The sequence below is a fragment of the Callorhinus ursinus genome, unplaced genomic scaffold (genome assembly GCF_003265705.2).
Source record: "Callorhinus ursinus isolate GAN/ISIS: 27379988/994484 unplaced genomic scaffold, GSC_fseal_2.0 scaffold29, whole genome shotgun sequence".
Taxonomy (NCBI): Eukaryota; Metazoa; Chordata; class Mammalia; order Carnivora; family Otariidae; genus Callorhinus; species Callorhinus ursinus.
Window position 1 is genome coordinate 10,348,331 of NW_027397091.1, and position 144,179 is coordinate 10,492,509.

General features: G+C 43.1%; 1 protein-coding gene across 2 annotated transcripts; it reads left to right on the plus strand.

Moving 5' to 3' along the window:
• The first annotated feature begins 9,919 nt into the window (after positions 1–9,919).
• Positions 9,920–84,627, plus strand: ISM1 (isthmin 1). Of its 2 annotated transcripts, none has more exons than XM_025876914.2 (6): positions 9,920–10,103; positions 56,158–56,397; positions 65,380–65,644; positions 73,415–73,558; positions 78,230–78,319; positions 81,857–84,627. In XM_025876914.2, the coding sequence occupies exons 1-6, from the start codon at positions 9,966–9,968 to the stop codon at positions 82,372–82,374; spliced, it is 1,395 nt and encodes a 464-aa protein (XP_025732699.1). In that variant the 5' UTR covers positions 9,920–9,965; the 3' UTR covers positions 82,375–84,627. The 2 variants fall into 2 exon arrangements, with proteins under 2 accessions (XP_025732699.1, XP_073734504.1); XM_073878403.1 differs by lacking the exon at positions 9,920–10,103 and adding an exon at positions 10,228–10,327 and having other exon boundaries at positions 81,857–84,626.
• Positions 84,628–144,179: the final 59,552 nt, after the last annotated feature.

Sequence of the window (144,179 nt, forward strand, 5' to 3'; positions counted from 1 at the left end):
CGTATATATTTGGTGTGTGTATGTGGTTGTATAAACAGGAAAGAACTATATCAGAAGGCAAATCGTGATCATCTTTAGGTGATAGAAATATATATAATCGATTTTCCTTTTTTATAATTTTCCACATTTTCAACAATGAAAATGTATTATTCTTAATTACAAAAATGCTTAATAAAAAATTAAAAGTAACAAATCTACTCATTAGTAAAATCTTACATGTTTGCAATGCTTTTAAAAAATTTGTTATATTTACTTAACCTAAATGATATATAAAATCTTACCCCTATCACACCTGCTAATGAGTCAGGATCCAACGGTCAGGCCAAGCCAACATCTTCCTATGTGGTTCTGCCTGGACTATCCCAAGAATCCAGTTTCTCATTAATCTTATCCAGTTGTACAATAATCAGGAAAAGTAACCATTCTAACACAGAGAGAGAAAGGAACAAGGAGAAAGGCAATATCTTAGTGCTTCACTGATATAATAGAAGCACCAGATGAATCTTAATAAATAAATCATTACAAAGTGCTTAGAAAATTAATATGGTAATTTAACATGTTGTAACTGTGCATTATGTTGCAGAAATGAACTCTTTTATAATGACATATAAGTTTCCTATATTTTGAAAGATAATCTAATATTTCCTATTTATCATTCAACTTATAGTAAATATTTTTCCTCAAAGGAAGGCTGCTCTTTAATACCACAGTATTGTGGTACAAACAAGCAATCATTTTTATTGTGTTAAGTCATTGAGCTTTGGGGGGAGTATTTGTTATAGCTGCTGATGTTACTTGCCCTGACTAATACATGTGTAGGAAATTTTTCAATATTGTTGTGCCTGATACCACCGTTGCATATTGTTTACTCACATACACACACACACACAAAAGTGTGGGAACAGTTTATCCTTCAGGCTTTGTGAGTAACCAAAACATCCCTTTAAAGTATTATTTGGTTTTCATATCCCCAACAAATAAAATCTTTATTCCAAAACACTACTTTCTGTTCATCACCTATGGATAAAACAACTACAATTTCAGAATTAAGTTAGACACCAGGTAAATAAAGGAAAATCCCGACCTTTGTAAAATAACAACCATCGCAAATTTGAGCTCCAAAAATGTGTAAACAAGCTCTTTCATGCTTATTCTTCCAAGGGGCTATTTCTCATCTAACTTTCATCACCCTGTTTAGAGTTTACCAAATGAGAATCTTCAGATTTCAGTTTAGACACATCTGGCTCACAAATGAGGCACTACACCCCCAATCATTGTGAAATCCTTGCCATAAGCATTGGTGATGAGATCTTGTGTTTATTAGTAAAGATGTGAGAAGCACATCTTAAAGCTGTTTTGTGTGGAGATATCTCTGATGTGGCACCTTAAAGGTGTCAGTTTACTCTTTCTTTGCTGAGGAACTGCTGTCTTATTCCTTTCTAAATGCAAATTTACCAGTTTTAGCTTTCTTTCAGATATAACTCCACCAGAAGCTGTTGAAAAGATTTCCAAAACTCTTCAGTTGTTAAAAAAAAAGAGAGGGCATTTCTAGCCTGTTGGTTTTTTTCTTCATTTGACTGAGCTCTTTTTAACCTCTCTAGGTATATTTAGATTCTTCACATTTGGGAAAAAAAAAGTGACACAAAGTTGATGTATTTATTATTTTTAAATCACTGAAGTCAATTATAATCAATAACAAATGTACTTCTCTTTTGTTTTACACAAGGTCTGGTTTGCTACCCCCCCCCAAAAAAAGTTTGAGGTGAGAAGATTAAGAATGAATTGATAATGACTTCTGATTAGACCAAACAAAAAAAAATAACTGATTCATATAGGAAAGTCACCCTCTAATATGGTCACAGTCCACTGCCCTGTGGAGACTGGACAAGGTTGACAAACAACTTAGAACAAAATGGCATAGATTCCTGGGAAATCAGATAAGCTTGTGTTTTCTCTCTTTCCACATTAAAAAATATAACCCACCAATACATCCTCAGTCAAGAATTCTCACTTAACCTCACAAAAATGATTCAAGATTTTGCATCTTGAAAGAGATTCCAAAACAATGGGGCAAATGGGCTTCGTGTCCCCTATGATGTAATACACTAAGAACATAACATCATCCAGGTAGTTTTCCTGCCTAAAGTGCATAATCTGAAATTAATCTTGGAGAACCCCAATCAGACAAGTATAAACTGAAGGTCATTTGGCCAAGTCAATTGACCTAGGCTCTTTAAACGTGTTAATGACACGAAAGACCAAAAGAAAAGGGGGGGGGGTGGGGACTATTGAAGACAGATGTAAAGAGACATGACAATGGCAATGAAATGCAGTAAGCAATTCTCATTTGAATCCTGGATGGAAAAATAAAATAACTACAAATGATATTTTAGGGACAGTAAGAAAATGTTGAATAAGGATTATAAATTAGATAAGATGATTGTATCAGTGGTTAATGTCCTGAACAAAATTATACTGTGATGATGTAGCAGAATCTCTTCATTCTTAGGAGATATATGCAAACATATTTGGGGCAAAGGGTTATATCGAACAGCTTTTTCTGTGTAACAAATGCCCCATATAACAGCAACTATTTATTTAGTTCATTATTCTATTTAGACTGGGCTCAACTGCGTGCTTCCTGTCATCTCTGTTGGGTCCCCTTATGTGTGTGTGTGATCAATGACAGGTCGGTGAGGTTGCTCTGCTTCTGGGGATAGGCTGGGTGTTAGTTGGGATGACTACCTGTCTCTTTTCTGGCAGCAGGCTAATCCTGGCTTTTTCACATGGCAGTGGCAAAGCTCCAAGACAGACACAAAGAGAAAGGAAGCACATGAGGCTTCTTGAGGCACAACTAGCAAACCGGGCACAACCCCTGGGTGTTGCCTTTTGTTAGTCAAAGCCAATCACAAGGCCAGCACAGTCAAGGGGAGATGCCTCCACATTGTGATGGGAGAAGCCACAAAGTCACGTTGTGAAGGGCCTGGGTACAGTGAGAGGAAAAACTGTGATCGTTTGTACAATTTACCACATGGATGTCTGGGTGTTCATTCAATTATACCTGTAACTTTTCTAGACATTTGAAATTTTTCAAAATAAAAAGTTGAGGAGAGGGATAGAAGATAGCACAAGAAGCCAGATCCCAAAGAAAACATACTGTAAAATTCAATTTGTATTAATGCTTTAAAGGCAATTCAAATGTACTGTGATACAAGTCAGAATATTAGTAACATTTGGGTAGCTGGACTCTGGGGCTCTGGTAACAGACTGTTTCTTGATCTGGGTAGTAAAAATTCCACTGAGCTATACACGTAAGATATGTACTCTCTTCTATGTGTATATCATATTTTCATTTTTAAAATTTTCCTTTGAAAAACAGAACATTGGTCTTAAAGCTGGGAAACCTAATACTGCCACCAAGTCCCTTTGCAATATTGAAAATGTCTACTTAATTCTCTGGACCTCAGTTTCCTTGTCTAGAAAAGAAAGCTGGATACTGAATTCTAAGCTCCCCTTCCAATATCCAGCCTCTGAGATTCAACTCCGAGTGAACAGCTCGCTTACTTTCTGCCTAGAGATTGTCAGAAATTAAAAAAAAAACAAACTTATATCGTATATATATAACCTTATATATGAAGCCCTTTTCTCTTCCAGCTATAACATGTCCCTAAAATGTTATTTTGCTTCCCAGAATTTGCACAGAAATAATTATAGCAAAGCAAAGGCAATAAAGGGGTCTTTTTAAAATACAGATGAGAGCTACACCAGCTCCCTATTTCACAGATGTCAGTGGACAGGCAGGACTTCATACTTTAATATCACGCTAGAAATGTAGTAAAGGACCCTGCCACATAAGGAAGAACCACCATAAACCTTTTCAAAAAGCCAATCCAATCTCCCCACTGCTCTAGCTCATGCCTGGGAAGGACAGCCCTCACTCAGGAATGCAGTTTCTGGGCCTCCTCCAAAGGTCATGCACTCAGTGGTCTCAGGTTCTTTGTACATTTAGGGGCTCTTAGGATGAAGTGGTGAGTGCCACAAGCATCCCCTCTTCACACGTTTTGTGTGTGTGTGTGTTGGAGCATCAGGAAGCCGAACGTCGCCAGAGGTCCAGGTGTCCCATAAGCCTAGTTGTTGCTTCAGGGGGGTGGAGCTCCTAGGAGTGCCTCTCAGCCTCTGGGGGTGGTGATTTTCTCACTTTTGAGCACTGTGACCCCTTCATACTTCAAAGGACTCTAATGGAACAACACTTTGGGCTTTTTGTTTGTTTGTGTTTCCCTGAGGGCTTAGAGTTCATCTCAGATCCTTTCAGCTACAATTTTCAGCAGTTTTCTAAAAGTTGCATCCATTGAACAAATATTTAAGGAGCATCTACTATGTAAATTTGGGAGTGACACAGAGAAGCTCTCTGTCCTCATGGACACAATATGGTGTCCTTCATCTAGGAGAGAGAAAGACCTGGGACTACTCAGCTTGCCCTGCTGTGGAAGTGATAGTTGAACTTCACAACAGCCCTGGAGCAGCCATTCTTAGCTCCGATTTACAGATGAGGGAAACGGAGACTCAGAGAAGTACAGTTACTTGCCCAAGAGGTGACACGGCTGGTTAGTGGAATCCATCTGCCCCCACTTTGCTATGATTTCTTCATCTACGGCACCTGAGAGGAGGTGGTAAGGTGTGCCAATCTCTCAGAACAGGGATTCTGAGTCATGTGGTCCAGCTGTCTGTTTTGTACACAAAGTTTCATGAAAACACAGCCACACCCATTTGTGCCAATCTCTTTCATGAAAACACAGCCACACCCATTTGTTCATGGATTTTCTTTGGCTGCTCTCCTACTAGAACAGGGGGTTTGAGTAGTTGCGACAGAAACCATAGAGCCCACAGACAAAAAAGTCTGCTATCTGGCCCTCGAAAAGAAAGATTTGCCACCCCTCCCCCTTTATTAGTGAAGGTAATGAAAACTCCTGTAACAAACCCCCAAATTTTAGCAGTTTAACACATTTTTTCAAGTTTATTTTTCAGTCACACAAAAGCCCAGCCAGTTAGGGCACAGTTAGGGGTGGAGTAAGGGCTCTGCTCCAGGGATCCAGGCTGATCATTATTCTAAGGTCACGCTGGGCAGACACATTCACCCAGTGGGCAAGGAAAAAGAGAAAGGATCATGCATAGGAGACTTTTATGGGCTAGACATGGAAGTGGCACACATCACTTCCACATTCTATTGGCCAGAATTCAGTCATGTGACTGAATCTAAATCCAGAGGATATTGGGAAATATAGTCTACTGGTATGTCCAACAAGAAGAAGAAAAAATTTTTGGTGAACACATAACAGCCTCCACCGCAATCCCTAAAGGCTAATCATTCTTACAAGCAGAAAGTCTCTGGTTTTGACTTCTCAAATCTGTTTTATACCTCACATACAGTAAGCATATGTTTAATTTTTTTAATTGAGCCCTTTCTGAGATATAAACTGAAAGAAATAATGTACAAGTGAAATGATATGATGTCATGGATTTGCTTCAAAATGATCTGAGAGGGAGAAAGTACATGAGAATATAATATGAAATAAGATTGGCCATGAGTTTTCTTGAAGCGGGGTTATGGGTATGTGAAGATTCATTGTATTAATCTCTTTGGTATATACTTAAAATTTCCCATAATAAAAAAGTTTTAAGATTACTAAAACTACTCTTCACTGTCTTGCAATAGTTTTTAGGAAGAAAAAAAAAGTAACAATAATAAAATCCTGTCATAATAGACTACAAGATTCTCTTCAACAATATTTACAAGGTGTTCTGACTTGTTAATTTCTCTTATTTTCTCCAAATATTTCAGTCAAATAAGCTTGTCTGCAAAAGAAACAGACCAAGGCCAGATGAAGTCTATGAGAGAATAGTACAATCAAAAGACATGAGTTCATATTTATAGGTCAGCCACCTATAGTAGGAATACTTTAAGGAGAATGAACTTATTAAGTAAGGTCTATATAAAGACCACATTTATTATAATCATTAAACAAACACTGGTTGAGCAACTACTCCATTCAAAGCACTATGCTCAGGTCTAGAAACATAATGATGAAGAGACAAGTCTCTGTCTTTTCTAATACAAGCTGCTATAGCAAACAGCCCTAAGTCACAGTGGCTTTGAACAACAAAGTTTTATTTCTCATTATGCACAGTTAAATGCAGACACCCTTGGTCCCATACCTCTCCTTTGAGCAATAACTCAGAGATTTGGGCTCTTTCCACTTGGAATCCTTTTTTATATAGAAAGGGAAGGTAGAGTGTGTATAGATGATCACTCATGATGTTTTAGGGCCAGACCTGGAAGTACCAGAGTTCTTCACAGTCCACCTAGACCCAGTGTTGCCTGAACATGTTCTCTAACTATGAACCCAGAAGGAAAACTGTATGCTGGAGGTGGGGAGGGGATGTGTGCTCTGGAATATTCTACCACAGGTAGTGAACCAGGTGTGGTGAGAAGGCAGACATGCAAACAGATACATTCTACTAGGGCAAAGTAAGATCAATAATAAAGGTATGGGGTGCCTCAGTCGTTTAAGCAGCCAACTCCTGATTTTGGCTCTGGTCATGATCTCAGGGTTGTTAGATGAGGCCTGGAGTTGGGCTCTTGCTCAGCGCAGGTTTGCTTCAGATTCTCTCTCCCTCTCCCTCTGCTCCTCCCCTCATTCACACTCTCTCTCTCTAAGATAAATAAATAAAATCTATTATTATTATTATAACAACTGTAAAGGTATGAATAAATAGCCCTGAGAACTCTGAAAAAGAAGGTAGGATTTTTTAAAACTTTCATCAGCAATTGGTACAATTCCATAAATGTGCTTGCAACCTAATTTGTTTGGGCTATTAAATTTGTAATTCCTTTTCCACAAAATTATAATCCAGTTCTCCCTAACCCCTAAAAAGCAGCCTGGTTTGGTAAGTTTAGTCACAGAGTACGGATGTTTATCAGTACTGGCTATGTGCGCTTACTAGAACATAAACTCACCTGGAATTTGGATCTCACAGCGTGAAAGGATTTTAATAGGATTCATTCATACATTTGTTCAACATTTTATAAAGACTTCTGTCCCCAAAATTCAATTTACAATTTTTACAACATTTTACAAAGACTTTGATCTCCAACTTGCCCTTTACAAATTTACAAGAATTTACGCTCACTGCAAGGATTTCTTTCCAGAATTTTTTTAAAAGTTATTTCTCCTTAGGATCCAAAAATGTTAATTTTAGATGAGAGGAGAGGCAATTGAGGCTCACATGTGGGGACTGTGTGTGATGGAAATACAGGACACAGCAGCGCCTGGATTCTAATTTAGACCAGCCTGCCTCAGGCAATAGGAAAGTCATTTGTCCCTGTGCGCCCACATCATAATCTGGCACAACTGGGGCTTAGAGCCAGGCTTAAACTCTCTCTGCCTTCGGGATTCTAGTTTGCCCTCTTAATTTATATATTTCATCATTGTGCTGATTCTCCTGCCCTCCTCCCCTTTGGAAGTGACTCTAATTAGAAAACACACAGGAGGATCCTTGTGGGGTCTGAAAACTGCTGGGATCCCCTCTTTGATCTCCCATCTGAACTGCTGACGGTCTATTGTTTCAAATTCTCCCCTAGCGCTCCTGTTGGCAATTATTTGGCATTTTAGAGCCTGGAGATTGCAAGAAGATGCCTGACAGGACCGACCGCCTGAAAATTCAAAGCAAGCATTCCCTCCAAACATCTCCCCTTTCTCCCCCTGCAATCCCTCCCTAAATTACTGAAAAGGAAAAGATACCTAGTGCTTTATAAACAGCTGCCAATTCATTAATAAAATGCTGGGGCTGGTTAGAATTTCGAAAATGCTCACAGCATCTCTAGAGCGGCAACAAGCTTAGCCCTTCCTTCTCCGGACACAAATCAGAACGCAACCATTACACCCTATCCTAACCATGGCTATTTAAATTTTGCAAAATGCCACGGTGACCTGCGGAACTTTCGGACTGATGAAGGATTTCTTGTCTTAATTTGGGTAAGACTCGGCTGACGTGCCTTGCGCAAAGATGTGAAGTCGGAAGGTGGTTGACTTTAGAATCTTCAGTTTGTAGGACGGACAGAAGGGCAGAAACGAGGCTGGGGGCGTGCAGGCGGAAAAGGTTTATTTAATTTTGGTCACCAAAGGAGAATCGGGAGGATCAGCCCCAGGGCACCGGAGTCCCAGAGGCGAGGTGGGCTTGGAAATTTGCGAAATGGACTTGTGCGAACGCCTAGGCTGGGGGCTCCGCACGCTGGGAGGGACCGGCTGGGCGGGCACAGGGAAGGGGGTAAGGACGAAACCCGGTAGGAGGCGGACGCAGCGCAGTATAAAAGGCCCCAGCCGTACAGCGCGCTCGCCACTCTGAGCCACTCGGGAAGGCGGGAGCCAGAGCAAGATCGAAAGGGAGGGAAACGCGCGCGGCCACTGCGGTTATCCGAGCCTGCTACAGGACCCAGTTCGCTCTCGCATCCGAGGCCAGGACTCCGCGCCCTCCGCTCGACCCGGGAGCCCTTCCACTCGCCCAAGGCCCCCAGCAAGGCATGAGCGGCGCGCGGGAGCCCGAGGCTGCAGCGCGGTCATGAGGCGGTGGTCCAGGAGCGGCGGCTGTGCGACGGCAGCCCCTAGGTCACCTCCGGGCGCAGCGCCTCCGGGATGAGTCCCTCGACCCGCGACTGTCTGCGCCGATTGAACCGCCAGTGCCCCACCAACGTCCTGCGCGCCTGAGCCGCGGGGTCCCTGCCCCCAGAAGCTTCCCGCCGCGCCACCTGCGCGTTCGACCGGACCCACACCTAGCGAATCCGACTCGCCTCACTTTCCAGGCTCTACCCGGCGCCGCGGGCGCGTGAGCAGCGCTGCTCAGGGAGTTGCGGCCCACCGTCCAGGAGCAAGTGTCAAGACCCTTCTGCAACGACACTTTATCATTCCCCTGGTACACGCGCACGGCAGCTTCTTCGGCAAGGGGCGCACAGTCGCAGACACCTGGCTTGTCCTGCGCCCTTCTCGGTTCTCCACCACCACAACTCCCAACTCCACTTTGTCAATAAAGGTTTCTAAACTCGCCCAGGCACCCCACCCACCCACAGCCCCGAGCCTCAGTACGCACAAGGTCTGCCCTCGCCCTGTACAGCGACCTCGGCAGCAGTGCACTTGGCGCAGCCCGGAGGCCGACGCCGATCCCGGAGGGGCGCCCGGGTCACCTCCAAACAGTGACAGCCCCTGTGTACCCGGGGCCCCCATCTGGAGCCGGCTCACCCTAGGACTCAGCGGCGGGGCGGCGCGGCCCGAAGGAGCGCGGGGAGGAGGGGAGGTGGCTCGTCGGGTGAGTGGCTCCGGGCGGCAAGGGCGGGGGAGCCAAGCGTGGAGGTAACTCCGGGCCGCCACTGAAGCCCTCCTCCTCACTCTCCTCCTCCTCCTCCTTCTCCTCCTCCTCCTCCTCCCCGCGCTCCTCTGGCTGCGGCTCCCGCTCCAGCTGCGGCGCCGCGGCCACATCTGGGGCGCCCATGTGCGCTCGGGGGCTCGGCTGCGCCCGTCCCGCCGCCGCCCCCGCTGCCCCCTGCCCGCAGGGTGGTCCCTGGCCCGGCCCGAGTCCCGGGCTGCCCCCCGTCCCCGCCGCCGCCGCCGCCGCCGGGGAGCGCCGGGGTTTGCTCCGCAGCCGGCTTGGACGCCCCCGGCCCCGCCGTGGCTCCGCCGTGGTGCGGCGGCGGCGGCGGCGGCGGCGGCGGCGGCTCCTGCTCCCCCGGCCCGGCGCGCCCCGCTGAGCCCAGCGCCAGCCCCGTGGGCCCGGGGAGCGGGGCCCCGGCGGGGGCCGAGGCGGGAGCCGCGCTGCCGGGCTCCCGGGCTCCAACTCCTCCTCCCCCGGCGCCGCCGCCGCCGCCGCCCCCGCCGCCGCCCGCCGCGCCGGGTCCTAAAGCCGCGCGTCTCAAGAGGATGGTGCGTCTGGCGGCGGAGCTGCTGCTGCTGCTGGGGCTGCTGCTGCTCACGCTGCACATCACGGTGCTGCGCGGTTCGGGAGCCGCCGACGGGCCCGACGCGGCCGCGGGCAACGCCAGCCGGACCCAGCTGCAGGTGAGTGCGCCGCCAGAGAGGGGCGCTCATGGCTGCGGGGCCGCGGGTGGTGGGGTGCTGAGCTAGCACCCGCTGGATGCGAGGAGGCGGGTCCCCCGCCCCACCAAAGAGCAACTGTTTGGGCAGCAGCCTGACGGGGGCAACCTGTCTTAGGCATAGGCGGAGCGGGGTACGTGCCTGAAGGCTGAACCCTGCACTGAGGTTTGGCAGACGCTCTCCTTCAGGTCTGTCACAGGTCAGGTACCCGGGGGTGCGAGGCTTAGGATGCGCGGAGGAAGTGTGGAGTTATGTATGTGTGTTTGCTTTGGGGTGCTGCCAGTCTTTGGTTGCCCTTCAGAGGCTAAATAATGTTAATCTGGGGGGGAGAGGGGAACGGTAGGGTAGGAGACTCTTAACTGTAGGGTGATATTCCTGCGCACGCGGTCCACATGCCTCCCTTGTCCCTCCCCAGCCTTGCGGAGGGCGTGGAATCAAGCCACCTGTCGTGCTTGGGGCCCGGGTCACCTGGGGCTTTTAAACGTAAAGACTTCCAGCGTTCTGCTCCTGTTGAGGGTCGCTTTAAGGAATAGGATTCTGATGATCCGTTCAGCTCCAAGGCGGGCCGGAGGGGGGGGCGGGGGGGCGGGTCCGCCTTTGGGGAGGGGATAACGGGCTTCAGACACAAGGTCAATTACAGCTTCCGAATGAAGGATTGCTCAGGTAGGGATTTCCTGCGACTGTCTTGGAAGACGCTTTTCCTTGAGTCTAAGGGTGTTAACAACTGTCAACTTGGAGCATGGGTAGAAGAAAAGAAGAAAATCCAGAAAGGATTTTCCCAGGAAGCAGTGGGAATTTTCTGGCTCCTAAAATCTCTTCCTCAAACCAGCCTCTCTAAAACTCTTTACTCTGCAATGTCCAGATAAGTATTATTCATTGTTCCCAAAGGGCTTTACAATCACTGCCCCAGCTAATTCCTTTTTTTACATTTTATGTAATTTTTGTGAAAAGTTCTACTGTTAGAGAAGAATTCACTTAACTATTTCCATAGTGCTTACTATGTGCTACTGCGTTAAGTGCTTTACAGAATTTCATTGATTTAATGAGGTTCTATACTGTTAATATGCCCCCTTTACAGATGCAAAAACTGAGGCACAGAGAGATTAGGAAACTTGCCCAAATTCATACATTCCAAACTCTTGATTAATTATACCAAGTGTTCTCTCTGTCCGGGTGTCATAGACTAAAGCAAGGTGATCCTTGCACACAAATGCCCAACCAGGAGTGGCAAAGTATACACCCCAGAGTTAGCAGTTCTTTTAAATTTGGGACATTTCTGAAAATGTCAACTCCTGTGGGCCAACAGGTACAATGACAGACTGATAGGATTCCTTTGGGGAAGCTGAAGAGACTCCCATTCTATAGACTATGGTATATCCCACCAGTCTAACACTGTAGGCATCATTCTTAATACCTTCAAGATTTCTGGAAGTCATATTTTATGCATGATGCTTTCTTTCCTCATGGGCTCATGAAAAGCTGTAAAAATGATGTTCAATGGAAAAGTATATTTGGCAGATTTCTTTATGAGGTGCTTGCTATCATTAGAATAACCTGGGGTTGGCCTTTTCTGCCTGAACAGTAAGGTAATGGGAGAAGCAGCTGGTGGAAGTGGCAACTGCAAAGGGGAAGTGGATTAAATTTTCAAAAGGGCCTTTGGCTGAAGAACTTCCCCAAGAGAGCAAAAGAAATGGGATTTAGAAGGAGTAATGTTCCTAGGAATATCTTGGGTCCCAAGGAGCTGCTAATCCACCAGCTTCAGCCTATCTTGTGATAGTGTTTGGTTATTCTGTCCACTCAATGCACTTATCCAGGCAGAATGATGCATTTAACAGTTTAGTTCATAATTTTATTCTCTTTTGTAATTTGTTATTGTAAAAGTTTTATATTCTTCCTGACTAAGTTATTTCTTTGGCTCTCCAAAGATATTACGATTCAAATGGAGAAAGAGAATATGTTCCACCAAGTGAGAAGATCTGCAAAAGCATTTATTAGTATGTTGTTTTCAGCCCCAGAAACTGAATTCACTAGTAGCAGGTGTATTTAAAAACAAAACTGGGGACACTATATTTTCGCTGTTTACTGGACATTTTTAACCCATCTTAAGTTCCACTTAAGTTTGTTGGCTCTGTGATATTTTATTTTATTTTATTTTGGCTCTGTGATATTTTAAGTTGCTAAACTCATTCTTTGTAACCAGGAAGTTAACCAATCCTTACACTACCTTGTGTTTTTGGTTATTACATATTTTAGAATATGTAATAACCATATTACGTATTATTATTACATAATAATATTATTATTTTTGGTTATTACATATTTTAAAATATTACATATTCTAAAATATGAGGTTGCAGTTAGAAATGCACAATGGTCGGTTTATTTACCCAACCTGTAGTGTATTTGGGATCTTTTAAAAAGAGATACTTCCTTATTTAAGATCTGGTGATTTTGACATATCAAGGACACCCAATAAAATAGTAGTAAGAATAACAACAATAATAGCTAAGATTTCTCAAGTGTCTTTTATGTGTCAGGCACTGTTCTTAGCACTTTACGTATATCAACAAAAGTCTTATGAATCGGGCACTCTCGTTATCCCAGATTCAAATGAAAACATTGATGTTAGGTAACTTGTCCAAGGGTGCACAGCTAGAAGCTGCTTAATTTGTTTTTGTTACTTTATAGCGAAAAATCTTTGAAGAATATTTGTATTCCAAGTTCTTAGCAAAGTCTTCATGCTGGCTATAAGACAGAGAAAGCCTTTTAACAATTTAAATTTCCAAACACATCTTGACAGTCTTATTGTGTTAAATATGAATATATATATACACATACATTGATAACATTATGTATACATACATGCACATATATATAAACATGATCTAACATGACTTTGGGGATAGTTTCAACATACTAGAGGATACATTTTTTTGGCTCTGTGACCGTCCCCGTACTGTAGGTATGATGTTATAAGGTGGCAGTAAAGCACTTTGAGTGTGCTATATTTCATGTGGCTCGTGAAAACAATGTTAGTTTTCATACTGCTTTCAGTATTTTAAAATATCTTATAAGAAATTGTCCAGTTGTCTGCAACAGCTGCATAAAAATGCACAGAAACATTAAATTTTTTTCACTTTTGAATGAAATCTTATCTCCTAATTGAAATGAGTGTCTCATGTTGATCAGATACTCAGATTAGTTCTTTCAGGCCTTTAATTGATAATAGTAAGAAAAAAATTATATATAATGAAAGCAGTCTGGCAGATAGAGCATCCTAAAATATAGAATCCACAGCAATAATAATAAATATTATTATATCTCTTTTACTTGAAATTCAAATGGCTGCCTTTCTACAAACGTCAGTCAGATTTAAAACCAAGAATTTCTACTGATTTTAAATAATAAAGCTAGAGCTTATTAAGACAGTGAGATATAAGCAAGTATTACAAACCATCAAATTGATTATTTTTGCAATGCCATTACAGCAAACCAAACTCTAAAATGTGACCAAATGTCTTTGTTCTCTGTCTCCTAACTACCATCTTTAAAAACTTTCTTCCTTTATCCCTCTACTTGCCTTCAATAAAATGGCTTAGCCTCTTGTACTCGCTGCTTCTGATGCAAGAGGTCACCTGAGCTCTTTATAGCAGAAGTAAAAGGGACATTTATTTGTACTTAATACAAGTAAGTTTCCTTGCAATGATTTGTGGGATTGATAATCTTTCTATACCCATTTCACAGATGAGGAAATTGAGGCCTGGAGAGATTTGAGTCACTTGCCCAAGGCCACACAGCTGTGGTGGGCAGGGCCAGGATTCAGACCAGGCAGGCAGGTTGTAGAGCCCAAGTTCCTTTTCCAGTGCTTCAGCAGGACTCCCAGCTCCGATTCAGGTCAACAGACATTGTGTTTCTTGTTTTGTGACTTGCCTGCCCATTTTCCAGGCAGGCTGTTTGCTCTTATCCCTGGAATTCTTTATAAATTATGGATGACTGTCCCACTTAGCTATTACTACATAACAAACCACCCCATTACTTAGTGGCTTAAAACAACCATTATTTTATTAGCTCATCAGTTTGTGTGTCAGCAACTTGCTCTGGGCTCAGCTGGATAGTTCTTCTGCTGATCTCACCTAGAATTACACCTGTGGCTATAGCCTTGTGTTGGCTTGTCATGAACTTGATAGTCCAAGATGACATCACTCATATGTCCGATGGTTGATGCTGGCTGTCACGTAGGCTCTCTCCAGTCTTTCATCTTCAAGTAAGCTAGCCTGCATGGCTTTACATGGTAGACTTAGAGCTGCAAGAGAGTAAAAGCAGAAATTGCAAGACCTCTTGATGAACTTGTACAACTTCAACTACATTCTGTTGGCCAAACAAATCACTGGGTCAGTTCAGAGTCTAGGGGACAGAAAACAGACTCTTCTTGACTGGAGGACCAACAAAGTAACATTGCAAAGGAGCATGTGTACAGGGGTGGGAGGAATTATTGTGGCCATCTTTGCAAAATCTCCACCATATTGACTTTTGTCTCACAGGCTTTGTAAATGTTTAGGCCAATCTTGCACTTATCTTTTAATATTGTTTCTGCTGCCTTTGGCCATGCAAAAACTTTCTGTTTTTAATGTAAGCTACTCTGAATCATTTCCCTTATGACTTGTGGTTTTCTTGCCTTACTTAAGAAAGAGTTCCTCAAATAAAGATTGTCAAAATCTTTAAACAGATTTTGTTCTAACAGTTTTATAGTTTTTATTGTTGTTGATGCTGTTGTTGTTTAGAACTACAATCTACTTTGGTGTTATTTGTGGGTTTAAGGTTTGTTTGTTTGTTTGTTTGTTTTGGGCTTAAGCTTTAAGATAAAGATACAGCTTTGGTTTTTGTCCAAATGTATAGCCACTTGTCCTATCATACCTGGGTTTGATTTCTATTGTGATTAGGGTTTTATTTCTTGTTGTTATAGTTTCCAATTTGTTAGTTCTGGAATCTAGGAAGGCTATAGAAATATATGCTTACAGTTTTCTTGGTGTATGCATGAAAGCTAGAAGTATCCATCTCAATAGTGGGATCATTAGAGTTTCATGGGATGAGTTGAAAATCTTTTTTTTCACTTTAGCACTTTAAATAAGATTATGAGATGGTTAGAATTCATTCATAAAACCCTTTTGGCCTTGGTACCTCTTTGCTTGAGATCTCTAATTAATATTCTATGTTATTCCACGGTCAATAGTCTATTCAGATAATATAACTTTTCTTTAGTCAATTTTGATAAATTATATTTTCCCAGAATATCATATGTTTTTACATACTGATAAATTAGACTTTCTCAGTATAAAGTTTGTACATAGTACAAGCATATTTTGCAAATATTCATGACTGTATATTTTTATGCTGTACAATCTTACATCTCTTTGTAAGACCTATCAGATCAAGATTGTTAATTATATTATGAAAACCCTCCAACTCTTGATTTATTTATTATCTACTTATCTGCTGATTCCTCAAGGAAGTTAATTTCATTTTTATCCGACTGTTGTGGATTTGTCTGTTTCTCATAGCCCCACTAATTTTTGCTTTACTTGTTTAGAATCCATGGGGTTGGGACATAAAGTATCCTTTTTGGTGGTTATATTTTATCAAGATGAAATTCCTTGTCCTAAATACTTTTTGTTTGATTTTAATGTTGCAACTCTTGCTTTATTTTTCTTTCTTCTGGGATTTGTTGAATGTCTCTTAAAATATCTCTCATTAATAACCAATAGCTAAATTTTCTTTTTCCATGCAATATGTCAATGAATTTAACTCATTTATATTTATTGTGATTACTGATAGATTTGAAGATAATTTTCCCATTTTATGTAGTATTCTCAAACTTCCACAATTTTTCCCACTTTGCCTCTTACCTTCCAATTTGTTATCTGTGTGACCATGGCAAGAGAGTTAACCTATGTCTTAATTTCCTCCTCAGGAAATTAGATATATAATAACTATTTCCTAGTGCTGTTGTAAAAATTGAAACACTGAATGAATGTTAAATACTTTATTAGCACATGAGGGGCGCATGGGAGGCTCAGCCGTTAAGCGTCTGCCTTCGACTCAGGTCATGATCTCAGGGTCCTGGGATCGAGCCCCGCTTCCGGCTCCCTGCTCCATGAGAAGCCTGCTTCTCCCTCTCCCACTCCCCTTGCTTGTGTTCCCTCTCTCGCTATGTCTCTCTCTGTCAAATAAATAAAATCTTTTTTTAAAAAAAGTACTTTATTAGCACATGGACATTCAATAAGTATTTAAATGTTATTTACTTTGTTCATTTTTCCTCAAGTTTTGAAAGTGTTCTATTGCTGTTACTCTTAACATTTTAACAGATTTGAACTTACACTTTTCTATCAGTGCTGAAAATCAATCCACATTTATAACCTAAATCCCCCCCAAATAAGAGTCTGACATGCCTTTTCTATGTATCTCTCAACTTTTAATCACATTATATGAATATTTAGTACCAAATGATTCCTCTTTCTTTCTGTTTCTCTTTTCTTCCTTCTTCCTTTCTTTCATTCTTTCTTTTTCATTATAACTATCTTAGCAATTTCTTAGCAGTTTCACTTATGTTCCCAATAATTATCTAGGTGTAACTATAAGATTTAACTATTTCTTTATCTGCTGTTGCTGCTACTTGAATCTTGTATTTTCATCTTTTATTTTGTTGGAAAATATTCTCAAAAATTTATTTTAGAAAGGTTTTATCAAAGGCTAAACTCGCTGAGATCCTAAATTTTTTAACATATCCCTATTTGGTTATCATACTTAAATGCTAATTTGGCAGCTGGCTGTGTTCCATATTGTTTCCCCTCAGAATTTTGAAGATAAAATCCAATTTTATTACACCATCTCATGTTTCACTCAAAAACCTGATGCTGTCACATTGTAGATGACTTTTTTTTTTAAACTAGAAGCTTTTAGGATTTTTCACTTTATTCATAATGTTCGGAAATGTCATCATGTTATGTTTAGATTTAAGGCTTTAGTTGGGTAGTTCTGGTTAGCACTCTGTGGACCCTTTTAATCTGAAGCTCCATGTTTGTCTTCATCTTAAGAACACTTCTCGAGTAATTTCTTGCTTATGCACTCTTTAATCAGTTTCCTGTCCTCACCTTTCTCTCCCAACTTCTAGAGCCTTGCCTCTCCTCTCCTCTTCCTTCTCTTCCTTCTCTTCTCTTCTTCCCTTCCCCTTCTCCACTACTCCCCTCCTCTTCCTCTTCTATTTTTTCTTTCAGCAGTTTTAGTTTTTTTTTAAAAAAATAATGAATATAATTTACATACAATAAAATAAATGAGTCTTAAAAGTTCAGTTCCATTTTTGACAATTGTATATGTCCATGTAGCCACCATCAAGATTAGGATGTAGGATGTTTACATCATCCCAGAAAGTCTTCTAGTGAATCATTGTAGGCAATTCACTCCTCCTAGAGGCAACCAGTGTCTGATTCCTATCATCATCGATTAGTTTGCCTGTTCTAGATCTTCACATAGATGGAACCATACTGTGTGCATTTTTGTGTATGTGTCTGGCTTCTTTTGCTCAACATAATGATTTGGGGATTCATTTTTGTTGGTGTGTATATTAGTAGATTGCTCTAATTTATTGCCACATGGTAATCCATTGCATAGCTATATCACAATTTGTTTATCCATTCCCCCCATTGGTAAACATTTGGGTTGTTTCCAGTGCTTTAGATATTATTTTTTAAAAAGTCCATGTTAACATTCTTGTGCAAACCTTTCTATGAACATATGTTTTCATGTCTTATGAGTAAGTGCCTAGTAGAGCAACTGACATAGCCTCTATTGTTTTTAGTATTATAGGAATTTCTCTAAAGAAACTCACTTTTTAAAGAGATTTTTCTTCACTTTCTCGTCTCTGTAGTGTTTCACTTTCAGTTGGTTACCATTTCTTCCATGTCAACTAGAAATCATTCCTTCTTCTATAGGTGAACCCTTTCAGCTTTACACCTCTGTTATGGATTTTTTTTTTTTATTTCATCTGCCTTTTCAGTAGAATTTGGAGAGGGAAAGAAGTAAATGAAAATGCTTGGTCTACCACCTTGAACTGAAACACTATAATTTTATTTCTTAATTTAATTTTCCTTTATACAAACCAGAAGAAAGTTTTATTGTTTGTGTAGCCCCTTCGTTCATTCTTTCCAAGCCATGTGCTAATAGGCATTGATCTTTGAGTCTGGGGGACACTCTTAGAAGTCATGAGAACTATCCATTCAATAAAGAAGAATCTATTTTGGTTTTAAAGCCTCCAAAGGAAAGAATCCCACAATCTTCTGTATGTCGTACAACTATTTCTTTAAACAACCTTCAGTGTCACAATATTTTCCCTCTGATGTGTCCGTTAAATCTTTTATGCTACATCTTAATTTCATATTTGCTATTTTTTACCACTATTCATTCAATTTTCAAAAAAAGCATCTCATGCAGGACTTGAAGACTATTATTTTAATAGTTTCTCTCTCTTCTCCAGATTCAATTATCTCCATCTTTTTCTTTTAACTTGTCTGCATTGGTCTTATTTTATAGCATTTAATGGTTTCTGTGGTCCTCTTATTTCTCTCTCATCTTCTGAGAACATCTTTCTTCTACAACCCTTAGCTCAGGATTTTTTGATTTATAAAAAAAAGAGATGGTGATGAAGCCCCTTTCTTCAGGGACAGCTATCTGTCCCTCTGTCTGTACTCATTTCCTAAAAGACAGAAGATTCCTTAGGGGATGGGATAGGGTTATCAATTTAATGCCCAGGATGATAGACAGTGACTTTAAGAAATAGCAAAGGAGTGTGCTATTAAGAAACAGATCTCATTTTGCATTTTATTTAAATCTTTTCTGTATTCCACTTCCAACTTCATAAGAAGCCATGAACATAAAAGATAAAACTTAATTATTTTCTTTCTGTGGCTGATGAGTCCAGAGTTTAGATGGAGTACAATGCTAATAAAGTCAACACACTCGTGTCCAGTGTTCCACTCACTGCCCACTGTGGTCACGGGCTTGATAATGTAACCCTATGGATTCTTCCCTTCTCTGCCTTTGTTCCTCTTCCCCTACCAAAGCTTCCTGGGGTCATCTCCAAAATATACTACTTGCTCTTTGTTTCAGAGTTTTCTCATGGGAGAACCCAAACTAAATGAAGCACTACTTGAGTATTGGGCCATGGGGATGGTGACCAGTTCTCTAGGTAATGATGGTATAAGAAGTGTACAGGGCAGAGTTTCCATGAGGCACCTGCTGCTTCTTGCTGTCATTAACAAAGTTGAAGCCTGTTAGTCTCAGAAAGGTATGTGCTGTGGGCAGCAACAGAATCAGCCTATGCCATGCCCTCCCAGAGCAGCTGGGAGGAAGGGAATTCTAAAATTGTAGGAATGGGAAAGATCAAGACTGGGCGAACCTTCAAACTGCTGGTGTTTAAAGAGATAACTGGCCTTTTTTCTCCTGAGAGCCCGATTCCCTGCTTGTTTGCTATTTTCAGTAGGGTGATGAATGGCAATAGAAAGTCCTCAAAGATGTGCGGGATCGTCATCTAATGCCTAAAAAAGGCAGAGGCCAGGTGCCTTGATAAATATAGCTGCTCATCAACTCCCCAAGGACCGACCAGCCTGTGTCCCTGAAAAGTTGTTTCTGTAAACTGAGTAGAAGTAAAAACAGTAGGTTAACTACTCCTTCTTCCTGTAGGCCTGACCCATGCACATTTGAGTAAATGGAGTCACCTTGTGTAGAGCACTGTCTGTGACTGATATACCTCTGTAAGAGAGTGAGACCCCCTGACCCCCTGGCAGGGACAGTGCTGCAGGGCCAAGAAAATAGGAGAGTTTCTGTTTTCAAGTTTGGGGTCCCTGGCTGCCAGACTCACAGTTTGGGGCACCCCAACCTCCAGATGTTCAGATAAGTGACCCGGAAAAAGGAAGGTAGACTGTGAGGGCAATAGACCACTTCCCACCAGACACCACATCTCTATTTTCAAAAATAACAAGATGTGGCCAGAATCTACATGAAGGATCCAGGGAAGCTGGAAATGATGTCATAGGCCACCCAGGTGTTAACTTACTCCCACCAGTGTCTAGATAGAATATTCATGCCAGTGCCAATGAAACAAATGAAAAACATGCCTTGGCTCCCAACAACCTCTCAGAGATAGGGATGGGGAGAGAATGGGGGGGAGGGAGGGGATGGCAACTGTATTATTATTTTTTTAAAATACAGCTTTATTGAAGTATAGTAGATGTACAGTGAACCATGCATATTTAAAGTGAACGATCTGATGAGTTTTGACAACTGTCAAATCATCACCACTATCAAGATGATGAGTGAATCTATCATCTCCAAAAGTTTCTTAGCGCTCCTTTGTGAGTCCTTCCTCATTCTCTAGCAGTCTCCAGGCCACTGAGCTGCCTTCTGTCACCATAGATTCGTTTCCACATTTCCTAGATTTTTATATAAGTAGAATCATACAGAATGTACAATACAGCAAGTTTCTTTGCTTACCATAATGATTTTGAGAATCATCCATGTTGTTTTATGCATAAAGCATTTGATCCTTTTTATTGCCAATTAGTATTCCACAGTATGCATACAATATGCTTATCCATTTATTCACTGAAGCACATTTAGGCTGTTTCCAATTTGGGCCTATAAAATAAAGATGCTATGAATATTCAGGTATGTCTTTGCATGAACATATGCTTTCATTTCTCTTGTGTGAATACTTAGGAGCAGAATGGCTGGGTCACATGGTAGGTGTATGTTTAGCTTAATTAGGAAATTGTGGCAATCTTTTCAAGGCACTCACATAACATATTTAGGATCTATAACAATCCAGGGGCACCACTGGAAAACTTCAGAATATTTGGAAGTTGAGCTTCAGGATGAGATCTTCCTACAGTTAAAACATTTATAGGTTGTGATCTACAATATACAGTTGAGTCTTAAACAATGCAGGGGTTAGGGGCACCAACGCCCCCCTCTCCACACAGTTGAAAATCCATGTATCACTTTTAACTCCCCAAAAACTTAACTACCAATAGCCTCCTACTGACCAGAAGCCTTACTGCTAACATACAGTTGATTAACACATGTTTTGTAAGTTATACATACTATATACTGTATCCTTACAATCAAGTAAGCTAGAGAAGAGAAAATGTTAAGAAAGTCATAAGGAAGAGAAAATACATTTACAGTATCATACTGTATTTATTAATAAAATCAATAAAAATCCATGTAAGTGGACCCATGCAGTTCAGACTCCTGTTTTTCAAAAGTCAACTACATGATGAAAAGTTGAAGGAAGGAGAGAAGATATTGTCTCCTTGGAGAGAATTCTCCTATTTTTGCAGGATGCTCAAAGGACAGAATTTCATGGGGCTCAATTCACCAGGTGATGGTGATGGAAGGAAAAGTTAGATACTAGACAAAAAAAAAAAAAAGGTTGCAAAGATGTCCCAGCAGAAGACTCAACTTCCGACATAAGCTGCTGTCCATTGTGCCCTTCATCTTCTTGTCCCCATGCTCTCCCTGACTAAAAATTAAGTAAACCAGAAATAGATTTTCTATCTCTTGCCTGGGGACTCAATAACATTGTGACTTGGAAATCTGGTATTGGTTATGAGCCCCAAATGAATTGGAAGCAAGTTTTATTGCTGGGAACCTTCAAATTCCAGGAAGTAGAAAGGGCAAAAAGTAAAAAAGGGGCGATCTCATTAGGTGATTCTAATCCCTAGCCCATGAAGTGGGCTGAAGGAAATGTTAACATGAGCTGACCTCCTGGCTATGCTGGACGTTAGGGGAGAGTGCTCAGGATTAGAAACCCACCCAGAGTTCTCACTGGAAGGCAGGGACTGTCCCTCCCTCACGCATCCACCACCCTGATGTTCACCAAGCAGAGTTGTGGCTCCGAGACACAGAGGAGAGGCTCAGGATGACTGCTCCACCTTTGCACCCAGAGAGTGTTGAATAGAGGAGCAGTACCTCCTGGGATCTCCTAAGGAGATAAGAATCTCAGGTCCCACCCAGAACAACTGTGTTAGGACCTCCATTTTAATAAGGGCCCCAAGCTAAGCCTAGGCACAGCACAGTTTAAGAAGCACCATTTAAGATGCTTATCTTGCAAGTTGCGAGTCCCAGAAAACATTAAATACAGGTCAGAGATTATTCAGCTCTTGCCCAGTTATGCTGCACGACAGAGGACCCCCAAACTCAGTGGCTGTAACAGTAGGCATTTATTCTCACGCTCACAGGTCTGCAGGTCATCTGCGGTTTAGTAGGTCTAGGCAGGCTAGGAGCCAAGCCGTGGGTTGGGTCTGGGTGTCATCCAGGCATCTCCCATGCTCCTGCACGTGTTCCTGTCATGACGAGGAAAACGCTCAGCAAGACAGAGGCTACAAGCACTCTTCCCCCTCTGCTGGGGCCACACCATTCCTTCAGCACACCCTCGTTGCCAGGCCCAACAGAGTGGCCAAAGGCACAGGCTTTAGATTCGTTCCAACTTCACTTCTGCTTCTCGCTAACATGCGCACCCTTAGGCAGAAGTCACACACTTCACTGTGCCTCCGTATCCTGTTCAGTAAAATGGGATAATAATAATAATAGCTACATCACTGGGAGCTTATCGTGTTGCTAGGACTGTCCTTGGATGTCCCAGAATGGTTTAACTCACAGGTATGGGTATGATAGAGTTGTGTGACCCTGGGCAACTCACTTCGACTCTTTGCATTTCATTTGCTTTATCTGAGAACAGACTTCCTCATGGGATAATTCTAAATTTTGAACTTCGTCTTCAAAACTGATAATGATGATGCAAGCATTTACTCTGTGCCAGGCACTGCCATCAAGACTATATGTCTTTACACCTTTTAATTTGCAAAATAGCCCAATGGGGACTTTATATTTTGCAGCTGAAGAAACTGAGACAAAGCAATGTCAGGAAATCAAGGTTTAACATCTGATTGTTCAGAGCACCTCCTGTGGAGGGCAAGATATAACAGAACTGATGCAGTCCAGGCTGGCTCCATGTGGCTGACACATTCTGCCTCATGCCAATCAGTGATGCTTCTGAAAAGGCTATTCTTGGCTTCTTCTGCCATGTGGGAGAAGGAAAGGAAAGAATAAGAACAGCTTGAGAGAAGAGACTGGGAAAGCAGCTGGCCTCCTGGTTCAACGGAGGCCCCCTCCCCACCCGACCCACCACGCGGCCGCATCCCGAAGCAGATGCTGGATGGATGTGATGAGCATTTCCAGTGGAACCCAGCCATCACCTAGGGCTGTGTGTGTGTGGAGCACTCAGCCTGGCTCTGGGCCAGGATCAGGCCAGAGGGAAAGGGTGGGGCCCGAAGGACCCTGCTTCTGAGAAATCAGAACTAGAAAAGGCTGTGGATTTCTGTCAGCACAGGATTCCACCCACCAAAGTTGTTTCTAAGTCAAGAGATGCACGTTTGGGGGCGCCTGGGTGGCTCGGTCATTAAGCGTCAGCCTTCGGCTCAGGTCGTGATCCCAGGGTCCTGGGATCGAGCCCCGCATCGGGCTCCCTGCTCGGCGGGAAGCCTGCTTCTCCCTCTCCCACTCCCGCTGCTTGTGTTCCCTCTCTTGCTGTCTGTCTCTCTGTCAAATAAATAAATAAAATCTTTAAAAAAAAAAAAAAAGAAATGCACGTCCATCTCTTTCTGCCTTCCTTCTGAATGCCCTCTCTTGTGCAGTCCCACTGCTTAAACATCGTGTGCTCCATGGTAGAGATGGAATTGTGCCCACAAATATGTTCTTCATCACTCACAGAGCCTTAACCATTTAAGCCTGCAACCACTTCCCTGATGAAGGGACACCCTTTCCTACCTTCCTTTCCCCGACAAAACAAGAGAAACAGGACATGCCTGGGGGACAGGAGTTCCACAGGCTCGGTGAGCTATATATTTTGCTTTTTAGTGATTGTTGCTGGCCAGAAGAATTTCTTCCTTGTGACTGATTCAATTTTCCCCTTCTTCAGTGTGTCACAAAGTCCATTTCCTCAAGGTCTTCTGAAGAACAAGTGGTCAGTTTTTAAAATGTTTCCCATAGTTGAGAGTAGTATCACATTCCTTTTTTTAGCTATGGCATTGCATTGCTAATATCTAATCAGCTTGTGGGCCACTCTGGTTCCAGATCTTTTTCAGTTATTCTTCCCAAGTCCCTTACTGCCCTGAATCCCTAGTGTATTATATACTCTGTTTTGTTTTGGTTTTGGTAGGCTGTGTCTCATACTTCCAGTATGTTCTGCAGCACCCTCTTTCTTCTCCCTTTGCACCCCAAATGTTGAGTTGGGGCAAGTCTCATTTCAACTATCTTAATAGCTCATTAATTTGTTGATTGTCACAGAATTGAGCATCGACTGGGTATATAGCTAAAATAGAAAGGACAAAATAATTGTAAAAAACACATGACCACTCAAAATATGAAATCACTATAATATGAAATCACCATACTATCCCGACAGAAAGGCAAAAAGGAAAACAAAAACAAAAACAAAAAAACTGAAGACACCAAGTGTTGGCGAGAATATAGAGCACCTATAGGGAATGTGAACTGATATAAACACTTTGGAAAATTGGTTTTCCAAATTACTGAAATAATGTATATGTACCCCTTGGCCCAACTGTCCTACCCTGGATAGATACCCCACAGAAATGTATTCATCTGTGCACTCAAAGACCTGAGAAAGAATGCTCAGAGCAGCACTACTTTTTTTTTTTTTAAGATTTATTTATTTATTTGAGAGAGAGAGAGAGCAGGAGTAGGGTGAGGGACATAGGGAGAAGCAGACTCCTGCTGAGCAGGGAGCCTGACGTGGGGCTCGATCCCAGGACCCTGGGATCATGACCTGAGCCAAAGGCAAACACTTAACCAACTGAGCCACAAGCACCCCTGGAGTGCTTAAATAGCCCCAAAGTGGAACCAGCGAAATGTCCATCAACAGTAGAACAGATCATCAGTAAGTACACACACTGAGAGTGAACAAATGACAACTACTCACAACCCGTACAACTTCACAAATGTAATGCTGACTGAAAGAAGCCGGGCACAGGGGAGTACTTGTTGGCTGATGCTGTTTATGTAAAACAACCAGGAAGAATGAATGAATGCTCTTAGAAGAGAGGACACTGGTTACCCTGGTCAAGGAAGTGACTAGAAGGGAGCGCCAGGGGGCTGTCTGGGACATTGGTAATGTTCTGTTTCTTGATGTGAGTGTTGGCTACACAGATGTATTCAGTTTGTGAAATCTCACGTAGCTGTATAGTTATATATGTGTGCATTCTATATGTGTATCAAGACTTCAGTGAAAAATACAGTAAAGAATGCAACAGGCGGGGTGGACAGTACCAAAGAGATGGCCATTTTTCCCTGGGAAGGGCAGCCCACAAGACCTGGAGCCCACTTCCTTTGCTCCCTGATGGGCGGTACCCTGCAGACTGGTCTCCAAATTTTAATGAGTGTGGACAAGTTTCGGTGTTATGGGGATCGTCTGCTGCCTCCATGGCCCTGTGCTATTGTTACGACATCAAAGACCAACTGCTGACTAAGATACAGTCCACATGAAAAGAATGACCAGCAAATTTACTGCTTGACTTCATTCCCTTTAAATGGAACTGGCCCCGTGGTCCTCTTTCAAAGCTCAATTGTGGACATATATCTTCTTTATAGGACATTGTGTACAATAAAGAGAAGCAATAACTTAAAATTTAAAAAAAAAATACCTTTGAGAGCGCTGTGAGATGAGCATTCCATCACTGTGGTTACGTGTGCCCAAATGCTCCTAAAAGTCTAGCCATTGGTCTGACAGCCTTCTATTCAATGTGGTGAATTTTTTCGACTAATTGAGTTATATTTTTATGCCCCAGCCCTTTCCCTAGGCTCTGCGAGGTCTTGGGAAAGTCCTTAGTGAGGCGTGATCAACTTCAAACCAGAGGGCCACCTCACCGAAATCAGGCAAAATGACAAAGTCCATATCCCATTACTCATTAACTTATTTGGAGTTGCCCTTTGTGGAGTATACTTTTTTTTTTCTTAAGGACTGAGACTAAACTAAGCCTGGATCAGTTCTGTGCAGTCCTTCAGGACCCACGTGGACAGCATTCCTTCACACAGCCCTAAGTGTGGAAATCTCAGGGAATTTTTAGCATTTACAGATACTAGAACTGAGTGAGAAAAGAACAGAGTTGTTCTTATGACTCCAAGAAAATGAAGAACCTTATTACCTCTGTAAGAGGGAAAACGGTTCTCTAGTACGCAAGTAAAATTACTTACAACATACAGGATGTCTTTGGCATAACTTGAGGTCTAACTCAGGTGGCGGAGGAAGAGGCTTCTGCAATCCCAATTGCCAGCCCACTCAAAACAAAACAATGCAGAACAATCCTTTCAATCTGCAGTCACTTATTACAAGCAGTGAAGCAGTCCACAGGGGATAAAACATTTTCAAGAGTGGCCAAGTCCCCCTGGCTCGAGATTTCCACTTCTGTTTAATCCATTACTCTCGAAAAGGTTCGGCATGCCACACTTGGCTGGAAAAAGGCTAACTCCTGAGTAGATCCTTTCCTTTCTGCTCCCCTCACTGGCACCTTCAGGAAAACACACCTACTGTGTGAAACAGCTGCAGGTTTCCTGGTGAGATTTTGACAGAGGCGAAACAATTCATAAGACACCTATGAAATAAGATAAATCTCACCTAAAACGGAAATAAGCATTAGAGGGAAGAAACTGGAAATATTTGGAAAGGCCATGGAATCCCCAAGGGGAGTGACTCTAACTGTTGAGCAGCACGTGGAAACAATGAGAGTCGGGCTCTTCAGAAGGCACCTGCAGCAGATAGCCTTTCTGTTCCAAGTTCTCGCCTCGTCGCCCTGAAATACAGTCCAGTGTGGCGCCCCTGGCTCACGTGGCTCTTTCATTGCTTTTTATTTACTTATTTCTTTATTTTTATTATGTTATGTTAATCACCATACATTACATCATTAGTTTTTGATGTAGTGTTCCATGATTCATTGTTTGCATATAACACCTAGTGCTCCATGTAGTACATGCCCTCTTTAATACCCATCACCAGGCTAACCCATCACCCCACCCGCCTCCCCTCTAGAACCCTCAGTTTGTTCCCCAGAGTCCATAGTCTCTCATGGTTCGTCTCTTTTTATCCAAGGCCCGGCTCCATGCTAAGCTCGGGATAACCCAAAAATGAACATCAATATCCTTGGCCCTAAATGTGTTCATAAATGGGAAAAGGAGGGAAGAAGAGAAGGGAAATGGGCCTGACCAAATGCAGAGAACTCAAGTACAGAATGATATGGCCCAAAATAAGCAAAGAACTGTGTGCCATGGAGCCAAAAAGAACACCGTTCCCACCTTCCTAATGTGAACGAAGGACAAGGATGTGAACACAGGGGAAAACTAAGAGACAGAATCACAGCTTTAAAGAGCTACCCTCTAATTAAGGATCCCGCTTCTTTTCTCTAGGCCTCTGAATGCTTGTTGCTCCAAGATTGCTCAAACCATTAACTCAATTTATTTACTTTGCAGTCTCTTTTATGTGTCTACTATTTTTGGGGTTGGGGTTCTTCAGCCACTTAGGATGTGATGGAAGTGCTGTGGAAAGTTGCCAATGAGATGGAGCTCGCCCAAGTGGCAGGGGCTGTCTGTTGGCCACATAGACTCCCTTTAAAAAGAAAACCTCAGCACCCACAAAATCCCAAGTGTTCAGCTTGGAGCAACATCAGGGAGCTATCTGTGGGCTCCCCCTTGAGATTCAAGGAAAGGTGGATGCTGGCAGGAGAATTGCTCTGGCTATGCCCCTAGAATGTTCTGTGTCTTGGTCCTAACAATCTAAGTGAAGTGCTTTTTGTGCAGATGACAGGTGCTTGTGTATGCACACAGTGCAGTCAGGGTCCCTGCCCTGCCTACCTACTTTATTCCATGATAAGCCATCTCCTCTCATTTTCAACTTCATCTCTGACTATTCCTTCAACCTTCTCCTAGGTCTTCCTGGTCCCCAAAGCTTCTTCCTGACCATTTCTTCCCCTTCTTCCTGAAAAACAAAACCAAAAATGCATAAGCATTTCAGGATAATGGCTATTCCAATTACTATGTGGAGCCTCTCATCATTCTTCTTCATTCTCTGAAAATATAACCTTCTGGCTCAGTCTTCTTCACCAATCTGATTGAACCAAAAGATTGAACCAGGGCTTCATCCAAGCTCTGTGCCACACACACACACACACACACACACACACACACACACACACTCCCCAACCAAGATGAGGCACTCTACTTAGAAGGCAGGTCACAGGCACTCATCAAACCCTAGGATTTTCTTGTTGGCAAGACACCAACTTCCCATTTCTTGCATGAGGAATCCAAAACCCAGAGAAATGAAAGAACTACCTCAAGACCATACTACTCATTCCAGGTTGACTGACTCCCAAGCCAGTCTTCTTTCATGAAACCACACAAACTCCCATTCTGGACATCTTTAACATGGTTTTGTTGTGCTGAAGAGAACTGGAGCAAATGCACATCTGAAATGCCCAGGCTCTGATAGTACAGTTGCTATTAGGTTGTTAGGAGAACTGAAAGGAAATTAAATGAACATGAACTGTGGCTGTTTTATTTCAGAGACCAGGTTGCAGTCAAGTAAAGAACATGATTTACATATACATACAGAGCATGGCCCGACTATATAGTAAGCATTCCATGATCCCATTCATTCACTTAGCACTTACATATTGCCTATTAGGTGCAGGCACTCTGCTAGACACTGGAGATTCAATAGAGTACAAGCTTATGCTCTGGAAGGGGAAATTGCAAATAATTAATTCATAAGTAAAGTAATTATTATGGAGTATAATAGGTGCTTAGTAGGACATGAACAGGGAACAAAGATAGGGAATACCTGGGGATACCTACTAAAAGAGCGTGGCCAGGGAAGGATTTGGTGGAAAAGTGGCACTGAAGTCTGGAGCTGAAGAATAAGACAGGGCCATCTTTGCAAAGAACTAGTTGGAGAGCAGTGCAGGCAAATGTAATCACAAGCACCAAAGCCTTGATGTGGGAAACTTTGGCTTGACTAAAGTATAGAAAAGAGACTGGAGAAAAGGAGTAAGTATGAGGGAGAAAGTGGTTTGAGAACTTTGAGAAGAGGATGGAGCCTTCTAGGTCATGCTAAAAGATGCAGCTGTTCTTCTGAGATCAGCAAGGAAGGAGCCATTAAAGAGATTTTGGATGATGGCTCTGTCTGGTTTGTGGAGAATGGGTGCAAACACGTTAGGAGGTCCTGTAATAAAATAATCCAGCAAGAGAAAAAGGGACATGGACCAGAATGGGGAGGAGTGGATGTATGCAAGACACCATTCTGACACAGAGCCAATAGGATGTGTTGATGGATCGTATTTCAGAGTTGAAAAACTGACAAGTCAGAGATAACTTCCAGTTTTATGGGGGATGGGGTGTACATATCAGTGGATCTATATTGGACATATGGAATTTGAGATACCTGTGGGACATCCAAGTGAAGATGATGAGGCAGGGAAGTGGTCAAATGGACTGGGAACTGAGACTGAGATGTCATGACCAAAGTGGTAGGAGGAGAACCAAAAGTTATGTCATGGACACCAAGGGAGGAGACTACCTTAAAGAAAGAGTCCTTTTGAATGCTCCTGTGAGAGCAAAGAAGACGAAGACAGAGAAGTGTCCATTCAACTGGGCAGCATGGCCATTGCTGAAAGCCTTGATGAGAGCAGTATAAGAGGCATCATGGGAACAGATGCCAGCCTCTTCTGGGTGAGGTAGCAAATGGGAGTGAAGAAGAAGAAACAGAATCTGTAAGTAGGTCTTAGGGAAGCTTTGCTATGAAGGGGAAACATGTGACTTGGGGTTGAGGGCGGATATTTGGTTCATTTGTTTCGAGATCAGAGGTAGCAGGGTATCACTGATGCTGAGACTGAGCCAACAGAAAGGAGAAAATTAATGATGACAGATTGAGAGGGGAGGGCTGAGGGGTAAATTGATCAAGAAAGCAAGAAGAACGCATGTGTGGAAATTGGCCTTTGATAGAAGCAGGGATGACCGTTCCATGCAATAGTTGAGAAGAAGGGGGAGCTATGCAGATGGGAGTGTAGCTCTAGTGTGAGGATACAAAAGTCAACCATACAACTCTCATGGATGAATTAAGCATGGGTGGCTCCTGTTCCTTCAATGAAATACGCAGTGAGGACAGTGAGGAAGAGTAGGGGATTTGGAGGGACTAGATATGAAATAGTTATCTTGGATACCGGCAAAGGCAAGATTGTAAGGGAAGGGCCATTGATTTTGGAACAGTGCTGAGTACTCATTTGAGCTTTGAGAACATGGAAAACAGAGCAGGTTTTCAAGCTGGGCTATTTTATTTTTCTTGTCATCCATCTGCTTGGCTACTAACATAGAGAAGTTGGATCATTGGGTTCAACCAGAACTGAAGTTTTGCCAGTGAAATAGATCATAGGGAGAGAAGGAGGGAAGGAGAGTTGAGGGGAGTTACAAAGAAATGGCTATATAAAGGAACATGTGCTAAATAAGAAGGAAAGTAAAAGAGAAAGCTGCAGGGTGGCAAGAAAATGGTAGTAGACCAGAGATCTCAGTGAGTTGAAATCTAGGGAAATGAGCTAACAGGACAGGAAGTATCTTTGTGTAGATTTGCTGACAAAAGGTCTAGGCAGAGGGTAGCTGAGATGCAGTGGAGGAAAAGGTTGTTGGGGGTGAGAAGTCAAGGAGCTGAGAGGGCCATCTACATAGATGTTGAAATTACCAAACAAGATAACAGATCAGATTGGTGAAGAAGACTGAGCCAGAAGGTTATATTTTCAGAGAATGAAGAAGAATGATGAGAGGCTCCACATAGTAATTGGAATAGCCATTATCCTGAAATGCTTATGCATTTTTGGTTTTGTTTTTCAGGAAGAAGGGGAAGAAATGGTCAGGAAGAAGCTTTGGGGACCAGGAAGACCTAGGAGAAGGTTGAAGGAATAGTCAGAGATGAAGTTGAAAATGAGAGGAGATGGCTTATCATGGAATAAAAGTCTAGAAGGAGGGTTTGGGCGGGGGAAGCTTGAGTCCAATTAAGAGATGTTCAAAGCAGTGTGGGATGGAAAGCCTATGGTTGTGGAAGATCTCTCAATGGCAGCTAGAGAAACCGTGATGGGAATGGTTTTGAACTTCTCTTGACTGGAGGTGACACCTTTTCTAAATGGTGGCCTCTGGGCTCTTGTTTCTCTGATTAGTTTGATGTAATGGCGTCAGATGAGGGATAAGAGTTACTTAGATCTCACAAGATGGTGTTGGCAGCCATAGCTTAAGGCATCGCTCCCTTAGTGTTCATATGTAGAATGGTATAACGGTAGTTATATAGACCTCACCTGATTTTTTTCTACCTGTTTTTGTCAAATACTTACATAGCACTTACTATGAGCCAAGCACTTTTCTAAGCAAGTGATGAATGTTAATTTATTTAATCCTCAAAACAACACCATGAGCAGGCACTATTATTAACCCTATTTTTACACTATAAGGTTAAATAACTTGTCCAAGTCACACAATTAATAGAGGTAGAGGCAGGATTTGAACTCTGGCTGCCTGGATCCCAGAGTCCATACTTTCAATCACTATGACCACAGTAGCTTGGGGCAAAAGTTCCTTTTTCATTGTCAGAAAGAGCTCTTACCTTGAAAATCAGAAGAAATGAGTTTGAGTCTCCACTCTGCCACGAACTGGCTATGATCTCGGACACAGCACTTAACTTCTATCAACCTCAGCTTTCTTAGTGTCCATTTCCATGCAGTCATTCAGGGACCCAAGATGGAGGTACTGTCATCTTTTTTTTTTAAGATTTTATTTATTTGTTTTTTTGTCAGAGAAAGAGAGAAAGAGCACAAGCAGGGGGAGCAGCAGGCAGAGGAAGAGGGTGAAGCAGACTCCCCACTGAGCAGGGAGCCTGGTGCGGGACTCAGTCCCAGGACCCTGGGATCATGACCTGAGCTGAAGACAGACACTTAACCAACTGAGCCACCCAGGCATCCTAACACTGTCTTCTTCTTAACAGTCCCAGCTTAGAAAGGACACACATCACTTCTGCTCACATCAATCATACCTTGATGCAAGGTGGCTGGCAAGTGCATCCCTTGGCTGCCTCCACTTTGGAGCAGGAGTACCTATTTTTGGTGGATGGCTAGCCCTCCCTACCTTATTATTCAATGTGCCTTATGCTTCTAGGACTCTGTGTGTCCACTTCTGCGTACCACACTTGAGCCTGTGCTCTCAGCTTTTTGTCTTCTTTCTGCCTCACCATTAGGTGTGTCTCATGGCATGACCCACAACTGACTGTTAATTACCATGCAGCCCATCACTTCGCAGATTGTAAGACATGTAGTTGAGAAAAAAACTGAGTCCTTCCCCAAACATCCCTTTGCACCTATATGTGAATATATATCCAGCTACCAATCAGCAAAACATAGTTTGGGTAGAAGTTGCTATAACCCATTTGATTGGGAATACAGGACTTAGAGTTCACAGTATTTCTGCAGTTAGAGTAGCAGGTATGGGTTCCCTGAAATAGTTAGATGTTTGAAGGGAAGATGGACTTGCTTTCTCTATTACCCAGATAACATATTTCCTTTATGGAATGGAGATAAGCCTCAATGCTCATGGAATTTGCATAAAGGAATGTTCGTCTATTACCCAGCTGCAATGGAGGAGGTAATGATCCACCTGCAGGTGAGAGAGAGAGCCCATTAGCAGTTTAGAAAGGTCACACCCATGGGCAAACCCACACTGTATGCTGTCTTCCCCTTCACTCACAGATGGGCAAGGCAAACTCAAGCAGAAAGAAAATATGCCTCAATCTGGTACTAAAAGCAGAGCTCATTTTTTTTTTAGAATGAAAAGTGTCCATGAGCAGGAGAACTGACTCAGAACAGCTCACCTAGGACTGATTTGCAGGTGGCAGTCTCTCACCACTATGATGACCACAAGTTCTCACCAAGGTGTCAAGCTCAAGTACAGAGTCTCTGTTTCCCACTACTGTGGAAGATGTCATTATGGAGGGAAGAACAAAACAGCCTTAGCTAATAGAAATGGAGTGTGGTTACTTCTTTGGACATTATATGTCCTTAAGTCCTGCAAGCTATGTGGTAAGGCAGTTTTAGAATTTGCTTTTCTCACAAGAAGACCAGTGAAAAGAATTTAATTACAAGTAATCACATTTCATATAGAGAAACACATGTAAAAGGTTTAATGTGGAAGTTGATTCCATAGTTCACATGATATTAGCTTTGCTAGAGACTACTGTAATTCAAGTACAAACAAAGTGATAATTCGGTTTCTTAAACATCCCTCAGCCAAGTTTTTTGTTTTTGTTAACTATCATTCAAGTATTTTGGTGCCACTAATGCATTTGTACTGAGAGAATAGTTCCCCCTTACCAGGCTCCTAAAAACAAACTGCCAATGCAAAATCAAAAGAGGGCAAAAGGAAAGGTGTGTTTCACCTAAATATCAGATTTAGAAGCATCTGCCTTGCCTCCTGTGTATTGCATTAATGTCCTGCCAATTTTTCTATTGGAATGTCCCCCTGAGTTGCTTGAAATTGAAAATCAAGTCACATTTCTTTAATCAGCTCTAGGAAACAGTGGAAGAAGGGGGTGGTGGAGAGGCTTTTTTTTTTTCATGAAAATTTCTAAAATCGACAAAGCCTAGATAAAAGAGTATGCACAACTTTGGGCCATGATGCTGGGATTTTAATCTCAAAGAGCATTTGTCCCCACCATCTCCATGGCAGTTAAGTATCTTCCTCCCTGTATTAGTTACCTCTTGTTCCAAAATTTAGCGGCTTAAAAAAGGACATTTATTATCTCACATTTTCGTAGGTCAGGCACTTGGGCACAGCTTAGGCTGCGAGTTTATCAGACAGGACAATAGTCACCTCAAGGCATGGCTGGAGGAAGACTGGCTTTCAGGTTTACTGGCTTGCTTATTGGCAAGATTCAGGTTCTCATGGGCTGTTAGCAGAGGGTCCCTAAAGCTCCTTGCCATGGGGGCCTCTCCATAGGGCAGCTCAAATATGGCAACTCACTTCATCAGAGCAAACAAGTGAGTAAAGCCAGAAAGAGAGCGTGAGCAAGACAAAACCCATGGTCTTTTGTAGCCTAACCACTGTGACATCCCATCACTTTTGTCATATCCTGTTTGTTAGAAGTAGGTTACTTGCTCCATCCCACACTCAAAGAAAGGGGATTGCAGGAAAGTGTGAACTGCAGGAGATTCGACCATTGAGGACCCTTCCGAAGCTGCCTTCTGTACTTGGCTCCACAGGTAAATGGGTCCCTGCCCATTCTGATTTGTCCCAGTGGACCATTCCCCTTCCCTGTCTGGTGTGGTGAACTGGGTCCTTACTTCCTAGATCTCCTTATTTTTAATTCTGGTTTCTCTTGTCTATTTAAAATAGAATACATTAATTTCCTTAAAAATGATTGCCCTCTCTTGCTTAAGAATCTCTAGAAGCTCCTCCTATTGCTTGCCTCAGAACAGGTATCAAGGAACTGCATATCTGGAATTAATCAAATTTTCTCACCCTTTGCTTTATAGGCTGTATTTGCAACCAAATTGGACTCTTATTTCTCCTTGTGCCCTCTCCATGCTCTTTTGCCTCTCTGCTCAGACCATTCGCTTGGCTAATACTGCCTTGCTCCCTCTTTCCAGCTACGAAAATTCTGGACAAGTCTCAAAAGTTTTTTCTATGAACTGTCAAGGTGGAAACGGGCCATTTCTGAACCCTTATGGCATTGTGCATCCACTAAGTGATGACTCCATCATTCCTCATATATAATTATCTGAGGATGTTAAACATCCCCACTCCCCCTGTGCCTGCCAAAACAGAGTAAGGGTCTTGGGAGCAGAGATAGTAGCTGCTCCTCTTTTCTACCCCACGGCACATGGTGTAACCCCTGAATATATACAGCTCATGTTCAGTAAAATGTGCTCTGTCAGTTAGTACTGTGCTTCCCAAAATGCTTTCACTAGATTTGGGAAGACAGAGCAGACATTCTTATATTCATTTTAGAGATGAGAAAACTGACCTCCTTGCTGACAGCTGACCATGATTAGATTCTTGAGTTCCAACACCCTGACCTATAAGAAGGAAGTGACTAATTAGGGCTTCTCCATTCATATCTTTCTTTTTGTTTTAAATGTAAAACTGCTTAACTTGACCTGATTTTTTAGTGGAATGATTCACAGTCATTAAACAACCCCTGCATTGTAATAAATGTTCTACTCTTTTGATTTTTTTTTTAACCATCTCAGGGCAAAAGAGGGAGTAGAACAGAGATTTGTTTAAGAAGTAAATAAATAAAAGACCATCAGGGGCAGGAGGGGGGCCCAAATCTGCAATTTTTGCTCCTCTGTGAATTAACCTTTTCAACTTACCAAAAAAAGCAGCAGCAGGAAGCATTGTGCTATTAAATGTCACCTTGTGTGTGTGTGTGTGTGTGTGTGTGTGTGTGTGTGTGTTGCTATCCCCTGATTCACTTCTGACCATGTGATGAAGTAAGTTATCATGTAGCTTGTAGCCTACACAGGTCAAGAGGTTTCTAGTGACCCAGGACACTTTCACCAGATGCCTTGGTTGGAACCACGGGCATTTCTGTCAGGAAAGTGGTGTATGTGGTGTGTGTGCGTGTGTGTGTGTGCACGCCTCAGAGGAGGAGGAACAACTTAAAAGAGAGACTCAGGCATGAGGGGTAATTATTTCTCAAAACCCACTGTCCAGACCTCTGTAGACCATATTCTGAATTCAAAATGATTTTCAGCCAAGCTATGTTTGCACCTGGGAACTGTGAACAGTCTTGAAAGCTTCATAAAGGAGATGTAACTTGACCATGACAGGAAGTGACTTACAGCCCCAGAGGCTCAGATATACTGACAGAAGGTAGTGAAGTAGGGAAGAATTATGGTTTTCAAAAAGTCGGATCTTGGTTTCTTTTTTATCTCAGTAGGATGCCTGTGTCCTCGAATAAAGCCCTCTAACCTCAGTGCAAACGTGATGTTCTTGCAACAGGCCTTGTCTGAATCCCTTACTTTAGGGAGTCTGATACTGAGGAAAGTCAGAATTTTCTCTATGGCTTGTCTATGCTGCATCAGTATTGTGGTTTCCAAATACTGTATGAACCTGATTTCCCAAGTGCCAGGTGGGCCATGCAGTTGATGGCGACAGCAAAAGGTGCTGAAGGAATTAGCTACTGGGTTACTGGAGGCTAAGGCCGCGGTGCCCCATTCATATTAGTAAGTTTCTTTGTGCATGAATTGTCAGCAGCCTTTATTCTCTAGCATTTAATCCCTTGATTCTCCTTCAAGAACATTTCTTGTTTCTCCACTTGAATTAGCAGCCTGATGTCCAGCAGCAGGTGATCATCCAAAAAGCTGAGTGTGACCTGCCCATAGTTGGTGGTGCGTGAACTGACTCAGAGCGGCCGTGATCAACTGGAAAATTTGATATAATTTTGACAAGCTGGTGGGCCATTCATCTTAGCAGTGAAGTGTCTACACTCCGTAGGAAGCTATTTTTTTTATGTAACATTTTGCCTGACATAGTGCTTCAGGGTCAATCTCAGACGGGTCTTAGGTTTAGCCAAAGCACGCTTCATCATTTCCCAGCAGGTGACTTCATAATACGTGAGGCCGTTGAACTTTACCACTTGAGCCAGGTCCCTTAACACAAATTTCTACCAATGTTCCTCTCATGTTCCCTAGGATGAATTTTGTTTCTCCTTTCAGCCCACGTCTTTCGCCTTCCTGAACCCTGATCCCCGTGTTAGAGTGACAACTTCAGAGATCCTGAAGGGATGTCTCATGATGGCTTTGATGCCATTCCTCTGATCCCACAAGATGTTTGGGAGTGGGGGAAAGTGGAATAAATATATTTTTATCTACAAAGCATAGTACTGGCTTTGGATTTACCATGAAGATATAACTGGGAGACAGGGTGAAAGTATATGATATAAGGAAGAAAGGTGATAAACACAAAACTGGTAGAAAGGGCTGTTATTTCTGAAGCTGCTTATATAGGAGAGAAAGCTGTTTGTATTTGGGTGAGATTGGCTACACACCATGGCCCCAAGTACGTGTGGTCAAGCACACGAACCCTGGAAAGAATCTGACTTTGCCTTTATCCAAATATTAGTCATTGCTGGGTGGATTTTTGTAGGATGGTTTTTTGAAAAGATAAATAAAATGAGGACACAAAGACCTGGAAGAAAAGCCAAGTCTTGCAGGGAACAGGGCTCCTAATGATCTTCCACTTCCATCAAGAGGTACAGAAACAGGCATGAGTGAGGGCCAGGGGTGAACCTGTCCATTTCACAGGTGGACCAGGACTTGGGGGTTGGTGCAGCCAGTCCAGGCCCCACGGCCTCCTGCTTCCTCATCTCTGGTTCTGCTCTGCCTCCAGACGGAAAGCCAGAGCAGGCCAACTTGAATCTCTCCATGCCCTGAGTGGATGGATGGGGCAGGACCACACGGAGTCCGTTCTTCTCCAGCAAAGCCATGATGCGTTCCAGGCAAAAACCCAATCTGGGACGTTTTGGCCCAAAGGAAACATTTACAACCAAATTATACACCTTGGAAAATAAATGAGCTTTCATTTTGGAAGGATACCCTGCCAGGCTCTTTATTATTTGCACCACAATCATAAAGTTGGTTTTAATCTCTATAGTGGAATGCCGCTGGGTTGGCCAACTGGCAGGCTCCGGCGGTTTGAGCGGGGACCACTTCAGCCTTAAGAACGCACAACGGGAAGCAGGGGAAGTCCTTCTTCTGCAACATTTTTCTCAGGATCCATCATTTGGGTTTTGGGTGTTTTTTTTTTGTTTTGTTTTGTTTTGTTTTGTTTCTTCTGGCACATTCATTGCAACTTCAAAGCAGACTTCTTTTTTCTTTCTCTTTTCTTGTATTCTCATTTTTGAACATTCCAGGGGCCTTCCAGAAAAAGAGTTAATGTAATGTTTCCTTCCTAAATTGATGAAAATCCAGGAGTAGGTCCAAGAAAGGCTATAATGGATTTCCATTGATTGCTTGAAGGGGAACTGGATATAAAAAACTCAGAACAGAGAGAAAGGGCTTATCAAGCAAGTTCTCCTTTTCTACCTTAACAAAGACATTGGGTGATTTAAACCTGCTGGGAATCTGCTCCCAGGATTTATGCCACTAAATGACCTTGTAGATACGGCAGCCAAGAGGCTTAGAGTTTCTGGGATGGCCTGGGTCTCATATATTTTACACCATTATCAGATTATGTGCTGGCTAATGTGTTCTGATTTAGGGTTTGGAATAGGAGGTGTTCCAGTGTTTAAAAATGTGGCTAGTACTTGTAGTCAGGAAACTCCCCTAGGAGCTACACAGAATTTTGCACTTGTTTGGAAGACATTAGGATGAAGTCCTGTGGACACATGGAGCTTCAGAATGCAGAGTGGGAGCTGCTAGAATGAGCAATAAGCAACGCGTTGGTGCTCTTATTGGGCAAATCATGGCAGCGCAGCTAAGAATCCTAAGTGATTCCCAAATTTGGCGGCACCACGGAAACTCCGAGATCTTTGAAAAGTACTGGTGCCTGGGTCCTTTTCCAGACACCCTGATTTAAATGGTTTGGGGTGTGACCTGGGCATCGGGAGGTGCAGCAAAGTTTGGGAACCCCTGCTGGAAACTATACACTCCATGAAAGCAAGAATGGTGTCTGTCTTCTAATCATTGTATTCCCAGTGCTTGGGATAGAGTAATTGGCCCTCAATAATTACATGTTGAGTGAGCAAATGAATAAAAGTCCTGAAGTTCATCTGCCCACACACCATTCGAAATGAATCCCAGCAGCTCTTAAATATTTGAGGTGGTTTAGGGTGGAGTGAGGGTTAAGTTCTGGGTCTTCCTTTCCCCCATCTATTTTATCCTCTGTCTCTCTTTTTAAAACATCCTGAGAATGATTTTATAAGCTCTTCCTAGGTTACTTTTCATCTTCATGGCATGGCAGTGTCCCAGCTGAGGACCATTGATTGCTTTGTATTTTCTATAAGTCAGGAATTTATACCTGGGGTACCCTGCACCTTGGGTTTCCCTGTCCCTCCCTGTGATACCTTAATTATCCAGAAATGGATCAACCCAGGTCTTGGCCAGCGAATTCACAGGGGCTTCTCTCACCCGCTTTTAATGCACAGTTCTTGTTCTCTCGTTCTGACTCTGAAGGCTTCTACTACGCACTCTGCCTTCGTCCCACCTCACCCCCTCCCACAGACACCAAATCCTGGCAGTGGATAAGTCAACTTCCATTGTAAAAATGTTTATGGAGACTGTCAGTTCTTAACCTTAAAACTGAACCATGCTGTTTGTATTTTTCCAAGTGATGGAGAGTGTGAAGGACTAATGAAAATGGAGCGTGAAGAGATCAAACATGCGTCGTGGAATCTTTGTTCAAGACCTAGGACGGGAGCAATTCCCTTGGGGAGGGGCAGGACTGCCAGGGAACTGGATCCTCTATTAGTTGGGCTTGAGGCCTGAGATCCCGGCCAGGGAGTGAGGGAACCAGCAGTGGTGTGTGGGAGGGAGGGGTCATAAGATGCTTTCTTTTTCTTCTGAAAAGCAAGAAACTGATTTCCTTTGGTCAGAGAATGAACAGACCCACTTGTAACAAACTCTATCTTCTGACTTCTAGAGCCTGCTTTCAAAAGTCAGGATGTTGAAAGTCGTGCGTAAGTTATGGAACCGGGCATGTGGGAGAAGTTTCTGTGTACTGTGTGCCTTTTCTGTAGACCGCTGGGGAGGGCGAGCATTTAACTGACTACTCATGATTTGGTTAAAAATGGATTTTTCTCTACCTAAAAACCAGTCTTTCCATCTGCAGACGTGGGGAGTGAAGGGGAGAGTCTGAGCTGAAGCCGACAAATGGCATTTTAACAGAATGAGGTATAAATTTGCTGGAGGAGAGGAAATCTCTGGTTGCTGCACGAACCCTTTCCAGAACCCCCTGTGGGGGTTGTCTGAAGACAGCATTCTCTTGGGTTGGATTCATCCATCAGGCTTCTGTTTTCCAGAAGGTCTCCCTGGGAGAATAAGGAGCAAGTGTGCAGGGGAGCTGGTGAAGGAATGCTCCTTGGGGGTGTTTCCCTTTGGAATGGGGCACATTTTCATGGTGACTGCTGAGGATAGGCTGGGAACAGATAGGTTTGCTTCTTCAACTTCATACCTGAGTCATTCTTTAATTTCCTGAAAAATTGTGGGTTAGCTGTTGGACAGGTTGGGATTTAACCCTGATGATGGGTTTGCTGTGTGGAGCTTTTAGGGCAGTGGGGAGCTCTCAGGTTTGAAAAGGAGCCACCTCCAAACCATGGTAATAGGCACTTGGCATTTGGGGTGCCTGAAGGAAGCTCTCAGCCTAATTCTCTCCTCTGTCTTCTGCCTTCTTTCTTCCCTCTTTTCTTGTATACTGATTGATAATTTCTCTTTGACCTTCCTGAGGGCCTCCTCGTGGGCCTTGTTGAATCTGCTAGCCCTCTGAGCTAGCAAAATTTATCTAGTAGCCAGTCAGGGCCCAAGCCTGTCCCTCCCCATGGACCCACATAGCTTATTCAGAGATAGATACACGGTGAAAGGGATGTCAGTTAGAAACCCTTTGCTGCCCCATTCGGGACACTTACTACCTAAGCGAGCAGGACAAGGATAGAATATATTGATGCTGGGGATAAGTGGGAAGCAAGTCAAATCTTATAGTACACCCTCCACCTTCGAAGTTCTACCTTTTCACCCCGTGTATTGGTTTCTAATGTCACCTGACTCAGCAACAGCTTCCTTCACCCAGGGACTCAGGAGGATGAGGAGGTCTGCCCTGGGCTTCCTCACTGGGGGGTTGTGGAGGGGGACATCCCTGAGGAGTGGGTGACAGCTCAGAGGGTCTCCCCAGGCTGGACTGGATGCCTTGGGGCTAATTTGCTATTCACCTGATTACATTTCCCCAGTAAAAATACACCAACCATTTGAGAGCCCTTCATTTCCTGAAAGTTTTTCCCTTTGCTAAAGTGACTATCAGAATAATAGCTCCGTAACTACTGCTCTGCTACCTGTTCCTCATATTTTCCTGGTTAGAGCCAAGGATCTCAGATGTTGGCCTGCATCCGAATTACTGGAAGGGCTGGTTAAAACACAAACTGCTGGGCCCCACCCCAGAGACTGATTCTGCAGGGTGGGGCCTGAGAATCAGCATTTTTCCAAGTTAACACGTAGTGCTGATGCTGGGGACCACACTTTGAGTACAAGTAAGTTAAAGTGATAACTCAGCTTTTTACCAGCTTTCTGTGAGCTTGGTGAACACATGTATACACTTATGTATCCATATGTATAAATATGTGCATCTGCAAATCAATATGTATCTTGACATACATATGTATCATCTTTGGATTCTTATTTGACATTGAAGAGAAGCAAGTAGATTTGGAAAATGTTCAGAATCAGAACTGAATGTACCTGGGCTCCTACCCCTCATCTCCTTCAGAGTCTTCTTTCTGTCCCTGCTTCCCAAGCCCCTCCTGCCCCATGTTGCTGGTACACTCGCTGGGTGTTGAACGGTGAATCGGTCATGCCCAGGTGGCTGTCCCCTTTGGTCCCTCCAGTGCAGTCTCTACATTCTCTGGGCAGAGGGTAAAGCTGGGCACTGCTCCTGATGTCACTGGGAGGCAGGTGCCTCTGCCATGTCATGTTGGGCAGAACTTGGGGTCGCCTCACAAGTGGAGACCAAGCCAGGAACTGAGGCAGGGAGAACTTTCCCCACCTTTGCCAGAGCCTCTGTTCATTCCCCCACATCCCAGGACCCTAACATGTTTTCAGGGAGGTGGGGTGATTCAGCTGTGCCCACACCTATGGGGCTTTGAAACCCTGTTCATTCATCCATCCATCTATCCTTCCATCCACTTATTCAGAGGGTATTTAGCAGGTCCAGATTTTTTGATGAGACAGCAACTCAAAAGGGTAAGGCTAACTTTTTGTGCTTCCATTGTGGAAAACTGTGGTGGACAAGAGCAACACCATGGAAGCAGTCAATTCAATAGGAAGCCCCAGCTAGACCCTTTATGAGCCGAGTGACTTTGGTGACATTCTCCGTTCAGTTTTCTCATCTGTACAGTAGAGGTGGTGTGCTTGTACCCATCTGATGGGGAGCTTTGGGAGGCACTGAGCTGATGCATGATGAGTGTTCGGACAAGACTAGCACAGAGAAGACATTTCTGAAAAGGTGCCAGAGGTGGAGGAGTGCTTACAACTAGGGAAGGTAGGAGCTGAGTGGGGAAACATTCAAGAGAAAAGACAGATACCTCGGAGTACTAGAAAGGCTAATGAGAAAAAGGAATAATGAAGAGGAGAAGAAGAGACCTGTGTTTACTACAGAGATGCTCCCCATTTGACAGATGAGAAAATTGAGCCACAGGGAAGTAACGTTGGCAAGGTGAAGCCCCTCTTTTTTCAAAAACTGGATTTCCCTGTACCCTTTATTGTTCAGAAAATAGCAGTGATATGGAAGTGTGGCATCTTTAAGAAATATTCGTGATCTTGCCAATTGCCATTGCTCTAGGATTCCTTCTCTGTTTTCTTTTCTTTTGGATTTTTGGTAGTTATATAAGTTCTGCATCTAAGTAACATACACACCAAAGGGAGCACAAATCACAGTGCACAGCTCAATCAATTTTCACAAAGTGAACATACTGCGTGACCAGCTCCCAGACCAAGAAATAGAGCATGGCTGGTGCCCCCAAAACCCAAGGGCTCCCTTCTTGTCACTAGCACCCCCAGAGTCACCGCTGTCCTAACTTGTAACAGCTCTGGTTCATTCTGCTTGCTTTTAAGCTTTGTATAAATAGAATCATATGTTTTATGTTCTTTGGTATCTGACTTCCTTTGTTCGCTATCATGTTTGTGAGATTCATCAATGTTCTTGGAGGTGGATGTACTTTGTTCATCCTCCTTGCTCCATAGGGTTTCATTCTGTAACTATTTTATGCCTGCATTTTACTTATACGTTCTCCTATAGATGGCCAGCCATTGGGCCCCTGGTACTTTCAAAGGTCACCCCAGACTTTTAGCAGGCATGAGGAAGAATGTGATGGCACCAAATGCTAATCTCCAAAGCAACACATGTTTGAGGCCAGGCTCTTTGTGACCTATTTTGTCTGTTCTTTGCCTCTTCTGGCCCTCTGAATAGCTGTCACAATGTTTGCATGAAGTACTATGCGCCATTCCATTCTTTTTTTTTTTTTTTTAAGCAGACTCCCCACTGAGTGCAGAGCCTAATGTGGGGGGCCGATCCCAGGATCCTGAGATCATGACCTGAGCCAAAACCGAGACTCGGATGCTTTACCAACTGAGCCACCCAGGCACCCCCATGTGCCATTCCATTCTTACTTCATCTCTTCTCTCTCTCTCTCCCTCTCTCTCTCTCTCTCTATATATATATACACATATATATAGATAGATTTTTTATTTATGAATATATATATTTAAATATATACTTTGTTTAGTAGGGGGAATCCTGGACTCATTTTCCTAGGAAACCTCATATTAGCCCATTCATTCCCAACTTGTGCAGGGTGACTATATATATATATTTATTTATAAATATAAATTATATATATAATATATAAGTATATATTGCATGTGTTAGTGTATAAAATCAGACTGCCCAAGTGAAGAGGCATTGGGCTAGTATAAGTTTTCCTAAGAAAAAGAGTCCAGGACTCCCCCACCAAAGGAAGTGGGGGAGCAGAGTTGAGGATGAAATCAACAGTGTGCTGCAGGCTAGTGTTCTTGAGCCATCCCCCTTGGAACTGCTACCCCTCGTTACCCCTGGACAGGAGCTGCAGTCGGGGGAGGATGGGGACTTCAAGGGGCTGCAGACCCTCTTAGCCTCAAGACCACCTCCAGGGGAGGAATTAGGACAGCAGGGCACAGTGGTAGGAACAGGGCTGTGGAGGCTACTTACTAGCTAGGGACCTCTCTTTCTCACCTTCCCCATCTCTGGAATAGGGGTACTCATGTCTACCTCAAATGGATGTTGTGAAGGTTCGATTTAATGTCCAGTGCCTGGCACGAGTGATCACGCGGTTTTCCCAGACATGTCCTGTGTGCCGTATATCTTCTCTTTCTGTCTCTAGACCCAGCGTTTGCCCTTCTCCATCCTAACTTGGGCCTCGGGTACTTGATCTATATGTATTACATCAACAGGCTCCCTTGCTCTAGGGCAAAAGAAGAAGGGAAGAAGAGAGGGAGGTGGCAGTATTTAGCAAGCCTCTTCTGCCCCCACACATCCACACACCACGCTCCTCCTCCCACTTTGGATAATGGTAACTTCTCCCTTTCCTTGCCTCTTCAGGCCTGGGGCTATAAGATCGCCCTGGCTTTACTGGGCCTGGGTACTGCAGTATCATTGGCGGTTTCCAGCGTCTTTGATCAGACATCTGTAAATTGTTCCTTTATTAAACTCTCCCTGGCCACCCAGTACCTCAGTGCCATCCATTTCCTGCCCAGATTCAGAGTGATACATCCTAATACCATGGTGTTTATACTGGGGAGGGTGGTAAACCTGTAAGCATGTTCTCTGTTGCAAACCGCCCCTCTTCATGACCACCCCCAGAAAGCAAGCTTCTGAGAGCCTTGCTGTCCTCTTTTCTTGAACTTCACCTCACTGAATGAATTCTATTGGGAGAATTATCTTTGTCAAGAACAGCATTGGGGGTTGCCTTGTTTCCCTAGGGTTAGAGTAGGAAATTGTATGGGTGCATGGAGGTAATAAAACGGTTGAAAGTAGTGTGGGTTCCCACTGGCACGTGGCCTTTCACCCTCCCTCCACGCCCCTTCGTCAGAGGAGAAACCCCAAGAGAAGTCCTGTTCACAAACCATGCTTCTCCACACTCATTTCAGCTTGCTGCTGCATGAGACCTGTATGCAGATAGGGGTCTTTTAGAGAAAATAAAAGAACATAATATGGTGCTGTAAAAGATTCAGTACATGCTGACTTGAAGTCATTAGTAAGAGTCTGGATCATTTTACTTCCTTACATTGAAAGCTTCCACTCCTAAGGAATTTCCCATTTCTACCTTGCATCTTATATGTGTGTAAGCATTTTTTAACTTCCCCAGTGGAGTCTGAAGTCCTTGAAGAAAAAAACTCTGTCCAAATATGATTTTCATGATGTTAAAAACATGAGTCTGATACAAATATGAAAGGAATACATATCAAAAATTAATTTAATTAATAAGGGAACTAAGATGCTAACGCCAGGTCAGAGGACTTGAGGAACACATATTTAAAACATTCCTTAACAAAATCATAAGGATGTAAATTTGTAAGTTAGAAATAAAACTGATTAATGTCCTATAGGGCAATAAAACAGTAAGTTTTCAGTTATTGTTTCTTTTTTTCCTTAGTTTTATTGATACACAATTGCCATATAATGTTGCATAAGTTTAGAGTGCACAACATAATGATTTGACATATGAATATATTGTGAAATGATCACCACAATAAGTTTGGTTAATATCCATCACCTTACAGAGTTACATGTTTCTTATGATGAGAATTTTTAGGGAATTATTTCTACCAGGTCAAAAAAAAAAAAAAAGAGGGGCACCCACGTGGCTCAGTCATTAGGCGTCTGCCTTCAGCTCGGGTCATGATCCCAGGGTCCTGGGATCGAGCCCCGCATCGGGCTCCCTGCTCCGTGGGAAGCCTGCTTCTCCCTCTCCCACCCCCCTGCTTGTGTTCCCTCTCTCGCTGTGGCTCTCTGTCAAATAAATAAATAAAATCTTAAAAAAAAACTACTTATATTTCTACAGGATGAAAATGTACAGGTTAGCGTGTAACATTTAGTCTGGGCCCTAATCAGTAGTAAATAATAGGTGAAACAAAGCTACCTTCTCCTGGAGAACTAGAAAATCTTGAAGAGGACTGTTGTCCTAAGGCCTGGTATGAATTGAGAGACCTGCAGACATCCTCTTGCTTTATTTCTAAGCTTTGGATAATTTGTCCTTCACAAGCGATGCGCCATTGAACTGTCTCACCCTCCGCAGAGCACCCGGCACAAAGTAGGTGCCCAGGAAGTGTTCGCTGAGCGAATCTAAGAAAGGAACAAACACCCTGACCATTTATAAAGAAAGGTTAGCCAAGCTAAGCCGAGGGACCATAATCGCCTGGTCTACCAGCTATCCACGTAGGGATCAAACAGTTTCCCTGGGAGAACAGACCAGTCCAAATAAGAACAATCTGTATGGGCAGGTGGGGAAGGGAGCCAGTCCTGGTCTCTGCACGTCAGACTGCAGTTGGTCTATGATGGCTCTATAATTGTTTTATAGTGTCAGTAGGGGTTCCCTAATAAATGGGCATTTGCTAGTTTCTGGCAGCCCACAGAGCTGTACAGGTGCATCATGAAAGTGAGAGGGGAGAACTGTTAAATCTCAGGTCTGAATCTTTGAAAAACCGGCAATAGGGCTGTTAACAAAGCAGCACACGTGATTGACGGAAGCGTAGGCAGGGGGTTGTTTTCCAACAGATTTCACCCAGCTTGGCAGTTAGCAGGTGGAGAAGGGGAAGGTGTTCTAGCAATTGAAGATAGTAGTTACATTTTAGATATTTAGACATCAGGTTTTTTGTTTCATCTGCCCGCCTTCAATTTGATGTTTTCAAGCATTTGGCATAACTTTTTTTTTTTTTTTGCATTGTTGGAAAATATTTTTCTTCAGGACTAGTGTCTCCTGAGGACTCTGTTCCTAGGATGTCAGAACTGGATAGATGGAGGGTTTTGTTTTGTTTTGTTTTGTTTTGTTTGCAGTTCCCACTCTACCTCACCATGCCCATTTTACAGAAGAGATAACTGAGTCCTGAATTATTTAGCTTTTGCTATATAACAAGCCACTCTGAATTCATTAGCTTAAAACGATAAACACTGATTCTTTTCCATTAGTCTGTGGGTCAGCTCAGTGGCTTTTCTAGTCTGGGTTGACTCAGTTAGGGCTGGGTGGTCTAGGATGATCTCCATTTGAGTGGCTCGTCATTGGCTGGCTGATTGAGGGGATTGCTCCATTCCACATGTGTCTCATCATCCAACAGATTAGCCCAGGCCTCTTCACACAGTGGTCCTGGGATTACAAAGAGCAGCAAAAGTAGATAAGCCCCAGTACACAAGTACTTTTCATTGGCCAAGCACAATGACAGTGTGGGAAGCAGCTACCCAAAGCATGGATATTAAGAGAGTATTTGTAGGCATTTTTGCAAACCATAGACACAAAGGTATAGTAACCCGCCTAAGCTTACAAAACCAGATAGGGATAATGCTAGGACATAGAACCAGGTCTCGTACCTCCTGGCCCAGGCCCCTTCCACAGTGCCATGAACCCTTTTCCAGGATTTCAAGGTAAAGGTCCAGTTCCCTTTAAAACTTATTTTGGAGGTACTTGGAACAGAGATTTATGGTAGGGTTCAGTGAAGGGTCTTGACTTCGGGTGTTGAAAGAAATCCATCTTCTTGATTAAAATAATAATCTGGGCAAGGGTCACCAGGGTCACTCCCACCCCAGGCCAGCGTCTGGGGGTCTGCCATCTAATGCTCTTTGGTTCTGCCTCTCAACAGCCGAACACCAGCCTTGACCTGGGCCTTGGAAGCCCCCCATTCCATGCATCTCCTTGTCCTGTTTGACACCCTCCCACTCTGGTCAAGGGACGACTTAGATAGTTGGGCCATTTAGGCATGTTAATAATCTGGTGCCTCTTCAAATCAGGTCCTGGAGGATGGGTCCTGGACAGCTCCCCCTCTGTTTTCTTTGCTACAAATGGAGAAATCGCGACTTGAAAAGCCCTCAGTAATTCAGACTCATGAAATATTTGCTTAAAATTTGACATGGAGGGGAGGCTAAGCCCCACATGGCCAAAGGGCCCCCTGGTGGCCGCCCTTGGCCTGTTCTCTACAGCCCTGAGAAGGTTAGCTCTGCCCTCAAACTCAGACAGCCCTCTCGGCAGACAAAATCTCCCTGTATCTTATTCTTGAGGAGCGTTTGTCTCACACCAAAAGGGACTCATCAAAGTGTGCCTTCTAGGCAGGTCCACCATTCCCTCTGAGAAAGGTTCTGGAAAATACAATTTCTCCATCCCCTTACATTTGCAGAGATATTTTAGATGATGGATGAAGGTTTCTTTTGGCCAAATTGGCTTCCGACCCTTGAGCTCTACATCTTACATTTTTTCTTAGACTTGAAAGAATAATTTGTGTTTCACTTCTATTCACTCTTTAGCCTCACAGGACATAAAGGAAATGGGTCCCTGATAGTTCCCACTTGAACAATCACAAATAACACACACATTTCCAAGATCAAAGCTGTTTATAGCAGTATCGGAGACAAGCCAGTGGGCTGTTGACTTCCATTTTGTCAGTCAGGCCCAAGAGCCTTCCATTAAGGAAGAAGCACAGGAGTGGGTGGCCCACCATAGTGGCCCCTTCCCCCAGGGAACCAGCTCCCTGCTCAAACGCAACTAGTTGACCATTCTTCATGTCTTCTAAGGCCTTGCCTGGGATCATCAGCAGGGTCATTCCCAAGCCCTAAAATAGACATTCTCGCGATACATTCTGCCACTGTAACGTAAGATTCCTCAGCCATTAGTCAGGCTTTCAACAGAAGGATCCATTCCCAATCGAGATGCCACACTCCTGCATTCTTGAAACATGATGTGCCTGTGTCACTCGCTCCCAGGGTCGTCTTCAAGCTGCTACAACAAAGATGAAGCATATTTCTGGCCATTTCCCCTCTGCCAGGAAGTTGCCATTCCGTGCTTGCTCTTAAATAAAGCCACTGATATTGTCTTTGCTCCTGCTGCCTGGAGGGGAGCAGTTACCATCACACCTGAACAGAGAGAGAGCAGAAGGTGGCCAGCCTTGTCATCTGCGTCTTCACCCGTGGGTCCTGCTTACTTCTTTCCGACACTTTGCAGACCAAGCCTCCACCACCCCCTACTGCCACTCCTATAATAGTCTCGATGCTGTCTGCCCGAACCCTAAGAGCAAGTGCACCCCCCTGAGAAAGCCGACTTCACTGCCTGAAACTCATTTTGTTTATTCTGTTTTCTCTTCCTAGAAGCGCTTGCTCCCCAATCATGTGTAAAGATAATCAGGGTGCCCTTTTGTTCTTTTAGCTCCCCAAATGGGGAAATTTTGCTCTTCCCTTTGAAATACCACCAGTGGCATTCTTGAACTTATTTTTAGATGCGTGGAAGTGTTCCAGACAAAAATCGATGCCTAGTGCAGATAAAGCTCTGAGTCCTGAGTGTGTTTATCGTGGGTAGAAGAAAAACGGAGTGTTTTAATGTGAAAGGAGCATGGCCATATGCCTGGGTGCAGTATGGCTTCCTTTAATCTGGAAAAAGGAAACAAGCATTGTCGATAATAATATGCAGATGTCCAGCCCCAAATGAGGACATATTGCTAATTAGCTATATTGTTAGTATGTTTTAAGGAGAGAGGCTGCAGTGACATTAATTATAATCTCTGTTGTTTGTTGTTCAAAGTCTATGAGACCAAAAGCATTGCTAATAATATCTTCTTTAATATCTTCAATAGACGATTCCTAGATGGTTTTTTTCTTCAGAATCCCACATAAAAGCCACATTAGGGGTAATGAGGCCTGTAGCCTGAGCCTAATTAAAATGAAATCTAACTAGGCCCATAGCCATCATTATCATCAACTAGTACTTATTGGGTGCCCCCTGAGCTTGTGGGATTGGAGGGTGTGGGCTTTGAGATTGCAGATATGCTTGTGCTTTGCCCTCCAGAAATTTGCCATCCCGTCTGCCTCCAAGAAGTCTGCCTGGTTGTGTTAATCTGGGAATAGTTACCACAGCCTTGTAAAGAAAAAAAAAAAAAAAAGCACTAAAACCCCCCTAGCCAGCCCCCATTTTGGGCCTTTTTGGGAGGTCTGGAAATGGTCAAAAAAGCCCTCCCCCCCCCCCCCATACCAGCCTGTAGTAGATGTTTGCAGAATAGGGCAGGTGCCTATTTGCAGACTGGGACAATGATGCTTAGCACACTTTTCCCAAAGGTAGACCCATCACCCATTTCCATGCCTTGATTGCCTCCCCATGAGCTGATCACCCTCATTTGCCCTGTGTCCCCCCAAAAAACCTCTCCCTCTCCATCTGCCTATGCCAAATGGCCAGCTGGAATCTCTGAACATCGTGACCACTTTGACCTCGATGTGGCTGCGGCGACCCTTGCCAGTCACGAGGATAGCCAGAATGAGCAGCTCCCTGCCATGCAGTGGCTGGAGGCAGTGGTTGGGCCAGTGATGTCCTGGGAAGAAAGGATGCAGATGATAAAGCATCTGGCTTATCATCTTAGAAACTATCCCCAGTCTACAGATGAGAGACATTTTTCTTCTCTGTTCATCTTGGTAGAGCCTTCCCAGGGGCATTCAGGACCAGCTGCTGAGAGCTGGGAGGAGGGAGGAGATCCCAGCACCCCATAGCTTCAGAAGCCTCCAGATGACCCAGAAAATGCCACCAGGGAAGTGGTGGCCTGGAGGAAAATCACAACACTATGACAGAAAGCTTTCAGACCAAAGGAGATCTCTGTGCTGGGCCTGATGTTTATATTCTTTAACTCCGTAATGTCTTACTAAGACCGCAGAGTGGCCCCACTCCATCCCAGCTCGGATGCCTTTTGGGTCTCTATGCCAGGCCCTGCCACGCCCTGGGGAGTCTGCACCCATTTGCTTTGCCAGGATTGTAGGGTCTACTGGCCCACCCACCCCCACCCTGCTCTGTGCTCTGCACCTGCTTCACTTGCTTCACTTTTGCTTGCCTCTGCGGTCTCAGCTCAGACATTATTTCTTCAGGCAAACCTTTCTCTATTTTTAACACCAATGTTCCAAGTAACGAGTGTCATAATTCCTACCTCAAATGGTGACGGTATTTTTCATGCTTTCTCTTTTGTGTGTATCATCCTAAGTTCATGGATTTGCATGGATTTTATATGCAGTGGTGAACTACAAACTTTGTTTTGACACCCAAATTGTCTAATCTTTGTGCAGTGAGGACCCTTTAACCTGGCTCCTGTGTTCTTTTGGGAGGGCACCATTAACCACTAAAAGCTTCCTCATTTTTTGGCGCATCCAAGTATCCCAAACTCACCTATACTTCCCTGCCCAAGCTCTGGAATCAGTGGGCCGTTTGTCCAAGGGGCTCTGGTTTCTTTTTGTGAGGGCAAACCCCTTGAAATTTAATGATAGGATTTTAAGACAAATTAAAGGAAATATTACATTACACAGTGAGGAATACACTTGAGAAATGTAATATACAGATGCTGACACAATGAGAAAACTCTGTAAAGTTATGGGGAAGGGCATAGATAGCAGAGTGGGCATATGTAGCCTGGCTGCCACTGTGAAGTTCACCACGATGACTCACTAAATGCCCTGTCGGTACCTCTGTCCGCTGCCAATTGTGTGCCTTGCACAGAACCGAGCACCCAGCTTTGAGTCCTTCACTGAACAGGGCTTTTCCCTTTCCATTGGTAGTCACAGCTCTAATATTTGAGTCATAACAGGGAACGTTGCTACTGGTGCTGTAGCATTGTCAACGTTAACATTAATGCTCAGGGCTGTGGTAAAATAAGTTAAGAGGTCACCAGTCCAGGATTCCTATGATGGTTCTACCCTGCCATCTCGGACCCAGGCTCCCCTATCTTTCCGTTCAGCCATCTTTAGAGACTAGCCTTCAACCTCATGACTGCCAGCAGCCTCATTTCACTTGAAGCACTTGTATCTGCATTCCAGGTAGGAGAAAGTGTAAGAGAGAAAAGCAAAAGGTAAACCACCTCCCAGTCGGCAGTTTCATCCAGCACCTTCCGCGTACATCTTATTGGGTGGAACTGCATCACATGGTCGCTCCTGGCTGCAGTGGTTGCCAGGAAATGTAGTTTTAGCCAGGTACAGTGCCACCTGACAGGAATACTGAGTAAAAACAAATGAATGAATGAATGAATGAATGAATGAATTAATTAATAAATAAATAAATAAATAATAGGGGAATAGAATTGGGTAGGCAATTGCAAATATCCGCCACAATACTGCCATCTAAGGCAAAATACATGGCTCCCATTTTATTATTTTATCATAGTTGTTAACATTTTATTATTACTTTTTTCCCCCATTTTAGATAAGAACGGTAGTAAAATAACGGAGGGACAGGACAGACTTTATGCACAAAGATGGGGAGCATCAAGTAGTAGCTATATAATTTGGTCACTGTAGATCGCCTGCCTCAGCTGTTGAGCAGTGCATGTGTATAAACCATATAACAGCCTTAGGGCTTCGGTTCCTCTTTTTATTGGTAATCCCAGCTCCAGAGAGAACAGTGCGACCGGAGCTGCAGCACTGATTGAAGATCAGCTCAAAGATGCATTATGGGTAAAGAAATGTTTTCTCAAACTCAGCCAACCTCATGTCATGTGAATTTAGGCAAAATGATCCTGCAGCACCACAGAAAGCATGGTGATGTTTCCTTTCTTTAGCTCCTGGACTTGCACAAGATAATGCCTTAAAAAAGAGCATTTGCTTTTCTAAATAAAACACAAACTATTTAAAATCTTCATTTTGCAGTCCACCCTTCCTGAGAATCTTCACTCTGCTAGCATAACTTAAGTAGGACACTCAGCGGGTGAGCTCGTTGATAGAGATGGAGTGATGGCCATCAACCAAGACCTCCGGGGGGGGGGGGGCAGGGCTGCTCTGCAAGGAAGACGGGCAGTGTGTTCCTGAGAAAAGATGAAGAAAAGGCTTTCTCCTGCATCGTTGGTGGATCCTGTTTGCTGCCTCCCACCCCAGATGTAAAACTGAGATTTTCAAAATAATGGTTACTCCCGAATCTTGTTATTGATTGAATAAAGTGGAGTTTCATTGTATATGAGGCATCGTAAGACATCCTTCTCTCCTCGGGCTTCCAGCTTCTGGAAATTTGGGGCCATGCCATTGCTGAGAGCCGAGGTTTCCAGTTCAATATGTTTTGATAAAGATGCAAGAGGAATTCAGATATTCGGAGACTGTCATTAGTGTTTCTTTATTACTTCTCATCTTCCAAATGCTTTATGAACAGTAAGCTTGTTTGGAGCACGGGTCGGGGAATTGGGAAAAGATGGAGAAATGCCACAATTCTGTGCAGAACTCAAGCCAAAACATACTTTAGCCCCAGTCTATTCCCGGCAGAGAATCTTGTGGCCTGAGCTGACCAGCCAATTGCCCTAACTCTACACTTCTCTCTCTCGCTGTCTCTCTCTCTCTCTCTCTTTTTTCATGTATAGACACAACCCAACTGAGTTGTCTTGACCATCCTGCTGGGACAGCATGGGACTCCCCTTATTATCTGCTGTTTTACATGGAGGATCATTGAGCTACAGAGAGTTTAATGGGTTTTCTTGGTCCATGGCTGAGCCAGGATCACTCTGTGGTGGTATATCTCCTACCAAGAAATTCCCGGGTCAGACCCAAGAAACGAATCAGATTCAGTCCTTGGTTTCTGAGCCATCTAAACAAAATGCCAAATAGCATTTCCTATCTCTTCTCCTAAAATGTGAGTTTTAAGAGTAGAAAGTGTACTTCTTCACAGGGTAAAGGAAGGAGAGCTCCATTTTGAACCCAGTTAAGCAGTGTGTCCCAGTTACTACAACAAATTTAGGGCTGGATATGCAGGCAATCCCTGAAGCAACTGGCACGCAAGCCTTGGTCCCCTTCTGAGAGTTATACTCACAAATCCTGTGCAAGAAATTCTCTATGAGAATCCAACTATGCTCACTAACACTGTTGGAGAAGTTTTAGGGTTAGGGATCCAGGAAGAAGAACAAGAGGACAATTGCCTTCAGTTCTCACTCCTTGGACTATGATAGAGAGATCTCTTGTGTTGAGGGAAGACTTAGCATGCTCCTCTCTCTCTCTCTCCTTCCCCTGCTCTCCTTCCCTCCCCTCCCCCCCTCATTGTGCTGGACTCAGTCTCAGCATAATACATTTGGCCCTCATTGCATTGAGCAATGCCTGGGAATGCCAGGGCAACTCCCTTTACAAGGATGTGCCCGGAGACAAAACCATGGCAGAGAGGGGGCTGGAAAGGTGAACAAAGACACTGCCCTTGGCCACATTTCTTGAGCAAAAAAGGGAGGGCAAGCAAAAACATGATGACAAGCATTCAGGTTCTCCCCGCTGTGTAACTCTCTAACTGCATGTTTTAAAGAGGTGAGAGCAGACAGGGAAGGGTGCCCCGGACCCTTGCCAGAATCTCTGTCTGGGGAAGGGTCGGTGTGCAGCCTGGTGGTCCCTTGCCCTCTTGGCATATTCAGCAAGGTGGTCTCTGCACCAGCACGTTTATTCCTCAGCTCCATTTCTGTTTAAACGATATAGGAAAGATCCATGCCTTCAGATTAGCTCTCTAAGAAGATATTTATCTGCTACATGTGTTTCATCCTCTGGCCATTCTTGACCTTTGGTACTCAGAGTCGGGAGCGTTTTGATACCAGATGTAACCCTTTGGCTAGGTCAAAGGCACCTCGGTGGGGCAGGGAGTGTGTGTGGAGACAGTGTGCTAGAATATACACTCCAAAACCCCAAAACATACCCAAGAATAACAAGAGCTTTAGCCACTGACCCAAACGCTGGTGAAATTCTATCTCTACCTCTCCCTCCACCAGTAAACATGAAAATGCTATTCCTGAAGGGATGGAGGAAGCCTCCAATGAGAAGTCCAGGGAGAACAAGAGGAGGAGAAGGGTTGGTTTGGGAAAGAAGTCCAGCAACTTCTACACTCTTCAATCACTGCAAAAATTTTACCCAAATGACAACTAGAGACATTTTTTTACTAGCTGGGGAAAACAACAGACTTGCACTTTTCTTTTCAGAATAAAGGTATTAAATTTCAAAATGCCTTCTTGTCACTTTTTCTTTGGCTATCCCTGTCTCTTCCTCCTCATCGCGCACCGTCTTCCCTCCTTCGCGCCATACCAGCCTCACTGGCCTTCTTTCTGTCCCACAAAGAGGCCAAGATCATCTCCAGCTCAGGACTGTCTTACTTGCTGTTTCCTCTGCGAGAATGTTCCTCCCCTAGATTGCAGCAGGTGTTCAGGTCTCACCTTCCCAAGTAAGTTTTCCCCAGAAACCTGTCCAATGTTGTCCCTGGCCACTGTCCACCATGTTCTTTCTTCTTACCAGTCACCACTTTCTGATCTGATTTTATTTGTCATATTTATTATTTTGTTCCCTCAATTAGTGGTACACATTAAGAGAATAGGGCCCATGTCTTGGTCATGGCTCTATGTCCTGTGCCTAGAATGTGGTTGACACTTGATAACCGGATGGATGGAGAGATGGATGGATGGATGGTTGGATGGATGGATGGATGGATATAGTCAATGATTTGGCCCAAGTATTTTATCCAGTTTGGTCAGATCTTTTGTTCCATGGCCTGTACCAAAGAAACAAGCTCTGTACCCGGGGGCTATAACTAATGCCAGAGTGATTAATTAGTTGAAGCTATGAGGAGGAAACCATCATTTGATTCCAGTTCTGAATGAACACCTATTCTCCTTCACAATAGCACTTTCATGTTGATGTGCTTCAATGTATAATAAATATCCCATAACACCTTAGTCCTCTGAAAATTCCCGAGTAGCAGGCTGGGAAAAGTTTCCTGATGATTTGACTTTTTGAAGATGGAGTAACTAAACCAAGGGGAGTGAAGATGAATTGAGAATACCATTCTGGTTTAATTCCAGCCACGTGAATTGTCTTTGCTCTTGAATTTAATGGACTGTTAAGGGGGGTATTTTCAAATCATGCGCCTCCTATTTATTTGTCCGTTTGCTTGTTTGTTTGTTTGTTTTAGAATAACCTCCACATGGAAAGTGACTCTGCATCAGAAACGAGCTTTCCTTTCTCCAAAGAAGCAGCAGGGGAACATCTGGACCACCAGGCTGCACACCAACCCTTCCCCAGACAGCGATTCCGGCAAGAGCCTGGGCACCCTTCACTGCAAAGAGATGGCCCCAGATCCTTTCTCCTTGATCTACCAAACTTTCCAGACCTTTCCAAAGCTGACATCAATGGGCAGAATCCAAATATCCAGGTAACGCTCAAGAGTTGAAAGGTGGAAGAAAATGAAACAATCTTTTTGTGTCCTGATCTGATTCCAAAGCAACTACTACCTTACCTCACTTTTTTTCTTACCCCCTTATGAATCTGGTTAACAATCATATTATCTCTGTAAGAGCAGTGTTGTATTGCATCTGTGTGACACCCTTGATTGGGAGATGCTCCCTTATTTTATGCACCACTAAAAAAAGAAACACTGATAATTAAAGTAGGACACACCAATGATTACAACATATCCTGCTCTCAGAGATGTTGAAATGTAAAAACAAAGCAAAATTATATGCCCAGAAATTGATAAAATATCGTAGCTGTAGAAAAGGGCCAATTTAACATGGAAAGTACACTCAGCAAAGCATAGTATGATTTCAAAGGTACTCAGGAAGGCAAGCCCTCAAATATCTCTTAGCTTGCCTCAGACTCCTTCAGGAGGTGACAACACTTCAGTTGCTCTAAAATGTAAATGACTGATTCAAAAAGTTGAATGAGAGGAAGGGAGGTGAGAACAGAAGTTCCTAGGGGGACATGAATGTGTACCGCTAAGATGGGCTGGGATGAAAGCTGAAAGAAATGGGAGGTTAGGGAAAAGGGTACGTGGGGTTAAAAATAACAACCCTCATCTATGCTGAAATAGACATGCTTTACAAAGCAAATGTTGATCTGATTTGACTCTTCCAGCACCCTCATGAAGGAGATGAAGCACAACGTCATTTTTCCATTATCAGTAAAGCAACAGGTACTCAGGAAGGTCCTATCTGGTTTGCCCAAGGTTACATGGCTAGTAAACATTGGTTGGAGTTCAAATCTAGGCTCTTGGTCTCCTGAGAATACTCACCCTACCAATCCATGTTTCAGAGACAAAGTTTTGATTTTGATTTTTGCTTGTACTTCCTTCTGTGTCTTCCCAGAGATGGTGCCCATGACAGCCAAGGAAGGGGACTAGTCAACAAGGCAACCTCATCCCTGTTGTAGCTCCTGTCCTCGTTTGCCTGCTTCCATACCCCTAAGCTTTGTTCTTGATTCTTTTCATTTGGGAAAGGGCAGCAGTTTCTTATTCTTCCTCCCTGCTTCAAATTCCAATTAGCTTACATGGCTGAAAGTTCCTGAACCTGACCTTAGAGCAATTGATCCTTAATTAAGTTAACTGTCCCTCTCTCAAGACTAACATTCTCTGCATGACACCATTTTAGATCAGATTTCCTTGGTCAGAGTTGTTTTGCTCGTCACACCAGTGTCATAGTGGCTAACAAATGTCACTGAGACTATACCCCAATTAGAATGTTGACCAGCCCCTACTGGGTGTAAACTGCTGTGTTAGGGTTATGGGAAAGTAAGAAGTGTACGACCTTCTCCATCCAGGAAATGACATAGGTATGAAGGTCCCAGCTACCACCCAAGACAGTGCCAAAGGAAACATGGAGACAGAGGAGGAAAAATGCTATGTTCATTGTAAACAGGTCTGAATAGACAGGAAAAAGTAGGGCAGAATAATGTTGAGGGTCCAGAAATGAAAAATGTTCAGAGGTCACTCTTTGACGACCCATGAACAGAAATCACTGCATGCACCTGTTAACATTTCCAGGGAGGCTTGTATTGTTCTAATTGATTAATTGGAAAAACAGGCCACTGTTCTTTCTCCAGGAAGTGGTTACATGGCTCTCTGCTAAAGAACAAAGGATCCATTTGGGGGAGGTGCAGATTGGCAAAAAAAGGCGCAGACATCTCCTTACCGTTACCCGACAGTGCTCCCCATTGGGTCTTTACCCACAGGAAATGATTTTTTTTTCCCTTGTTTATAGGTTTTATGGTTTCAGGACCAGGCCACCTTTACTCCAAGGGAGCTTAGGCCATGCCCAAAACAATTTTAGGCTTGTTGTGGCTCACATTTCCCCCCCACAGGTGAGAAATGTCACTGTGGGGTTTAATGCTGAGGATTGAGCTGTGAATGTAGTAGATTTAAGAATTTCTCCTTTTTTTTAAGATTTACTTATTTATTTGAGAAAGAGAGAGAGGAAGACACAGACAGAGCACAAGCAGGGGGATAGGCAGAGGGAGAGGGAGAAGCAGACTCCCCGCTGAGCAGGGAGCGCCACATGGGGCTCGATCCCAGGACCTGGAGATCATGACCTGAGCCAAAGGCAGATGCTTAACCGTCTTGAGTCATCCAGGTGCCCCAGATTTAAGAATTTCTTACGTTAAGTTACAAGAAAATGCCTGGATACTGGGAACTGAAGGTTGCAGGGAGAGTGTCCTCTCATTGGAAAATTACTAAGTACATGGGGCTCTACCTAAGAACCAAATTTGGAGCAGAATTTCTCAGGATCCCCTGTCTCTCTCCTAGATAAATCCGTGAGTCTGGGAATCCCCAGACCTCACTTGGGCCTTTTTAAAACATGAACCTAAATGTCAGGGAAGAACAGTGGTTGAGATCCTTAGACCCAGGAAACCCAGATTCCTTTTCCAAACAGAAGGACAGGGCAACCGTGAAGTGCTAAGCCCTCTACAGCTCACACGATGGATCAATCTGTGCATGAGGTCAGTAAAGCACCCAGGGTTCCAGTTCATTTTAAATCATCCTCATCTATGTTGTTCAGCTGGATGGGAAGTGAAGAATGCTCTGGAACAGTTCCACCTGGCTTCCTGAGGGCAAGGGGCTGTTGGAGTTGGTGGATGTGGAGAGAACTAGAATGAGCCAAAGGGGCAGAGAATAAATGGAGGTGAGTTATGAGAAGGCCACACACGAGAGTCTGGCCAAGCTTCTTAAACTTTTATAAAAGGCAGCTTCCCTCTGCACTGTCACGAAGGTATGACTGCAGAGATGGTACAGGTGGAAATTCTTTGCCTTGTCCTCTCTGAGACCCCAAGGCACATGTTTACCTAGACTTACAACAGGGGCAAAGTAACAATCAGTGCTTTGTTTTCACTCTATCTTACCATCACCCCAGCACGGGAACAAAAAGCTTGCCTTCAGGTGCTGCTTCAGAAAGGGAGGCTTTGGAGCACGGGGTGGGAAGGTGAGGGCCACTCCTGGACATCCTCATCGCTTTCCTGAGTCAGTCTTTGGACAGCAAAGTTCACCATAGCTCCCAAGATCGTAGGCTTCCCCATAGCTGCAAATATCAAGGTTATGGGCAGAATGGATTCGACATTTAATGGCGCACCAACCCAGATCCTATTAGAGTGCAAAGCCCATGAAGACTAAGGTACTACCACCTTTCTGTCCACTGCCTAGACAGGCCACACCACGTCTGCTCTGTACAATCCCCATGGCTGTTAGCCTTCTGCAGGCAAGTTGGGTCGGGGGAAGCAGCCTATGTTTTACTGATCTGATGACCTGTTGGCCCTAAAGAAAAGAAAATTGAGCTGTATTTCTGGCCTTCTCTTTCTGGAAGACCACAAAGGTCACTCAGAAAGATGTTCAAAGAAAGAGTGAAGCAGCTGCTCTCCCTGAAAGCCGCAGCCTAGGCCTGTGTGTAAGTGTGTGTGTGAGTGTGCATACGCAAGCACACACACTCACACACATACACACACATGCACAGTGCTGGCCGCTGCAGCCCCATGCACCACTGCACCTGAGTAAACCAGTTCCCTGGTGGTCCTTTAAAAGATGAGGTGCTTTCTAAAAAGGGGGTGATGGGTTCTGTGTTGGCAGCCCTTACCCCTTCCTTACAGCACTGCTCTTTTGTTGAAATGCACTGGTTTGACACGGGGCGGTTCAGCCAAGCGGACAGCCTCAGTGATCACCCAGGGCCGTCAAAGCATTTTCTCTCCCTGGGGAGCAGAGTGAAGACAGGTGAAGGGCGCATCAGTGGGTCGGCTTCCGCTGCCAGGGCCCCTGGCCTTGTCTCCCCCCTCCCCTGGCAACCTGCCCCTCGCCCCCACCTAGCTGTCCTTCACTAAAGCCAGGGAGCTGAACAGGAATTTGATACCCTCTCTCTGAACAACCCCCCCATCCCCTCCAGTGTCTGAAAGAGTTTCCCACGCTCTAGGCCTAGGGTCTGCTGTCCCTCCTGCCAAATAACCCACACCTTTCCAAAGTGACATTGCTGAGCCTGCACAAGGGGTCACCTCCCTCCTGGACCTCTTAACTTTGGGGAAGGAAAATCCATTAAAAAGCCCAGCTTTTTGGAGCTTTTTTAAACCCCCCTCCCCTCCAAGCCAGGTGGGACTGGCTTAGGGCTGTGGAAGTGAGTGGGAGGCACAAGTTAGAAAGAAATAGCCTCAAACTCCTGAACCCAATCTCCATATTAAATTTGAAACAATAGTAGAAGTTGGGTTTTGTTAAAAATAAATAAATAAATCATTCAGGAAAGAAAGGAAATTCTCCCAGGACACGTTAGACTCGAACTTTAGTCTTGTTGGCTGGATTTTTGGTCTGCAGCTGATGGTCAGATAGCAAAGACAAAAGTCTCTAAAATAAGCTCATTATTAGGCTTTACTGCATCAATTCATTACCACAGTAGCTATTCACAACCAATTATTTCTCTTTTCTGGATCAAGCAGAGATTAGTATTCATTTCAACCAATATACTTACTTCTTTTTTTTCCCGTTGAGAGGGACTTAAAATAGTCATCTACAGGTCTTTTTTCCCCTTGTGAAGACTTATTTACATGGCCATCGGCCATGTAAATGTATCTGTGCCACAGATACAATCAGATGGGTTGGCCACAGGGCTACGAATGTATGTGCTTCTACTTTTGATTTCCCCCCTCCCGTTTTCTCTAAAGTACTTTTGGAATGGCAGCTCTGGCCAACCAAGAACCAGGAAATCTCTGTGCCCAAAGCATGGCCCCACATGCCTCTGGGGACAAGTCTGTATTGTGGAGATTCTCATGGGGGCATATTGTCCAGAACATGAACGCCAGAGCCCCCTGACCTGCACTTGAGATCAGGCACCACCACTGCGTCTGCCAGGCTTGGCCATAGTAGCTTCCTGCAGGTTACTGGACCTCTCTGTGCCTGTTTCCTTGTCTATAAAATGGGGATGATAATACTACCTGTTGAGTACCTCTGTAGTACAACACTGCACAGAAGCAGGGGTTTTTGTGAGGATGAAGTGAGAGCATCCATGGGAAGCACCTCGCAAGAGGGACAGGTGTATGGTAAGCTTCCCCAAACGAGTGGGTGCAGGTTGGTGATGATCGTAGATTGAGATGACAGATGAAACGTGTAACATAATTGGGAATCACAAGAGCTAGTGTTCAGACCAGCTCTACACCTTCCTCGCTCTTCACCTCAGGAACGTGAGTTCTCCATGCCGGTTTCTGTGCCTGAAATTCAAATCTAACTTGTGGAGAACAAGCAGTAATATCTGGGCCAGCACGCTGCAAGTCTCAAAGCATTAACCACTGTTGGCTGGGTTACCATAGTTGTTTTTAGAGCATCAGCGAGTCTGAAAGGAGGGGATGATATATCTCCATAGTCCATTTTGTGTGCTTTCTGCAGCGATTGTCAAGGAAGGAGGGGTGGCGTAATCCCGGGCCTTTCACTGGAGATTTGTTTTCTTGTCCCTGGATGCTCTGTGCTCCTGAGGAAATCACTTCACCTTAGGGCTCGTGTTCCTGTCTGGGAGATACTGACCCATGCCTACCTAGTCACCATAGCTTTCAAGGCTTAGAGGACTGAGCTAAGAGATTCTAGAAGAGTCTCCTGAGTTGAGAAGGTCAAGGCTTCTGTATTCTCAGTCATTCATTGAATAACCGGTAGACTTTTGAGATCAAGTGTAAAGTGTTTGTTTCTAATAAATGTCTTAACACTATCAAAAGGAGGAAAGAAGCTGTCAACACTTCATAGGATCTTATCCTCATTTACTAGTTTTGGACACCAAACTGGCACCTATTTTGGACTCTTTCTCTCTCTCTCTCTCTCTCTCTCTCTCTCTTTTTTTTTTTTGGAGCTGACAAGATCCTGCCAGTTGTTGGACTTGGGTCTTTTGAAAGAGTTCTCTCACTTGTACTGTCTTGACTCATGGTATGGAAGTCCAGAAGAAATATATATACTAAGACACCTCAATTATGTGTATTAAGGAAGAGAAAGGATGATAAGGTCTAGCATCTTTATCAGCTTGGAAATCTGCTGTACTCACTCCCACACCTTCAGCTCATCACATCGATTATTGTTTAAGGCATCTTTATCAACGCATTCTTTGATGCTAAAGAACACGTAAATAGAATGAGAGCAACAGGAAATATAAAACTAATCCCCGCCATCCGAGAAGCCACTGATCATGCTCATTAAGTTTCTTTAATTGGATGCCTATAAAATTTCAGGTTCAGGATTAGATTTCTTCTTTTGATATCAGTATGAGATTTCCACATTATTAACTGTAGGGAAGGGTGGATTCTAAGGTTTGTGGGGTTTTTTTTGTTTTGGGGGGTTTTGTTTTGTTTTGCTTTTAATTCAATTGGGGCAGTGGCCAGAAATTAAAGGGGAAAAAGAAACCTCTAAGCTGTTGAGATTTAGTCATCGATATAGTTTTTGGGGTAAATTCATATTTTGCTACTTATTGCCTGGCCAGGCAACAAATCTATTTTGTTTGGATCTGAGCAACGGTTTGGAAAAAGAGATTGTATTGACGGTAATAGCTTAAAACATGAAATTGTTTTTATTCCCGGCTTGGAGAAATTGCAGGGCACGTTTTGCTTAGGCAATCCCTTTGACTCCAGTCTGAATACAAATGGAATACCAAAACTGTTGGGCATGTTCCCCCTTATCTTCTACCCAGAGACTGATTTCATTACCATAATTGCAGGCTTGCCTGGCTCTTGGCAGCTTCTCCCCTCTGAGACCCTTAATAGCCTTACAGACGATTGTTGCGGCTCAGTTGTTCTGTCTATAGGCAGAGGGGGACGAGACTGCAGAGGAGAAAGCTTATGTCTCCAAAGGCTCGGCATTGCCCCGTCACTGCCTGGCTCGGTTCTGCCCCACCCAGCTTCGAACTCTTGGGACACTTGTCCTTCCAGAGTTGCGTGTGGGTCCCAGTCACTCTCCAGCGACCAGACATTACAACAAACAGCAGTGATACAAGACATATGATTCCTTTTTTCCCCCTTTTTTGAAAGATTTCTAAAAGTTCCATAATTACTTATAAATATGCAAGGGATGCTTACAAGAGTGGAGAATTGTGATCGTGCGGAATAAAGCCAGTGTTACCCATCTAGGCATCCCACACCAGAAAAAAAGAGACCCTTGGCTGACTGCAGCCGAGGACACTCCGGGACTGCTGGCCATACTCTTGACCTTGTATCTGGACCGCACAAGGCCACAGCCCAGGCCTGGCATCGGCCCGGCAACTTCCTTGGAAGGTCAAAGCAAGGAGAATTCAAATTTCCCCATTCCTAGCACACAAGGAAGGGGATGTTTGTCTCAGGGATGGGCACACCCTGGTGCAATTTGGCAGAGCATTCCAGCAACTCTATCAGATGTCGGGTTAGGGCAAAACTGGAAACGCATCTGCCCAGTACATCTTGCGCTGATTACTCAAAGCACATGTTTCTGATTCATTTGCACACAACTCATCCAGGGGGTGTTGCAAGGGCTATGCGATGGCCAAAGGAACCCAGTGAGTCTTCTATTATATTTTTAAACAAGTTTCTCTACGTTGATTGTCTCTCAGAGCCAAGAAACTGCATTCTTCCAGCCCCGTGACTTTAAAACTAGGCTCTGTAAATTCGAGAGCAAGTTCTAAACTTGGCTTTGGAATTCTCTGTTCTGACCCTGAGGGTCGGTTGAGGAGTGTGCACACAGGGTCGGGATATGGGATGAGTGAAAGTCGCAGCTGTGGATCTTGAAGACCTTGTGCTCACACCTCTACACAAGCTGTGGCAGCCAGCCCCCACCAGCCCCTGTGGCCTTTGTGCCCCCTACTTGCATGAGGGGACGGTACTTCTATGACTTTTTGAGAGGCTGTGTGGCAAAGCTGTTAAGAGCATGGGCTCTGGGGCTAGACTATCCACATCTGCCACTTACCAGCTGTGTGACCCTTAAACAAGTTGTTAACTTCTCTGTGAAAAGCTAACCTGTTGCTGTCTAGCAACCAAAACTTCACAGCTTGAAGCGATGACCATTGGATTGCTCACAGTCCTGTGGGTTAGGAATTTGAACAGGGCTCAGCCAGTACAGCTTGTCTCTGGTCCACATGGTATTGGCTGTGGTAACCCAACTGGGCTGAAGCATCTAAGGTGGCCTCACTCACATGACGGGGGCCCTGGAGCCGGCCATTGACTGAGGTACCTCAGTTCTCCACCAGGTCGCCTCTCTCTTTACGTGGTCTCTATGTGTAAGGCTTCCTTACCCTAGTGGTAGGAACATTCCGAGAGAATGAGAATGGAAGCTGCAAAACCTTGTCACGGTGTCACTCCTACCATATTCTACTGAACAAAGTAAGTCACAAGACCAGGCCAGAATGAAAGGGAGAGGAAATCACTTCTTAATGGGAGGTGTAGCACATACCTACAAGGATGGGATGAATTGCTGGGGCCATCTTTGCAGATAGTCAACCATAGGGGCCAATCAATAGTACCAACCGTTTACGGTTGTTATGAGGATTAAATAAATTATATATGTAGGGCATTTAGAACAGTGCCTGGTACAGACTTAATGCTCAATAAGTGTTTGGTTTTATTATAATTACTCTTGTGTTACCTCAGGAGCACATATAGTACATGTTTACTTCTTGAATTAAAGACTTCCCCACAATGTAGTTATCAGTAAATCAGTAACCCCAGTGATGACCTGTATCCCCCCAGCCTGAGGCCCATGTACATCAGTCCTATCTGGTCATGGGCCCGTTGGGCCATCTCTGAGTGTTTTCCATCCTGCATCCCCATGTGGTTTCAGCATTCCTCCATGAGGGACGCATCCATCATTTCCCTCTGCTCTCTTAGACTTTCTTCTGAGGGTACCTAGATTGGAGGCTGTAGACTCCTCATTGACTCTGGCCTGTTCTGAATTCTTCAGGTCACCATAGAGGTGGTGGACGGTCCTGACTCTGAAGCAGATAAAGATCAGCATCCAGAGAATAAGCCCAGCTGGTCAGTCCCATCCCCCGACTGGAGGGCCTGGTGGCAGAGGTCCTTGTCCTTGACGAGGGCCAACAGCGGGGACCAAGACTATAAGTACGACAGTACCTCAGATGACAGCAACTTCCTCAACCCCCCCAGGGGGTGGGACCGTCCAGCCCCGGGCCACCGGACTTTTGAAACCAAAGAGCAGCCAGAATATGGTGAGTTTACCACCCAGCGATACAAAATTGGTGGGAAGAATAATGAGGATGATGAGACCTAATGGACATGGAGCCAAGCAAAACCCAGTTTACAGTATGCGGTTTTGGGTCTTCTCTGAGGCATACCTCATAAAGACTTCGTTCCACAGAAGCCCCAAGGAAGCACCAACAGCCACATTTTTCTGAAAAGACTATAATTTTTAAATCATACCAATTATCCTAGGAGAGAATTTTTTTTTTTTTTTTAGTTAGGGGTCTTTGAGGTTCCCCCAAGTTTTAGTTTTATTTCTAACAATGAAGAAGTCGCCAAATTAACTTCCTTGTATATTTTACTGTAAAAATCCATGCTGAAAATCAGCTTAGTCCAGAGAGATGTGTCCAGCTGCTTCCTTGCTTGACATTGGCAGTGGAGCAACCCATGGGAACCCACAGGAATGCGTGCTTCACGGGTTGTCAAAGGAAGGCTTCCCCACCAATAAATATCAAGATGCCGGGTTGGGACTTCCAGTTCCCCATGTTTTTAGAGTAGGAGAGGGGAGGTAACAAGCACCTTACAAATTCAGTGACAAATAATAAAAATCCCTTTTCACTTGAGTTGGGGTGGGAGACAGAGTGGGGGAAACTGAGCTCCACTCCGTTATTCAGGGATCCAGGCTCCTTCTCTCTTAGAGCTCTACCAGCTGCCAGGGCCTGAGTTACGCACTGGATGCTCTGCATCTGGTTGGCAGCCAAGGAGACAGACAGGCGGAACCTGGAAAAGGCACCGGTGCTCTTAACCACCTCAGGCTGGAGACGGTACACATCACATCTGCTCAGACTCTGTTGGCGACACCTGGTCACATGGCCCCACCTAGATGCAAAGAAAGCTGGGAAACACATCCTGGGTGTGCGAGAAGAGGAAGAGACCCAGCAAGGCTTCGTGGGGAATCAGGGACCCTGCCTTGTGTTATAAGAATATCTGAGGTCATACACGTGCCTCCATCATGACGGTGTTCTTGTGGTTCCTAAGCAGCCTTAGGAACAAACGTTATATGACGGGAATGACTTGTCTCGCACCATTGTACTCTCACCCTTACCTCCATTTCTCAGTAGAAAGACCAGCTGTCATTTCTGTCACTAATAACGATACTAAGCAACTTCCAAAACAGGAAGACCTTTTTTTAAGAGCATGCCTTGTGACCGTGCTAGGCTCTGGGAATCCAAAAGTTAGAAAGACACAGGCCTTCCATAAAGAAGATCTCACCTGTCTGTGGACAAGGGAGAAAAGTTGAGTGATAGAGGAAAACAGTGCCATGGTAGAGATACACATCAGATGCTAGGGGAGCAGAAAGAGAACTCTCACACTCCTTCTAGCCAGGAGGCTTGTGAAACTTCCCCTTTCCCAGAAGTCCAGTTTATCTATTTTCCAAGAGAAAGGACTAGGGATAAGTCACCAACATTTATATAGCACTTCCCATGCACTACTGCCTCTTCATGGCATCTCACATATATTAGCTTATTTAATCAGCTCTCTGAGGCAGGTACCCCACTTTACAGATGGGAAAATTGAAGCCTAGAGAAGTGAAGCAACTTGAACTCAAGGGTCAAGACCTAAGATTCATCTCAGGCAATCTGAGCCCAGAGTATGTTCTCTTAACCACTTTGTTATTCTGCCTCTCTGGGGAACAAAAAATAACATATCCTTTAGGACAGTAGAGTGGTTTCTAGAAATGCATGCTTAACTTGGAAGACAGAAATGGGAGGGAAAGCAAGAGAAACCCAGAGGATCTCTGGGTGCCAGTCTGACATGTCACAGGTTTCTGGCTTAACCTGTTTGCCTAGGACACAGGGGACATTGTGTTGAAGAATGGAGCTCAGACCCTCCCTATCAGAATCCCCCGATTGTGTGTTTTAGGTTACCAATCCTGGCCCCAGCCCCTTCCCTCTATACCAATGGCCTTCAAGCTGTGAACCCCAAATCAACTGCATCAACATGGCCTGAGATTGTGACAGGAATGTAAATTTTCAGGCCCCAACCCCAGGCCTATTGAATCAGACACTCTGGGCTGCGTCCCCAAAATCTGTGTTTGAACAAGCCCTCCAGGGGGCTCTGGTGCACTGAGCACCACTATTCCAGAGTGACGGTCCTCAACCTTGGTTGCTCCTTATACTCACCTGAGCAGTTTTTTAAAATCCCAATGCCCGGGCTTCTCTTCAGACCAGTTAAATTAGGATCTCTGCGGGTGCGGCCCAAGCATCAGGTCTTAAGAAGTCCATGAGTGACTCCAGCGTGCAGCCTAGAATGTCCAGGACTGAGACCTGGAGTTGGTCTTTCTTTGCTTTTTTGTTTCATTCTTTTTGCAACCAGCAGCCCCTGGTGATTCTCAGGCTTACCAAACTTTGAAGACCACGACTAGAAACTTTTGTATCTAAAGCCCTTACAGAATACACTCTGCCGAATTCATGAACATGAATAACATCATCCATTTCAATCTTGAGGCTAGACTTCTACTAGGGCAGTTACTGTGGCTGCCTCAGTTACCTTCACCCCAGCTTTCTAGACCTGGAATACCTGTGGAGTATCTTGCATCAGGATCTGACAGCCACCCAGGGCCGTGGAGAAACTCTCATCTTTTATGGTTTGGGAGTATCTCTTAGTAACTTCCTCATCTTTGGAGTAGATACCAGGATGGTGTCTACTTTATAAACAAAATCTTGTCCCTTATCATACCGCTAAAGGAATGCTTCTCAGACTTTAACATGAACGCAGATAACCTGGGGGTCTTTTCAAATGCAGCTTCTGATGCAGTGGATGAGTCTGGCACCGCTGGTCCTCGGACCACACTTTGAGTAGAAGGACTCTGTGTGGTAAACGCTCAGTAGCATGCAAAATGAGTGAATGAATTACCGCTTCTCTGACGGCCTCAGAAGGCATGTGTGATTTCCAGAATTCTGTGCAGCATCAGAGGAGCGGAATGCTCTTTTTTTCAATCAATGAGAAACTATGAAGCAATTTCTAAGTATTTGTCCCTAGGTTGGGTGCTGTGAAGGAGGCAGGAAAAGAAGGCCCAGGAAGGTGAGGTTCTTGCAGTGGCAAAGCAGTGCGACCCACCGTACGGAAGTGTAGACATCCTAAAACTGCCACAGGAGCTGGTCTTTGTGGAGGACGTTGATCTCAGATTTTTAAAAGTAGCATCTTTAATAAGAATTTAAATGTTTATGGCCAAAGAGTACTTCGAAAAAACCCAGGTGAAAAAAACATAGAATAGAATAGCATCTTTAGACTACGTTATAAAACACCTAGACCTATTTGGTGGAAGTTAGTTAGACCTACTTGGTGATTGTGGGAACATGATGTGACCATGAGTTGGCTCCACTCTGGACCGTGTTTGAGGTGCTACATTTGAAATGCCTTCTGTAGAGATACTTAAGGTATCGTCAAGGACAAAGAAAGAGTCCAAACAAATATTTTTCTGTCAAATAGTGGTATACCGTTCCCAAAATTGTTCTGAATAGCCTGCATAATGAAACCAGATAGGTATTGCTTAAAATAACCTGGGTTTGGGACTCCGTTCTTTACAATTCTCTGCCTGGTCATAGGCCTATTTTAATAGAGTTCACAGTGAGTTTTGTCAAGGCTTAAGTGGGTGTCTTAAAAAAGAGAGGCCAGTGTGGGCCAGAATTAAACCTGCAGGGGTACCGGGATATAGAACTGCATACGGCAGGCACAGAGAGACCTCACATCTCATCCCAGCTCTGCCAGGTTTGAGCTGTGTGACATTAGGCAAGACCCTTAACCTCTCTGAGCCTCCTTTTATGGAGAATATGGATAAGTTTCCTTCCTTATCCATAAAAGGAGGATGTTTCCACCTACCCACAGGATGATTATAGCAGTTTAATCAGTATGTTTAGACAGAGAAGCTGGTTAAAGCCGGCCCTCAAAAATTGGTAGCCCTTCCCATCTAAGATTAGTGGTGGAGGCTTGCCCGTGACCAAGTCAAGACCCAAATCACTCCAGTTGCCCAGACATATAACTGACCCACAGAACTCTAGTGCCCTGAAACGGCTTAATCACTACTTTAAAATTTCAAATGACACGCTTGAAACCCAGCTCTCAGCCCAGTACACTGCGGATTGTTTTCTTCCCTCACTGAGCTCTTTGATGTCACAGGGACTGGTTTTTACTGTCATTGTCGTCATCTTAGCAATTACTGCTGTTCACATTCATTTTCTGCTCTGAGCGATGCTCCCTGGCAGGTGAGCAAATGAGAACAGTCTTGTTTTATTAAAGCAGAAAGGAATGCTGCCCTCAAAGCCTTCTGTCCTTCGCACACATTAAACAAATAGAGATTCCCCAAGAGGAGGGTCTTTCCTGGGACATTCACCTTGAGACAGTCTGCTACGGAGCCTTCAGGGTAGTGAGCTGACATACACGCTTAGCCCTTCATCGCTAGCCTAATAGAAATGATTAGCCACGTGGCGACGGATCTATTCTGTGCCTGACTTTGGGGGACCACGTTTTTTTTTTCTTTTTAAGATTTTATTTATTTATTCATGAGAGACAGAGACAGAGAGAGAGAGAGAGAGAGAGAGAGGCAGAGGGAGAAGCAGGATCCCCTCTGAGCAGGGAGCCCGATGCGGGACCCGATCCTGGGACCCTGGGATCATGACCTGAGCCGAAGGCAGACGCTTAACCAACTGAGCCACCCAGGCGCCCTGGGGGACCACGTTTTAAGTTTGGAAAATAAAGGGCTTTGTAAGCATTTAAAATAAAAACATGAAGAAAGCCACTTACTGGGTAATAAACCCTTCATTGTTCCAGAGTCCGCTAGCCATCTAGAAAGCATATTTTAGGGAGAATTTTATGGTACATTTGTAACAGTTAACTTTTGCTGCTTAAGGAGCCACCCCCAAAATTTAGTAGCTTCAAAGAGCAAACATGTTCTCTCTTAAGAATCTGCAGTTTGCCTGGACCGTTCTTCAGCTCTGGGCTGGCTCGGCTGGGGCCGGATGGTCTAGGATGGCTTCCCTCAGCAGTGGGGCCCCGGCTGGACAGGTGGCTGGCTGAGTTCTCTCTCCAGCTGTCCCTCACCCTCCAGGTGGCCAGCCCAGGCTCTTCACATGGTGCTGGAAGAGTTCTCGACAGCAAGAGGGCAAACCCTAACGCGCGAACACTTTTCTTCCAGCCTCTGTTTGCATTAGATTTGCTATTTTCCCATTGGCCATAGCAAGTCACATAGCCCAGGCTGGGGTCAGCGGGAGAGGAAGGTAACCAAAGGGTAGGTATGGGGAGAGGAGTTAATGGAAGTCATTTTTCACATAGTCTGACACAGTATTAACATTTAGTAATTTAGATCCAAGAAACCAAGACCAGAAACTACCTTGTGCAAATATTCTGATATAAGCCTCATGGCAGGTTTAATGCTTCAATCTCAAAGTTCAAGGATATTTCCCAAAATTATCTCTCCATGTTACTGCAACAGGAAGGAAAGGTTGCAAGAGATTTCTAGATGGTTACAGTCCCATTGCTTCTGCCGAGCCAAGCAGGAACACCACTTGGCATCGTTGGATTACGTACCCACCATGTAGGTGACAGGAAGTCTACCTATGTGATTTAATAAACTTTTTCTGACAGGCCCACCACCCCCTTGATGAGTCTAATGACATTACAATCTTTATTTGTGACTTTTTGTTGTGGTTGTTCCCTTCAACAAAGCTGGTCTTGGTGGTACGTGTAGGATGTGGTTGAGTGTGTTCATGTGTGCCTATTACCCACTGCACCTGAATGCTCCCCCTGACGAGAGTATGATGTCATGATGGTTCCAAGCATATCTCTGATGTTCTTGGGGACATTACCAAGAGATACCAAACCCCAGAGGTCTTGGAGGAAGCAGCAGCTGCCCCTACCAAGGTGGTTTCTCCCTCCGGAAGCAGCTTGCCTCCCCAATTCTATGTGTTGATGCCTAGTAAGAGATGGGAGAGATGAAAAGGCTCACACCGGGGAAACAGGCCCAACTCCTTCACACGAGACAGTAGTTTCAAACATCTGGCTTGGCTGTGTTGCTGGAAACCCATTTCTTTAGAAGAAGATCAAAATACATAAAGATTCCTTTTGGGGAGAGAGAAGTGGTTGGGGGCCCTGGGGCAGGCAAGGTGTGGGCAAACTCTCTGCTCTGGGTTAGGGATGAGGACACAACCATGAACAAGCCCCCCCGCCCCCCGACCAACTCCATTTAATGGGCTGAGGAGACTCAGCGGCTCTGTGTTTGCCTGAGGAGTGTTCAGAGTGAGCACCATGTAAACAACAGCCTGGGAGTCTGGCAAAGAGCCCACACTGCAGGTAGAAACATGTGTGGACTACATTCCTGCCAGGCCTACATAATAACGATCACCACGACCTGTTAGGAACCGAAAGGACCCCTTCCCAGCAAAGCACATGCCTATAGTCCCAAGCTTGGCACTGGCAGAGGCCCTGAGGCTGTAGGAAGATCTGGATGAGCCAGGAGAAATTATTATAGAGTAGAGATGCTGCAGAGGGAGTCATGCTGTGGAGATCAAGGGCTCGGCACTAGGACCCCAACTTTCCTTTCTGTTACCCTTATGACCTTGGGTAAGTCCCCCCACAATCACTCTAGGACTTAGTTTCTTTACTTTTAAAAGGAGAAACTTAGTCTTGATAATATGCCGACCTTCCTCACACCCCTCACATGCCCAGGCCCCCCTAGTTTTGTCTACTTCTTTTTTTCCATACCTTTTATTGGCTTCTAATATGCTGTGTAACTTACTCATTTTGTGTGGATTGATTATTGCCTGACTCTTATTACGAAAATATTAGTTCCACCAGGACAAAAATCTTTGAAAGTTTTATTTAATGATATTTCCCATATACCTAGAATTAAGTCTGGTATACAAAGGGGCTCAATAAATATTCATTGGATAGATATTAAGTGATGACCTCGAAGGATCATTTCTAGCTTTACCCATGATGTAGCGGTTATCTACTGCTATATAACAAACCATCCCAAAACTCAGTGGCTTAAAACAACAGCAGTTTATTATCTCTCATGATTCCGTGGCTCAGGAGTTCAGGCAGGGCCCCACAAGGCAGTTGCCATGCTCACCATGGCATCTGCTCTATTCAGCTGTCCACTGAGAAGGGCTAGAAGGTTCAACAAGGCTTCACTCACATGTGTAGTATCTTAAGGCCCCTCATGTGCCTCCTCTCTTCCACGTGGTGGCCCATAATTTACAGGTTTAGCCTCAGCTTCCTTCAGAGTGACTGGATTGCCCAGAGCGAAAGTCAGAAGCTGCCAGGCTCCTAGGGTGGAAGTCAGCTCAGATTTTAGGGAAGGGGAAATAAACTCTCTCTCTCTCTCTCTCTCTCTCTCTCTCACTTGCTCACTCTCACTCTTGCTCTCTCGATGAATGTATGTATGGGGAGGGAAGGAAGTGATGGTGGTCATCTTTGGAAACTACCTACCATAGTATTGCATGATCCCATACTCTACAAATGCATGCATTCTCATGAAGCTCTTACTGGGCACCTCCTAGGGGTCAGGCCCTGGCTATGTGCTGACCACCACAGTGCTCAAAACCTCAGAAGAGTCCCTGCTTTCATGAAGCTAATCCCTAAAATGAACTCTGGAGCCACAAGCCTTTTGACTCCAGCTGGCATCTGGTCCCCTCTAATGGTGAGAACGATGGGAGAAGACAACTGGCAGGCTACTTGACAAGGGGGATTTGGGGACTCTTTGGGCGAGGCTGGTGACCGTATCCCTGGCTTCCTTCCAGATTCCACAGATGGTGAGGGCGACTGGAGTCTCTGGTCTGTCTGCAGTGTCACCTGTGGGAACGGCAACCAGAAACGGACCAGGTCTTGTGGCTACGCATGTACCGCAACAGAATCTAGGACGTGTGACCGTCCAAACTGCCCAGGTGGGTTTATGCAGGGGAGTGGCTCCAAGTTCAAGGGGAAATTTTTCATTTATATTTAGACCTTAGAGAAAATGACTTTTTAAAGGACAACCATTTCCCTAATAAGAATTCTGACCAGACTGAAACAAGAGATGAGTAATGAGCTGAATGGATGAAAACATGGGTTTTCTGAGTCTTATGCACAATTGCAATAGCCATGACATAGAAGACAATGCCACAGTGTACTTGTTTAATTTAAAGGAGGGACTCTGGTTAAGTTGGGCCTTTGATGTGGGATTTGTTGTGCCTTGAAGACACATGCAGAGAGAAATTCATGGTCTGATAAGGAAGCCAGGATGAGAGACTTCACAGACACATACAGGAAAACCATGCTGGTAGCCCTGTCCGTGAGGCGGGAGAGTTGCTAAAGGCTCCATGGGAGGAAACTGAGGAAACTTGGCAGTTAATTACTACTTTTTTTTAAAGATTTATTTATTTACTTGAGAGAGAGAGAGAGAGAAAGTAAATGGGGGAGGGGCAGAGGGAGACACAGAATCCTGAAGCAGACTCCCTGCTGGACTCAATCCTGGGACACTGAGACCCTGACCTGAGCTGAAATCAAGAGTCAACCGCTTAATGGACTGAGCCACCCAGGTGCCCCCAGTTAATTATTACTTTAAACTGCATTGCCTACTCTGGGAAAATGCGTTAAAATCCAGAGATTCAAAAGCAAAAATAAATAAATAAATACAAAAAAATAAAAATAAACTGCCTTGTCAGTGTTTTAAAAACTAAACTAATTGTAAACTTGGTGAGAGGCCATATTGGGGGTAAAAAAATAATTGTGTCTGCCTATAGAAGTTGGGTATCAAAGTGTGGCCTGTTTTTATACAGCAAACACATTTTTAAAGGGTCAAGAAGAAGGAAAAGGAAGAGGAAAAGAAAGAAGAAGAGGAACAGTAGGAGGGGGAAGAAAGGACGAAATATGCAACCAAGACCACACGTGACTCACAAAGCCTAAAATATTTACTCTCTGACCCTTTACAAAACAATTTACCAACTCCTGGTCTGTAGTTTTGCATTTTACATGTGTTCGCATTGCCAGGTAGAATACCAGCTTAAAATAAGATCTCGGGTTCTTCCAAGAAACGGCACATTCTGAATGGCTTCATCTGAAAGATATTTCAGATAAAGTTTGATCCCCACACGCCCAAACTTCCTTTTTCTTTTTTTTTTTAATTTAAATTCAATAAGCCAACATACAGTACATTATTAGTTTCTGACATAGTGTTCAGTGATTCATCAGTTGCATATCACACCGAGTGCTCATATCATGGGCCCTCCTTAATGCCCGTCACCCAGTTACCCCAACCCCCCACCCACCTCCCCTCCAGCAGCCCTCAGTTTGTTTTCTAGAGTCAAGAGTCTCTCATGGTTTGTCTCCCTCTCTGATTTCTTCCCATTCAGTCATCCCTCCCTTCCCCTGTGGTCCTCCATGCTATTTCTTATATTACACATATAAGTGAAACCATATGATAATTGTCTTTCTCTGATTGACTTATTTCACTTAGCATAATACCCTCCAGTTCCATACACATCGGTGTAAATGGTAGGTATTCATCCTTTCTGATGGCTGAGTAATATTCCATTATATATATGAACCACATCTTCTTTATCCATTCATCTGTTGAAGGACATCTCAGCTCCTTCCACAGTTTGGCTATTGTGGACATTGCTTCTATGAACATTGGGGTTCATGTGCCCCTTCTTTTCACTACGTCTGTATCTTTGGGGTAAATACCCAGTAGTGCAATTGCTGGGTCATAGGGTAGCTCTATTTTTAACATCTTGAGGAGGCTTCATACTGTTTTCCAGAGTGGCTGTACCAGCTTTCATTCACACCAACAGTGTAAGAGGGTTTGCCTTTCTCTACATCCTCGCCAACATCTGTTGTTTCCTGTCTTATTAATTTTAGCCATTCTAACTGGTATCTCATTGGGGTTTGATTTGTATTTCCCTGATGCCAAGTGACATGGAGCATTTTTTCATGTGTCTGTTGGCCATTTGTATGTCTTCTTTGGAGAAATGTCTATTCATGTCTTCCACCCATTTCTTGACTGGCTTATTTGTTTTTTGGGTGCGAGGTTGATATAGACTTCCTTTTTCTTTTCTTTTCTTTCTTTCTTTTTCTTTCTTTATTTTTTGGAGAGAGATTGCAAGTGAGTGGAGGGGCAGAGGGAGAGAGAGAGAATCTCAAGCCGGCTCCACACTCAACGCAGAGCCGGATGCAAGGCTCAATCTCACAACCCTCAGATCACGACCTGAGCCAAAATCAGGAGTCCAGCACATAACCGACTGAGCCACCCAGGCGCCCCCAGACTTCCTCTTTCTACTCCTAGAACTCAGTTGTCAGACCATAAGGCTGAGATTTGAAACAAAAAAGAAGTGGAAGTGGGCACCTGGGTGGCTCAGTTGGTTGAGTAACTGCCTTTGGCTCAGGTCATGATCCTGGAGTCCCAGGATTGCGTCCCACGTCGGGCTCCCTGCTCAGTGGGGAATCTGCTTCTCCCTCTGACCCTCCCCCTCTCGTGCTCTCTCTCTCTCTCTCTCAAATAAATAAATAAAATCTTAAAAAAAAAGAAGAAGCAGAAGAGCAAATGGGTTTCTGAGGGGACAGAGGAAAGATCAGATTGGGCATGCATATGTTAGCAAAGAGCATATGTAGAAAATGGGGCTGTAATTTAACAAGTGGCTGTTCTGGTCTATGTCAGGCATGCGGGTGGATTTCAGAAAGTGGAGTAATCATCAAGATGCTTTTCCTGATCTTTCTCATGATCATGACAATGAAGCTGAGTTGGAAGTCTGATGTGATGGGATTTAGATAGGTGGAAATAAACTCATAAATAATAATAAGTAGAGAAGGAGGAAGAGGAGGAAGTCAATGAAGAAGGAAGAGAAAGAATATGAAGAAGATGAAGAAGAAAAAAAGATGATAATGAAGATCATGGAGAATAGGATTTTTTGAGGACTTAAGTATCACGCAAATTTCTAAGGTCTTCATGTGCCTTATTTCATTTAATCCCTGCAATAGCCTCATGAAGTGGGTGTTTATTATTGCCCCCACTCGACAGCTGTGGAAACAGGCATGGGGTTAACTTGCATGTGTCACACAAGCAGCAAGAGATCAATCTTGAATCTGAATTCAGGCAGTCTGATTCCAGAGTCCATGGTCTTAACCATTAATCTTTTCCACTGCCACCAGGAGGAAGGATATGGGGCTCAGCCACTCGTGGATACAGACAGCATTTAGTGTTGGGGCTCGGGGGCTTGCCTCTTGTTTTCTTGTCCAGAGCTGGTACCCGGATCCAAGTCTACCACCCGGTGACCACCATTTTGAATGTTTCTCTGCCACCATTTTGAATGTTTCCTTCTTGTTTTCTCTCACCACCTAGAGCAATGTTCCCAGTAGCCCTGCTCATACATTTTCTTCTCTTCTGACCCTGCCCTTCTTCCATCCTTTCTGCCTCTCTGTTCCTTGGCCAACCGTCCAGTGTTCCAGGGTTCCTTTGGCACATGAAGGATTTTTTTTTCTTACAGGATCTCTTTCTTTATTTGGTTTGTTGATTCTCAGCCTTACTGGAAAGAGTCATGGAGCAGGCAATCCCCCCCCCCAACTCCTGGCAGTGATTACACTGTAAAAGTTTGTCCCCTAGGTCAACCCTACAAATAAGTTCAAGGGGCCTCACATAAAGCCAGAGAGAGCCCCTTAAAGAAATCAAGTCATGCCTTGCAGGCAGCCAAGGTTCTCCACCAACATAGACTACCATGTTCCACCACCCCAGCCTCCTCAGATGCCTCAGCTAGCACAGCAATCCTGTTTGTAAGGGAAGCCTGGATGGGAGTGGTATTTTGAGGGAGGGAGAGGGAAACCAGGAAGTACGAGACAAACTGGATTCAGCCACTCAAAGCAAGTAATGACAAGCCCAGCTCACTCTCTTTGAAGCATCATGGGCAGTGCTAGACGTCCTAGAATGTGAGGTATCTGCTCTTTAGCTGCAGACTGCTATATCCTCAAAATGAGCTAGAAAATACTCCTGGGGAAATTATCAGCTAATACTCACCACTTACTGCTGGAAGTGCTTTCTTTACACATAAGTCATCGATTGCATTTAACTCTATGAGGTGGGGCATTTGGATCTTCTCATTTTGCAGATGTGACAGTTGAGGCACATGAAGGTTAAGTGGCTTGCCCGAGGTTACAGGCTAGGAATGATTTGAACCCAGTCAGTCGGTCCTGAAAACTGGTATTGACCACTAGACAAAATATTAACCACTGCCTCTAATCCAGTTTGTCACCCTGACACCACCAGACAGACAGTCTTGCAGACAGACACATGTTCCCTCCTCCCCCAAACCCCATTCCGGGGCCTAGTGAATGAGTTCCTTAAGACTCATTCAGGCACATTTGGATGTGATTTCATGCTGCAAATGGTATCTGGGGGTTTAATATATTTTATGCTCTACTACCTGCTTTTTACTGTTTCTCCACTGGCAAGTTCCTACCCAAGAGTAGTAATGAATACAAAAAAGGCTTTGTTCAGGTGTATTTGTTTCTTGATTTGCTGGGGAGGTGTGTGGGGGGGTCACCTTTTCCATATAACTAGGGAAAAATGAGCTCCTGTCTGTGTTTAGGAATTGAAGACACCTTCAGGACAGCTGCCACCGAAGTGAGTCTCCTGGCGGGAAGCGAAGAGTTTAATGCCACCAAACTGTTTGAAGTTGGTAAGGAGATTCTTTTCCCCCTTTTTTCTAATCCAAATATTGATTTACTATTTTGGAGATTCCTTTTACCTTTGCAGTGCCATCCCGTCCTAGGATCCATTTAAGTGTTTCATTTCCCTCTTATGGGGTCCAGTTCTCCCAGCGTATTTCTTGCTCACTGAATATACTCCAAGCAAGAGAAAGCCGTCCCGCGCCTCCTGCAGCAGGCTGAGCAGAGCCTCTCTGTGTCCTCCTTGCTTGCTACCCAGCTTCCATGGCAAGAAGTGGGACAGGGCCTCTCTCTCCTCAGCATGGATTCAGTGTCCACTGGGGCCTCAGGCCACATGGAATCTCTTCTGACAGTCCTCACTGAGTGTTCCCAAGAAGTCAGGCAATGCTGGTCTCGGTTCTGTAGCAAAAGGAGGGGAAAGGAGCTCTCTCAGTATTGTGACTGCCTCCATCTACTGCATACATTTTTTGTAAACCTTTGGCATACCCTGCTCCTTGCCTGCTCGAAAGTGCTAGACCAAACACAATCCACATGAACCAAGCCAAATTGCAAGTGACTACTCAGGTGCAAGGGAAAAGCTTCCTTTTCAAAAATAGCTTCATGTGCTTCAGGATGCCGTTCTTTATTGCAGAAAGGTGAGACTCCTTCTGTCACATGTCTGCGTGCCACCCAAAACTTCTTCAACCTTGGTCAAACAGGAGTCAGTTTGGACATCCTGTGTGACCCAGGGCTTCTACCTCAGTCCTTCACATGCACAAACTACCTTTGGCAGGAACTTTCTGCAAACACAATGCATTTGACTACCCCACCCTTGTCACCCCAAAAGAAATTAGAGACTAAATGTGGGAAATTTACATAAAAATGGTAGAGCAACAAAGGTTGTCTCTTGGGGGCAGAGAGCTTCTCAGGTCTTTCCATATTGCACACCTTGCAACAGGTAGCTGCTTGCTTTTTTGAAGAGGATAGGTCCAGTAGCACAAAGCCACACCTGAGGCAGGACTAAGGACACACAGAGATGAGCAGGGATAGGTGTCAATCAGGTTCTGGGCAGGAACAAACATGACACACTGGAATCAGGTAATTGAGGAGCATTTGATGAGGGTATGTTGGCAAAGGTGTGATGAGCAGGGTAGAATGGACACCAAGAAGGGTTGGACAGAACAGTGGGGAGCCCTTACCACCCCTTGGCCTGAAGGAACCAGAGTAGCTGTATGGAGAGGTCTACCTGCCAGCACTCGGGGCTCTAAGAAGGATGTAGCCAACCTGCAACAAAGAGGGAGGAACCACAGGAACAAATACTTTGACCTCACTCTCCTCTCTCCCCCTGGTCTCTGGCCAGGTCCTCCCTTTGGCTCGACCCAACGAGAAGTCAGGGCTCAAGGGGCCCATTGATAGAGTCCACATAGGACAACCTTCCAGGGCAAGGGAAAGCATGGAATGAGGATAGAGAAGGACAAACAGAAGAAGCCTTGCTGAGATGGGACACAGCTTGATCTGCACAGGGTCATTTGTCAAGCTGGTAGTGCCTCAGTTATCTGATCTGTAAAATGGTACGAGGTAATAGGGCCCCCTTGTAGAGCTATTATAGAATTAAATGAGTTAATATTGGCAGAGTGTTTAGAATGTGCCCATCACACTGAACACCTACCAAGTTTGATAGATAAAAATGAGTCAGTGTATGTTCTGTAGGTACATGAATTATGATGACCTTCCACACTGGAAGGAAAATAACCAAGCCATTTTCTAGGGCCTCACTGAATATTGTTTCTGAAGACCTGCCCGATGGAGGAGACCCTCCCTGGCTTTGCAGAAACACATTTCCCAGGAGGGAGCCTGCATTCTCTCACTACTGTTCAGTTCAGGGCTCACAGGGCTGGAATCTTAGAACTCAGGCCTGAATGGAGCCTTAGCACATCCCCGCCGGCAGCACCCTGGAACCTGTGCTGCGGGCTCCCTATGTCCCTCCAGTTGAATCATCATCACACTTGAGGAGACAGGCGTTCTTTTCATCCCCAGTTTAGAGATGAGGGATACTGAAGCCCCAGGATGGAGACTATACCCGCACAAGGGCATGAGCTACAAATTCCATCGAGCTGGAATTCGATCCCAGGGAGCCGAACACAAGATCCCACACTCTTCAGCTTAGGCCAGGACTTTCTGAGCTCCTGAGAGACGCCCCATCTCTCTCTTCCTCATTCCACTGAAGAGAAGCCTGAGCCCTCCTCCAAACTGCCCCCAACCCCACCCCCATCCTGGCCACTTGATTCCTTCTTCAGGCACCGCCAGCCTCCCAGGCACCTGGGTCAGAGCTGGGGAGTCACTCCTGATGTCTCTCCTCCTTCCCCTCAAGCCCACCCAGGCCCGGTGGCGCTAACTCTCTGAGCACGCTTGATCCCTCCTGTTCTCTCCCTTCCCACCTGGACTCTGGCAACTGATACCAGTGCTGAATATATCTTCTTCCTGTACAGCTCAGCCAATAGCTCACTGTCCTTAATAACCTTCAGTGGTTCCCTAGTGTCCTCTGAACAAGCCTAAACTGCACTGAAGAGCCCCAAGATCTGACACCAACAGCCTTCCTTCCCCATAAACTCTGTCCTGGTGACACCGAATGTTTTCCTCACCCCCAGACAACGCCAGCAGATTTTTTCTGCTCACCCTTGGCTTACACAAGTGCCCTGTTCCTGGGGCCAGTTGTTCCCATGGGGCAGGGCAGGCCCAGCACAAACATATCTTGGTTTTTCAAATAAAACCAGGAATCCACATTAATAAACTAGAACCACCTAAGTCTTAAATTATTACAACAATTAATTAATTAGCAATGAATTCAACATTTTTTAATATTGTGAGGTCCAAATACAACAACCTCTAGGGGCAGGTTCTGGCTGGAAGCCTAGAGGTCAGTGGCCTCTGGCCTAAATGTTAAGTTCCCTAAAAGCAGGGGCCACCAGCCCCTTCCTCTTTGAGGCATCTTATCATATGGATTTGCTTACAGGGATCGTCACTCTCCGGTGCCTGTGGTTAAGAGATTAGGCCACCAGCTCTAGCTTAAACCAGTCAGTGAGTGGCACAAATAAAACTTAGTCCTACCAGTTTGCCTTTGAGGCACTTTCTACCTTGTCACCAGATACTTAAAGAGGAGATTCAAAATTGCCCTGAATTATTATTCATTTTGTTATAGGCCCCCTATCCTCCCTTTTTTTCCAGATGCCTACTAAAATTCAGGGATAATAATATCATATATTTTCAAGAAACAAGACCGACGAGGCAACTGTAATGGTTAAATCTAGGTGATTGCTGACAGGTAGTCACTGCTGACGTATCATCTCTCTACTTTTCTGTGTCTGAACATTTTTCATAGTATAAAGTGGGGAGGAGGTTGCCTTGTAAATAAAGTTCCCAAGTTCAAGGGGGGTGAGCATGACCAAACCGAGGGCTGGTGGTTCCAGGGGACAGCAGAGGTTGCCCCTGGGAGGGGAGGAGTTGACTTCAATGTTAACCTGCCCCCGGTGTTGCATGTGGTGAGCGGGTTTCTCTGTGGTCTTTCTCAGACACGGACAGCTGTGAGCGATGGATGAGCTGCAAAAGTGAGTTCTTAAAGAAGTACATGCACAAGGTGATCAATGACCTGCCCAGCTGCCCGTGCTCCTACCCCACGGAGGTGGCCTACAGTACCGCAGACATCTTCGATCGCATCAAGCGCAAGGACTTCCGCTGGAAGGACGCCAGTGGGCCCAAGGAGAAGCTGGAGATCTACAAGCCCACGGCCCGGTACTGCATTCGCTCCATGCTGTCCCTGGAGAGCACCACGCTGGCTGCCCAGCACTGTTGCTATGGCGACAACATGCAGCTCATCACCAGGGGCAAAGGGGCAGGGACCCCCAACCTCATCAGCACCGAGTTCTCAGCGGAGCTCCACTACAAGGTGGACGTCCTGCCCTGGATTATCTGCAAGGGCGACTGGAGCAGATACAACGAGGCCCGGCCTCCCAACAATGGACAGAAGTGCACAGAGAGCCCCTCGGACGAAGATTACATCAAGCAGTTCCAAGAGGCCAGGGAGTACTAAGGAGATGTCACCTCCGGTATTTTGACACAAACGCACTGCGCTGATCTGCTGCCGGGGCAGAGTTCGTCTTCTCCTCATCCATGGATATTTGTATATACCACGTGGGTATTTTCCATAAATTACATTAGGGGTGCGCACCAGGCCCGGGTGACTGCCGTCTGAAGCCACCTTGCCACCCGAAATGCCCACAGAGCTCCTTGGAATCCCTCTGAGGGGTGATGTCAGCAGGAGGATGAGGGCAAAGGAGCCAGAAGAACCTGGAAGCCATAGTGGATGGGATTCAATTCACACCCAGATCCTGCGCTTCCAGGAGAAGCAAAGAGGGAAAGACTGAGTTGTAAACGTTATAAGCAGTTTTTATATATAACTTATTTAATATGAATGTGACTTAAGCATAACCTTTTCGCTGGAGTTGTGAAACTGTTTAATCACTTCTGTGAGAGTTCAGACAGGGGCTTAAGGAGGTGGAAGAGAAAGGGAATTTTGGAGTAACTTTTTTAAAACTAAGTAACTCAACAGAAGTGTATCAAAAACAAGAAAACGCCCACCTTAAACCAAATGTTCTTCAGTCATGACGCACCTTGCTGGCGTCTCGGCTTCCAACATGCCCTTGCCTAAGATTGGATAGGGGGTGGGGGGCACAGGGGTATTTTAAGGGCAAATCTGAGGACTGGTTTTTAAATAGGCTTTAAAATATAAGGCCAATATTAGCATAATGCTATAATTCTACTAAAAGGCTTCAGAGTGGCAGAAGTTCCGCTCATGTCTTAGTGGGAGGTTCAGAAGCCTGCGGGAAGGTCGGACATAAAAATAGGTAGTAGCACTTTTCCAAAAGAAAAAATAAAAGCAAAATAGATGGGAAAAGAACATGGACCTCATTTCATCTATTTTATTCTAATACCATCGTAACAATTTTTTTCTCCACCAATATATTACCAGTAAATACATATAAAAAGAGTAGGGGGACTCAAGTCTAGAAAATCCTAATTTTTTTTTTTATGTTTTAAGAAAGGGGGAAAAAACTACATTATTTTTGTAAAGTATTTATTGAGTCATTGAGTCTTGTGCATCAAGCATTGTAATATGACCTGGTTATGTAGTGTGGAACTTAAGACAAAGAGTTTGTTCTTATGCAATTTTTCCTTGCAAAACTCCAGGAAAAGAGAATATATCATAAAATCATAATAAAATGTGTTACCTGCAATAAATGTGTTACCTGCAAATATTTGTGATGCAGATACCATAAAGAGTAAGCCCAGGGCGTCAAGGCAGGAGAAAGGAAGGTTCAAACCAGGTGGGAATAAAAGGCTCATTGATTGATGTGATGGTGGGTGGTATAACTCATGGCATCTTTGGCACCAAGAATGTGAAGCCAGTCCCCAGGAGGCTGAACTCATTGACACACAGGTAAGTTTTTGCCCACTCAGAGCTAAGAAAGAGCTAAGAAAAGCAGGCCAGAGCAAAGCCTTGAGAGTCCAGGTGAGGGGCACCTGGGTGGCTCAGTTGGTTAAGCATCCAACTCTAAATTTCGGCTCAGGTCATGATCTCAGGGTCGTGAGATCAAGCTCCGTGTCAGGCTCCATGGTAGGCTTGGAGCCTGCTTACGGTTCTCTCTCTCCCTCTACCCCTACCTCCCCCCCCCCGTTCCTTTTCAAAAAAAAGACCATCCAGGTGAGAGGACAAAATTCTGCAATGACAGAAGTAAGTAGAACTACTCATCATGCAGAATATTCATTTTCCAGATGAGAAAACCAAAACCCAGGAAAAAAAAAACATATATCACATTGGATCCATCTTTCATTTCCTAGCCCAATGCTCTTTCTACTATATCAAATTATTGGTGTCCTGGTGGTGTCTTTGGTATTCTTGATCCCAACCCTAAGTTCCCCTAATAAAATCTGTTCTTTTGGAAAAGATTTTATCAGTCATATACACTTTAGAATGAATTACCCATGTATTTCCCTTCTCAGAATATTTATATTTAAGAGCTATTTCTAATTATGACATGAGAAGCCTTATCGACATCTGAAGGAATTTTAAACAACTGAACTGATGGGGAGAGAATCAATATATATATCAGGGAAGCAGATTTGGTTTCTAATAATAGGAAAACCATTTTTGCAAGGAAATTTGGTTGCGGGGTGCCTGGGTGGCTCAGTCTTTAAGTGTCTGCCTTTGGCTCAGGTCATGATCCCAGGGTCCTGGGATTGAGCCCCGCATTGGGCTTCCTGCTCCACCGGAAGCCTGCTTCTCCCTCTCCCACTCCCTCTGCTTGTGTTCCCTCTCTCACTGTGTCTCTCTGTCAAATAAATAAATAAAATCTTTTAAAAAAAAAAGAAAGAAAGTTGGTTGCAATGTATTGCATTGCCTTTGAGGTGGTGAGTTCCCTGTTGGGACAGGTATTCAAGCAGAGACTGGAGATGAAACACATGAGAAGCTCAATTGAGTGATGAGAGAAAGAAAATGTAAAACAATAACACCCTCTAATAAATGTTTTCTTTAAGGGTAAATGCAAAGTACTATGGGAAAACAGGCAGGAATCAGGGAAGTACCTGTTGGGGCTAATGGAGGAGTAGTATTTCATAAAGCAGAGAAGAGGGAGGGGGAAGTGGACATATTTGGAGTTAGAAAAAAGTAAGAATAAAAACAAGGAACAAGGAATGAAATTGGTGTTTTCTGAAGGCCAGTATATTTAGAGTGATGAGCAGAGGAACAAGAGTAGTAAGTTTTAGAGCTATATCTAAGGCGTCTTTATTAAGGATTTAGCATGGAAGATTAAAAGGAACAGAGGTCTTTCCTAAAGTGAGAATGATTGATATGAGCAATATTTTCAACAGGCTCTTTGCCTTTTCATATCAGACCTTGCTGACCTAGTAAAATGAGAGTTGGAAGATGAGGTGAATTGGGGACCGGGGAGGGCCCTTGGGCTCTTTGCCTACTGAATACATCCCTGGTCTCCTATACATCATCAGGTTAGTGCCATACCTCTGGAAATTTGCTGAACTATGGTCTGCCTCTATCAGGATAAGCTAGTTTTCAGTCCCAAAGCCAATGAGTGATGCTCAGAAAGCCAGAACCCCTCTACTCGGGTATCTGATAAGACAAGGCAATCTTATCTTATTTTCAGCACAGGACCTCAAGCCAGGTCCAGGGTAACCCCAAGTAATTCCTTCCTTGCAAGTGGATCATGAGCTCAAGGGCCAACTTCACCTGCAGCACAGTAGGCTGCCTGCACCCTCACCCGCAGCCCCTAAATATGACCCCTCAGCAAGTGCTCTACAAAGACTTCTCATCAGATTTTTTGCTCCTTCGCTTCTACCTGGAAAAAGAGTCCCTTTTCTAATAATCCACTGGGCCTCTTGGGTGCCCCGTGTGAGCGAGCCAAGAGGGGCAAACAGAGATGCCCAAGGCCCTCTAGTGGCCACACATGGGAAAGTTGAGAAAGAGGACCGGGACACACGGGGCTTTCTCCTTGGCCCCAGTAAAATCGTCCACCATGATTATAGTCTCTGGAGTGTTTGGAAGAGCTGGTTGAAGCTAGTTCTTTCTAATCACCAAGCCAATATTCATAACCTTAATCCTTGCTCTACTCCCTTCCTCACACTCCCTTCCTTCTACTCCCTTCCGGCACTCACAGAATCAGTTTGGTTTTTGTTTGTTTTTCTCTAACTTACTCTGCCTTAACTCAGATTGTTCAAATCTGCCAAATGTCCCTGCATCAACCCTTACGGTGTCTCATATTGGGCACAGAGGATCTGGCTTTATTTCTACATATTCTGCTCAGCTCGATCATTCTTGCTCCTATAACTGAGCTCTGGCTCTGGTTGGGTCAGTAACCGAGCTCAACATTTCTAGAACAGAGTCTGGCCTGTTTTCCCTCCCTCAGGCAAGCCCCATGCTGTCGTCGGTTGGGTGGGCCTCTGGGGCAGGTGTCGTGTCCCTTACTTTTCCACACCCTGAGCTCATAGCACTGCACTGGGCAGACATCAGGCAATGTGCAGAGAGGACTTAAGAATTTGAAGGCTGACTCAAACAACCTCTATTCCAGTCCCGACTCCCACACCTGCCGGCAGGGTTCCACTGGACAGGTTAATCAGCCTCTGTGCATTTCCGTTTCCTCACACAGTTGTTATGAGAACAAACTAAGAGCCACGAAGTTCCTGGGGCCTGTCAGATACCGTGTGCCATATGAAGCTTAGACGTTGGGATTTAGTCATTTGGCAACTATATATTGAACATCTCCTAGTTGCCAAGCATTGTTCCAGATACCAGAGACACAACAGTATGCAAATCCAAGTCTTTCTGTTGGAGGGCAGACAGCCGAAAAATAAATAAGTACCTAATCTGAGATAATGATAAGTGATATAAAGAAAAATAAATTATTTGGTCACACACGTATGTTGCATTATTTATGGCAATACTAGTTGCTGTAATAGATAATCCTCAAAATCACAGTGGCTTGACACAGTAAAAAGCTAGGGTCTGTTTCTGGTCAAGTGGCTGTCTTCTAAGTGATGACCCAGGGGTCCAGGCTCCTTCCATATTGTGGCTCAGCCATCTTCAAGTTGTGACTCTCTAGGATGTCCTGGGGGTCATCTCTATTCCAGCCTGCTTGAAGAGTAAAAAGCAGGCAGGACAAGCATAAAGGTTTGCATAAGTCAAGCAGAGAAGTACTGTACATGATTTCCTCTCCATCTCCACAGCTCTGTTCCATGCCACACTCTTCTGCGAGGACGATTGGGAAATAGAGTTTAGTTGGGGGTGTTGGGGGTGCAGGAAGCCGAGATAGGCAATGTGAGCACTCAGCCTGTGTCTGCCACAGCAGTAGACCACCAACTACCTGGTTACACAAGGCAGGAATGAAAGTCAGCGGAAGGGACTCTGGATGGGCCCAAAGTAGGCAACCAAAGAAGAGAAGTTCTTCCCAGCCCCTCACCATCTTCCACATTGCATTATAGTGCTAAACTGGACCTCAGTTTCCCATCTATCAATTGGATAAGACCACCTGGTCTACCTACTGGTTGGCACATCCCCCTTGGCACTTACAACACTTCCTACACATCTATGTCCACCAGCCTAACTCTCAGCTGGAAGTCCACCTGAGACTGATCAAGCCTTTGCCTGATCGCTTTCTCTGGGCACTGGGGCCCCTTGGCTTGCACAAGGAACAGAGTAAAGTGCCAGGGAGTTAACAGTGCCCCCCCCCAAGGAGCACTTAATAGCTGACCAAGAGGAACTATGTGGATGAATACCCCAGCCTCCTCACCCTCAAGTGGAGCAATTCTGAAGCATATTTTGTACTATTCTCAGAGCTTCCCAGTCTGACTGAGCTCCCATCACCCACAGTGGTAACTCCTTGCTAACACGCCATTTATTGGCTTCCTTCCCATCCCCGTGTTTCTTCCCCCACCCCCCTTCTGTTGCTCGCCAGAATCATTTCTCCAGTGTGCTATCTGCTCAGATCATTCTCTCTGGATTCTCTTCTGGGAGAGTCCCAAACCAAGACATAACTTTATGCTTTAATACTTACTGAATGCCATTCAAATATAAGCTTGCTATTATTATCATCATGCTCCTGTGGAGAGGAGGTTTTGCCGTTGGTGATAGCTCTACCAAAAAAAGAAAACTCATTCTGACAAGAGATTGGGGCTCTACTAGATTTTTGAGCTTTTACAAAACAAATAATAAGCCCCAGTTTTTATGATTAAATCCAACAGACAGAAAATGACTCTGCCAGATCCCTGTAAAAATTGGTGAAACCGTCTCTTAACTTTCGAATTCATCTCCTTGCTGACTACAAATCAGCACTGCTCCACTGGCCACACTTTGAGTAGCACTGTTCTAATAAACTGAGCGACAGTGATCAATACCCCCATGAGCAGGGATTCTGGCCTGCCATACAAAATCATGAAAAAACTTCACAGGAAGTTATGTGTGGGGAGGGAAGACGGGGTTCTCCCTTTGTCATCCACTTACAATTTCCAATGGAAAAATGTGTGGGTTGTCACCGTTATGCCTGCACTATTTCAGACTAATTAAAGGCTTGCCACGGTAATTACTGGGTGGGTATCCACAGGAACATACATCTATGTGTACAGATCCTGAATACAGTAGTATAAATTGAGACAGAAAGCTTATAGCCTGGTGCTTTTCTGAAGCTTAGTATTGGTTTACCATATGGGATTAGAAGAAGAGGGGCACTTTCTGGGATCAGAAGGTAAGACTTCCTAGGAAAGAAATTTATGGGACTAGCAACTTTTTGTTGAACCAGAAGAACAAAGCTTAGAGACAGTTGGGGTTTTTTGTTTTGTTTTGTTTTGTGTTTTTTTTTGTATTTTTTCCTACCTCCATCTCCATGTAGAAGTTTGGAAAGCCAACATACAAAGATCAGTGCCTTGCCTGGAATGGTAAAAAGAACATCATCCTCAACCATTTTAGCGGCAGGGCAAGTGGTAGAGGGACTGGATTGAGACACAGCTGCAAAAGCAAAGCTGGGTAAGAACTTTATGACTTTGCTAATTTTCTACCTGTTCTGGGAGTAATAAATATGCCCCTACAGATATTCATAATTGCCCTAAAAATAAAAAAAATAATAAAATAAAATAAAGACAACTTCTAAATGGCACAGAAAAGCCTTTCATTCCTGAGGCATGTAATTCATGGATGATTTTCAAAATGTCATGTTTGAACTGGGAAAGTAACATTTCTTGAATCAACTGGCCAGTTGCTTCAAAAACATGACTCAAAGGATATAAAAATTTCAAGCCTGACTTTTAAAAAAGAAAAAAGGAATTTTTTCTATGCAGCCAAGTTTATTTTTCACAAAGTTCATGGCTGCATGTTAGGTCCTAAATGAGGTACACCTTTAATTCCTTAGAGAAACGGGGCATTAGCAGATCTCAACAAGCACCGGTCCAAAATTTCACACCAGTAGACATGCGGTTTCACTTTGTCCAGCTCTGTCCTCCTGGGTTTGGTTTTGTTTTATCTCTGGAGAGCTTAGCAAATGGACAAGGAGGCAGGAGAAGGCAAAGAGGAAAGCCAGGATTTCCCAGGACAAAATCCTCTTTGGAGCTTCTAAAGGAACTCATTGCCCCCGGTTGTCGGTATAACTAAGGTGAGGTATTTACACAGGGGAAGACTGGGGAAACCCAGACCACTGATGTGGTCCTGTCTCCAAGGAGCCTTCAAATCCTCCCTCAGGGACCAGCCCTGAGCAGGAAGAGATTTCCAGAGGCCTCGTGCCTCAGAGCCACATGATGAAGATTCTTCCAGTCAAAAGAGAGTGGGATGCTCTATGCTGATTGCTCTGGAGGGAAGGCCTTTTTTCAAGAATGTTTTGGAGGGCGCCTGGGTGGCTCAGTTGGTTGAGCAACTGCCTTCAGCTCAGGTCATGATCCTGGAGTCCCGGGATTGAGTCCCGCATCGGGCTCCCTGCTCAGCAGTTGAGTCTGCTTCTCCCTCGGACCCTCCCCGCTCTCATGCTCTCTCTCAAATAAATAAAATCTTTAAAAAAAAAAAAAAAAAGAATGTTTTCGGATCCTTACCTGGGGACTGGCTCTATTGAGTGGAGGCCAAGGCTGCCTTCCCCAGGTCTCAGGAGAAAGCCCTCCATGGAGCGACTCTTGAGCACTCTGCCCCGCTCTTACAGGAGAAAATTAAGGAGAATTATAAGGAGAAAAAAAAAGGATGAAAGCAGGGATCCCATACTAGGAAGACAAAGGCTGGTTCACACCAATCACTGTCAGCAAATATACAAAACCGAAGCTTGAGATAAAAGCAAACTCACTGTTTCCTCTTCAAGATCTCTGCCCTGTGCCATTCCAGTCACCTTCCCCACTGCTCCTCATTCATTCCTTCTGCCACCCAACTGGCCATCTCATAGCCAACTGCCATTCTTTGGGGCCAACGCTTTTTTTTTTTTAACCGTCTTCAAAAATAAATAAATAAATAAATAAATAAATAAATAAATAAATAAACCCTTTGAACATTGGACTGATGTATAACATACAATCGGAAAAATGTACACGTGTCATAAACGTGTGGCTCAGTGAATTTTCACAAAGCTAACACACTCGTGACCAAAGTCAAGAAAGAGAATAGAGGGGCGCCTGGGTGGCTCAGTCATTAAGCGTCTGCCTTTGGCTCAGGTCATGATCCCAGGGTCCTGGGATCCAGCCTCGCATCGGGCTCCCTGCTCGGCGGGAAGCCTGCTTCTCCCTCTCCCACTCCCCCTGCTTGTGTTCCCTCTCTCTCTGTTTCTCTCTCTCTCTGTCAATTAAATAAATAAAGAAAATCTTAAAAAAAAAAAAAAAAGAAAGAGAATAGAAGGTTCCTGAGGGAGCTCCCTAGGATGAAATATTCTATGTCTTGATTAGGGTAGTGGCTACACAACTGTCTGCATTTGTCAAAACTCACTGAATCGGGCCCTTATCGAAAAAAAATCAAATTTCATCATATGTCAATGTTACCTCAACACCAAATAACTAAAACATCCCCATCACTCCTGCGCCACCTTCTAGTTAGTCCCCACTTCCCACCAGAAGTAATCAGTGTCGTGACCCGGTATTGGTTTTGCCTGATTTCGAACGTCAGTGGAATCCTACATAGGTGGAAGCCTACAGCATATGCTCCCTGATGTCTCACATCTTTTGTTCAGCGTTGTGTTGTAAGAGTCTTCCATATTGCTGTTTGTAGTTATCGGTAATTCATTCTCATCACTGTCTAGGTTGCACGTCTCTATTTACCTTTTCTACCATTTGGGTGGTTGCCAATTTGGAGCTTTTATAAACAGGACTGCTGTGAATGATCCAGGGTGCATCTTTTCATGCTTGTCTGCACACATTTCTATTGGGAGTGGAATTAACAGGTCCTAGGGTGTGTACAGCTTTAGCAGATATTTCCCAAGGGTTTTCCAAAGTAGTTATATTGATTGACATTCTATCTAGGAGTGGTTGAAGGTTCTGGCTCTTTGATCAATCTTGGTTCTACCCCTACACTAAACATCCTTTGATATTCTTATCCTTTAGATTTGAGTCAATGTATGTGCACTGAGCACTTACTATGTGCTTGTCACGATTCACCATGCTGGATACTGGAGACACAAATAGGAACAGACAGGAACCCTGTCATAAATAAATGGTTCAGTGGGGTGACTAATTCAGACAACTGTACTACAATGTGATAGGTGCCATGGGACCAGATGAGGATGTGATTAATTACAGCAGTTGTAATTAACAAGTCAGAGATGCCACATTTTATTTAGGAAAAAAAAGTCTGATAATACCAAGTGTTGGCAAGATGGTACAAAAACAGAAATTCTTATTGCCACTGCTTATTGGTATATAAATTGGGGGATAACTTGACTATACCTAGTATAGTGGATGCTAGAAAGTGGATATAGCAGAAGTCACCAATTTCACTCCTGAGGGCTTTCTTTATATTGTCAAAAATTGGAAACAACTTGTCTACCAATAGAGGAATGGACACATAAATCATGTATTAATAAGATAGAATATCATCCAGCTGTTAAATCATATGATCTAAAGCCATACATACTGTTGCAGATGTGTCATAAACATATAATATGTAAAAAAGTAAATCTGAAATTGTTATATAAAGTATTTCACTATTTCAATAATTTAAAAACTCACAAAACAATGCTATATTATGTCTGGACACTGACGTAGGTAGTAGTACTAAATTATGCATGGGAAGGCTAACCACCAACTTCAAGGCACAGTTACTTCTGGGGATGGATGACAGTGAGTGGGTGGAAAAAGTGGAAAACATTAGAGGTAATATGTTATTTCTTTTTTTAAAAAGGAAACCTAAACTATATTGCAAGATACTTAATACTGGTTAAATCTGAGCATTGGGTAATGAACAGTTGTTACATGATTTTCTGTATATGTGATATATTTTAAACTAAGTACTAAAAATACACAAAACTGAAAAGAAAAAATAAATGATGTAGTGAGGTTGGATGGCATCCTACAGGGTCATGAGTCTGATGCCCCTTGGTACATATGAGCCCACACACAGAGGACGATGTGCAGGCCGCCATTGGCTGTTGATGGTAATGGTGAAGTTGGGACATCTGTATTCACCAACTTCCAGGCAGTGAAGCCACTCCCAACTAGCAGCCGCCTTGGTTCTTCCGAGAGAAGCACACACTGCCTCTCCCCAGATTCAGAGTCTTCCTTCCTTTCTTGTGTGCACAGCTTGGGATAAACAGAGCCCTGCATGGGAACATGGTCCCAAATCCAGCATCTACTGAACGGGGCGGGGGGGGGCCCCGAGCCCATCCCGCAGCCTTGCTGAATCACAGTTCCTGCCATGCCCCTGCAATCCTGCCCCCAGATTTTCAGGAGGAGCCAAAGACAGCATAAAAACTGCCCCTTCTGGGGCCACTGGCTCCCATCTCAGGCTGACATGCCCGCCTACTGAGCATCTCCTTTGTGCTAGACATTGAATCCAGAAATCATCTCAGTCACTTTCTTAAAATGTCACAGGTGAGGACCCCAAGGCTCAGGTAGTAGAAAGACTTGCTCACGATCACTCAAGTAGTAGATCCATATTTAAACCTGGGGATGTCTGACTCCAAATCCACATTTCTTCTTTCACCGTTTGGACATCAAACATGGAGGTAGTTTGTCTGCTTACTTCTGTCCCCTCTGCCCCAACTTTCCTACACGGAACCAGCATCTGGGAGGGGTGTGAGAGAGTGAGCTTTGATTCTCTTTGAGCAATTTCCAAATTCAAGTTGGGCCCCTGACCCCCGCTGGTCCATCTGACAGTCTATCCCACCGCCATCACCGAAGACTAAGCATTCATATGCCACAGATTTCTCCCACCGTCTGCCTCCCTGAAAAACTGAATTGCAGAAAACCAAACAGAGTAAGAACAACTAGGCTATGAGGAACTTCTAGCTTCCACTGGATGAACCAGATGTGAGCCTGGCGTGCCAGGTATTTCTGCTTCTAGTCAGTAACTGGAAGTTATAGAAGGCAGAGCTCGGACACAGCAGGGGCCACTGATCCTCATCTTGTCTGTGTTTCCAGGGGCCAAGGGTTGAGGAGTGAGCCCCAGTTTATCCTAACAGGGCACACTCAGGAAAGTGGGAGAAAAGGGCTCAGCAAGGCACAGATTAGAGAAGAGAGAGAAGTAACGGGGGAAAGGATGGTGAAATGGAAGCCTGAAAAAAATATCCCACACACCAGCCTATTTATCTGTCCAAAAAAAGAGAGGGTTGGCTTTCAGAGTTCTAAGGTTGCTATGACACCTGAAGATATGAAGGGGTTAAGTTTGGGCCACAAGAAAAATTTACCCCCTCCCCACGAGACACACAAACACACACACACATCAGACCTGACAGAGGCCCATGGAGGGGTGTGGCATCTGGTCGTCTCTGGGGCTGTGGTCCCAGCAGGGTACCTGGCAATGGCATGTCTGAAGTCTGGTCAAAGGAAAGGAGCTCTCTGACCAGAACAGGTCCCACAGAGACTATGCAGGGCTCTGCTGGTGAGCAGGGAGGGAAGAGAGCACTGGCAATTCTGAAAACCCCACCTCTAGCTTGAAGGCTAGAGGATCTGCCTAGCCTGCTTTGAGGAGGTGACCCTGGACCCCAAAGTCAGGGGCTGGGGGTGGGGGTAGAGAGACGTGCAACAGGTGCAGCTGTAGAGCAAAGGGCCCGGGCTTCCCTTCCTGTGGGAAGTGACCAATAACTCGGACCACTGGCCCCATTAACCATGCCCTGCAGTAAGAGGCCCCCCTCCCACCCTCAGCAAAGGCTGAGGGGTCATGGGCCTTGGAAAAAATACAGCGTCTTGTCTTTTTTCCCCCAGAACTAAGATAAACCCATGGAAAGGATAGCAGAGTACGCCTCAAGCAAAAATACTCCCCAAATTAAGAGGGAGGCTATATCAAACAAGGTAACCATGGCTTAAATAAGATAGAAGTTCATTGCTCTCTTGTGAAAAGTCTGGCCTTAGATAGCCCCAGGGAGGTATGGGATCCAGTTTCTTCCACATTTCTCTTCAAACCATTTCCACTTCATGGTCTAAAATGACTACCCACACTCCAGCCATCACATTCATATTCCAGTCAGCAAAAAAAGAGAAAGGGTGAAAAAGGACTTCCCAGAAGTTGCAGGCACATTTCTCTGCCTCCCATTCACCAGAGCTCAGTCCTCTGGCCTCAACTAGTTACAAGAGAGGAGGAAGTCTTTAGCTGGGCAGCCAGGTGCCCCAGCTAACAAGAGTCCATGACAAAGAAGATACTGGAGAGAAAATGAGCAGTTTCTTCTATAGGCGCCTAAACTGTATGATTTTTTTATGACAACTGCAGTCACACTTTTTATGGCAAGTGTGGTCAGACCAGGCAAGGAGCCCCATGAGCAGGGCTTTTCCTCCCAAGGTAAGTGATGATTGTCACTTGAATCCAAGGAGAGAAATGCTCTGTTCCAGGAAGTTCCAGGTCCCTGGTCCCACAGCATCTAAAATCCTCAGGAGCATTGCTGTGCACGTGTGATCCTTGGTCCCCCGGCCAGGCCCGTGGCCTTAAAGCCTCAGCTTGAACACAGGAACCTGGTGTATTTCAGTCTCTGTGCTTTGCCCAGCATCTAGCCCAGGGCCAGCCATGCACAGCCGGCTTTCAAAGAAATGTTTATGAAACTGATGAATGAACCTCTACATTCAACTGCTTCCCACATACATGTGTGACTATTTTTCATGTGGATGAAAATATTTAAAAGTGTTACTGAATTCATAAATGTATATGTTTTCTTCCCATGTGTATTTTCTCAGTGCATTTCTAAGTACATGTGTGTTTGGGGGAGGGGGCTGGGCAGCAGAGTCAGATTCTCAGGCTAGACGGCCTGGGTTTGAATCTGTAATCGGCCATGCGCTGGCTGTGTGACCTTGAACAAGATACTTCACTTCTCTGTGCTACAGTTTCCTCACTTGGTACTGTTGCTCTTGGGGTTGTCATGAAGATTTAATGAGTTAATATTTATATTCTGAAATTGTATCACTTAGGACAGTGATTGGCACAGAGGTTTAAATAAAATGAAATAGTAAAAGCTCACATACCTTTGACAAAGTCTCATTTTTTAATGTCATAAAAAGAGTCTCCTGAACAAAGCTGGAAAGCTATGATCCAGCCTAGATGATTTTTAATTTGGCAGCTCTTTAGATTCAAGCATTTTTTTTTTAATTGCCCCAATCCCAAGAGCAAGCCAGTTCCTCACTGTCAGAGACAGTTTGTGGGGCATCTCCTGAGGGTCCAGGGCCAGGTTACAGAGTTACAGGTCACTCTAAGAGAAGAGAACCCCGCACACACCATTCGCCTCACACCCTGTTGTCTTGACTGATGAACCCAGTTCAGGGAGTGACTGTATTTCTCTCTCCAAAACCTCCACCTGCCACCTCGCTCGCTTCATAGCATCCCAGCAGCTGACCATGTTGCAAACAGAGACCAGTTTCCTTTGATGCCCGGGACCAGACGAGGTCCATATGAGGCTCTCAAACAAAGTTCTCGCTGTTTCTAAACAACTTAAGAAGGCTTAAAGGGGGGAAGAAGTGCCCTATTTTCTCAGGCTCCTTTTCCTGCTCAAACAGAAAGAAAAACCCAAGATCCAGGGAGGGACCCAATGAGACAGAGAGAGAACCAGACTTTGAGAAGGAGAAGGAGTGCAAGACAAGGAATGGCTGCAAAGCTTAGATTACTTCCTAAAGGATGGAGGGTGGGTTGGGGGGTAGGGGCGATACGTGATCTTTATCTAATCAGACAGTCTACCCAGGAAGTCCCTGAGATCAAAGCAAGGGGCTTTTTATTTAGCCCTGTGTCAACTTAAAAACAGTCCTGGCAAAGCCACAGATCTGGACAAGCTCACACCTCTCCCCACCCCCACCGCCCTGAGCTTGTCTCTCGGCATCTGAACCCTCTTAACATTCCATTTGGAATAAAACCCTGGGATGAAAAGAGTTCCCAGGATTACTGTAGGAAGAAGAGACAACACTTGACAAAGTAAGGCTGAAAAGGCTCGGCCAAGCCACCGTCCTTCCTGGCTTCTTGGAACAACTAGGTATGCGCTGAGGGAAGGCACCACCCTTTCTACTTCTCTGCGTACATTCCTTGCCATCCGCCAACCCCCCAGGTTCAAAGGTACCTCAGAGGTACACAGCCACTTGTCACCAGCATTTTTCCCCACATGCCAGGCACTGTGTCAGGACAACTCTGAGGAAAAGAAGGCACGAAGGGGGAGCAACCAGACTGTTGTGGGATAGAGGCCAAGAGAGGAGAGCCACAGTCCCCATTCCTTGGTCCCAAGGATGAGCTGGTGAGCAGGATCGGGGTGGGGTGTGTTGGTGTAAAGGAGGAGACACACAAAGGCTGACCTGTTGAAAAGACAGGTGCTGAGAAAACAGGGGACTGGTTCAAAAGGGAGGAAAGTCACTTTTTAGAAATACAACCACTCAAGGGGAACAGGACGGGAAACCTGGAATCACACCACAGAGGTAGAAAGAGTTCATACCGCTGGATAAAAGACTACAGAACCAGGGTCACCCTCCAGTGCATTACCAGAGGGAAAGCTCAGCACCGATTTGTTTTGTTTTGTTTTGTTTTGTTTTCCCAATGCGGCTGAGATCCTTGTATCCTTTATTTCCAAAACCACAGACATGGTTCCACTCATAAGGACCTAAGACTTCTTTGTCATTTATTTTGTTAGGCATTTAAAATGCTTATTATCTTAGTTAATCTTTATAAATACCTTATGATTATTACTCCCATTTGATGAACTGGATTCATCAGTTCAAACCTGGTTTTTCTTATACGAGCCAGGGACTGCTCCTTGAGTTGATTTTTATTTTATTTTATTTTATCTTACTTTATTTGAGAGAGAGAGAAAGAGAGAAAATGAGCAGGGGCAGAGGGGCAGACAGAGGGAGAGGGAGAAGCAGACTTCCCGCTGAGCAGGCAGCCCTACTCGGGGCTCGGGGCTCAATCCCAGGATGCTGAGATCATGACCCGAGCTGAAGGTAGACGCTTAACTGACTGAGCCAACCAGGCGCCCCTCCAGTTGATTATTAAAAGCAATTTTTAAAAGAAGAGTATGTAACATTCACCTTGAAAGGAAAGCTTGTTCTTCAGGGTCAGCAGCTTGAAGTGGAGGCTTGCTTCTGGGAGAATGAACAAACCCTTTTTCTGTCCGCTTCTCCCAACAGAATTTATTTTTTCATAGCCAAATCGGTGGGAAATGTAGTATTTCTCGAGTCTTTCTGGATTTCAAGGTAGTCAGTTCTTCACTTTTAGGGGGATATGTTTTTCTCTAAGAAACGTTATGTATCTTCCTCCTAATAAGGACAACGTGCACTAAAGAGGAATTCTAATTTTAAGCCAAGAAACATGTGAAATAATTGCTTGATGTTCTGTAGGAAAATGTTGCAACTTTCAGGTACATCTCTGGGATCTGGCTGTGAATCAGCTTCAGTAACACTCACACATGCATGCTTGTGTGGCCCTTTATAAAACATGTCCTCATGGGTGTTCTCTTTCATATCCCCGACTCACTGGTAAGGAAATGGAAGGAGTGAGCAACTAAGTGAGATGCTTAAAAATACACGGGACTTTGTAGGGATCTATTGCCTCATTATCTGTTAAGACATAACTAAATGTGAGGTGTATTTTTAGAATACAGCTTTTAGCTTCAGGACTTATGAAGCCTTAAAATGATGAGCAGGACCCAAAAGTGTGGAAAGAGGGTCTTATCTACATTTTTATCGGGAGTGTAGGATTTAAATGTGCATCCTTATGTCTTTCTGAAGACTGGTGGGTTTTAACTGCGATTGGATGAGAGCCTCTTGGAAGAAATTAAGTTTCAACTGGCTTTGATTGTGCCCTAATCATTATCAGCTATTTCAAATATTCAGGATGCTTTCCCTTCCACAGGTGGAAAGGGCCAGGTGATGGAGGTCAGAAAGATGCCTACAAGATGTCTTCACGTTGTCTTCAATTTCCCAGGCACTGATCTCTCCTCCCGGCTGGTGCCAAGTCAGGGAGCAGAAATGGCTTCCAACACCTCTGCAGAAGACATTCCTAAGCATACATATATTGGATAACAGATAAGTTTAAAGCCAAAGCATCCTTAGAAATAACCTAGTTTAAGTTTCTTATTTTCCAGATGAGAGAACTAAAGGACAGGGAGGGGCAAAGAGATATACTCATGAAGCGGAAGAAAAACACAAGATCTCCTAGCCCTGATGACTACATTTTAACACCATTTGGTCAGAAAATACTTTGTTTCTTTTCTGCTCCTTCTTCTCTTGCTGGTCTGCTATTTCTTGCTGCTCCAGAGAAATAAATCAGAATGTTTCCATTTGTTTTATAGAAGTGTTCCAGCCAGGGAGCTTCTTTCTGTAGGCAGGAACAGAGAGCCACTCCACCTAAGTGACCACCAGGGGGTGCCCACAGGACAGTCCGACAAATGGGGGGTCTCCCTGGAGAATCTCCCTTCTCATGGGAAACACGTGTGATACCACAACTGAGATTATTATCTTTTGTTCTTAGCAAGGGGTTAGAGGTCTCTGGTCCCTTCTGAAAATGAGTTTGGGCATGAAAAGTGAGGAAAGAAAATCTGCAACACGTGCAGACCTTGTGCTTAAGATGTATTTGTTTAGAGCTCTTGCTTGCTCGCTCTTCTAGTATCTGTCTCCATAAATAAAACGGGGAGAAACCTGTCGCTTTGAGTCCCAAACAAAGCAGAAAAGAGCATGGATTAGATGTCATGAGAGGGCTCACAACTTCTGCTATAAGAAAGTTAATAAGGGGCGTGGCTTATAATATGACTTTTTGCCCCCCAACCCGTTTCCTGGAACAGTCATCTGGTTGTTTGTCCCCAGACACTTGACCATGACCAAAATCCCTCTGCTGCCTTCAGAAGGCAAAATTCACTTCAGGTGAAAGCAAGATCCGAAATGATCAGCTCTTCAGTAAATCCTACCATCGTCAAAATACTGATATGTGGGTAATACGTATTCATTCGTAATTCCCATTTGATGAACTGGATTCATCGATTTGGGCATGATTTTTCTTATTCGTGCCATGAACTACGCATAGAGCAGAATTATTAAAAATTTTTGAAAGAAGAGTACTTAACACTCACCTTGAACAAAAACCTTGTTCTTCAAGCCCAGCAGTTTGAAATGGAGGCTCCTTTATGGATTAAAAAAACAAACAAACAAACAACAAAAAACCAGTTTCATCAACCCCCCAAAAACTCTCTCTTACTACCTGTTGTAGTCACACCCTCCACCACACCCTACTGACCCTGCTAAGCACTGATTACTATAGTTTTGTCTTTTTGAAATGTCATGTAACTAGAAACATATAGTCTATTACCTTTTGTAAATGGCTGATTTCACTGGACGTAATGAATCTGAGATTTATCCAAGTTGTTACTGTTGTTGTTGTATGTATGTATGTGTAAATGGTTCATTCTTTTTTTATTGCTGAGTAGCAATACAGTGTATGAATGTACCACAGTGTGTTTATCTATCACCTATAAAGGATATTTAAGTTGTTTCTAGTTTGGGACAATTATGAAAAGAGCTGTCATAAACAATTATGTACAGGTTTTTGTGTGCACATAAGATTTCATTTCTCTAGGATAAGTATCTAGGAGTGACATAGCTGGGTTACATGATAAGTATATGTTTGACTTTTTAAGAAAATACCAAATAGCTGGACTGTTTTGAATTCCCACCAGCAACATATGAGCATTTTAGTTGCCACACATCTTCATGAACACTTGGTATTGTCAGTATGTTGTTTTCTTTTTTTTTCTTTTATTTAGGCCATTTGAATAGGTATATGTAGAACCTCATTATGTTCTTCGTTTGAATTTCCTTAGTAGTTAATGACACTGAACATCTTTTCATGTGGTTACTTGCCTTCCATGTATCCTCTTTAATGGAATATCTTTAAATTTTTTGCTCATTTTTTTAAAAATTGAGTTGTTCTGTTACTGTTGAGTTTGGAGAGATACAGGCTGGATACAGGTTGTTTGTCAGATATGAGTCTTTCAGATATTTCCCTTCAGACAATAGTTTTTTCTTTTCATTTCCTCAAGAGTGTCTTTTGCAAAGCAAAAATGATTAATTTTGGTGAATTCCAATTTATCAATATTTTTCTTTCATCTATTTTACTTTTGCTGTCATGTCTAAGAGGTCAGGAAGATTTTTACTTTTTTAAATTTTTATACAGTTTTGCATTTTATATTTAGATCTGTGGTTCGCTTTTAAGTTGTTTTTTTTTTTCGCTCTAATTTTTGTATAAAGTGTGAGGCTGAGGTCAAGTTTCACTTTTTTGAATAGGATGTCCAATTATTTCAACACCATTTGTTGAAAAAACTATCCTCTCTCCTTTTATTTATCTTTGCACTTTTGTCAACAATAAGTTGATTTTGCTTGTGTGGGTCTTTTTCTGGATGTTCTATTCTGTTTTGTTGATATATGTTTGTCCCTTTCCCAATACCTCATAGTCTTAATTACTATAGCTTTAAGACAAGTCTTTAAGTCAGGTTGAGTTCACCAACTTTATTCTTTTTCAAACTTGTTTTGGCTATCCTAATTCCTTTAATTTTCCATATAAATTTTGGAAACAGCTTGTTCTTATCTACAAAAAAATCCTGATGGCATTTTGATTGAAATTGCCTTAAATCTATAGGTCAGTGTGGGTAGATTCAACATATTACTATGTTTAATTGCATAGTAATCCATAAACATGGTATGTGTCCCCCGTTTATTTAGGACATCTTTGATTTCCTTCATAACACTTTAAAGTCTTCAGCATACAGATTCTGCACATTTTTTTAGATTTATAAATGAAGTATTTCATTTTTAGCAATATCTTATTTCATGATTGTTACGGTCTGAACTGTATGCCCCTATCCCCAATATTCATGTGTTGGAGTCCTCAGCACCTCAGAATATGACTATATTTAGAGATAGGGTCTTTAAAGAAATAATTAAGTTAAAATGAGGCCATGAGTGTGGGCCCTAATCCAATATGACTGGTGTTCTTATAGGAAGAGGAGAATGGGACACAGACATGCACAGAGGGAAGATCACGTGAGGACACAGGGAGATGACCATCCACAAGCCAAGGCAAGAGGCCTTAGGAGAAACCAACCCTGCCAAAACCTTTATCTCAGACTTTTGGTCTCCAGAATTGTGAAAAAATGTTTCTGTTATTTAAGCCATCTGGTCTGTGGTACTTTGTTATGGCAGCCCTAGCAAAGTAATATAATAATCATACTTAAAAAAAAATTCAGTTTCAGTTGTCCACTGCTAGTATATAGAAAACAACTGATTGTGTTTACCTCATATCCTGTAACCTTGTTAAACCCACTATTTGTCCTATGAGGTTTTCTTTAGAAATTCCTTGGGATTTTATACAAGGACAATTGTGTCACCTGCAAATAGGGACAGTTTTATTTTTTCCTCTTCAGTCAGAATGCTTCTAATTTCTTATATTGGCTATTGCAATGGCGAGCACTTCCAGTAAAAAGCAGAATGGGGACTTGCTCCCAGTCCTAGAGAGAAAACATTCAGTCTTTAACCATTAAGAATGATGTTAGGATTTTTGTAAAATATCATTCTTAAGTTGGGGATGTTTGTTTTATTCCTTATTTGTTGAGAATATTTATCAAGAATAAATGTTAAATTTTGTCAAATGTTTTTTCTGTATCTATTATTTGATCATATGGTTTTTCTTCTTTCAATCATTAATATGCTGGATTACATTGATTAATTTTTTAATATTGAATCAGCCTTCCATGTGCTAGATAAGCCCCTGTTGTTTTATACACTGTTAAATTTTATTTTCTAACATTTTGTTGTGGATTTTTGTATCTGTATTCATGAGGGATATTGGTCTATAGTTTTCATTTCTTTTAGTGTCATTGATTTTGGTATCAGGATAAATCAGCCCTGATAAAATGAAATTAGAAATGTTGCCTCTTGGGACACCTGGGTGGCTCAGTCAATTAAGCATCTAACTCTTAATTTTGGCTCAGTCATGATCTCAGGGTTTTGATATCAAGCACTGCACTGGGCTTCACACTGAGCATGGAGCCTGCTTAAGATTCTCTCTCTCTCTCTCTCTCCCTCTCTCTCTCTAAAAAAAAAAAAAGAAAAGAAGGAAGGAAGAAATGTTGCCTCTTATTTCCTGGAGGAGATTATATAGAATTAGTAGTATGTCTTTTTAAGATAACTAGTAGAATATTCCAGTGAGAAAATCCAAGCCTAGAATTTTCTTTAGTGGAAGCTTTTAAACTACAGATTCAATGTATTTAGTTGTAGGACTATTCAGATACCTATTTTATCTCGGGTGAGTTTGATAATTTGTGAAGCTTTTTCCCTTCTTGACTTGCCATGTGTTTTTCTATTTGCTATTTAATGTTGTTCTAAGTAAATATGTATATATGTGTATATATATGCAATATATATACACATATATATGTAAAATTTAAGTGAAAAAAATTTATGTAAAATTTAAGTTATTAGCATGAATTTTACCATTCATCCTTATATTGAAATTTTAAATGAAAATATGAGTATTTAAATGAAAATATGAGTATTTAATTTGTGCCAGGAATCACCAAAATTACACAGTTTGTATTTCATAGCTCATACATGCTTATGTGTTTTGTTCTTATCAGAACAGTGGAAATGCTGCAAAAAGCTAAATCAAGCATTTTTATTCTACTTCACACACTCACATTCTACCAACCAGTCTCTATTTGGGGCTTACAGATGAGTTAGGAAGGACTGAAAGGAAAGGAATAATTCATTGTCCTATCTTTCCCTTTCCCTCTGTGTCATTACCAGAATACAAGGTTGGCTAATATAGGCTATGATAAGGTTTCTTGATCATGCCTTTTTCTTCTTTCTGTGTTCAAAGCAAATCTGGAAAATGTGGCCTCCCAGAGCTATCAATACTACAGCTTTGCTTTGTATGTTGTACACATACATGCTTTGAATTGTGCTGAATCCCCATGCATTGCTGGTCTACGAGAGCTCTAGACTCATGCACCATTGCCAAAACTAACTGCAAATGGGCAGCAAAGAACAGCAGACCCACATATTGTACATATCTCTTCAGCTCATATACGTGCTCCATTGCCCTGTCAGACTTCACTTGTGCAATATAAGATAAAATTATTAAGAATGTCGGGCGCCTGGGTGGCTCAGTTGGTTAAGCGACTGCCTTCAGCTCAGGTCATGATCCTGGAGTCCCGGGATCGAGTCCCGCATCGGGCTCCCTGCTCAGTGGGGAGTCTGCTTCTCCCTCTGACACTCTTCCCTCTCGTGCTCTCTATCTCTCATTCTCTCTCTCTCAAATAAACAAATAAAATCTTTAAAAAAAAAATTATTAAGAATGTCAAGATAGCAACAGCAGAGCATTCAACCAAGCATGGGGCCCTACTGAGAACGGGCCCATGCAACTGCCCAATTTACATACCCATGAAGCTGGCCTGGCATATATGTATAGAAATCACCAATAAGGTGATTCTCCATTTTTAAATTTGTTTTATTGTTCTACCCACACTTGACTTCCTGGGAAATCCATGGAATTCAGTGTGACATTTTGAGATCATTAACCACTTGACAGGGGAGGAGAGAGAAATTTAAAGCAAATGTGTCAGGAGTCGCACCTAATCAAAGATCAAATCCAAAGCCAAGATAAAAGCACCTTGAAATTACAACATGAGTCAATAACAAGATAAGGTTTGAACCCAAATATTTTGGGAAGAGGTCAGTTATGTCGAGGAACACATAGCTGCTCCCCAAAACATACTGAAATAAAAATATTCACATTTTTTCTTACCTGCCACAACCCCTTTACACTGCCTCCCTTTAAAAAGACATAGTTGATGTTCCATATGTAAGCTATAATGTTCAAATTTAAACAGCTTGGTGGTATAATAAGATTGTTGTCCATATGAAAAATAGTGTCTCACTGTTCTATCAACAAGAAATAAAGTTAATGATAAATTAAAGGTAATATTTCTTTTATACATCATACAAATTTATTTTTTGTTTCATTTTTATTCATTTTTATTATTTTAAGAGCATTATACTGAGGAAAAAAAGCCAATCTCAAAGTATCACATACTCTATGATTTCATCATATGGCATTCTTTTTTGCTTTTTTCTTTCTTTTTTTTTGTTTTTGAAATCTTTTTAAAATGCATCACACATTTGCTTTCTTCTTAAATGAAGTGTACAGATTCCTGTTTGACCTGTCCTTGAGGACTAAAGGTTATGATGTCAAACATCAATTATTATACTTTCAATTAGGTTTAACAGACATTTACTCAGGAACATTTACTGGCAAAGCATTATGCCAAGAGTAATGGCTGTCTTAGTCCGTTCGGGCTGCTATAACAAATATATCATAGTCATATGTCATATATATATATTATGTAATACCAGTTTTAAATGAAAATATGAGTATAACAAATACATTTATAAGTATCAGGTATTTATTTCTCACAGTTCTAGAGGCTAGAAGTCCCAGGTCATGGGCAGCATGGTTGGGTTCTTAGTGAGGACCCTCTTCCTGGGTCGCAGACTGCCCAACATCTTATATTTTCTCATGGCGGAAAGAGGGCTAGCTCACTCCCAGCCTCTTCTTACAAGGGCATTAATCCCAATCACAAGTGCCCCACCATCCTGACTTCATTACCTTCCAAGCCGCACCTCCAAATATCTTTACATTGGGAATTGGGTTTCAACACATGAACTTGGGAGGGACACATTTAGTCCATTACAATGGCCCATGCTATTTAGTGCATCTGATCTAACTGGAGAGGTAAGGCAGATGTGTAAGTTCAAAATTCCTCACAAGTGCTGTTATATACATCTAAACAAGAATCATGGGGACAAGGAAGAGAAGGGAGTGAGAATACATCTTGAGAATTCAAATGGGTCTTGAAGGATGACTTTCGGTGGCAAGAAAGGGTGTGCCATGCTAAGAAATTCACACTTCTTAAGTGAAAGGTGAAATAGAGCAGGGTGCTGTGCTGGCACCACAGGTCAAATGTTTGGGAATAGATGGAACAGTGAGAGAACATTAGACTTGTATCTACAGACAGTGAGGAGCCATAGAAGGTTTTGTAATAGGAAGATGACATGAGCATTACACTTAATTGCAGCAATGTGTTTTGAAATGCGTAGGACAGTTGTGTACCTATATAAACTGTTCTACTGTTATGCATTCTTTTAACTTGTTATTATAAGTTTTCTGTCACCTTTCTGCCAGCTAGTCTTGATACTATCAGCCTATATGACTCTTGCCACATTCATATCTAACTTCCTACTAAAATTCTGCCTCTACCCTACTAAAAGCTAAATACTAAATAACCAGGATTATTTGAATTGTATTTAAATAAATATGCATACACTATGAGATACAGACTAAAACTTGCTATTTCTCTAGATTGTTTACTGTTTACTTAGTAAACAGCAGGGATTTGCCCAAAAGAGAGGTGCATGGGTTTGGACCCCAATACAAATTAAGATTTCCAAAGGAAACTTTTGGTTAAAAATACTGGACCATGGCTACCTTTTCTTCCCACCCAAATTTCATTATAATGACAGCCATGGAATTTTTAAAAACAAATTAATCAACAAGGTCAAAGAGAATGAGAGACAATTTGCCATAAACGCTTTCAACAAATTTTTGGAAGGTGAGAGATGAATGGAAGAATGGTAATTACCTTGGCAAATGAAGAAAGGAGAAAGCCAATTGCTTGCAGACAAGTGGGGACAGAGCTGCTTCACCCTGAAGAAACTCTGAGCTGCTCAGTGTTTATAAGCAACGAAAGTTTCAAAAGAAAGGTGAGAGTAAGGCCCCTTGTTTGTTGGAAGTTTGCCCGTTATGTGGTTGAGCCCTTCACGTCTCCTCTCCCCTGCATTCCTTCAGGCCATAGCCCTTCTCTCAAGTCCTTGCAGAAAGCTGGCTGCTGATTCTTTGGAGTAACTGGACTTGGGGGGTGGGTGAAGAAAGGTCTACATGTCATACTGTGGATCCCCCAATCCTCCTTCCCCTCACTGTTTCCAGAACTACTCTCACCTACACACGCATATGCACATACACAAACATACACCCTGGCAAGAGATTTAGGTTCCCCTCTAAACAGTTCAGAAAAGACCTCCAAATAGTGACATTTTGGCGTTCTTCAAAGAAGTGGTGATTCATTCCCTGACCACCCTACGGTAAATTGTCCCGATCCATGGTCTTAGTGCATCCCATCATACTGCCTCACTTTTGAGTAGATTGAGAGGTTTTCTTCCCTCCTGGCACCAAAAACAGTGTCTTTTCCAACACCATTTCCCCAACACTCTGACACAAGCTGGGTCAGATAATTCAAGTCAACAATTCAATTCGGTTCTGATACCGTCTACTGGAGTTAGTGTCAGATCCTACACGTTAAAGGGTTCAGTCCCACAAGACTGTCCCACTTGGGTTGCTCATCACAAGTCTCAGGCCATCTGTACTACTGACCCACCTGCTATAAATTGGGGGTTCCCTCAACCCCCTCCTTAGGTTTAATAATTTGCTGGAACAACTTGCAGAACTCAGGAAAGCTTTATTTACTATAACCAGGTTACTATAGAGGATATAATTCAGGAACAGCCAGGTGGAAGAGATGCATGGGGCAAGGTGTGGTGGGAGGATCACAAAGCTTCCACGTCCTCTCCAGGCACCACCTTCCCAGCACCTTCATGTGTTCACCCACCCAGAAGCTCCCTGAAACTTGCGGTTTAGGAATTTTCATTACATAGACAGAATTGATTAAATTATTGGCCATTGGTGATTCAACTCCATCTCTAGCCCCTCACCTCTCTCCAGAGGTCAGGGGTTGAGCTGAGAGTCCTAACTTTCTAATCATGGCTGGATCTTTCTGGAGACCAGCTACCATCCTGAAGCTATCTAGAAGCCCCTCAACCAAAGGTCATCTCATTAGCATACAAAAGACACTCTGCTCCATCAGGAGATTCAAAGGGTTTTAGGAGTTCTGTGCTGGGAAAATGGGACAAAGGCCAAATATTTTTTATGCCACATAAACATATCACCAGATATTATGAAAAGTCCCCAACATGAAAGAATAGGAATAAAAATCAAAGGTGGGGAGGAACAGAATTAATGTAGGAATGAATAAAAGATTGAAAATATTATTAGTATTCTCAAATACATAAGAAAAGATATTGTATACAAATAAAAACAGTTTGCTATGAAAAATGAATAATTAAAGAGGAAAAAAGCTCTTGAAAAATATGATTGCAAAAATTTTACTCATTTCATTGACAGTTGACAAAGTTGAGGCAAAGATCAAGGAGATAGAAACTCAGAAAAGAAAGGAAAGCAAATTAGGGGACTGACCCAACATCCACCAACAGGAGTTGCAAGAAGACAGAACAGAAAAAAAAAAAATCGAGGAGAGAAATTACCAAAGAAACAATGCAAGACAATTTCCCAGAAGACATTGGTTTCCAGACCGGAAGAGTTCTCTGAGGGCTCTAGACAATAAATGATGAAAAATTCACATTAACATGTGGAAGTGGGACATTTCTGAAGAGAAGATAGGGTTAAAGAGAAGATCCTAAAAGCTTCCAGGAATTAGAAAGATTACATAAAAAAGAATGGGAATCAAAAGGTCATCAGGAAAGAAGACTCCAGCCATAAGATTTCAGATGGCCAGTGAGTCATGTCATGCTTTTGAAATCGTGAGAGAAAATAAGCTTCAACCAGAACCAGTGAAGGCACAGAGGGTCCTGAACTCAGAAGGGAGCCTCACACTTGGATTTCATGCTGTGGTCACCATTTTAAATAATTTTATCTTTGAATTTGTGTATTGGGAATGAAGTCCCACAGGACAATGGTGCGTGCACAGCACTACCTCCTACCGCCCCCTCACCTCCCTCGCATGGGTTCTCAGCCACCTGTTCCCTGACCCCCACCAAGAGGCTACTGTGGTCTCTGCGCCCCTGCCCCCGCTCCCCATGGGCCTGGTGCAGGTACAGGGACAATTGGGGTTGGTCGTGCACACACTTGGTGGCCAGGCTCCGCTCTGGGTGCTTGTGAAGGTCTGCATTCACCCAGCCAATCTCCCCATGCCTGAGGGAGTGTGACATTAAAATAGCAAATAAAAAAATACCATGGGAGGTTGAGAGAGAGAGGTCACAAAAGAAAGGAAAAAAGCTTTTTTTCTGCTCTTTGAGAATTTTCAGTGTGTGCTGAGCCCCACGAACTATGCAGCCATCCCTGGCTTCAATTTAGAGACTGCCTGAGAAGCGAGAACTTTTGTTTTGTACCTCAAAAGCTCAACTGCAAATATCACCAAAGATAAAAAAAAAAAAAGCAAGTCCGCCTCATATTGACTGATTTTATAACGATGTCAGGATCGTTCCAATGTGGACCCTGGATCCCACAGTTGGAAATTCCTGGTTCCAGTGTGCCTTTACTGAGCCACACCCTGACTACCGGATTAGGGCGCTGACAAGCAAGCACTAGATTCATATCCACACAGCCACAATTTCAGACCCAAAAAGACAGTTTCAGACAGAACCAGATGCTGCCTAGGAAATCCCTGAGTGGATTTAGGGGTTTAGTGAGGTTTTTGCCATATAAACAGAGGCACCTGTTTTAGGAGAGTTTCTCGGGGTCTCCTAAGTTCAAGTAAAGTCAAAACCATCTCAAGGAGAATGTGAGACTCTGAAAATGGCTCTCGAGAATGAGGAGGATTTCCTTCTCTGGGAAATCTTAAGAGGAAAAGAGATTCCTGCTCATCTGGACCAGCACAGATTAGGCCACAGGCCAAGGTGGGGAGACTCAGACTCTCAAGCCCTGCCCCCAACCTCCTGAGTCTCTGATTTTCATTTTCTTAGACACCAAGGTCATTGCCAGTTGTGAGAATAGCCAAGTCCAGCCCTTGTTTTTGAAGTAAGTACTGCGACTTGCTTCACACGGGTCCACAGTCTCAGAGCCCTTAATTCTCCCCCCATCTTCCCCCTCGCTGCCACCCCCAGAACCTCAGACCTCACTGGATTTGGTGACCTGACAACTGCCCTTTACATAGGGATTTGTATCGTAAATTACCCCTAAGAGGCCTCTGAGACACGTCTTCCTCACAAATGTATGCTGTCGTGGTTTTCAGACAGAAACGGGTGTGGACACATGGGCCAGCCTTGCGCTCATCAGACAGGTTCTATGAAGTTAGTCGCCAGGTGGTAACCATATTACTTCATGCTTCTCGGTAACTTTTGTGCAACACAATTACCTTTGACAGTTCTTGAGTGGGACAGCAATTTTCAGCAAATGTTTTCAGTAACCGGAGGCCAGAAGGAAAGGAAATGTGAGTGCGTCAGTTAAGCTTTGAATGTGGATCTGACAGCTCTTCAGCACCTCTGTGGTGTTAGAAATAGGAATTCCGTGGAAATTTGGGCACATGGAACTTAACGGAAGGGAGCTAAGCAAGGCCAGTGGTTTCCACTGTATTTAAGAAAGAATTTGCCCTTATGCAGGGTAATAAGTTCTACCATGATGAATTTCTCCCAAGCGCCAGAATATAGTAGAATTTTCCTTTCGATGGGGTTTCACGCGAAGGATGTTTTGTCCTCCTTTGTGCTAATTCCCTGCTGCAGACAATGTGACGGTCACTTCTTGGACTTGCCTGAATGTATAGTGACTTCAGCACTCCTCAGGGTTATCTAAGGAAGATGTAGATCAATTCACCCTCCATGTACTAGTTTCTGTTTTCAGGAAAAAAAAATACTGAATCATCACAGGTGAGCTGTTCAAAATCTGGTCTTATAGAATGAGAATATGAAAGTCAATCCCTTCTCCACGGTCCCCTCACTAGCACCACCAACACACACACGCACACACAAGTACGAGCACACATGTGTGCAACAGGGACTTTCTAAGAAAATACAAAACAAAGTACCTGGAAGTCTCAAGTCATACATCATAGGAAAAAAAAAGAAACTTTAGGTCCCCAAATCACTAGGTGTTAAAAGGACTGATTACACACAATTGATACATCTGCAGAGTTAGGGCTGCTGGAGTTGAACATGAGGTCATGTGGCCACGACCACATCCCAAAGAACGTACAATGATTCATCCTCCTGGCCTGATGCAGAGCAAAACTTTCCTTTGACACACCCAAGAGAAGAGCCTACCCTTTGCTCCAATTTCATTAGCAGTGCTTTACCGGCAAGCTTTCTTTTGATCTCCAGTGACTAGACACATGATATCAGCAGCTGTAAATCAAGCCACATTTTCCCCCTTTCCCTAAAACGGGTCTCACTGGTGAGGACAATGCCAGCTAATCTGTAACATGTTGCAGATTGCAACATCTCCTGGTGCCATCATTTGTCACCTTCTTTATTTGCTTACCAGCCACTTTGTCAAGAACAGTTTCTGATTTTCCTCCTAGACTCAGAGACCAGAATTCTGATTTTAAACTTTGCCTGCATACCTCATCCCTACCAAAGTTCGACATTTGACCATTGCCCATTTTGAACTAGTTTCTGTGCATCTCAGGACTTCATTCTTTTCTTAGATGTGATCCTCTGGTGGAGAACAACAGCCTCGAAAGTAATCTGCAGAGGGTATGATATAGAATAACTCCCCAAAATAACTCTGTTTCCCCAAAGTCACAAGTGGCAGCTTGTCATCCATTTATAAATGGTTGAATATTAAGCTTTTGCTTAGTTGCTTAGACCAGAGAAAGAGGCACCACAACCAGGCAACACATGTAATTGAGCCATTCTTGAATCATGCTCAACATGAAAACAGTAGGCTGATGTCTTTTATTTCATCAGTTTTAAAATAATAGCCTTTAATCAACATCTTTCTTATTATAAAAAACACAAAATGTGCCTGTTAGCAAAATATCAGGAAGTACAAGCAAGCAAAAAGTTAAAAAAAAAAAAAAAAAAAAAAAGGAAAGGAAGGGAGGGAGGGAGAAAAGAAGGGTAGAAGGAAAGAAAATACTCCAATTTCCCCTGTAGCATAACTATTGGTTAGTTAGGCCAAGGCATTCCCAAGTATTTCCTCACTGGGCTATCTCTGCTATGGAGTCTGACAAAGTCCCTTGTGCACCTTAAGGGCTCATATTTGAACTTTGTCCGTAAAATTAGAATTGCTGATAAAGCTAAGGACATGATGTGTCTATGGGAAGGTTGAGCAAAGAGGCATGACAACCCCCTCTTCTGAAGTCCCTTTCTCTCACCTTTCTCCACCCTTCTCCTGATGATGGACTGAGTTGGTGTATCAGTTAGCTTTTGCTATGTAACAAACCACCCCAAAACATAGTGGTTTAAAACAATCACCATTTATTATTTTTCAAAATGCTATGGATGCGCTGGGTGGTTCTTCTCCTTTGAGCTGACTTGGCAAACTCTCTTGTGTGTCTCTGATCACATGGCAGGGTGGGGAGAGGGTCCTCTGATGGCCGGCTTTACAATGACCACAATCGCATGTCCAGCGGCTGAATGGCTGTCGGTGAGGCTACAGGGTGACTAGTCACATGTCTGTCATCCTCCAGCAGGCTAGCTTGGGCTTGTTCATGTAGTGGTCACCAAAGTGAGAGAAAGTGTGCAACACTCCTTGAGGTTCAGACTCAGAACTGACAAATGCTCACTTTTGCCACGTTCTCTTAGTCAAAGCAAGTCACAGGCTGGCCCAGGTTCAAGAGGTGAGGAAACAGACTTCACCTCTTGATGGGAGGAGCTTCAAAGTAGCAGACAAATTTAGGAAGAATTTGTGGCCATTTTGGCAATCAATTACAATACTCAAACAGTATTCCGGAACCACACACATGGACTGGACCTCCCAAATCTTCGCTGCCCAAAAACCCAGACAGAGTTTGTTTTTCCAATGGGGCACGGATTGCAGGTCTGGATGGGTTGTTTGTTTTTGTATTTGTTTTGACTTTAAGCTATTTCCAGGATGTTTCTTTCAGAGCAGAGAAGGCTCAGTTCTGTCTACCATGTGTATTAAAGATGAGCTGTGAGAGAGCATTGCTTTGTGGTGACAGGACCTGGAACCTGGGACAGAGGCAGCAGAGTCCGTGACAGACCCTTGGGGCACGGGAGTCCACCCTTCCAAAATAAGGAGACAGTCTTCTTCCTGCAGTGCTGCCTGGGGCTGCCCAACAGCCAAGATTGTGCAAGTCAAGGGCGTGACCAGTGTTACCCAGCCCTGCCAGGAGTGACAAGGCAAGTTCACCACACCAGCACATAGGGGACACTCCAGCCTGATGAATTTGTGGAATTCCTGGCCCTCGGTTGACAATATCTGGCTCATGCTCTCTCTGCTTTCAAGTTTGGAGATTGCACAAGTGACATGAAAGGTTGCAGAGGGCCTTGGAATGTCCCGTTTGATGAAATCACACACAGGGACAAGGAGGGGTCAAATACTCCTGACAGGGTGCCCCCTGATGACGTGTGCGTGCTGGAAGGCGGGTGCCCGCCTGGCTTGGATCACTTCTGGCCATCTGGGGCGTGGACAGGGAGAAGCTAGAGGACGTGGCTGGCAGAGATGCAGGAAGGAATGTCTCAAAAAGAGTGAAAAATTGCTTTCATGCACTTTGCTGGCAAAGCCTCCAAGGTTGGAGCCTTTTCCTGAGGAAATATTGCGACATGCTAAGCTGCTGAAGGGTCAGGGAAGGGTCCTGGCCAATGGGGGTGAATGCCCCTTCACTGGCCTCCCTTACCTCCAGCGAGTCCTGCTTTGTGGCACTCCCATGCGAGTGGGGAAAGTGAGAAATTCCACTTCCAGTCCTTGCCGCCCACACAGAGGTCTTAAATGAGGTCCGGCAGGAGGCCAGTATTAGATATGCCTGGAGGCCCACATGGGGAAGCCAGAACTTCCACCCAGACAAGCTGTGGCCGTGCTCATCTACTGCTCTCCTGGGAGACCAGAGGCTCAGTGTGCCGGAGGGAGGCCCAGTTTGGCTCTTGGAAAAACGGCCCTGTTGGGCTTCATTCCTCAGGTACTTGCTTTCTGGCTCGAGAGACAATGCTAAATTCAGTGTGCACCCACGTGAACGTTTCTGAATCCAAAAGTCAAGGAGACTCCCCAGATCACACTTGGACCAGGGGACAAACAAAAGGAATCCATCTACTTTCTTTTAATGTGTTTCTCCCTATTGGACTGGGGGCAGCAGAACTGGGCCAAGCAACTGTGGTTCCTAGGAAAGTCCTCCTAATCCACAGAAGGCCCAGCCCTGTCCTGAGTTGCAGAGCTCCCCTTTCATGTGTGACCCCTGTTTACAGAGCACCTGCTCAGGTCCCACAACCAATGGTTGCAGCCAACTTGTAGGACGAAAGGCATCAGGGACCCCAATCCCATTCCTGCAGAATCCAGAACCTGGGAGGGTTCCCAAGGCCAACTGGGCAGCCCTGTTTCCACAGAGTTGCCACAAGAGCCACACCAGCCTTGCCGTTTGTCCCCTAGCCCACCAGCCTCTGTATGTTTCCATATGGTTACTCCACTCAGGAATGTTCTCACTTTTAGCACTTCTGCTTGTAGATGTTCAACTCCTCCTTTCTCTATTGCTTCAATCCCAGGCTGATTCCATCTTTCTGTTTAGTATTCTCTTTTCTGGGGTTCCATGGACTTTTTGGTTGTGGGATACTCACAGTAATCGCATCCTAAAGGGGAGAACCATGATCTATGACGGCCAAGAAGTATCCTTGGTCTTGATCTCCAGCTCTGGGGGTGTGGTACTGTGATTTATAATAAGAAAAACATATTTGGACTTTGTCCCCATTTCTGGCACGGAGCTTCTAAAACCCTTAGAATTTCCTAAGTAATGAGTTGCCTTTTGTTAAGTTAATGAAGTGACTTTTGGACCCCACCTAAGGCTGAGGGCTGGTTGCCAGGAGAACCAACCAGCTAATAAGAGGGCTGGAACTTTCAGTCCCATCCCCCTGACCCATAGGGAAGGGGAGAGGGGCTGGATACTCAGTCAGTCACCAATGGCTAACAATTTAATCAATCATGACTATGTAATGAAGCCTCCATCAAAAAAAAAACACAAAAAATTAGGATTCGGAGATCTGGGTTGGTGAATACATGGAGATTTGGGAAGAGAGGCTCACTCAGTCAAAGAGGGGTTGGAAGCTTCATGCCTTTTCCCTATACATTGCCCTACGAATCTCTCCCATCTGCTTCTGAGTTACATAATAATAAAATGGTAATCTAGTGAGTGAGTAAACTATTTTCCTGAGTTCTGTGAGCTACTCTAGAAATTAATTGAACCCAAAGAGGGAGTCATGTGAACCTCTGATTTATAGCCAGTCAGTAGAAATACAGGTGACAACCTGGATTTGTGATTGGTATATTAAGTTAGGCGAAGTGACAGTGTCAGGGGACTCGGCCTGTGGGATCTGAAGCCATCTCGGGGTAGACAGTGTCAGAATTGAGTTGAATGGCAGAACACCCAACTGGTGTCAAAGAATTCCTTGCTTCTTTATAGGGAAAGTCCCCACACATTGGCATTGGAATCAGAATCACTGGGGGCGGGGAGGGGCAGGTCTTGGGATGGTCTCAAGTTTACAGTATCTAAAATACACAGACACACACACACACAGACACACACACACACACACACACACACACCTGCCCTGACTGGATTTTCAAAGTTTCCTTCAACAAAACATTAGAATCAGACTTTTCAGACCCTGATACATGGGTACAATTAATTTAAGCAATTGGAGGCAAGGGGAAGGGAGAGTTGTCTACATAATGGAATGGAAGGTGGCACAGAAAAGATCGGGGAGAAATCCTTCATTTAGAATCAGAGATTCTCAGAATTTAAGAAAAAGGCTTACCAGTAGAGATCTCTGTGCCCAGGGGAGGTTTCCTGGAATGAAGCTTTATTCTCTCAATGGTCTCCTTGATACACTTGGAAATATCCACCCTCCTGGGAAGTAAAGGTAAGATTAGACCACTCAGTGTGAGAGAGGGTGTCCCTTAAGGCCATGTTCTGGAGCATCCATTGTTTTCCTCCCATCTTTCTAGGGCTTTACCTTCTCCATGTACCCCACACCCCTAGCCCACTATGCTGGCCCCTCTGTATCTGTGCTGGCCCTGGGTTCACTCCACTCCAGGCTCATTCAGGGGCGGACATGATTAATGAGCCACGGCAGACCCAGGAAACAGCCCCAGCGGCCTCCAAGATTTCTTTGGCTTGAGGCATAGCAGAGGCCCTAAGTCTTCCAGGAATTCTACCGTACTTGGTTCCACGTAAGGAGGTCAGACCCCACACAGGTAAGCATGTCCATTCAGACTGCTCCCACCCACCACCTTCCGCAGGCTTCTGCATGTTTATACACATTCGCCAGGCTGGACTCCTGGAAACATGAACCTCCCTGATTCTACCTTTGAAAAATTGGTGAAAATTTTAGAATTGTTTCCTTTCCACTTTTCTTTTTTATTATAAAGACCATATAACCACATTACAAAAAAATGAAGAAACCAGAGTTAAAATTTTTGTTTTTATTTCTGTTTAGTCTTTACATGTATGCATACAGGCTTTTCTTTTTTTTTTCTTTTTTTTTTTTTTTTTTAAGCAGTAAGCAGAACGTAGGGAATTCTGTTGGCCAACTTTTTCTCCACTTCAGCTGCATTTTCTGGTCCATGAGGACTTTGGGCCCTGGAATCCAGCAATGGTAATGGTGGGGGGCCCATGGTGCCACTCAAGAGGCAACATCAAAGGGCTGACTCCACACCCCTTCGTTCTTCCCCAAAAGAATCTAAGGTGTCCTTAACCTCCACAGAGGACCAGTGGAAAAATGAGCTGCCTCCCTGAGTTGAGCAGCCTTGCATGTATCCAATGGCAGGGCTCTGGCACTGCTCCCGGTGGACCTAGGTTTTACAAGAGGGAGGTCTAGTGCGCACCTTTCCCCAGTGGAGTGACGTAAGGCTGCTGCCTCGCAGAACAGAGCCGCCAGTGTCTCTGGAGGATGGACCTTGGCACTGGGTTCAGAGTGGGTGGAACACTGGGCATTTGTTAGCTGAGCCAACCCCATCAGTTCCACTGTTTCCCCAGACCCAGTGGGTTCTCCTATCTCTGCCAGAGGTTGGAAGGGGGCAGCTGGGGATATGGAGCAGGACCCCAGAGGACTGACCCCCCCCCAACTGCCACAGGCTCCTCAAAGCCTAGTTGGTCTCTTCCCATGAAAACACTCAGTTCCCTCCCAAACCGTAAAAATCGAATGAAGAGCAGGACTGTTCTGCCAGCACACTGGCTAAGAGAAAACTTGGAGGTGGCTCAAGGGCTACTGCCCGTTCCACGGTGACCATGCTTCCAAACACAAATATTAACCTTGGCCATCTGTCTGTCTCCTGCTTCACAACTTAGACGGCACTTTTTTGGGGTCATGTTTAAGTTGGGGAAGAGGGAGATGAAGAAAAAAAATATGAAGTCTCCTGGAACAAAGTGAGCTTTTGATTTCTAGACAGTATTTAAATGGTACTAGTGTTTAAAGTCCACCCCTGTTAAAGACTACTCCAGGAACTTCTAGAGCAGAAGGGTGAATCCCAGCAGCTCTTTCTTATGGGGTCCTCAGGCTGAAAACACACAAATGGAAATATCAATGCTGTGATTCCTTGTTGCAAAAGCACTCAAGTGACAACTAATCCCCACAACTCAGGGCTGGAGGCCCAGGGAATCAGCTTCATAAAGCCTGAAGACTGGTCCTGAGCTGTCGTAGTTTATATTTTATGAGACAGTCAGCCAGTGTGGCCACAAGAGGAGACAGAGGAGAGGTTCAGGGAACAACAAAATTTCTGATACTCACAGATCCTAGAGACAAGAGGCATGGCACACCTTGCCGGGCCACATAGGAAAGACACCAGGGTGGTTGGGAGGCAGAAAACAGGAATGAAGGGTATGCTTTGGCCACAGCCTTTATGGGGGTTTCCTTGGGAAAGGCAAGGCAAGGCAAGGTAAACAGTTTAGGATTGCTAGTTTGAAAACTTTGAGGAGGCTCCAGGTTTTAGGAGGGGTCACCATTTGCCTGGCAATAGCACTGGCCCTGGGATGATTGAGGCCGAGGAATATTGCCTCCTGGGATGCACTGGCCAAGTAGAGCAGGTAGGTTACTGGGGATTGGTTAGCTTGCACATGGAGGACAGTTTCCTGGCCCTATCGTTTGCTATCTCTAAGACTCTTCTAACCGAGGGAGGGGCTGTGAGAAAGACTTTTCTTTTTTTTCTTTTTTAAGATTTTATTTACTTATTTGACAGAGAGAGACACAGCGAGAGAGGCAACACAAGCAGGGGGAGAGGGAGAAGCAGGCTTCCCGCGGAGCAGAGAGCCCGATGCGGGGCTCGATCCCAGGACCCTGGGATCATGACCTGAGCTGAAGGCAGACGCTTAATGACCAAGCCACCCAGGCGCCCCAAATGATTTTTCTAAGATGGCAAAACAGCATGGTATACAGAAAACTGAAAATATTTACAATACACATAGCCTTCTCCAGATGGGCCCACAGTCCATGAAAATGCACCTAACCTCATCAGGAATGCCAAATCCAGAAGACAACAGTGGTTCTGCGCACAGCACGGTGCCAGGGACAAAGTACTATGGTATGCCAAAAGTTAAGTGGCCCAGGCACAGGAGAGTAAAGTCTTCCCAGGGCTGTGGGGGCTTTTGGCTGGGGGGGGGGGGGGGGGGGGGGGCAAAACCCACATCAGGGCTCAAGCCTTTCAAACTGGGAGCCCCAGACTTCAGCAGTCGTCTGGGCTTTAGAGAAGGCAGAAAAATATGCAGTGCATCTATTAAATTACCCTTTCTTCATTTATGCCCTAGTTATTTTAGCTCCTCAAGCTACGTATAATTTGGGGCTCCCTTTGAGAAGGGCATTGCGATACACACCATTAAACCAATGATTCCACGTCTAATAATTTGCCCATAGGCAAGAATCAGTGATGAACTGTAGTCTTAATCTCTTAGATGCTTAACTATGTTCATACTAAAGGAAATTTGAAAACAACAGTCAAAAGTGAACTAGCTAACTACATTATGTACAAGCAAATAATACGCAGCCATTTCAAATGATGTCTTAAATAATTTAATGTGGGTTGATATGGGAACTGAAAAAGGGTTATAAAACAGTACTTATGGTGTGATACTAAAAAGGCCACAAAACACAGTACAAAACAGCCTTTACTCAAAATGTGTATGTGTATCTATATATTCATAGAAAAAAATCTCCATGTGGGGGAGCCCTTCTTGGCGTGACCCCCACATTCCTGCCTTGACTCCTAAAGCAGGAACCCCCTCCCAATTGTGTCGCTTTCTCAGAGGAGGTTCCCAGCTGTGGAGATGACCCTCCCACCTGGAGAGAGGAGCTTATCTTAACTGGCCTTATCAGCCACAGTCAATTAGGGTCATTCTGTCTCAAAACTCACAAACAGAACCTCTCCCTTTCCTGTCCTCTCAGACCTGCTCTGGCAGAACCCTAGGCTTTTTCTTACCTCAGACAGGTCCAACCAGGCCTCTTCTTTCTGCTTCCAGCTTCTCAGTTTACTTTGGATGAATGAAACCAGTCAGGCTCACTCATGCTCCAGTTGCCTCAAACTGAATAATTAATAAAGTTGATAACTTATAAGTATCATCTAGACTCCTGGTGGGGAAGGGGGATGGATGATAGGATTCAGTCAATAAACCCCACCCTGAACCCAGAATGGCCTAAGGCAGTGAGGGCTTAGGAGACATTTGGCAATGGTCAGGAGCCATTTTTAGTTGTTCCAACACAGATGGGAAGTAGGAAGGGAGTTATTATTGGCATCTAAGGGGGAGTGGGTAAGAGGCCAGAGATCCACTAAACACCCTACAATACACAAGGCAGCCCTCCATAATAAAGATTCATCTGGCCCAAAATGTCGGTAGTGCTGATGTTGAGAAACCTTGATCTGAAGGATATATATAGAGGTGCTGACAGCAATTTGTCTTCTATTTTCTTAGTAATAAAGAAAAAAATAAAAGTTACTTTAAAATTTAAGACAAAGTGGCTGTACTACAATTAGGATTTGTCAAATGAAGGAAGGAAGAAAATAACATGGTTTCTAAAAAAAAAAGGGTAGCTAAGACTATGAATTTCTTGAGGCAGGAATATTTATATTTTGTACAACTTTGTGTTCTCAGCACCTATATCAGTAGGTGGCAGGCACATGGTAGGTACTGGGCAATTGGAGATGGGTGGATGGATGGGTGGATGGATGGGTGGGTGGATGGATTGGATCAGCCTCAATATCATCAAGAACACTTAAATGTCTTATGGTAATCATTTTGCAATATACACTTGTATCAAATCATCATGTTGTATACCTTAAACATGTTACATGTCAATTATATCTCAATAAAGCTGGGAAAGAATAGGGAAAAAAGATAAAGTGGCTATATCTTGTTAAAAGTTCAGGTATGGCCACATGCTGTTGAGTATTTATTGAAAAAAATTAAAATCTGGTTCCTACCAACAGCTCCTGGCCCTCTTTGGAAGCCCCTCCAGAAATAGGGCCTAACAAGTAGAGAGAATGAATTTGATAGAGTCCGGTCATAGCTGTGCATTACTAGAAAAGAAATTTGGTAAGTCAACCCATCCCTAGGGAACCTAATAAATTTCATGTTGGCTTATTTTTTTTCTCTTTTCACTCAAACCATGTAAATTTTTAGCTACTGATACTGCTGTATGGGTGGTGTAGTGCATGCCAGAAAGCATGTAGTTCTGTTTCCATAGGTTTATTATGGCTGGTCAGTCCTAATTAAAAGACTGCTTTTGTCTTGTCTTTAGGGCTTCTGGACATGGCGCCTGAGCTTTATTTTTGGCTCTGAGCACCAATGTTGCTTCCTGTTTTATTGCCAAATTAATGACATACAGCATGTGAGCTAAGGCAGCCCAAGAGAAATATTTCTCTCACCCTCCTTCTTATTCCCTGATACAATTCTGGACCCACAACAGATCAAGTGCATCATACAAGAGCCAACAACTCTGACGTGCTAAACACGCATGTCCTGCCACCTCCTGCATGTTGGTATTTTTGACAGTCCTCAATTAGCATGGCACAGTTAACTTCAGCCTGTCATTTGTGTGAGCTAAGCTGTTTGAAAAATCCTGGGGTCAGGAGGGGTCAGCCAGTGGTGGGAGGACCATTTTCCTATAAACAAACGATGGAACCTCTATGTCTGGAAGATACCAGCTGTGGTTTGGTGCCAGTGACCTTTTGAGGGGACAGAAATGTCAGCCCCCTTCCTTCTTGGCTCCTTGGGCTGTCTCATTCCTGGGACTGATGCTTTTCCATTCAATTATCAGAAGCCCCTGAGGTCACCAGGATGTCTGGTTCTAGTTTCATGTTCTCATTACTAGTGCTAAAGATGCAACATTTATTCCCAAGTAACTATATGGGATAACTTATTCAACTTACGAAATTATAAATCCTTGAGAACATCTAGGAAAGTTGGTTTTGGTTTGAAGACTATGTCGCCAAAACCACTCTTACCATGAGACCATTTCATTGAGAGAATACTTATGCTTATGATTAGGGGCATGAGAGGGAAAGCATGTAGATAATCTAAAAGGCATTTCAATTAAAAAGAAATGAAAAAGAAAGGGATCAGAAAACTCAGCTTTCATGGTTCATCTCCCCCTCCGATACCCCCCCTTCATTGAGAGACGATGGACTCTGAGAAACAAACTGAGGGTTCTAGAGGGGAGGGGGGTGGGGGGATGGGTTAGCCTGGTGATGGGTGTTAAAGAGGGCACGTTCTGCATGGAGCACTGGGTGTTATATGCAAACAATGAATCATGGAACACTACATCAAAAACTAATGATGTAATATATGGTGATTAACATAATAAAATAAAATTTAAAAAAAAAGAAAACTGAGCTTTGTTTTACATGACTTGAAATTTTTATCTGATCCCTCAGTAGAATGTTGCCAAAACCCTGATATTAGAAAGAAGGCTCTGTGCATTCACTTGTAGTATGATAGTATATATTGAAAATTTGCAAAGAATCTACAAAAAAAAATTCTAGAACTAATAAATGAACTTATCAAGGTCACAAGATACAGGTCAACATTTAAAAACAATCAATCATGGGTGCCTGCCTGGCTCAGTTGGTAAAGCATTCAACTCTTGATCTCAGGGTCATGAGTTTCAGCCCTATGTTGGGGGAAGAGTTTACTTAAAAATAATAATGATGGGCGCCTGGGTGGCTCAGTTGGTTAAGCGACTGCCTTCAGCTCAGGTCATGATCCTGGAGTCCCGGGATCGAGTCCCGCATCGGGCTCTGTGCTGCTCAGCAGGGAGTCTGCTTCTCCCTCTGACCCTACCCCCTCTCATGTGCTCTCTCTCTTTCTCTCATTCTCGCTCTCTCAAATAAATAAATAAATAAAATCTTTAAAAAATAATAATAATGATAATAATAATATAACAAAATTTAAAAAAAAAACAGTCAATCATACTACTTCATGCTAGCAATCAAAAATTAGAAATCAAAAAAATAAAAAATATGATTTACAATAACTCCAAACTGACATAATTATGTAGAAATCTAAAAAATATGTACAGAATCTATATGAGAAAAATTACAAAACATTAATGAAAGAAATCAATGAAGATCTAAATACATAGAAAGATACACCACGGGGGCGCCCGGGTGGCTCGGTCAATTGAGCATTTGACTTCAGCTCAGGTCGTGATCCCAGTCGTGGGATCCAGCCCTGTGTCAGACTCCCGGCTCAGCGGGGAGTCCGCTTGTACCTCTCCTTCTGCCCCTCCCCCTGCTCGCGTTCTCTCTCTCTCTCAAATAAATAAAATCTTAAAAAAAGAGAGAAAGATATACCACATCCATGAATGGGAAGACTCAACATAGGAAGATGTTAATTTTTGCCCCAAATGATCTAAGGATTTGACTAAGTTCCAATCCTAATCCCAGTAGGATTTTCTTTTGTGGATAAAGTAACACTGACTCTAAAATTCATTTGGAAAAGCAACTAGAACAGCTAAAACCATTTTGAAAAAGAATAATAAATTTGGAGAAACCATGCTATCTAATTTTAAGATTTATTATAAAGCAACAGTAATCAGAACGATCAAAATTTAAAACTTTTGTTCCATAAAAGACACTATTAAAAGAAAGGAAAAAAAAAAAGAAAAGAAGAGTACAGAGAAATACTTGCAAATCATGTATCTGACAGAGAACTTATAACCAGAATATATAAATAACTCTCAAAACTGAACAATATGAAAACAATCTAATTTTAAAATGGGCAAAAATTTGAATAGGCCTCTCTCCAAGGAAGATATAAAGATGATAAATAAGCAAAACAGAATTAGCCATTAAGGAACTGCAATACCATAAGAGACTACCATATATGTATTTGAATGGCCAAAAAAAAAAAAAAGACAATACCAGTGTTAACAAAGACACAGAGCTCCTGGACCTCTCATACCCTGCTGTTGGGAATGCAATATAGTACAGCCACTCTGGAAAAGTTTGGCAGTTTCTTATAAAATTAAGCCTATACTTATCATATGACCCAGCAACACTACTGCTGGATATTTACCTTAGAGAAATGAAAAACCTATATTCACACAGAAACCTGATCACAAATGTTTTAGCAGCTTTATTCATAAATTCCAAAATGGAAATGACCAAAATGTCCTTCAGTGGGTGAGTGGATTAACAAACTGTGAAACCACCGTATAATGGAACACTATCCAGCACTGAAGACTTGGGTCCATGAAACAAACTGGATACATCTTAAAGGCATTAAGCTGTGTAGAAGAAGCTGGTCTCAAATGGTTACATATTGGGACACCTAGATGGCTCAGTTGGTTAAGTGTCCAACTCTTGATCTCAACTCAGGTCTTAATCTCAGGGTTGTGAGTTCAAGCACTGCATTGGAATGGTAAGAGAGTGTGCCTCTAAAGGAGTAGTATGAGGGAATTTGAGGGGTTATGGAACTGTTCTGTGTCATGATTGTGGTGGTAGTTACTTTAATCTTAAGAAATTTTTTAGATTTAACAGTAGACTTTGTACAAATATGTAATTATTATGATGTACACCTGGAACTAATATAATGTTAAATATCCATTCTATCTCAATGAAAAAGAATAGGCTTTTTGTAACCATAGGACAGTGCTATCTAAGAGAACTTTTGGTAATAAAAATGTTCTATATCTTGATATGCCGTACTGTAGTCACTTGTCACACAGGACCAGAAGGCACTTGAAATGTGGCTAGCTTGAGACACTGAATTTTTTTATTTTATTTAATTATTTTAACTTCAGATAGTCACATGGGCTACTAGCTACTGTATTGGGCCATACAGTTAGAGAACACTTGAATTGCTATGTTGTATTCCAGAGTTTACCTAACTTGTGTAGATACAGAAAACACAGGGATACCTAGAATGATAAGAAATCCAAAATTCATCAAATGTATACTCATTGAGAATGTATGAACTTAGATTTTATAACCTGGTTAAGGTTTTCTGAGATTGGGGTTAAATTAAATTTACTTTCGCTCAGCGTAATACATCCAGTGAAGTGATGGGGCATGTGGGCTGGGTGGGGGCATCTCTATCCTTTCTTAATTGTTGTGAATAATTCAGATGCAAATCAATACTTACTGACTTGGACTTGTATCAGCCTCAGTGAGTAACCATGCTGCCTCTTGGACTCAGACACTGTACAACCACCGAACCAGTGTTTTAAATAATACTTTTGAAAATACATGGTTCTTTACAACCTAGCCCCTGACCACCCTCCAAACACACAGAGAGGGACTTATAATTTTCCCACTTCACATCTCTGCCCCTTTGCTTTGTCCATCAATCCCATATGGAGTCCCCTTTCTACTCTCTCTTAATGTAATAAAAGATGCCTTCCTTTTCTTTATCACAGTGTCTCCCAAACATCAATCATTTGGGTACTGCCTTCTTGAGTTTTTGCCTTGTCTCTATCCCTCCCTGTACTATTACTGATCTTAATACTTTGAACATGACTCACTCTCATTTACTTGGCTTGTCTTAAGTGATCATGTCCATAACACCATGGATTTGGTGTGCTAGTTATATTTTAGCCAGCACATACTAGAGCAAATATATTATAAGGAAAAATGTTTGGCCATTCGCGCCCTAAAGTCAACTCATATACCACCAGTGCCACACTCAGCACTTCGGGTAATGTGGCTTTCACAGTAGGTGTGGTATGCACCCCTAGTGCTCCAGCAGTTAGGCATAAGCCTCTGGTAAGAGAATTAGAAGACTCTTCAGTGGGAAATTGACTGACATTTGGGAGTCCTCCCATAGAGCAACTGGTCAACTGCCCTATTCCACTGTGAAGTCCTTCTTGCATATAAAGCTTCCAGTCATGTCTTAAGTACTTTGCTAGAAATAGGAACAGAGAGCCAAAGACCACCAAATATTTGAGGAATGTCTCCTAATATAAAAGACAAAAACCAAAACGAAGAACTAGGGAGAAAAGAAACACAAAGGTCAAAGAGATAATGCAGAGATCAGAAAAAAACTATAAAAATCCCACTAAAATTAATATCCTTAGATTGAAAAGAGATGTTATGGAGCACCTGGGTGGCTCAGTTGGTTAGGCATCTGCCTTCAGCTCAGGTCATGATCCCAGGGTCCTGGGATCAAGCCCCATGTCTTGCTCCCTGCTAAGTGGAGAGTCTCCTTCTCCCTCTCCCCCCTGCTCATGCTCTCTCTTGCATTATCTTTCTCTCTCTCTCTCAAATAAATAAAATCTTAAAAAAAAGAGATGCTGCATCCATGAGACAAGAAGAGGAAACTATAAAAAATAATGAATGAAATAATAAGAAAGAACTCTTATAAATTTAAAATAGGGTGGCTAAAATTTTTAAAAATCAAAAGGCTTGGAAAATAAGGTGGGTGAAACCTCTCAGGAAGTAGAACAAATATAAAAATATTTTTCATAAAGGTTGATTAGAGTCTTGGGGAATCAATCCAGGAGGTCCAAGATCCAAATAATAGTTATTTCAAAGACTTAGAGAATGGAGAGGGAAAGAAATTATTAAGGAAACAATAAAATAAAAATTCCATAATTAAAGGGTGTGCCTTGAGATTGAAAGGGCTCACTGAGTGACCAATACTGTGAGACTCATGGAAATAAGGAGACGATCCTAAAAACTATCCCAGAGAGAGAGAGAGAAGGAAAAAAGACATCACTTACAAAGGATTGGAGATGAAATTTGCATCGGACTAGTCATAGCAATATATGTGCTAGAAGACAGTAAAGCAACTGAATTTCAACCAGGAATCCATATACAGCCAAATTATAAATTATTGTAAGAGGGATAATAAAGACATTTCAGACGCATTCCTGGACTGAAAAAATAAGTGCCTCCCCTATGCTCTGTCTTAGGAAAACACTAGAGAAGATGATCCTACAAAAGGAGGGAGTAAGCCAAGGAAGTGGGAGATGTGGGGATCCAAAAACAAGGCAGCCAAAAAGGGAAATCACAGGGTAATGGTGAAAAAATACTCCAGGATGACAACCATGCAGCAGCCCTAAAGACTGCATCAAAACTGGAGAACAGAGGGCTTCCTCAGGGAAGACTTCAGAGGAAGAAAGTAGAATAAATTATCTAATATGTTTGAGCTTTTGGGAAAACTATCAGTGGGGGGGGGGGTTGACAGATCTGATGGGAAAAATTAAGGTAGGACCCAGAAAACTCTGCAAGTGGAAAACAACAATAAAATTAAGCATTGGGCAAGAAAGATAATCACAATTCCCTCCTTGGTTCTGGGAGAAACCATATTTACCAACCATAACAACATAAATAGTGACAATTGATTTAGCTAAAATACTGTGATATAATTATGAGAATAAGGAGAGAGGAAAAGGGGAGGGAGTATGCAAAGGAATTGTGTCCTTATTTAACAGGGCAGGAAGTCAACACACAGGGCCCAAAATGAATAATCCAGAAAGAATGTAAGCAAACATAAATACAAAAAAAAAAAATAGTTGAAAGCAAGTGGGTCTTGGGCAGCAGCACTCGGGCTAGGAAGTGGTAAGGCCCTTGCTATTTGGAGGTTTATTTAATTTTTAAATTATGTACATACATTTTATTAAAAAAAAACAACAACAACTTAAAAAGGGAGAGAGGAATTATGGCTGCCGGGCTGCAGATCAGAGAGCAAAGATTTAGTTGCTGAGGGGAGCCATAAATTATAGCACAGCCAACTTTCTAAAGGCTCCCTTCTGCACACACTACCCCCAGATGATGTGACAATATTACACCAGGGAAGAGAAGGAAAGCCATGCCCAAGCTCCACCCTCCCTTTTGGGAAGTTCTTGGCTCAGTTCACAATACTGAGTCTTTGTTTCATGGTGTTTGCAGGACTCTGCCCTTTTGGAGGTGAGATGTTTACTTTCCATGGCCAGAAACTTTCCTACATCCCTACCTCACCATACGTGTGGCTGGGGAATCACACAAGCCCTAGCATGCTTCCTCCAACACTGCGTCAAGCCTTGGCCACGAATTATGTGTAACATGATAGCGATGGTGCCTTTGGAATGCTTTATGGACTGGCTGTGTCTTCCATTTTGACCAAGTGAATGGTTCATGATGTAGCTAGGGACCTGATTGGTGGGAGGTGGCAATTTACCTCAGCTACACTTAAATGCCTCTGTGTAATTCTTTCTGCTCTCCTTCCTGCTAAGCTCCAGTCCCATTTATCTTGGCCAAGGAGATCTCCCATCCCCAAAGAGTCTTATAGAGAGCTTCCTGTTCCCCACTTTGCAGCAAAATAGTTATGTTGATACCATGTGCAACCTTGCTCATGCCTCAACCACTACTGCTTTCTAAATGTTGAGACCTCATTAGAATCATCTGCTATTAAACTAACATGCTCTTGGTACTTCCTCTCACTCTTCATTCCCATTGGATTCTTGACAGGGAAACTAAAGTTTTGTTTCATAAAGGAATCATAAATCAAAAAATAAAGGAAAGTCAGAGAAAGGACAAAAAGAGAGAAGCCTCACAAATCCATATCTGGTTTCCAGGACTTGCTGTTGAAATGTTAGTATTTTATATAATAACAAGTTTTATGGCTTAAATTCAAGATGTGGGAATGCAGCAGTTAGTAGTCCAGTCATGCCTACAGATTTTTCCAGATTTAACAATGAGCAATTGTTGTGAAGCATAGTCTCCTCATTCAGCATATAAAGGTCAGAGAAGTAATCTGCCTTTCTATACTTAGTCTTAGGGAACTGGGTTTTGGGAGCTGCCAGCAGCCTCATAACTAACAGAACTAAGCCCACATCAACATGACTTTACTATTTGTTCCAGGAAATTCTTGTCCAGTAGATAACCTCAGTGTTTGCTCCAGGAGCTTCCTGAACATCTACTTACTTTCAAACAATGGACTACTCAACCAGCCCCCTTTTTCAGGCCAACAAGTTGCTCTGTGGGACAGACCTACTTGCTTATCACAGCGTCCCTTGCTTCTTAGAACCCTTACCTTTCTGTGAACTTTGCCCACTTGGAATCCCCACATTGAAAGGTCTGCCTTAAACCACTCAAACCCAGATCTAAAACCCTACACATATATGCCTGGATCTTTCCCTTTGAAGCTACTACTAAGACTTTGTCAAGGTGGTGTTCTCCCCTATTGCAGTAAGTAACAAACAGCTTTGCTTGATCAGCAGAGTACACCTATGGTCTTTTTAGGGAGTTGGCAGTCAACGAATACTTGCATTTTAACCATTTTTGTACAGTCACAACTGTTAGATCGGCAGTCTTGTTCTGTTAGCCTATTTTTCATTTCTTTCATTCATTTGTGCATTCATTTAAAAAATATTTTTTTGAGTTCTACTGTGAGCCAGGGGAATTAAAGAGGCTTGGTTCCTCGTTTCATGAAGTAAGGAAAAAAGACACTAATCAACGAATTCCACAAATATAAATGACTATAAACTGTGCTAAGTGCTATAAAGGAAGGGGGTGTGGTGCCAAAGAAATATTTAATAGGCCTACTATGGTAAATCTGCAAATGATTAGTCCACTGGGGCTGAGGTAGGAGGACTGAGTAATCTCCAGGTCTAAAGATGGGGTCTCAAATGTAGGCTGAAGGACAATTTTGCAGGCTGAAGGAAAAATTCACCCCTTAGGTTAGGAATTCATTAGCGTTCTCTTCAATTCCTGTATCTTCAGGATCAGATAACCATTTTGTTTCTTCTGGATATTTCTCTTTCACAGAAATGAAAAAGAAAGACAAATATGTTTCAAAAGGAAGAGAACCAAAGAGAAAAGACAAGATATCCATGTTTTTCATTGTTAAACTCCCTTTTCCCTGGTAAGAAGCAGTCATGGTAAAAATGGAAGATCCCCTAACCATTCTGAAAAATAGCCTGGCAATTCCTTATACTTATATTCTTTTTTTTTAAAGATATTTTTTATTTATTTATTTGACAGAGAGGTAGAGAGCACAAGTAGGCAGAGCGGCAGGCAGAGGGAAAGGGAGAAGCAGGCTCTCTGCTGAGCAGGGAGCCCGATGCGGGGCTCGATCCCAGGACCCTGGGATCATGACCTGAGCCGAAGGCAGCCGCTTAACCGACTGAGCCACCCAGGCGCCCCTACTTATATTCTTTTATAAATGTAAAATACCATATAACCCAGGATTTTCACTCCCAGGTATTTACCCAAGAGAAATGAAAATACATACCTATACAAAGATTTAAATATGAATATTCTTAGCAGTACTATTTTTTTAAGATTTTATTTATTTACTTATTTTAGAGAGAGAGAAAGAGAGTAAGCAAGGGGAGGAGCAGAGGGAGAGGGACAAACAGACTCCAAGTTGAGCACAGACCCCAACACGGGCTAGATCGCATGACCACGAGATCATGACCTGAGTTAAAATCAAGAGTGGGACGCTTAACTGACTGAGCCACTCAAGCACCCTGCAGCACTATTCTTAATAGCCTGGAACTGAAAACAACCTGGTGCTCACCAACAGTATATTAGAGAAATAAATTGTGGTGTATTCATTTAGTGGAATACTACACAGCAGAGAAAATAGGTGACCTACAGCTATATGCAACAATATGGATGCATCTCTCAAACACATTTTAAAGGCTGCACACAAACGAATACATACGAGATGATTCCATTCATATGAAATTCTATGAAAGGCAAAAAAAAAAAAAAAACCACTAATCTGTAGTAACAGAAAACAGATCAGTGGTTACTAAGAGCCAAAAGTAGAGGGGGACTAACTGTAAAGGGGCATTAGGGAACTTTTTGGGGTGATAAAAATGTTTTATATCTTGCTTGTGGTAGCAGTTACATAGGAGTATATGTGACAAAAATCATTGAACTGTACATTTGAAATGGATATATTTTATCATACATAAATTTTAGCTACATGAAATTGACCTTTTTTTTTTTTAATGAAATGAAGGGGGAAGAAATTTGTTTCCAAATGATACTGGTGAACTCTGCTCCAAATGTGATTAGGAGTCAGAGTTTTATGGCAATCTTGTTGCAGGAAAAGAACTATATACATCAGACTAATCCAAAGACTTCCTTTTAGTGGGGAAAAGAAATCATTAAGTAATCATTGTTAGACTAGGATACCAAAAGAAAGAAATGTCAGCTGAGAGTCGTCTGGGAGGATGAGTAATTGGTTTCTCAGACATGGTATTAATCCCATCAGAATTCATCAGAAAATTGGTGTGCCTGTGTGGCTCAGTCGATTAAACATCCAAGTCTTGATTTCAGCTCAGGTCATGATCTCAGGGTTGTGAAATCAAGCCCTGCATCGGGCTCCGCGCTGGGCATGGAGCCTGCCTAATTAAGATTCTCTCTCTCCCTCTCCCTCTGACCCTTGTTTCTCTCTCTCTCCCTCTCAAAAAAAAAAAAAAAAAAAGAAGAAAAGGGAAGGGAAGGGAGAGAAGAAAAAAAAGAATTCTTCAGAAAAGTGCTTCTGCATTTATCAGGAAGGCCAATTTCTTCCTAAGAGGAGGTTTGTGTATATTAAAAAATATACACAATATACACAAAAAAGGTCTAATTCCATACAAAATGTGGTACAATTTTTTTTCTTCCAAATACAAATTCACTAAAAAGGAGATGGAAGGAAAACATCTTAAAGTGTTAAGGGTTGTGATTATTTCTCAGTGATGGGGTTGTAAAGGAATTTAATTTTCTTCCTCATCTGATTTTTTAAAAATTTTTTCTAGTATATCAAGTGTATCACTTTTGTAGTTCCAATAATAAGAAAGAAATGTTTTTTACCATCATTTCAATAAAGAATTCCATTTCCTCATTATAACATGTTTGATTATGAAAAATGAAGTAAGAAATATGAAAGTGCTGGCCTGGGATCTGTGGAGAGAGGACAAGCCATGTTTCTCAATAGCACTAAGCTGAGGAGTGAAGCAAGGTTAGGAAGGGAAGAAATTCCTTAGAGAAGGAAAGATGCCAGGAGATGGAGATAAATAGTGCTATGGCTGTTGGGGGAGGGGCAGGTGCTGATTTGGTCTTGTCAGTTCTCCTCCCATTCTTTGTGCCTGTAGCGACCAAAGATGGACAGATAACAAAGGCCCACCCCACCGACACACAGCAGCTTACCCTGTGCTCCTGTCCATGGACTTACGAGCTGGGCTGAGACTCCTAATTTTGTAAACAAAGACCCAGGACTTGAAGTCTACATATCTGACCCCTGAGCTGGGCCAAACTGATATCTCCACTGAAACACCTGTGCCCATTGAAAGAAAAAAATAATTTGAAGTGACCTGGAGTGGTTTGCTGTTCATTAAGTGCCCCACCTACTGCATCTTGCAAGACCAGATTAGAAGGCATCCTTCTGAGTCAGCCAGCTCCTCATGCTGCAGCTCAGGATGTGTGTGGTGCAGATGAGGAAAGGAGAGAGCTCAAAGGCAACTTGTACATGAGCCAATGAGTAAGTGAGAACATCAGTTGAACTGGTGAATTCTGGGGAAGGAGCAGGCTTGTGGGGTCAGGGGATGGGGAGGTAGAAACTATGGGCTCTGTGTTAGACATATTATGAAATGCTTTATTAGGTGTCACAGTGGATATACTGAGTCAGTAGTTTGCAGTTTAGGTGCAGTTCAGGCTGGAGATTTGGGAGGCACAATACTTAAAGCCATCAGACTAGATAAAATCATCTATGGAGACAAGAGGGCTGAGAACCAAGCCCTGGGACCACCAATGTTCAGCAGGAGAGAAGAGAAACCATAAAAGGATACTGAAAAGGAGAAACCAGGGAGGTATGAGGAAAACCAGAAACATTAGGTGTCTCAGAATCCAAGTGAAGAGTATCTTTAATTCTAAATCTTCAACAACTCCAGCTTCTTGTTTTTAAACAATCCTTTAAGCAATGGCTTCACTATTTCAGCCCAATGACCTACCACTCCCAGACTTACTGAAAAGATATTCTCTATGATCAAGTCTTTGGACATGGCCCAACATCCTCCCAGTCACCTATGTGGTTGATTTTTCCTCTTTCCCAGGGAAAGGTCAGCCAAAAACAAGTCCCCTGCATAAGAGATCCATTCTCTGGCCTTTATGATATAAAGTGAGCCTTCCCCCATTTACCCCAGCATTGCCTGCCCTGACACGTTCTGCCAATGAAAAATTGCTCCAAAGAGCACTCTTCTAGGTGTGTACCAAAAAGCATTTCCTCTTTCCTTGCAGACTCTACCGGTCTTGGTACCAAGAGGGTATTGGCTAAACACACACATACACACACACACAATCCAACTCAGGCCAGGGATTCAAAACACTGAGCAACTCAGGAATTGGTTTGGGGAGCGGAAGTACCAAAGTCACCACCACCTAGCTCTTGCTAAGCCTTAGGCGTTGTAGCTAATCAGTTAGTAACATTGAAAGACTCCTTTTATGGAGGCTTCCCCACCATCAATGAACTCATTTTATATAAATATTTAGCCAGGCAATAAACTGGACAGCCTATATTACTCAACATCAGCCTCAAAAGACCCTCCCGATTTATATACACAGCATCTTGGTGGAGCAATACATTTTACATGCATGACATGGTCAGCGATAAATATACCAGGGTAGGTCAAACCCTATTTGGTTCTCTGCTTTTAACTGTCTTGGGCTTTGTGTGTTTCTTTAATCAGTTGGATGATTTAGATAAACAACGTGTATTAGTCTTTGTAAGTATAACATGCCTTGAACTTTTTCCAGATCTTCATTCCCATTCATCATCATAATAGTTGCTCCCCCTTGGCCATCATTAAGATTAGAAACGTCCTTGAACCATTTAATGATATTCCACAAGACTGGACAGACTTTTCATGCCTTGATGAATTGCGATCACTCAGCTTAGACCAATGAAATTGGATATCCTTTAATGTGCCTGATGACTTTAAGGAGTTTAGGGAAAGCAGTGCTCAGGAATCAAAATGGCTTCACAGAATAACCATTCATTTGGGGGAAGATGCATGATTTAAGTAAAAATTGACTAATGAGTTAATATTTAATCTGATAGCTAACTGCAGTAGATATTATTTATTTGTTCATACTGCTGAATATTTTTATCTGCAAGTGTCCATTTATTATAGAACTCATTAGAATTCTTAAAGGAGATATGAAATAATTTTTTAAAGCATAAGTTAAAATGTTAAACAAGGTTTCGTTTAACACATATAAATGTGACTTTTATGTGTTCACACCACTGATGAGGAAAACTATAAAAACAAAGCTGGGCTAGAATGTTTTAACTACCTTGGAGCGAAGAAAGACTAGTTGTCTCTATTTTATGGGGCCCTGGAGTTCCAGATGGTCACCATGGGAAGGATGTGACCCCCAAATATCTGTGTGATACAAACAAGCAGACTTGGCCATTTGTCCCATAAATATCTTTAATATTCTCACAGATCTTTCTATTCCACCAACTCTGAAACCATTGACATCACTATGGTTTAGAGCTGGCTAATGATACTGACATATTTAAGTCATCTTTAAGTTCCTCTGCAAACCATGATCTGAGACAGCAGGGTCAGAACAGGAAGTGAGTGTGTAGTGGAGAGAGCGCTGTGCTTGGAGTCAAAAGACCAAGTCCTGACTCTTTCATTGGTAATTTGATAAAATTACTTACAGGAACCTCAGTTTCTTCTTTTACTCATCAATTATTTGTTAAATATCTATAATGTGCCAGGTGCATTCTCAGGATACACAAGAGAATGTAACAGAACATGGGGCTTACATTCCATTGCTGGCCCTGACCAAAAAAACTCCGTCCTTTCCAGAATTGTTGTATGGGTCAAATAAGATGTCATAAGTAAAAGCACTTTATAAAGTACTTTCCTCCCAGCAGCAAATTCTGAGATAAGAATCTGAGTGCAAGGGCTTTATTTGGAAGGTACAGGAAACACTGATGGTGGGCCTAGGAGATGAAGGAGAGGAAGGCAGCCAATAAAGGATGCATTAGCAAGGCAGTGACCACTGTGGAAAACTGGAAACACCAAAGGGAAATTCGGGGAAGTAGTGCAAACACAAGCCCCAATGATATCCCATGCCAGAGGTAAATGAGTTGGGGTATTTGTACACCAGCTCCTGAGAATCATGAGTTGAGGTCTGCTCCAGGATGTGTTAATGTCCTGGCACTTCTGGCATGCCATGGACAGAGTAGTCTTCTGTGATTTTGGAAAGAACTCCCAGGCACAGAAATGCAGAGTATGGTAATTGCAGAGTACGGCAATTGGAAATCAGCTGGATCACGCTGGAAATGGTAGTGTCTAGGAATATGGAGGGGGACTATCAGTGAATGAATGGTACAGATGAGTAAAGAATGAACCTATTATCATCATTACTCTACCAGTCAGATGGTTCCTGTCTGTCCCCAACCATGTACCTCAGTATTTAACAACCACCTGCAGGCTAGCCTGTAGTCCATTAGTAACTCTTATTAACCAGCTTGATGTGGAAACAGTGTAGACTTAAGTTTCTCAAACTGGAATTTGCGAGTCCAGATAGATGGAGGCTTCAGAACCTATGAATTCAATGAATTTGGCAATTTAAGAATTTTTCATTTTGATGACAAACTAAAATGAATGAATACAAACATATTCAGGGTCAACTTGCAACTAATTCATGCCAGGCAATTTCATTTTGCATTTCTATTTGTGATTGTAGTAATGTTGATGCCAAGTGACTATTACAGGTAGCTGGAAAAGAGTAAGTGAGAGAATTGAGTCATGATCAGTAAAAGGTATGCTGAACGTAAAATAACTTTTTGGTCCTATCTTTATGTTCAGTGTTGAGTGGAGGGGGCTGTGTGGATCAATCTATGTATGTACCAATCTTTGTCAGCAGTAAAAGTAGGGGTAAACCCTCAACTAGGAATTTTTCATGAAATGGCTACGTTGCAATTTCCGAGGGTATCTATTAAGTGGATTGGCTAGAAAAATAATGGATAGATAGTTAAAGACAAGTTTATTGTCAATAAGGAAGTATAATGCATGTTAGCAACTCAAATGATGGCTGTCAAGTTCAAAATCAAAAGAATTACATCAACTAATGAAATATTCAGCTTCCAAATAAAGGCTTCTATAAAAAAAAAAAAATCAGGCCTTCTGCTTCTGGAAAGATGGAGTAGAGGCACTTTCCCTTATTCCTTCCACGAAGTACAACTGAAAACATGGGGCATTATATATATAAAACAAACATGAGAAAAGTTGGAAAGGTGAAGAAAATAAGGCAAGCCAGTTCAGGATCATGAGTCTTGAGGAACATGGCGATGAATTCCCTGAGTTTTCGTTTTGCCTCATTTATCCCAGACTGGGTACTGGAGAAGCCAGCAACCAGAAATACCAATGGACACAGACAAAAGAGCCCCAGGAAAAGTCTTCTCTCTCAGGCCAACGGATCAGGAAAGGGGCAGTCTAGCAGAACAGAAAACTTTTAGACAAGAATGGGTCTACTTCCAGCCAAACATCACAAGAAATAACAAGGCTGCAACCGCACCCTCACCCCTTGCAGTGAAGGTCATGGGGAGAACCTAGACTTCCATTCTCATTAGACTGCTACAGGCATCTCAACACCCCCTCTACCAAGTGGAGTCATAGAAGGCCCCGGGGAAAGGAGACTTTCATCACCTCTTGAGTAATAAAAAACCTCTTCCCCTCTCAGTAGGCAGGATGCCACCAAAAGGCCTAGTGGGAGCCTGAACTCTCACCTCCATCAGAGGATAGCAAGGAACCACTCCCCTATAGGGGTCAAAGGAGCTGAGTGGAGAGCCCAGACTTCTCCACTTCCATTTGGTAAGTAACAAGGGAGCACCCCACTTCTCCCACCGAAGTGGCATCAGAGGAGACCTGATTTAAAGCAACCATTATAAAAATGCTTTGACAAGCAATTGTGAACATGCTTGAAACAAATGAATAAAAAGTAGGAAGTCTCACCAAAGAAATTTAAGGTACAAAGAAAAATCACATGGAAATTTTAGGACTGAAAAATGCAATAACCAAAATAAAATCAAACAATGATTTAAGGTAAAACAATAACAAAGACACTGTAATATAACCATTATATCATTGTTAACATAAACTTTGCTTTTAGATTTTGTTGTATTCACTTGGAAATCTCCTTGGATTTATAATTGTAAACGAGCTATACATGTGAGAAGTTTATACTTAGTTTTATGTTTGTACACTTTAAAGTGGCAATAGTTTGAGGTAATGTATGTTAACACTAGGCAACAGTGGGTTTTTTCCTCCTCTGTGAAGGTCCCTCATTCAAACAAGAAAATATATATATTTTTTAAGATTTTATTTATTTATTTATTTCAGAGACAGAGCACGCGCACACAAGCAGGTGGAGCGGCAGGCAGTGGGAGAAGCAGACTCCCCGCTCGGTGGGGAGCCCAATGTGGGGCTCGATCCCAGAACTCCGGGATCATGACCTGAGCTGAAGGCAGACGCTTAACTGACTGAACCACCCAGGCGCCCTAAGAAAATATTTTTTAAATGACATTTAGAATGTCTTATGGGTGAATTGTGCCTCCCCCATCAAATTTCATATGTTGAAGTCTTAACCTCCAGCACCTCAGATTGTGACTGTTTTTGGAGATAGGGCCTTTAAAGAGGCAATTAAGGTAAAATGAGATCATATGACTGGGCCTTAATCCAATATGACTGGTGTCCTTATAAGAAGAGGAGCTTAGGACACAGACATGCACAGAGGAAAGACAATGTCCAAACAGAACAGATAGGGATGGCCATCTACACGCCAGGGAGGGAGGCCAAATCAACCCCATCAACACCTGGATCTCAGACTTAAAGCTTCCAAACTGTGAGGAAAATAAAAGCCGTGGTACTTTGTTATGGCTGACCAAGCACAAACTACTACACAATGCAATTGGAAATCTGATAATTTAATAGAGTTTTAATGATATGGAAAATTATTGTAAAATGTTTTAGATGTAATAATATGGCCAAGTTATTGTGGTTATGTTAAAAACACCTTAATTTGGGGGGCACCTGGGTGGCTCAGTTGATTGAACTGAGCCTTTGGCTCAGGTCATGATCTCGGGGTCCTGAGACTGAGCCCTGCATTGGGCTCCCTGTTCCACGGGGAGCCTGTTTCTTCCTTTCTGTCTGCTCCCTCCCACCCCCACTCGTGCTCCTCTCTCTCTCTCAAATAAATAAAATATTTTAAAAAAAAATGAAATTAATTATACATGTGAAAAATGTTTGGAAAAACCAGAAATGATCAACCAGGAAAATGAGGAATTTGATATGGCATGGTATTCTTTACCAATATTTATTCCTGAATTATATCCTAATTTTTTTCGGTTTTTTAACAACTTACTGAGATATAACTTACATTATCATTCAATTCACCCATTTAAAAAAGTATACAATTCAATGGCTTTTATTATATTCACAAAGTTGTGCATTCAGCACCATAATTAATTTAAGCACATCATTAATTAATCCTAAAAGAAACCCCACACTCCATATTTATCGCCACTTAACTTTCCCCATCCCCCATCCCTCCTAGCCTTAGGAAGCTACTAGTCTATAGATTCTGTTTCTATAAATTTACCGATACTGGGCATTTCCAATAAATGGGATCATACAATATGTGGTCCTTTGTGACTGGCTTCTTTTGTGTAGCATAATGCTTTCAAAGTTCATTCATGTTGTAGTATTCATCAGTATTTTATTGTTTTTATTGCCAAATAATATTCCATAATATAGTTATACACTACATTTTGTTTATTTATCAGTTGGTGAGCATTAGGATTATTTTCAGTTTGTGAGTATTATAAACAATGCTAAGAACATTCATGTCCACATTTTTATGTGACATGTTTTCATTTCTCTTGGGTATACATACACTGAGGAAGGGAAAAACTCAGTGTTTAACTATTTGAGGAGAGCTGCCTGACTGAGTGGCTACACCTCATAGAATAAGTGGAGATGTGTCCCATCCTCTTCTGTTTTTTGGAAAAGTTTGTGTAGAATTGGGATTAATTCTTTAAATGTTTGGTAGAATTAACCAGTATAGCCATCTAGTCCTGGACTTTCTGGGAAGATTTTTGCTTCCTAATTTAAACTCTTTACTTGTTATAGGTCTATTTGGATTTTCTATTTCTTTTTGAGTCAGTTGTAGTAGTGTGTATCTTTCTAGGAATTTGTCAATTTTATCTAAGTTATGTGACTTGTTGGTATTTAGTTGTTTGACATTCCCTTTATATTCTATTTCTTTCAGTTATATAACACTATCTCTCTTTTATTTATGATTTTATTAATCTGAGTCTTCTCTCTTTTTTCTTGGTCTGTATAGCTAACAATTTGTCAATTTTGCTGATCTTTTTGAAGAACCAACTTTGGCGTTATTGATTTTCTCTATTGTCTTTCTATTCTCTATTTAATTAATCCTCATTATTTCCTCCTTCTACTTGCTTTGGGATGAGTTTGCTCTTCTTTTTTCTCATGTCTCAAAGTGGAATGTTTGGTTGTTGATTTGAGATCTTTCTTAATGTAGGCACTTACAGCTATAAATTTTCCTCTAAGAACTGCTTTAGCTGAATCCCATAAGTTTTTTGTATGTTATGTCTTGAATTCATTTCAAAGTATTTTCTATTTTCCCTGTGTGTGTGTTTTTTTTAAGATTTTATTTTTAAGTAATCTTTATACCCAATGTGGGGCTCAAACTCACAAACCCAGGATCAAGAGTCATGCACTCCACCAACTGAGCCAACCAGGCATCCCTACCTTTCCTGTGTTTTATCTTTGGCTCACTGATTATTTAGTAGCACCCTGTCTAACTTCCACATATTGCTGAATTTGCTCAGTTTCTTTCAGTTAGTAATTTCTAATTTTATTCTATTGTGATCAGAGAATATGGTTAGTATGATTTCAATCCTTTTAAACTTATTGAGGTTTGTGTTATGGCCTAGTCTAAGGTCCATCCTGAAGAATGCCTCATGTGCACCCTAGAAGAATGTATACTGTTGTTGTTGGGTAGTGTGTTCTGTAGGTGTCTGTCAGGTGAGCTTTGTGTATAGTGTTGTACAAGTCTTTTACTTCCTTATTGATCTCTTGCCTAGTTCTATCCAATATAGAGTGAAGTATTGAAGTCTCCATTATTGCTGACTTCTCTATTCCTCCCCTCAACTGCATCACGCTTTGCTTCATGTACTTTGGGACTGTGCTGTTACATGCATATGTTTATTATTGTTATGAATTCCTCATGGATTGATCCTTTTATCATTGTAAAATGTGCCCCTTATCTCTAGCAATACATTTTTTTGTTTGTCTATTTTGTCTGATATTAGTATGGCCACTCCAGATTTCTTATGGTTGCTGTTTGCATGATATATTTTCCGTTCTTCTACTTTCAACCTATTTGTATAATTTAAGTCTAACGTGTCCTGTAGACAGCATATAATTGAAATTTGTTTTTTAATCCATTCTGGCAATCTCAGCCTTTTGGCTGGATTGTTTAATTCAGTCACACCAGTAATGGTTGACTTTATGTGTCAATTTAGTGGGTGTTTGGGGATGAGATTAACATTTAAATTAGTGAACACTGAGTAGAGTAGTTGGCCCACCATAATGTGGGTGGACCTCATCCAATCAGTTGAAATCCTGAATGAATCCCTGAGCAAGAGGGAGTTCTCCAAGAGACTTCCTTCAGACTTCCTCTGCACCGTTGACTCTCCAGGGTCTCCAAACTGCTGGCTTTCACAATGGCACTGCACCACTGGGGCTCCTGGGGCTCAAGCCTGCTGGCCCACACTGCAGATTTGGCTTTGCCAGGCTCCATAATTGTACAGTCCAATTCCTTATGAAAAATCATTTATATACACACACACATACACATCCTATTGGTTCTATTTCTCTGGAGAACCCTGACTAATACAACATCTAATGTTATTACAGTTAGATTAATTTTTTGCTTTCTACATGTCTCCTATCTTTTTCCATTTCTATTTTGTTCCTATTCCTTTACTGCTTATTTGGCATTAAGTGATTATCTGTAGTATAATTTGATTCCTTCAATAATTTTTCTACTATTTATTTAGTTATTTTCTTGGTGGTTGCTCTAGGGCTTCCCAAATGTATCATTTATCAGAATCCACTTTAGATTTATATTAACACAATTCCTGCAAGAAGTAGTAATGTTACTCCTATAGATATAGCCCTATTCACGATTTTTCTTTTTGTGCTACTATTGTCACACATATTACATCCATAGATGTTACAAATGCAACAAAACATCATTACAGTTATTACTTAATATAATTTTATGTCAAAGAAGTCGAGATAAGAAAGAGCAAGCATATATTTGTAGGTTTGTTATATTTACTTTCTTCAGCCAACAGCCAGCAAGGAAATGGAGATCTCATTCTTACAACCTCATGAAACTAAATTTTGCCAACAACCTGCATGAGCTGGAAACGAATCCTCCCCTAGTGCCTTCCAGAAGGAATGCAGCCCTGCCAATATCTTGATTTTAGCCTTTTAGGTGCTGGAGTAGAGAAACCAGCCGAAGGCTTCTGACTTACAGAATTGGGAGATAATCCATACGTGTTGTTCTAAGCTGCTAAGTTTATAACAATTTGTTATGGCAGCAATAGAAAACTAATACACGGTTCCACACTGCCTCTTCCATGTCACCATGAGGAATCCTCATTTATTATTTATTTTTTTAATTTTATTTTATTATGTTATGTTAGTCACCATACAGTACATCATTAGTTTTTGATGTAGTGTTCCACGATTCATTGTTTTCATATAACACCCAGTGCTCCATGCAGAATGTGCCCTCCTTAATACCCATCACCAGGCTAACCCATCCCCCCCCTCCTCTAAAACCCTCAGTTTGTTTCTCAGAGTCCATAGTCTTTCATGGTTCATCTCCCCCTCCGATGTCCCCCCCTTCATTTTTCCCTTCCTTCTCCTAATGTCCTCCCTGCTATTCCTTATGTTCCACGGATAAGTGAAACCATATGATAATTGACTTTCTCTGCTTGACTTATTTCACTTAGCGTAATCTCCTCCAGTCCCATCCATGTTGATGTGAAAGTTGGGTATTCATCCTTTCTGATGGCTGAGTAATATTCCATTGTATATATGGACCACATCTTCTTTATCCATTTGTCTGTTGAAGGGCATCTTGGCTCTTTCCACAGTTTGGCTATTGTGGACATTGCTGCCATGAACATTGGGGTAACATGGCCCTTCTTTTCACTACATCTGTGTCTTTGGGTAAATACCCAGGAGTGCAATTCCTGGGTCATAGGGTAGCTCTATTTTTAATTTTTTGAGGAACCTCCACACTGTTTTCCAAAGTGGCTGTACCAACTTACATTCCCACCAACAGTGTAAGAGGGTTGACCTTTCTCCACAACCTCTCCAACATTTGTTGTTTCTTGCCTTGTCAATTTTTGCCATTCTAATTGGTGTAAGGTGGTATCTCAATGTGGTTTTAATTTGAATTTCCCTGATGGCTAATGATGATGAACATTTTCTCATGTGTCTGTTAGCCATTTGTATGTCTTCTTTGGAGAAGTGTCTTTTCATGTCTTCTTCCCATTTATTGATTTGATTATTTGTTTTTTGGGTGTGGTGGTTTGGCTAATTTGGCTGGTGGTTTATTGATCTTATTAATTCTTTCAAAGAACCAGCTTCTAGTTTCATTGATCTACTCTACTGTATTTCTGGTTTCTAGTTCATTGATTTCTGCTCTAATCTTATTTCTCTTCTAATGAGTGGCTTAGGCATCATTTGTTGTTTCTTTAAGGTGTAAAGATAGTTGGTGAATTCGGGATTTTTCTATTTTTTTGAGTGAGGTTTGGATGGCTATATATTTCCCCCTTAGGACTGCCTTTGCAGTATCCCATAGGTTTTGGACCGATGTGTTTTCGTTCTCATTGGTTTCCATGAATGTTTAAGTTCTTCTCTGAAAAAAAAAAAAAAAGTTCTTCTTTGATATCCTGGTTGACCCAAACATTCTTGAGCAGAGTGGTCTTTAGCTTCCAAGTGTTTGAATTTCTTCCAAATTTTTTCTTGTGACTGAGTTCCAGTTTTAAAGCATTATGGTCTGAGAATATGCAGGGAATAATCTCAGTCTTTTAGTATCAGTTGAGACCTGATTTGTGACCCAGTATGTGGTCTATTCTGGAGAAAGTTCCATGTGCGCTCAAGAAGAATGACTATTCTGTTGTTTCAGGGTGGAATGTTCTGTATATATCTATGAGGTCCATCTGGTCCAGTGTGTCATTCAAAGCTCTTATTTCTTTGTTGATTTTCTGCTCTGATGATCTGTCTATTGCTGAGAGTGGAGTACTGAGGTCTCCTATAATTAATGTATTATTATCAATATGACTATTTTAGTTAACAGTTGGCTTATGTAGTTGGCTACTCTCATTTTGGGGATGTAGATATTTACAACTGTTAGATCTTTCTGTTGGATAGACCCTTTAAGAAGGATATAGTGTCCTTCTGTGTCTCTAACTATGGTCTTTAGCTTAAAATCTAATTTGTCTGATATGAGAATTGCTACCCCAGCTTTCTTTTGACGTCCATTGGCATGGAAGATGGATCTCCATCCATTCACTTTCAGTCTGGATGTATCTTTAGATTTGAAATGAGTCTTGTAGACAGCATATAGATGGGTCCTGACTTTTTATCCAATCTGCAACCCTGTGCCATTTTATGGGAGCATTTAGGCCACTCACGTTGAGAGTAATTATTGAAAGATATGAATTTATTGTCATCATGTTGCCTGTGAAGTCCTTGTTTCTATAGATTGTCTCTGTAAATTTCTGTTGTATATCACTCTTGGGGTCTTTCTCCTTTTATAGAACCCCCCATAATATTTCTTGTAGGGCCGGCTTAGTGGTCACATATTCTTTCAGTTTCTGCCGGTCTTGGAAGCTCTGCATCTCTCCATCCATTCTAAATGACAGCCTTGCCAGATAAAGTATTCTTGGCTGCATGTTCTGGAACCCTCATTTATTCACTCAACAAATATTTAGTGAGGACCTATGATGTACCAGGCACTGTCCTCAGTGCTAGAAGTATAGTATGAATGACAGAAAAATCCCTGTTTTCAGGGAGCTTACCTGCATATTAAGGGAGACGCATAAACCAAACCAATGTGTCAGTGATATGGTAGATTGGAAAGGCTGAGTGCCAGAAGGAAAAAATAAAGCAGAAAGGGGACAGGACACAGAGCGGTGAGAGGAGTGTGGTGAGAAGGGTGCTCACTGAGAAGGTAACATTTAAGAACACCTGGGTGACTTAGCTAAGTGTCTGCCTTCAGCTCAGGTCATGATCCCAGGGTCCTGGGATCGAGTCCCACATCGGCCTCCTTGTTCAATGGGGAGCCTGCTTCTCCCTCTGCCTGCTGCTCCCCCTGCTTGTGTGCATTCTCTCTCTCTGACAAATAAATAAATAAATAAATAAATAAATAAATAAATAAATAAAATCTCTAAAAAAGAGAGAGACAGTAACATTTAAACAAAGAGTTGAAGGAGATGAGGGAGAAGCAAGCCATGTGGATCCCTCTGGAAAGGAGGAGAATAAAGCCATATGCAGTGGCTCTGAGATGGGAGGTGGTCTGGGCTGCTGAAATGGCAAGGAGGCCAGGATGGAAGTTTTGAGCAGAGGAGCATCATGATCAGACTCCTTCTGGCTGCTGAGTGGACAAGTAACTATGGACGCAGGGAGGCCAGTGAGGACCCTGTTGTAATAACTCAGGGGAGAGATGAGCTGGATGGTAGTGGTGGAGAGCGGGAGAAGTGGTTGGATTCAGGACAATAGCATTTAGTAATGGATTGGTTCTAAAATAGGAGAAAAAGCAGATTCAAGGATTTCAGGTTGATGGCCCCCAAAGAGCCTTGTCTCTGTATTAAAACCCTAATGTAGTCCCCTCTTGAATCTGGGCTGAGCCCAGTGACTTGATTTGAGCAATACATGTGGCAAAAGTAAGGCTGGGACAGTTCTGACCCAAACCTTAAAAGGGCCTGGTAGCTTTTGCTTTCATGCTCCTGGGAAACTTAAGCTGCCATGTCTTACAGGAGAAGCAGCATGAAAAGACCATGGAGGGTGGCCACAAGCAGAGGAAAAGACCCCGAGCCTGCATGGAAAAAGAAGGAAGCTCATCAGCTCAGCCCCCAGCTCACACTCCAGCTGAATACAGCATACCCATGACTACTGGCAAGA

Excerpts from the sequence above, each read along its gene's own strand:
- ISM1 (XM_025876914.2), top strand. The coding sequence starts at position 9,966 with ATGGTGCGTCTGGCGGCGGAGCTGCTGCTGCTGCTGGGGCTGCTGCTG. Across the intron at positions 10,104-56,157 it reads CCAGCCGGACCCAGCTGCAG|AATAACCTCCACATGGAAAG; the intron begins GTGAGTGCGCCG and ends TGTTTGTTTTAG. Across the intron at positions 73,559-78,229 it reads TGACCGTCCAAACTGCCCAG|GAATTGAAGACACCTTCAGG; the intron begins GTGGGTTTATGC and ends GTCTGTGTTTAG.